Here is a 144179-nt window from a genome sequence, read left to right on the forward strand (position 1 = left end):
CTGGCTCCAATTCCAAGTGGCTCACGTGGCGGAGCCTAAACAGACTGAAGAGAGTGAGTTTCGGCAAGATGCAACTCCCTCGTGAAATCACGAGCTTCTACACAACAACCGACCAATGTGTGCTTGTCAGGAAACGCAAACCACGTGGATCGTCTCCTGAGATGCCCTGCAGCAACTACGATGCTGGCTCCTCAAGACGTGGCACTGCCAACAGCAGACGCGGTGGGCCTGTGTGGAAAGACCCGTACAGGTTTGGCAGGAGACACGGCGTGGAAGAGCGTGCAATGTGCAATGATCACATTGCACTTGAATGCAATCTGGCCCCATGTACAAAGGTGGGGCATGTTATCTCTTCGGCTATTTGATCATGCACGCATATGAATCCACTTGACTTTGATACGATAACAAATTTTTTATTTAAAGCTTTCGTGACTGCAGGGATTCATATTCTTGATTCTTTCGGTAACGTCACGTAGAAGGGAAACAATAAAATAATAAACAATAAAATAATAAAATTAATGTATTGTTTCCCTTCTACGTGACTTTACCGAAAGAACCAAGAATACGATAACTGAAGGCAAGAGCACATACTTTACAATCTTCCTACTTGCTAAAAAAAAAATGCTTTTCGTGTGCGACGACACACTCACCGAACCGGTTGGAGAAGCGCTTTGCGTGATAATACCTCTTTAGAGCTTCAGCTGGTGATGAAGCTCACTAGCCAATTGGTAAGTAAACATTTCCTCCCCCCCCCTTGCCATATGATAAATTGCCACGATTTCGGTTGTGATTTGTCTGAAGAATAAACGAGCCCTGTTTGGGAGAGAGGGATTGCCGCTGTGTTGGATTTAGAACCTCTTGTGGCTGCGAAGTTTAAATAAGCGAACCACCACACGTACAATAAAATGATCCATTCTCACGCTCATTGAACGCACGTATTGTGAGCATAACCAGCATTTCGTGCCTCCTAGCCAATGTACGTACAGTGCTTGTAACATTTCACATGTAAGTGGAACATCTGTTTCAATTAAACTAACTTCGCAGATGTATTGACAATGATGACAAGACATTGATGAAAATGCAAATTTATTCCGGTGCAAGTCAGAGTTACAAAGACAGTCGATACACAGCTGGTCATTTCCCCTTGGTGTCATTTTAATTTCCATTAAAATTAACCTTTTCTTTAACCAGCTGTCAATTAATGGAACAAACTTTTAAAATACGAGTTATGAACGGTGATTTTTACTTGATGAGGCTCGTCCAACACCATGGGAATGTCGAATTTTCACAATTGTCTCAGTGCCACCAATGCAGATGAATGAGCATAGCTCATTGTGAGCTCAATGTGTTGAACTTCTTTCGCATCGTACGTAGCCAACCGTGCTAATTGGAGGTGTGGGGAATAGTGACTGGGCTGAGACCATAAACTCACCCAGGAGGTTTTGGGTTCGATCCAGAGCCCGAAGCCTGTATATTTGGAGTCTCTCTCTTTCCGTGGTCGCATGGATTTTTCTCTGGGTCCTCCAGTTTTTTCGTCCACGTTTAGAAACGTGCGTCTAGTCTTGCGATACATTTCCACGTGATAAGCCACTTCGTTGAGCTATCATTTGTGGCCTGGACGCTTCTAAAAAAAAATCTGTATAGCTCAGTGAGCCTGACCTGGTAAAATGAAAATAGTTTACAGTTTCGCTTCACTTGAAACCCAGTGTAATCACATGCAGTTGAAATCTGGATTTGAACCCAGATCCCAATGGTGACAGCCAAATGAGAATCCCTCTCTCTCCCCAGCCACCTAATCTTATTTACACTTTTCATTGGAATGTATGATGAAAAATATTTTGTAAGTGCTTCAAAAGTTTGGATGTGCAGAACATAAATCTATTGTGGAGTATTTTTTTCTCGGAGAGAGACCTGCGACCATAGAATGGTCAATCACCCAATTCCGTTGTGCCAGAGAGTTTATAATCTTGGCATTAAGGCACTGATAAGGCTCGCGATTGTCTAAATATAGCAAACAATGTAACATCCTCTTCATGGAAGATGGCATTCTTTGATGATATTCTGCATGTCTGGTGGAGGTGGGATGTTAATTTACACGCCTCGTTTGATACTTATATGAGTAAAATGTACTCTCAACAGGTTGAATGCAATATTGTATTGAAGTCATGAGTTATTTTGATAAATGGCCGACAATCTTTAATGATAGCCTATGGGGGAGATGCATAAACTGGAGCCTTGCACTATTTTACTGCAATGTTGCAATGAACTACCGTACAAAAACGTGGTCTTCAAATAAAATAAAAACTGCTAAAATGATGTAAGAACAGAAAAACCTGACAGAGATTTAGCAATGAAAATATTTTTAAAACCTTGCACTCAAAATAAACGAAAACCACATACTGTGGAACACCTTATGAACGCACCTAAACAGACCCCAAGGGTCACGTGACCTCTCCTTAACCGCACGTGCGTGATCGTTTTTTTCGCATGCAAACTCGACCTTTGCAGAGTAATAATTGTTCTGTGCCAGTAAAACCCTTTTCAACTGGCTCGTGTACACAGCCTCTATTCTGCTGTCAATTCACGCAGGCTTCTGTTTGTCGACAAAAGGTTGTTGTTTTTATCCCGTAAGTGATCAAAACAACTGAAGCTTACAGCAAACGATTGCGAATGTTAATACAGCATGTACTATTTTGGGAATTAACTAACTTTCATCTGAAAATGTTCAAAACATTATTTCACAGATGTGTGGCCTTTTCTTCGGCCAGCCCAGCATCCTTCGCCATAGTATAGAAGATGCCCCTCTTCTTCAGGAGAGCAGCCGGCGAATCAAACTCGGCGAGACATCCGCCGTCGAGCACCATGACTCTGAAAGCGACACAAAGAGTGAAATAATTACAATGTTTATGTTTCGTCAAAAACGAGCCCCGCAAATTCCCCCCTGGCCATGCCCACATCAGCACCTGTGCCAGTAACAAATGGCCACCGGTCCTTCCCAGCCAGTCGACAATCTCGAGGGTTGTTAGTGCCTTGTGTGAATTGCCAGCAAAAGTGGCCATTAGCCATGCGTTCTTGCGAAAAGAGCGGCTGGAAATGGTGTCTACCTGCAAAGGTGGGAATAGCATCCAATTTAAGCCAATTCTAGATTTGAAGCTTTCGTGACTGCAAGGATTCATACTCTTAGGTTTTTTCGGTAAAGTCACGTAGGTAAGAATAAATAATAAAAATAATAGAAATAATACTTGATACAGTAAATCTAGCTGTGACGGTCCCACCCACCTGATGACGGAGACTTGTGTTGCCTCCGAAACGTCGTGATTTATCACTTTATTTCTATTATTATTTCTATTATTTTTATTATTTATTCTTACCTACGTAACTTTACCAAAAAAACCTAAGAGTACAATTTAAGCCAATTGCCAATCCACTGCTGGATGAAGGCCTCCCCAATATTTAAACATCAGCAAAAGGTTTGGTATCAAAGGGGAAAACCGTGCCAAAAGCAAGCTGCAGTGAGGAAGAAGTTGTAATGCATTATTTTTCAAAACATTACACGATTGACAATATGTAGGCATTCTCAGACTGTCATGTATCATGTACAGTACTGTACACGTAGGCCTCTGTGAGAAAGCATTACATGAAGAGGACATTGAGATGGAGATCAAATGCACATGATACTGTGATTACACAGGCTGCCAGGCCAATCAGTGACTGAGCCTGTAATACAACACGAAGATTTTATTAAATAACAAAAATATAGAACAGCTGCCTACGCAGCATATTTCTACCTGCAATTAACTCTCATGCGGTGTTTTAATTATCAAATTGCACACGTTATGATTAAGATTGCGACCTTAACTAGGCCAAACTTGGGTAGTTGTGCAAACTGACGACTGCCTAGGTTGTAGGAATTAAGCAACCTGGACAAACATTGTTATTATGACATGTGTTGAGTTTTCTTCTTTTTTAAAATCTTAATACTGCCAAAAAGGTTCCATACATAAGACAATGTCTGGTCTGGGTTTTGCCCCCTGAGTAATAGCATTACCCAGGAATATTAGCCAGCTAATGCCGCCCCCTTGATCCGACGATCGTCCCCCGTCCCTTGCTCGGCATGCAAGGGCATCTCCCGCTCCCGAGGGCCCATGTTCTGGCGAGACCCAAGAGGTCGCGACCCCAAAGGCGGTGCTGTGCACGACGGGGTGCCGGCTGCACGTGGGCTCACCGCGTGTAGTCGATGACGGTGTTGAGGCGGTGCGCGATGGTGAGCACGGTGCGGTTCTGGCACTCGCGCCGGATCGTCGCTTGGATGAGGTCGTCCGTCTCCAGGTCCACGGCCGCCGTGGCCTCGTCCAGGATGAGGATGCGGCTCTTGCGGAGCAGCGCGCGCGCCAGGCACACGAGCTGCCTCTGCCCAACGCTGCGGGAGAGCGCACAGGGGAAGTAGCAACGGCGTGTCCGCCCATCACCCAACGGAGGTGCAATCCCTACCGCAGTGTACGCTCGACAACACGAGGAGGGATGTACATTCGTCGAATCGATGCCAGCGCACTGATACACCGGTGTAGCAAACGCGGTTACTTGATGCACAAATGCAAATTTAAAAAAACGCTGCAGCAGTGTGCGGCGACTGGTCACGCAGAACAGACAAAGGCACATTTGACAACTCGACGCTTCATTCCTATATAAGGAGGTATCAAAGCGATTTGCTCTGCGACTCCTGGTGCTATTAACTAGCTCATTAACCGCCTCAATGTAATATTACAATTGTTGCTCTACATCGACATCAGCCATATGAAGATTGATACTATCATCCAACACGATTGCGTATGTTTTGCCGATTGCATTGGTTGAACAGCCCTTCCCTTGCCATGATAAAATGTGGTTTAGGTTTCCACTGAAAGCCTGTCTGTTTAGATTTCAAGACATCTCCCTCTGTCATGCTTATTGACATACAATATACTCTACGCATTGCCCTATACATGAAATGGTTACATGTACACACCGAATGAATTTTCTCTTTCGCGAGATTCCAAAAAAGCACCAAAAAAAACCTACCTGAGATTCTCCCCTCCCTCAGAGATGGGGTGATCAAGGCCTGCTTCCAAGGACCGCACGTGAGCCTTCAGGTGTGCCATCTCCAGAGCGCTCCACAGCTCCTCGTCACTGTGGTGCCCAAAGGGGTCCAGGTTCATGCGCAGAGGCCCTGAAAAGAGCACGGGGTCCTGGGTGGGGTCGGGTCAGAAAGAGAAGGAAGAAGACGCGGTTTGGTGAGAATAACAAAAGATGTCATCAACCAAGCCAAACTCTAGCTGCCTTATAATTGTACAGCCATAGTAGTTTTTTTAGCTTTTCACACACTGCTTGCCTGCAACCCACCGGCGTGCATAACTAAAGGCGGCGTAATCCTTGCTCGCTTATCTACTTACGTCATCTACATCACAAGGCCTCGGCTACAACTCCAGGTGTAGCCGCAGTGGCAGCACTGGTCGTGACCTCACCAGCTTATACCCCCCCACCCCCACGGCGCACCCTGGCTCCTCCCCCCTCCCCTTAACCAGTATATAAGGCCGTGTCTCTTAGAGCTCTCTTCACTTGATACAGTCATTTTGCTGTGACGGGTCCACCTGAAGACGGAGGCTTGTGTTGCCTCCGAAACGTCGTGATTTTATTTATTTGTTTTCTTCTTTTAACCTACGTGACTTTACTGGAAATAAACAAAGAGTAACAAAATAACAATTTGTGCATGTCTACCTCGCCTGCTATGCAGGAGGCCGTGGGTTCGATGCTGACCCTGATACCTGCTGCTCTATATTTGGAGGTTTTATCTTCTCCCTGTCGTCACGTGGATTTTTCTCCGAGTCCACTGGTTTTTCCCTCCACGTTTATAAACATGCTTTTAGATTATTGGGCTGCTATACGTTTCCACTTCATCGGGCTATGATTTGTGGCCAGGTCGTTGGTGAAAAAGAGCTACATAGCTCAGTGGGACTTACCTGGTAAAATAAAAATAGTTTAGTTTAGTAAACAAGAGAGCCATTTCAGGGGGCTATTTGGCCTACTCTTCCACACTGGTCCAAAGTCTTGCAAATCGTTGGATTTCGCCCCCCCCCCCCCCACTTTACCGCACCACACGTGATCTGATGGTCCACCAACTCTGGTGTACCCATTTGTATTATGTGGTGGACATGGGGATTTAAGAAAATTGCCCGTGTGTGTGTGTGCTGTGGGGAGCGATAGTGTAATGGTCAGTATTGTGGTTCGTGCGTTTATCTACGAACCTAGCGACCTGAGTTTGATTCCCGTTCATGACCAACAACGTTCACAAAGGATATCTGAAGCAGTCCTGGGCCTCACCTTGGTATATGCAGTCTGAAATAAGTACTTGGTGCAATGTGGCCAGGCATGGTGCTGGCCACCCACCGACTCGTGTGCCGTGCTTGCCTTCAAAGGTGCTCTTGCTCACAGCACTTGCCCAAACGGTCTGTTAAGAGGCTACACCGGGGGGATCTTTGTCTTATTTTGACTCTGTCAATGTGTGTGTGTGTGTTGTGCTGACCAGGGGCACAAGATTTTGTGGGTGTAATCTAAAGATCTTGATTTGAAGCTTTCGTGACTGCAGGAATCCATCCTCTTTGGTTCTTTCGGTAAAGTCACGTAGGTAGAAAAAATAATAATAGATCACGACGTTTCCTACGACAGCAGTCCTCCTGCTGTGTTTGTTTCACACCTGATGACGGTTGCTTGTGTTGCGATCGAAACGTCGTGATCTATTATTTTTTCTACCTACGTGACTGACGGGCGTTCCGGGCGCGTGGCTCTGACGTGGAGCGCAGGTGACGCAGACCGTCAACTGACTCGTGCGGCAGACGTGCGAGCTGGAGACCAACGTGGTGGTGGAGCGAGTGAACCAAAAAGTAAGTAATCTAAAGATGTTGGGCGATGTCCTGACAACCCACGGCTGTCAAGTGTCCGCGCTCCCCCCCCTGTCGATCACCTGCGGGATGATGGTGAGCTTGGAGCGCAGGTCGTGCAGGCCGATGGGGGCGATGTCGATGCCGTCGATGCGGATAGAGCCGCCGGCCGCCTCCATCATGCGGAAGAGGCAGCTGGTGAGAGACGACTTCCCCGCGCCCGTGCGCCCCACGATTCCCACCTGTGATACGCAGCGCACGCCGGCACGTCGACGCGTTAACCCAGGCCACCCAGGCAAGGCGAGCCCAACACCAGAGGTCGCAAACGGGTTTTGATTCCTTACCTGTACCCATACCCAGCCGCACCAGGGTCGCAAACGGATACCCGTACCCGGCTGGGTACGGGTAGCCGGGTATCGGATAGGGTACGGGTATCGGGTACCCGGTTGCGACCTCTGCCCAACACCCTGGCTTCCCGTGCTGTCAAAAAATCTCCCCCCCCCGCCACCCATCCGCCGCGATGCTGCAACCCTTTGGGAAGTCCCTCGAATCAAGGAAAACTGTCGCCTTCCCATTCACCAGGACCTCAATAACGTCCCTCGTCATCGCTTGAAGTCGCATAAGCCCTTCTGGACCCATGTGCTCAACCCCCATTAAGCTTGGAAAGCTGAATGGAGTTCAAAAGAACTCACAAACACCTTGTGAAAGACCCAATGCAGAAGATCCATTGGATTTGATCGTCCAAGAAGCTCATGGTCCACCCTAAATCGTATCCACTGCACAAACCATGGCAGATGCGAATATCTGATGCACACATGGAAAAATAAACTCTCCAGTGTGCGACTGTGGTCATTCAGAACAGACCGTACAACATATAACGACGCACTGCCCGATCCACAAATATACGAAGGAGACATCACAGCGATAACACTCCACTGCTCCTGACGCAGTTGTCTGGCTTAACCACCTCAATGTGAAATTGTAGTTGCTGCTCTGCATCTACATCAGCCATATGAAAGATCCTCGCAAGAGAGGCAACATCGTTTCACGTATCTCAATGAGTTTATTTAATCTATTGGATAGATAAAGGGTACCACCAATTCTTCTTTTGTACGGTGTTTGAAAAAAGCAGCAGGGTACAATTGTATATTTTATTTTATAAGATATTCCACTGCATCTGGGATGGTAGCTGAGTGGAGGCTGCTTGTTATCTGTGGTATGCCCAATATGCCACCAGGATATGTGTGGTGTATTGGGCAGTCACCTGCGCTATGCTTTGATTGATTGAAGATTGATTGACATTGCGCACCGTGCGCGTGCCGTACGTGGCTCAATGCACGTGGCATGGGACAAAAAGAGCAAAGAAAATTTAAAGGAAACATTCAAAGTCAGATGAACCTTCACAGAGTGAAGTGCTCCAGCTTTGAGCGTGTGTGAGTGTCAGCTGTCAATAGTCTTGGTCAACCCGTAACGCCTGGGTCTGTCCCATGATCTCCTGTCAGCAAGCTTTCCACACTTCACGTGGCTTCAAAGTGCACGGAGCCTGGTACAAGGGCCGTGGTGGCATCACTGCCACTTAGTGGCAAATCATAGTTGGTTGCTGTTATGTGAGATGAGTGTGTTTCGGCGGTTGTGGAGAGATTGGAGAAGTTTCCATACTAGGCAGTGTGCTTATGACCAGTTTCGGTTTGCCAGCAGATGTCTCACTCCGATTCAGGTGAGCAGTATTATATTTCCATCAGGTGTGTAACTCTGTAGGAAAGCTGCTTGGCCTGTCGCTCAATACGAAGCTCCAGGTGTTCATGGCCACAATCATGCCCTTCCTTCACTATGCTTCCAAAAATTGGTCCCACTGAAGGAACATCTGCACTGGTTTGAAACATTCACGCTGGCCTGCCTACGATCCATCCTGGGTTTAACCAGGCTAGTTTGTATGAGGAGCTCAAAGATCTTTGACAGATCTGGACACTTCCATTAGTGATCTCCTCCAGCAGGCAAGGCTGTGTTGGCTGAATCCTGTAGCCCACATGCCTCAGCAGCTTTTGTTTGGCCAGGCAGAAGGGGATGAACGGGCGTGGCATGGGCGAGAAAAGAGGATGTGGCTCTGGGTGAAATTGCCAATGACTTGCACCAGCAATGTTAAGTTTGGCCTCTATGGAGGAGGCTCATGAAGGACGCTACTGGGCAGTTTGAGGAAGTCGCCCTCCAACAACAACAGAGGGATGAGGAGCCACAATCACAACAACGAGTGGATCACCGGGCGGCTAGAATGCAGCAAATTGGCAGAGTGGGGGTACAGGTGGTGCATCTGTCAGCCATCACAATCACGGTGGGGTGGGGGGGGACAGACAAAGGTGGCCGGGTGTAATGCTGACCACTCACCCCCTCGCGTACCATGCCGGCCTTTGTAGGTGTATCGCTAACGGCACTTGCCACAACAGTCTGTTAAGGCTACACGGGGGGGGGGGGGGGGGGGGGGGTGGTGCGTGGATCTTTGTCTTTGTTTCCATCTTTGTGTGCAGGGCACCTTCTCCCCAGGCTGGATGCTGAAGCTGATACCCTTGAGCACGAGCTCCAGCTCGGGGCGGTAGCGCGTGCTGTAGTCCACGAACTCCACCTGCCCGCGGTCCGGCCACTCGCTCGGGGGCCGTGTCTCCGTCTCCCACGCCGCCTGCGCGCTCACGGCACAACAGCGGTTGAGGAGAGACCGGCGCAGGCTTCACGACGTCTAGTGGTTGAACTGCATTGTGGCCAATTAAAAATACAAATTGCCTTCCTTCACATCTGCCCTCAAGCTGGTCCTCAATGCTCACGAAAAGTTATTCTCCACGAAAAGTTATTCTCCAAACCTGTCTCGCCACACCATGCATATTGGGGATGTTGACAACCTTCAATATCTAGACGTTGACCTGGACTCAAAACTGTGTTCCAATACCCACGTTGACCACGTGACACAACGAGATAAAAACCAATATTGGATTCCGATACAGGAACAAGCGTTGCATTCCACATCGACTCCCCGTCTGAATATTGTTAAAGCCACCACTCTGCTCATATTTGATTATTACAACACCATCTACAGCCTAGCTTCTGAATCCACCTTGAAAAGTCTAATTCCACTGAACCACTCCGCTCTCCGCTTTGCCCTCTGACGCCCCCTCTCTAGAGCTCATCGTGGTAACCTGTAGCTCAACTCAATTCTGTCCCGCACTGAATATCCGCAAAGACCACCACTGGGATGTCTTCACCCTAAAGGTCCTCATCCTAAAGGTTAAACAAATCCGCCAATGACCTAAAGGGCAACTTTCTTCCTCCCGTAGCCTCAGAATCACCTCCTTATTCCGACTAAAAATTCCATTTGCTACAACGTTGTTAAAAAAAAGAATTTTTCCGCGTTGTTGCTCCACATTGCTCTAATCCTCTTGCTGCTCAGCTACTGCTCGCTTCCCTCACTTCACTCCCCCTCTTCACTTGCCTTCTCTCATCTAGATGTGTACAGCGCCTTCATCCAAGGCGCTGTACAGCAATTACAAAAATGGTACACGTGATGAAGGTGCTTCGGTCGAAGGTAACCTAATATTAGCTTGCGTTCAATTTCCATTACCAATCACAGTAAGTCGCATAATCTGACCGCCCTGACAAATTAGCCACCCACACCTAGTGCAGTGTTTGTGCACAGTGTGGGACTGTCATTTTCCATTAATGTTCACTTCTCTGACCTTTTCACATCTCCACCTGTACCCCGGTCCACGGCGAGTCGCATTTGCATCGCCGGACTGTGTGCGCACGTCCATGCTGCGTGCGTGTGTGAATAGCGGGGAGCGGCAGTGTAGCAGTTTGCGCGATTACGCTACGAACCCGGCGACCCGAGTTCGATTCCCACTCACGACAAACAACAGTGATGATTATCTGAGCCGATCATGGGCCTCCCCGAGGTCGACTCAGCCTCAAATGCCCCAACAGTCTGTTCAGGCGATAACGTGGGATCTTTGTCTTTGTGTGGATAAGTGAGCGGCTGCACCGCCCTGCTGCAGGAGCCGCCCTCACCTCGCGGTCGATCTCCGTGTACTCGCTCACTCGCTCCACCGCCACCACGTTGGTCTCCAGCTCGCACGTCTGCCGCACGAGCCAGTTGAGAGTCTGCGTCACCTGCGCTCCACATCAGAGGCACGCGCCCGGAACGCCCGTCACAAAAATGTCGTCTTGTCAGGATCCCCCCCCCCCCCGTGATATTTGCGCCTTTAGCGATTGAAATTATTATTCACGTAAGTAAAATGTGTGTCGTACACCCTCCTCCACCCGACACGGCCAATTGATGAAATTGTCACGTGACAAACAAGAGTCTGAGCTTGAAAATTCACAGCCAGGGAGCAAGCTCATGGGTGCCTTGTTCTATTCTTGCCTCTGGCAGCGATACGTTCAGCAGCTAAATGTCAATGTTGAGGTCTGCTCGCCACAGCGAGAGTACTTCAGATAATTTTTGTAGTTTTACCACTCCTCCACTGAAGGAGCGCAGACTACAGTAGTTTGCTATATGGTCCATAGTTTGTATTGCATGGCCACAATCAAACTGTGACTAGGCGGGTGGCTGGTGATGTAATCAGACACAGGCCCAATGAGAACGAGAGCTGGACAAAAGCGAGTTCATCGATCCCACTCTATGAGGCACACACTGATATTTAATTCACCTGGGGTGAGAGGACCCGATACATCGTACGTACCACGAGGCCCGTTAAACCTGTTTGTCCCCAGAGCATCGGCACAATAACCCTTCGCTGCCCACAGTAGAAGCTCCGATCACACTCCCTCACGTTGCAAACACCAAGCACTCTGTTAAACCGCTGCTGCAAAACCTCTCGCGCCGAGGGCTGCTTCCTTCCGTGCCTGCAGCTCACCGGCTCGTCTGCAGAGGTCATAAGTTCTGCGCCTCGCGGCATGGGAAAGGTACGAAGTGTCCGGCAGCGGGAAGATAAAGACTCGGGGTGTCTTTAATGAGCCAAGCGGCGGCGGGGGGGGGGGGGTGTTGCTCACGTTGAGGGCGTAGGAGATTGACAGGCCCACAACACCGCCGGCTGTTGTCCCCCGCGCCAGGACAGCGAAGAGCGCGGCGAAGAAGACGACCAGGTTTCCCGTGAACTCGAGGCGGATAGCCAGCCACCTGCAGCACACGACGAGGCGTTGAGTCATGTGATCACAGCGTATGGAATACGAATTCAATGACTTCAACATGAAGCACGCTGCACTCTCATTGATAAGAGAACGACTCGTCGGCACGAGGAACTGCTGATGAGCAGGAACTCATCCCCTTAGAACTGCTTTTTGTGTTTAGTTTGTTGTCCTTCCCCGCATCTCCAATTAGCACGGTTGCCTGCATACAATGCGAAAGAAGTTCAACATACATACAAGGCAGCCATACGGCGATTCGGCGGCAACAATAATATCCCAAGCTCTGCGATCCCCTATAAACTAAGGTGTTATTTGGCCAATTAATGAGTGTTCACATGTGGCACGAAACCAGAGCAACCAAACAAACCCCACGCGTGCGAGGGGGGAAACACTCCATCCCATGCAGATGGAACAAGCGGACTCCACATTTTTGCTGTACCACCTCGTGGCGAGCCGGCGCGTGGCACCTCCTCGACACCCATGGGAAAGGAGTTTCGCAAAATGTGCGCGATCCACCAACCCTCACCTCCACAGTGCTGGATTATAGACCACGTGCATAGCCACCACCACACGCTATAACAAGACAATGCTTTTGCTGGCGTTCAGCAAGAGCCGCCAGGGCACGTGACAAGACATTCCTCCTGAACGTCGGTGAAAAAGAGCTTGATGGCTCATCGGATTTTTTCAGGATAAAAAATTCTGAAAGATTATCATTCTGACATTTCACTTTTCTGCTCCCTGTGGATAAATACCCGCCATCGAAAGTGTATAGTAAAAATATTAATGCATTGCTCATAGTGTAAACTGTATCGTGCGCCTACCTCTCTCCTCCCATTGTGCTCTACCACTCTTCCCATCCCCATCTGTTCCAGAAACCACGCCTTCTCTGCAATTCCGATTCCATGCACCTGTCGAAGTCTTTATTCAAACTCTTTGTCTATTCTGCTAATTATTGCCCCCCCCCCTCCAATCTAATGTCATCTAAGCTACCCACAATGCACTACAGCCTATCTTTTTCAACATCGCAATTCTCTGTTGCGTCACCATTTACAGTGAGGGAAAAAAGTATTTGATACTTATTTCCCTCATTAAAATGCAAATGAATTTATAACATATTTGACATGCGTTTTTCTGGATTTGTTGTTATTCTGTCTCTCACTGTTCAAATAAACCTACCATTAAAATTATAGACTGATCATTTTTTTGTCAGTGGGCAAACGTACAAAATCAGCAGGGGATCAAATACTTTTTTCCCTCACTGTACACCCCCCCCCCAATCCTGTTGAGCAACTTGGGATGTTTCTGTCTTGAGACACTTTCATACATTAACACTGTTTTTTTTGTTTCGATATGTTGTATATATCAAAAACTGATTTTGAACCCAATTTAGATATTTGGAAAGACTAAAAACCTCATGAGAGTAATCGTTAATTTACCTCACCTCCACATAAGATCATTTTGTAACAATGTGCACATCTCTAATTCATCACTTTGGAGGCAGGAGTCATGCGCTTGAGATCCACTTGCAGGCGTGGTGAGGTTCCCCCTCAGTAGGCAGCGTAGCAGGTAAGCCGCTGATTTGCAATATCTCTCTACGGATCAGTCAACTTTCCTCTCATCGGCATTATTTTTTTCTCCAGTTTCTTCCCGTCGGCAAATGTGCTCGACAGGTCACTCCGCGGGCGGCACGTGTAGAACTCGTGACCAAAGGCAACGCAGGACCCAAGGAAGACGGGCCAGGCCACTCACCGATTGGACACGATCCAGGGGAAGACGCACACTTGGTTGACGTCCACGATCTTGACGTTGTGCGCGAGGAAGCGAGGAAGATGCCTGTAGGCCCGGATCACGCTCAGGCCCTGCACCGTCTCCCCGAAGTGAGAGTAGATGGGCGAGCGCGTCACCGAGTCCAGGCGACGGAGCTGGCGCGACGTGCTCACGTAAAAGCGCTGCCGGTGGAGGAGGAGGGGAGAGTTTCATTTTCAGTTAGAGACAGTTCAAGTTCAAGTTCATTTATTTGGTATAGCCCTGTGAGCCATTCGGCTCTTGAATCGGGTGCAACCGCAACAACAACAAAAAACATGATGAACAAGAAAACATCTTAAAGTGACTATGCGCAAACAGAAAAATCACGTGCCGAGGTGGAACGGCACGTGTCACAACAACAACCGCCATTCGCCACTAAGTGGCGGTGACGTCACCACGACGCTTGTGCCAGGCCATGTGCACGTTGAAGGGGGGCCGCACGGAGGGGACACGCGGCAGGCAAAAGCCTTTAGATTTCGAGCACGCACGCACACACACACGCACGTACTCGCGTGTTGAAACTCTCCCAACGCTGAGCATTTATTCAATGAAAGCATTGACGTAGAGTGTTACCTCATTATGCGCGAGCGACACGTTCCAGTGATGCTCGTGAAAACCAAATTTCGCGGGTAATGATATTGGCCGATGAAAAGCTATCTTTTTTCATGAATTGCCTTATTTAATTACGTAAATAAACTTTATCTCTCATCACTTTAAATTTCATCACTGTATCTCTCGTAACTTTATATCTCATCGCTTTATATCTCGTAATTTTATCTCGCATCACTTCATATCTCATCACTTTATCTCATTACTTTATCCATGCAGTCGTGTAGAGTTCCAGAGGCGAATCGTGGATAGCCAAAACCGCAGATAGCAAGTCCGTGAATAACGAGGGAAGACTGCACTGCTGTACCGGTGTTAGTATGGTACGAAGCTTCCTCGGAACTCGTCGATAAGTCACAAGCGCGAGCATAACCACCGCCAAGGGTGGCAGACAGTAGCCCACTTCTCGGGTGTTTTCGTGTCACCTTAAACACGACTAATATCCTCATCTGCAGTCTGTTCTTTAGGGAACACATTTCTATAACGCGGATGCGAATTGGATATAACGCTATCGCGTGAACTTAGTGACGTCGCGCGAGGAGGAATAAGCGGTTGTACGGCTGCCTCGGCGTAGCATCGCACAAGGAAGTGGGATGCTGCTGGATGCTTCTAGATGCTACCCACGCGCCTCAGTTTTTGTTCAGTCTGCGTACGCATCTCACCGTGTTATCGTGGACTGTGCTCTTCGCTACATTATTTATTATAACGTGACTTTATCATAATGCGGCGTTCTTCAGGAACCAAACTACCACCGCGTTATAGGAGAACAGACTGCATAGGCGAAATGGACGTCGTTGATCTGAATACAGATGTGATCATAGAATAAAACCACAGATCACAGAATAGAACCATCCCCCGACTCCTCCCGTTGCAGAGCGCGTTGACGCCGCGCTCACTCGCTCGCTCGCCGCGCTGTGCCGCTCCCCGCACCGACGGGAACGTGTCAAGCGAGTCGGCACCTGCACGAAGAAGTAGAAGATGGCGATGGGCACGATGACGGCGGCGAAGAGGGGCGTCGCGATGCAGATGACGAGGACGGTGCTGAGGACGCCGAACGCGCACGAGATCCACGAGCGGAACGACATGGGCAAGGTGTCGTCGATCGTGTTGATGTCCTGTTTGGGGAGTCACGAGAAAAGGTGAAGGAAAAAGGCAAAGGTGCAGCCCTGCTTGCCAGCAGAGTTATCATCTCGCCGCGAGATGTTAACTCCTTCGTTTGGTATGCAGGAGGTCGTGGGTTCGATCACGACCCTGACGCCTGCTGCTGTATATTCGGAGTTTGCATGTCTCTCTCCCCGTGGTCGTGTGTTTTCCCCTCCACATTTAGAATCAACGTGTGTTTAGAGTATTTGATTGCTGTAAATTTCCACACGATGATAAGCCACTTCGTTGAGCTGTAGTTGCGGCCAGGTCGCTTCTGAAAAAGAGCTGCATAGCTCAGTGGGCGTTACCTGGTAAAATAAAAAAGTCTAGAGGAAGGGGCCTCCAAGAGGGTTATCTGGATGAGTTGTCCACGCAATGCCAGACGTCTTTACCCCACAACACGCAACCTGCGGATCAACTAACTGTGGTGTACTTACTGTTGTTAATGCTGTTGTGGAGAAAGAAGCAACTGGGGTGGTGGGATTTGAGAAGCTTGCACTACTCCTGTTTCAACTGCCGTGCCGGGAGGTGGAATTGAACCGGCGATTCCCTGATTATTAGTCCGGTGTGCCAACCGTTACACCAGGGCAGCGTACCCTAGCGCTCGAGCGTCTCCAGCAAATTGTCCAGCCTACGATGCCACTCACGTGTCTCCGTACAAACACCATGAGGGCAAGTCCGGTGCGCTAGCCCACGACAAACATCACGGCAACATCCTCACCGGGGAAGTGAGATGAGCGGATCTTGCGGAAGGTGAACGAACGTAAGGAGAGTCTTTATATCTCATCACTTTATCTCCCATCACTTTATCTCTCATCACACCCTGACTCTATAGACGTCGGCTGGTTTATTTGGCATCGTGGAGAGCACATGGGACAGTATCGGAATATTTTATTCACGCCGGAGGAATCTGATGAGCAGTGAAGCTCTATTTTCCCAGAGATGTCCAGCAAGGGGCGGGTAAGGATGATGGCGGCGAGCACCTTGGCGAAGCGGTTGACGATGCGGCCGATGGGAGTGGTGTCGTAGAACGCCATGGGGGCGTGCAGCATGTTGCCCAGCAGGTCGCGGTGGAGCACTCGTGAAGCCTCGATCGTGCCCTTGGCAGTGATGAACGCGGCCAGGAAGACGAAGAGGCCTTGGGAGGCAAATGGCGAGTTGGCGGGGGATTTGTTTGTTATGTTGGGAAAAAAGAATACAAATAACAGCAGCAGCCCGTTCCGTTTGGATGTCGTGCGTTATAATGTGAAGCCCTGCAACAATCAATCAATCCACGTATCTGCTGGTCTCCCCGAGCTTTGTAGGTCATCAGGGTTGTTTGGCCATACTTCACCACACAGGAGTCACTGTCGGTGCGTGAAGGGGTTGGCCCCAGACATGCCTCATATATCACTCACCGGCTGGTGTTTGCCGTGGCCAGGAATTGAACTCGGGAAAGTGTGCATTTCATCGAACGCAATGCGGGATAGCCGCACTGCCTGGGGCGAGGAATGGAGATGCGTGGATGTGCCCAACAACGACCTCATCAGTGATCCGTCGACCTCCCAAGGGGTATTGGGCCGCTTCCGAACATCGATGGGGCATCTTACGACTACTACTACACGACAGCCCCACTGTGTGAATGCGAGGAGTAGCAGACGATGGCGCCCTATCGTCTCCGGCTGTGAGGTGCGTCAGGGCATGCCAGGCGTGACTGGTTGCTGCCCTGCACGTGCTGGAGGAGGAGGCTGTCACGTGCCTCTATTTATTGATTTGTATTGTGTGTGTGGTGCTCTAACTGTGTAAAATAATTCGGTGAACACATTTAACGCAATAATTATCCATTGCTAAGTTTTGCGGCCTGGCATGGAAAAGCAATGACAAAGCTTGATAACAACGCGTATAATTTTTTTACGTATTTACATTGAAGTTGAATGCATTTCCAAGGCTTTCAATCTCTGCTCGACATCACTCAATCTCCCTCGCTGTTCAAGCCACTCACTCGTAGCACACCGCTTCAGTGTCACTTGGAATTCGCTTTCCCTCGCAGATTATTGTTTCAAAACCAAAATTAAAAGTAGCCCCAGGTCGTCAAGTCGGGTGTGGAATGTGAATTCCAAGATTTATCTGCATTATTTTGTGATTTCCCCCCCAGGATTTTATGCATTTTGTCGATATTATCCTCATTCGAGTTGCACGATATTATTGATACTAAATATAAAATGCATGTAAGTGTCAAGAATTATCAAAAAGGTGAATATTCCGTGTTATTGAACACATGCTTCCACAGTGGCATGTCTTTCAAATTTTGGTGTGAGGGAGCAAATCTGTCCTGTTTAGTTAAAGTATTCAAAGCAAGAATAATAAACGTATGAACATGAATAAAATCACAATAATAATAACAATGATTTCACCTTGTAACGCACGCAGTATTCGCTTGCTCTCGAAGAAAAGAGAGAACAACTCAGAGGCGCACGGAAGAACCACAGACGAGCGGGAAGGCAGCAGTCACATGGTAAGCCAGCACCTGCAATTGCCCAAGCTCTATGGTCCTCTATATATGAAGGTGTTATCGGCCAATTAATCAGTTTACATGCGGGAAGAAACCGAAGCACCCGGGGAAACCCACGCATTCGAGGGGGAACACTCTATCCCATTCAGACGGAAACAAGGTGGAGTCCACATCTTTGGTAACTGCCTTCTCCTGGAGAGCCAGGGTTACGGCACCTCGACAACGACGAGAAGGAAGATTGGCAACGCTCGTGCACATTCACCAACCATCACCGCTGCCTCCCGCAGTGCTGGGTGACAGGCCACGTGTAGCAAAGCCACTACCGGTTGCCCAGCCGATACTTCTCGGACGCTCCTTCCTTCATCCGTTGATAAAGCCACGGATACATTTTGCCAAAAATTACAAGTCTCAGAGGATGCGTGGCGCACACCCCTGGCGTTAGCGGCGATGCTACGATGCTCGCTCGGGTTTAAAGCCTTTACCTTGAGCCACCCCCAGCGCTCCGTAGACGCCCAGGCGCATATCGTTGCCGTAGGTGACGTTGGGGTAGCTGGCCGCATCGAAGGTCCAGTCGCTGAGCCAGAAGTTCTGGCCGATGACGGCCGCGTTCTGCAGGAGGTTTCCCATGAAGATGAGGAACGATAAGAAGAGGCCTGTGGAGCGCATGTACTGCATGTACACGGACCACTTGACCTGCACGCCAACACGGGGACACACACACACCACATGTATGTACTGCATGTACACGGACCACATGACCTGCACGCCAACATGGGAACACACGAGGTGTTCCCCGAGTAAACAAGATAAATAATAATGTACACTATGAGACCTCCTTTACCAGTGGCAAAATATAGTAATTTGTTTTTACCCTTTCAACTGGTACAAAACTGACACCTTTATACAAGGCATCATATTTGCAATAACCACAAGACAAGCAGTCAAAATGCAAACAAAAAGAAACAACTCTGATAATGATAATGAAATGCACTGTCCTTGAAGTTGATTGGTCCACACCCGAGACAGCTTTTCTTAGAGCCTAGTCTCCATTGGTGTTGGACCAGATGACGCCAAAAGGCGTACAACTCAAAAACAGCGCACTATCAGAGTATTGAGAGCTCGGGGTAAGCATTTATACTATGAGACCTCCTTTACCAGTGGCAAAATATAGCAATATGTTTTTACCCTTTCAACTGGTACAAAACTGACACCTTTATACAAGGCATTACAATAATAATGTAAACAGATTATTTGTACAATCGGGGGGTGGGGGGGGGCACCGGTAGGGAGTTCCACAACCGGGGGCCACCACAATATGCTCTCGATCAGCCCAAGAACGCAGCCGAGATCGAGGAATACATAGAAGGGCACCGTCGGCAGATCTTACAAGCCATGATGAAGGGGGCACGAGATTGAATTGGCTCCTGAATGTAAAGTACAAGCTCATCCTCGTAAGGCGAACGTACATTTCCAGTCTCCACGCCTTCCTTTTCGATCAGCTTCTGCGCTTTATCATCCTGCTCCTTCCCAAGCAGTGCTGTCTCTCCGCTCGTCGAGTTCCTCGCAGAGTGTTTCTTGTGGCTCCGTCTAGATTCACGTCAGAAAAACACAATGCAAAGGAACAACGATAATAAGGCAAACACATTCTACATAAACACGTTAAGATGCAGGTGCACGGTGTGCAAAAGCTCTCGGATCTAAGCTGATGTCAGTTATAATCATTTACACCCGTTCATCAAGCCACTACTGGATGAAGACCTCCCTTAAATTTCGATTTAAAGCTTTCGTGACTGCAGGGATTCATCTTCTTGGTTCTTTCGGTAAAGTCACGTAGAATGGAAATAATAAAATAATAAAACTAAAACATAATAAAAAAATTCTCACGACGTTTCGGCCACAACGCAAGCAGCCGTCCTCAGGTGGAGAGCAGGTCTGTCGAGTAGACAGAGTCTTCAGACTCTGTCTACGCGTTGTGGCCGAAACGTCGTGAGAATTATTTTATTATGTTTATTTTTATTATTTTATTATTTCCATTCTACGTGACTTTACCGAAAGAACCAAGAAGAAGACCTCCCCTTTCCGCGTGTTGGTCATGGGAGTTGTTTGACCATACTTCACCGCGCTGGTTAATTGGACAGCCACGGACCGGTTAAGATAGAACTATCACGTGAACCACAGCGGGAGGAATGAACTCAGGAGTGCCGAGTTCTGAAGTGCAATGCGCTACCCCACAGGACTACGCCATTCCACCCAAAATTATTTTACAACCTCGGTGGAAATTAAATGTGGAAAACAAGCCTCGGAAAATACTGAAGAGTATTTGCGAAATGTCAGTACATGCTGGATATGGTCACAGAGGTACCCCGCACCTCCGCTAAACACGGTTGGCTACGTACGGTGCGGAAGAAGTTCAACATTCATACCGACCGTAGCGATACAATTTGCATTTACATCTCAGGGTGCTTCACAATAGGAAGGTGCTCAAAAAGCCATTGCACAATAAATCCAGCTCAAATTAAAATAACTCAAACAAATTACATTTTATCATTTATTAAAACAATTGTATGCCAGAAGCTTTACTGGAAACCACTTGGAATAGAGTTCCAGATGGAAGGAGCATCGCTCAGACTCAAGACTTTATTATTTCAGCTGGAAATGACCTGTTGAGCTAAACAGCTATAAAATAGTGGCGATGCTCGTAATAAAATAGTGGCAATGTTCATAATAAAATCGTGGGAATGCTCGTAATAGAATAGTGGCAATACTCGTAATAAAAGTGGTGGTGTTCGTAATGAAATAGTGGCGGCGCCTACCAAGGAGCGACCGCATCGAATGGGAGAGAGAAAGAAAGTGATGAGCTATAGTGATGAGAGAGAACGTGATGCGAGAAAATTATGAAATAAAGTGATGAGAATGTGATGAGAGATAAAGTGATGAGAGATAAAAAGTTGCGAGAGGGGAGGGGTCCGTCACCTTTTGCTGCTGGTGCTGACCCGCAGGCGCATGCTGCGCTCTCGCCGGAAGGTGCTGCTCACACTGTCCTCATACGCGTCGTCGCCCTGGGGCTCCGGGTCCGGCTCGTCCGCGATGTCCACCGTTGTCGTGATCACTGAGATGAGAGGGAGCGGGAGGGGGGCGGACGGGGTAGACCAGTTTGTTCTTCACTCATTTTCAGAAGGGGTGGGGCGGCGGAGAGGGGGGCACTTTCACTGATAGGACATCATGAGTGTCAGGGGCCGCCACATTTTAAACCATTGGGGGATTGGCAGCATGATGATGATGGGGGGGGGCAGTGGGTGTTTTCAATATTTGTGTTTTGTCACGGGGGGGGGGGGGCGCACGACAGAGGCCGCACTAAAGGCCTTGCAATGAAGAACCACTGGGGTAGGTCAATAACATGAGGACATTGGGGTTATACGAGGGTCCAGAGTTACACCCTAAATCAATTAAGTAAGAAAGAGAAGGCAGTGGGAAGCAGCTGGGAAAAAGAAAGCAGGGAATAGGCTGAGGAGTTTGAGGAGAGATTTGGTGGAAGATAGCTAGGAGAGAGGAGAGCGAGAGGCAGAGGGGCCAGGGGGGCAGGGATTGGTGGGAAGGAGGAGACGGAGGAGTTTAGAAAAACCTTCTGGAAGGTTCCAGAAAGATCTGTCGAGAAGGAATGCAAAGGGCGTATAACGTGTGCCTGGCACTCTTGAAGAGAGTGAGGGATTTAAAATAAAGCCCTGACTCCCTTTGAAATGGAATAAAAGCTGACAAGTGCAAAAAGAAGCGTGGAGTTGCACATCCACGTGTAGTGACTGTGATTGTCACTGTGTGGTGCCGGGCTTACGAAGCCACAGCGGATAATGTGTTGGCGTTATGTGTAGCCTGCTTACTGGGCATAGTACCAGTCCTAGCGGGGCTTGGGTGAGCGCTGGTCAGCGCAGAGGCACCACATACAGTGTGCGGTGCGGGCTCCCGGTGAGGGAGCGAGACAGAGTGTCAGCCAGACACGGTTATGTTGGGGCATGATACGCTGGTTGACCTGCCGACACGTGACCGGATGATATTGGAGAGGGGCCACCGGTGGACGGGGGCCGCTGGGCGGTCACGTGGTATAAAGGAGCTCTCGGGAGCCTTCGGGAAAGAGCTCGAGAGGTCTGGAAGGTGGGCGGGCGAGAGGCGGAGCCAGCCCCAGCCCAGGCCGATATAACGGGGGCCCCATGAAGGGCTCGGGGTTCTTCGTGTTGCTGGTGATGAAGATCCACGTCGGGTTGAAGAAGCCTCTAGCCACGCGGTCCGGGACCCAGCTCGTGGTCTAGGCCAGGATAGCGAATCGTGTCTAGTTCTGCCGTAGCGTGGGTTAGATGAGCATTCAACACCCAAGTGTAGGTTGTGTTGTGTTATGTTGAGTTACTAAATAAATAGTGTTGCTCCCAAGACAACGTCTGTGACTCAGTTGGACTCACTACACATGCATGGGAATTCAGGTGTGGGCATATATGTTGAACTTCTTTCACACCGTATGTAGCTAGCCATGCTAATCGGAGGTGCGGGGGAAGTACAACAAACTAAACACAATAAACAGTTCTGAAGAAATTAGTTTTCAAACTAGATGATGTAAAAGTGCACAGCTCCAGTGGCTTCCTAATATCGGAAGGGCGTTCCAGGCGGCCAGAGAAGCGTGTCTGAAAGTGACCATCCGCATCGTTAGAGACAGTTCAAGTTCAAGTTCATTTATTAGGTATAGCCCTGTGAGCCATTCGGCTCTTGAATCGGGTGCAACCGCAACAAACAAAACACTAAAGCATGAACAAGAAAACATCTTAAAGTGACTATGTGACTATGTGCAAACAGAAAATCCAAGAAAATACAGCAAAATATTTCAGAAAAAGCACCGTACACCAACACTGTGTGCAAAAATCCCAGTGGGATGCAAGTCAAACAACAACAACCACAAGACAACTTAGATTAAGGCCATCAGTCTAACTCTGTACTACAACAAACAAACATGGCCAAACCAGAAAACTTTTCGAAAATCACCAAAATAAAGACATGAAAGCAATGAAACAGTGAGAGACAGAGAGGAATGCACGGATCAGAGAACGTACGCAAGTAGGTGCATCGTCGTATGGATTGCCGCTGAAAGAAAGAAGGCAAGTTTTGGGTGAGGACACATCCCGAGAACAGGTGATGGCCGGCGGTTGAGACTTAGGATGCGACTGCAGCCAAAAAAGGAGGGAACACAAGAGACTCGCCACTGTGGAGATGGAGCGATGAAAAACAGCTCAGGTGCGGGGACTATGGAGAGATGGTGACAGCTTTGGGGAGACCTTCATCCAGCAGTGAATTGATTAGATGAAGATTGCAGGGCATTGCACACTTTATCAACAAAATATCAAGGACGTTAAGGTCGAATGTGATATAGGAGCCAAATACTCTAAACACGTGATGTTGATTCTAAATGTGGAGGGAAAAACCCGGAGAATAATCCACGCTGCAACAATGAGAGAGAGAGAGACGTGAAAACTCCAAAATATACAAGCATCGGGTTTGGGATCGAACCCACGACCTCATGTATACCTAGCGAGGTTGTTAACATCTCGTCACAATGTTGAAAAGACAAACAATGCCATACCTGTAAACCCTTACGGTTTACCCGTATTATTGTACAGGGAAATTTAGTTTGCAGGTCCATACGGCGTACAGCCTTTTCAATACGGGCAAAAAATTATAATTTGGTCTATTTGTGTTTCTCCTATGTGATGGGACTTTATAGGATGAACGTTGATATTTATATGGGCACGAGGTGACCAATACGGTCTAAATTGGTCATGAATAAGGTAGGCACTGATAAGTGGTTGACAGGAATGCGAAAAAACTACCAAAAAACATGCTTTTACTCACCGCTGTCCAGGTCGGTGGCGTTTTTCTTGTCCCCGTCCTTCTCCTGGGAGTCGTAAATGCGCAGGAATTCGGCGAAAGCTTCGCCATTTATGACAAGTTGCTTGTAGGTGCCCATTTCGGAGACCCGGCCGGCCTGCAGCACCACGATCTGATCCACCATGGACAAGAAGCTCACCGAGTGGGTGACCAGCAGGCGCGTCTGCGGGAAGAGGCGGGCGCGGAGCGGCGGGTGGCAACCGCCGACTTTAGTCGCAAAGCGCACAGCAGCCACTTGAAGCTTACCGTGATTTTTTCTTGTCATCCCAGAGTAATGAGATGCTCAGATTGTCGCGTTCGCACTTGCAAAGAGAGTAAGGCGCACCGTAAACCTGTGCCCGGTCCTAATGAAGTTAGACAAATCTGGTCACACAAGAAAAAACAATGATCCCCCCCCCCGTGTAGTCTTGTACAGACTGTTGGGAGCAAGTGCCTCTCTTAAGGCCGGCACGGCACACGAGTGGGTGGGTGGCCGCCTCCCCACATATACACAAAGATTCCCTTTACACACGAACAACAAAGACAATGATCCCCTGTGTAGCCTTAACATACCGTTGGGGCAAATGCAGTTAGCGAGCACCTATGAAGGCCGGCACGGCACACGAGGGGGTGGGCGGCCAGCACCACGGCCTGGCCAGTTTACTCTCCCCAGCAGTGATGTTTACACACCGCACTAGGTACTCATTTGATGCTGAGTCGACCTAGGGGAGGACAAGGACCGGTTCAGATAATCGTCACCGGTCTCGGCCGTGAGCGGGAATCGAACCTGCATCCTCACACGAACACACACACACAACAACCGGCCCAGAAGACGCACCCCCAACTTTTCTCCTTAAAATACGGGAGGCCAGGGGTGGATGGGTGGGTGGGGAAGAGCGTCTTTACGATCCCTGAAAGCGCAGCTCGCCACGGCCGCCCTCCCAGAGAGAGAGAGAGAGAGCGCTCCCCCACCTTGTCCTTGAGAATCCCGGTGGGCCCGATGACGTGCGTGAAGATGTGCTTCCCCACGTGCGCGTCCACGGCGGACAGCGGGTCGTCCAGCAGGAAGACGTCGGCGTCGCTGTAGACGGCGCGCGCCAGCGACACGCGCTGCTTCTGCCCCCCGGACAGGTTGATCCCCTGCGGGAGCCGTGGAGCAGAGGCGTTGGTCAGTTCCTTTTCATCGCTTTTGAAATGACGGCGAGACGGACGCAAGAGACGGCAGTGACCGTCAGTCGGGTAACGTCCGACGCCGTTGGTTTCTCAACGTGTGTGGGGTCGCGCAAGCGGTTGGGAGAGCTCTAGTTGGCTATAGCGTTGATGAATTGGGCTGCCACAGTGCCGAGATGTTAACTACCTCGCATGGTATACAGGAGGGCGTGGGTTCAATCCCAACCCTGGTGCCTGCTGTATATTTGGAGTTTACATGTTCTCCCTGTGGTCGTGTGGATTTCTCTCCCGGTCTTCCGGTTTTTCCCTCTACATGTAGAATCAAAATGCGTTTAGAGTATTTGGCTGCTGTCAATTTCCATGCGATAAGCCACTTCGTGGAGCTATCATTCGTGGCCAGGTTGCTTCTGAAAAAGAGCTATATAGCTCAGTTGGCCTTACCTGGTAAAATTAAACATTGTTTAGTTCACATAATAGTTGTACCTATGACTGCTGGTCGTGCTTAATGCCCTATTTGTTACTTGTCAATGCAGTTGATCATGTGAGTCCTGAAAAGGATGCACCACCAGATATAATTGTTGGGTTATGGGGAAACTAGTAGCAGCAGATGGAACGTTTATGCCTCTGATGATAATAATATTAAAAGCCGAGATGCCAGGACTAGTTGAATTAGGCCATTAGAGTTTCATGTCGGAGTCTCATGCTTCCGAAATACGCCAAAGCATCTTCAGTCACACATGCAGATACAGAAACCGAGAAAACTAACAGGCACAATCACAGAATAAGAATTTTTGTTGTTCGGCGGATCGGCGATGACAACCGTGAGCATCGTTTGGTCGCTCCGAGCCACTGTGAATGTGGCCAAGAAACTGTGAGGCAGTGAGCGAGGGAGCGGGTGAATGAGCAAACGAGTGGGCGAACGAGTGGGCGAGCAAGTGAGTGAGTGAATGAGCAAGTGAGTGAGTGAATGAGCGAGTGAATGAGCGAGTGAGTGGGTGAGTGAATGAGTGAGCAAATGAGCAAACGAGTGAGCGAGCAAGTGAGTGAGTGAATGAGCAAATGAGCGAACGAGTGAGCGATAAAGTGAGTGAGTGAATGAGCGAGTGAATGAGCAAACGAGTGGGTGAGTGAATGAGCGAGCGAATGAGCGAACGAGTGGGCGAGCAAGTGAGTGAGTGAATGAGCGAATGAGCGAACGAGTGGGCGAACAAGTGAGTGAGTGAATGAGCGAGTGAATGAGTGGGCGAGAAAGTGAGAAGTGAGTGAGCGAGCGGGCGGGCGAGTGAGCGCGCAAGTGAGCAAGCGAGTGTCTCACCTTCTCCCCGATCTCCGTCTGGTCCCCGGCCGGCAGAGCCTTCAGGTCGGCACTGAGGGCACAGGCGTCGATGACTCGCGCGTAGCGCTCCGGCTCGAGCGGCAAGCCGAACAGCACGTTCTGCTGCAGCGTGCAGTTCTGGATCCATGCCTGCTGCGGCACGTACGCCACCGAGCCCTGCAACAACGACACCCCCCCGTGTAGCCTTTGACGGACTTTTGGGCAAAGTGCTGCTAGCGAGTAGCACCTGTGAAGGGCGGCCACCCGCCACACGAGGTGAGTGGGTAGCCAGCATCACGGCTGCTGCCTTTGACTCACCAGTGCTGATGTTTACACACCGCACCAGGTACTGATTTAAGGGTGAGTCGACCTAGAGGAGGCCCAGGACAAATTCAGATATTCGTCACCGATCTTGTCCTTGAGTGGGAATCGAACTTGGGTTACCTAGGTTTGTAGCGCACTGCACTAACCACTGTGCCAACACTCCCATACACAAGCGTACAGTATCTGCATTTTAATGTGTGAATCAAGATACAAAGAGAACGCGTGCATGATGAATTTACATCTGTTGCCTTATCTGGATCATTAAAATTAAGACTTTGTCCTCCTGAACCAGCTCAAGAACTTCCTAAATCGACCTTATCTCTCTCCTCACTTCTCATTTTACCGTACACACATATTAATTTCTGCTTATTTCAACTTCACCCTCGTAACGATGCGTAACACTGCCACAGCACGTATAGATTCGAAGCAAATCGTTGTAAAGTCACCCAGTGCCGCTCACACGGCACGGCGTCCTGTCGACGCGGTGCGCCCGTGCCGGTCGACCGCACCTTCATTGCGACGGTGCCCTGCAGCTTTTCCATCTCTCCGAGCGTGGCTGCAATGAGCGAAGACTTTCCCGCGCCCACCTGTCCCACCACGGCGACGAGGCTGCCCACCGGCACCTCCACCGACACGCTGCCCATTCCACAGCACACACGGAGAGCACAACATCTCGAGATTACACTCAGCACTTGTGGTGCTGGTGCACAAGCACAAAGATCAGGAATTGATTTGGCACACCATCCCCTTCTGGGTCAATAAAGTAAGGTACCACTTTAAGGGGACGTCATCAGGGGTTATCCTATGGGGCTCTGGAGAGACTGCTCCCCATCATGGAATTGTGGTGGCCTCAAGGGGGCCACGACGGTGCAGAGACAGTGGCGTGTGTGGGGTGGTACTGTAGGCGTGGAGCACGGGTGTCGCCGTGAAGGGGGTCGCACCAGGACGTGACCGGGAGGTGAACCCGAGGGGACACGTGACCGGACAAGAGGGGGCAGGGGGGTCCCAGTCGGGGGTGAGAGGATCACGTGATGGAGATCAAGAGTCCCCACGAGGGTTCTGGAAAGGAAGGGTGGCCAGGGGTGGAGCCAGCCAGGCCAGGGGAGATATAAGCGGGGTCCCGGGAGGGAAGGCCCGGGGTATGAAGTCGCCATCCTCGATCCTCGGTCTCCACGTGTGGACCAGGCAGCCCATTGGCTGTACGGGTCCGGTGATACAATAGCCCGCAAGTATTAGAGTAGTTAGCCGTGGTGGTCACCACCCTATGTTACAATCCTGTTTAGGAGTTACCCGTTGTGTTAAATAAAGGTGTTGCCTCCAAGTACAAGTCTGTGTATAATTTGCGCACTGCAGAATTATGGAATGTGTAACAGAGCCGTGGTGAAAATAAATATAATAGGCTTTACTCTTTCTGGCAATCAAACACCCGTGTTAGACAAGAGAACACCAAAAGGCGAACAGTACAAAGACAATACAAGTATCAAAGCACTGATAGATCGGGTTGAGCAGTTATATCTATGATAATTGGTTTTTTACCCTTTCATCTGGCAACAAAACTGACACCTTTTTTACAAGGAGTCATGTTTGCATTGACCACAATACCTGCAGTCGGAATGCAAACAAAAAACATAACTCTGATAATGTATGCACTGTCCTTGAAATTGATTGGTCCACACCCGAGACAGCTTTCTTTAGAGCCTAGTCTCTCATGGTGTTGGACCAGATGACGCCAAAACATGACTCCTTGTAAAAAAGGTGTCAGTTTTATTGCCAGAAAAAAGGGTAAACAACCAATTATCATATTTTGCTACTGGCAAATGAGGTTCCAATGGTATAAATGCTTACCCCGAGCTCTCATACTCTGATGGTGCATTGTCTTTGAGTTGTGCGCCTTTTGGCGTCATCTGGTCCAACACCATGAGAGACTAGGCTCTAAAGAAAGCTGTCTCGGGTGTGGACAAATCAATTTCAAGGACAGTGCATATCATTATCAGAGCTATGTTTTTTGTTTGCATTCCAACTGCAGGTATTGTGGTCAATGCAAAATATGACTCCTTGTAAAAAAAAGGTGTCAGTTTTGTTGCAAGATAAAAGGGTAAAAAAAAATTTAATCATATTTTGCTACTGGCAAATGAGGTTCCAATGGTGTAAATCAGTTATATCTATTGAACCTTTTTGCCAAAACATAAGAAGAGGCTTTACTCTTCCTGGAAATAAAACAGGAGGTGTTAAGATGCTCAAACAACCAATAGATACCTATTGCAAAGCATCAAGTCTGCATTAGCCACACATACCTGTGGCAAAACATGCAAACAAACATGTTCTGATAATATTTGCATTGTCTTTGAAACTGAATGGCCCACACCAGAGACAGCCTTCTTTATGGCCTAGTCTCGCCAGTGTTAGACCAGAGAACGCTAAAAGGCGAACAGGACAAAGGCAATGCAAGTTGAGCAGTTATATCTATTGGACCTTTTTTGCCAGGAAAAAAAATAAGAAAAGAGAAGAATAGGCTTAACCCTTCCTGGAAATAAAACAAGAGTTGGGTTAAGATATTCCAAACACCAAAGAGATACCTATTGCGATAGAGTCACTCGTGAAGATGAACGCTGTCCAATGCCCCCTTGTACAAAGGGACACTACAACCTGGGTTCACACTTTGGTAAACGGTGGGAGTTGTGGCCACAGGCGGTGAGTGCCCTGCGCTCAACAGCTCCCAACGACGAGACTTCAAATGTAAGATTGGGCGACATCCAAACCGGTCCTGGAACCTCAACTTTATCGAGCACACTCGAGCAGAATGATGAGGCACTGCGTGGTGAAACTGGTCCAGAGTGTTGCTTTGTCTTGAAGCAATGCAGCTGAAATAATGCACTCAGCAGGTCCACGTGGGGCTAATGGGTTGTGCAAAATTACTTTTCTTTATAATAAAACACAACGCAAGCAGCCGTCCTCAGGTGATAAACAGGTCTGTCGAGACTCTGTCTTCTCGACAGACCTGTTCTTAATAAAATAATGATAATTATTTTATTATGTTTTATTTTATTATTATTTTATTATTTCCATTCTATGTGACTTTACCGAAAGAACCAAGAAGAGACATGAATTGTCTGCTTAATTATTTTGTAATGTATATTGTCCAAAAGGACAACTCATGATTATTTTAGAATGATTAAGTATGGTCAAACAATGCAGCAGTGGACTGACAATTAGCTGTGGATTATTTTGATTTCAGACACGCAAATCCACTTGCTACAGCCAGTGAAGAGTGTACAAGCGTAATCAGCAAGCAGCGCGTGAGAATTACCAAACTTACTCATTCAGGGTCGCTTCTTCTCCCTTGTCCCAGGTAAATGAGGCATTTTCTATCAGAATGGCAGACTCTGTGGACACACGTAACCGTAACATACTAAACAATGCAATATTTATTCAATTTTTTTTCAATTTTTAAAAAATGTTTTTCTTTGAAAGATAATACTTCTCCAACCCAGCACACTGAAGTATTGTACGTATGCCAACTTTGCTAATCGGAGGGGTGGGGGAAGCACAACAGACCAAACACAAAAAAATTGTTCTAAAGAAATGCGTTGTCATTCGAGATGATTTCATAGTGCATAGCTCCAGTGGCTTTCTAATATTGCCAAACACTCCCAGGAATTGCCAGTTTCGTTGTCGTGGCCCACAACTTCGCGACAGTGGCTCAACTCTTGGGTTTAAGTACCTAGCAGATGAGATTTTTAAAAAAACTCCCAAGAAGCGTTTGGTGAACATCCCAATGGACTTTCCTGAAAAATAACTCTTGCGACTCGGTTTCAAGCTTAATTCCTGTCGTACGTGAGAACTATTATATTTTCGGCTAGCCGTCAGCAACTGGCACTAAGCGTGGTGAAGTATGGTCAAATGACCACCCATGTCCAACAACGTGGGGAGGCCTTAATCCAGCAGTGGATTGACCAAGGGCTGTGTAATTATTTTGTACTACTTTTACCGTATAAACTCAGCGTGTGTCGCGCGTTTTGACACTTGCTGCACAGATGTGTGGTTCAAGCCCAGCAGCCACCCCTAATTAATACTGTTAGTTTATTGACCATAAATACTCTGCACCACCTACATCAAAGTGAACATTAAAGATCCTGTGGCATGAGTCAACAAAGAGCAGGCCATGTCTGCCGGTGTAATGGTCCAAACGTAATCAATTACAAATTACTAACAAAATCCCCATAGAGGCAACATTGGCCAATACTGGTAGACTAATGGTAGACTAATTCCAACTTGCAGGCCAGTGCTGCATGGACCATGTGTCGCACAGAGACAGCTGCCACCAGGGGGGTCCCCGAGGTTAGATTGCAGCAAGACATTGAAACTATTGAAATACAATGTAATGTAAGACGATTTGAGTTGGCGAGGAATTTAAGCAAGCACCGTATAAATGTAACTAATTACATCCTTACCCAAGAGCCTTGGTGATTTGCCCGTTAGTGACGGAGCCATTATCACATTATAACCAGAATCAGAAAAAACGGTTCTAGATGTGAAGCTTTCGTGACTGCAAGGATTCATACTCTTAGGTTTTTTCGGTAAAATCACGTAGGTAAAAATAAATAATAAAATAAAAATAATAGAAATAATAGAAATAAGATTATAAATCACGACACCGGGTAAAAACAACAACATGTGCACCTATTGTTTTCTTTTAGCCCCGCCCCCCAACACGTTCCATTCATTGGCTACCACATTCAGATAAGTCCCTCCCCCCTCCTCCCCCCTTAACTTGTATTTAAGAGCTTGTATCTTGGAATTTTGGGGGATCTTTGTCTTTTTCTTGTCTTTTATGTAGGTGTCGGGTCCTGTGTATCCTCATCTTTGCGTGCACATTGTCTGCGGAACGCCCATCCGTGTGCTCCGATTGTAAACAAGCCAACAAGTTCTCCGTTGCTGGTGGTCCGCGTGTGTGCGTGTGTCCCACACCTTCTCGTGTGCACCACTGCCCCCAGTCACTGTCAGCCTCCCAAGTTGGGTGTTCAGAGGGTGGAGTTGGCAGAGGCCCCAACTCACTCAGATTGCTGTCGTAGGTAACGGCCGATGTGTCCAGTTCATCGTTGCTCAGGAACTTCTTCACACGTTTGGTTGACACGCTCGCCTGCACGGTTGTGAGACAGAATTGGGATTATTGTTGTTGTTGTTGTTTTTAACACAATGCACCAAAATAGAGTTTTTTTTATACCCATCATCACCCAACACGGCCAATTAGTATGGTTTGTCACGTAAACACAATGTGCCAACTAGTTACGAGTTCAGGACACCGGTTGTGTGTTGGAGAGTAAACCCACAAAATGTACATTTCGAGGACTGCACTGCGTTTCACGAGTAATTACAACCAGCCTCATCAGGTAACAGCCAGAATTGTGGAGAAATCCTCCTGTTTCAGTCTTAAATAGACGGAGGATAAATGTGATGTCATCACTTGTGAGCCAATCAGATGCGAGGACCAGAGGGTGAGGTTAATGTAGTCATATAAATTACAATGGATATCCATTATTGATTGGGTTATTCACAGTTAATCAACCACAACAAACCTCTATCAATGAAAATATTTGTCACGAAAGACGAAGCATTAAACAATGTACCAACGTGAGAACATCGATGTTGAGAATAGCTTTGACTATCAGCGATGAGCTGAAAGTGTGATTATCTTCACCGATCATTGTGCAATAGTTAGAGCAAGAAGGGTTAATTGAATAAAGTGGAAACTGGGAGGAGGGGAGGGTGGCAGGTGTAGCACACAGCAGTGGAGAGATTGGCTGGTGAGAAAGGAGGAGAGTCGATTTAGACAGCGATGAAATATTCCGCTGCACGGGAAAAAAGAAGGCCTCACGAAAACGTTGGTGGAGCGCGCCTTTCTGGAAATTTATGGAACCTTTTTTTGCCAGTATCAAAGTATGAAAAAGAAGAATAGTTTTAGCTTTTGTTACCCTTTCTGACTTTATTCCTTTCAAAATGTATCTATGTGGTGTTTGAACATCTTATGGGCCGTCCATAAATGACGTCACGTGATTTTGGACAATTTTTGACCCCCCCCCCCCTCGTCACACGGCGTCACAAAAAGTCAGACCCCCTCAAATATGAGGTCACAAAGCTCTGCCCCCCCCCAAAATAAAACATTCTTCAAATCGCTTTAAACTATTGTCATTGTAGTGTGTATTTAATGTGGCGCTGCACTCTGATGTTGTAGAAGAAAACATTTATTATAAAGTCTATTTAATTAAGTGGAACGTGTTGTCTATATTTAATTAAAGTTGCGCATTTTGATGTGGCGTCACATTTATCATCCCCCCCCCCCCTCGTCACACATCGTCACAAATGTCTGACCACCCCCCCCCCCCTAGGTGCGTGACGTCATTTATGGACGGCCCCTTAACGCCTATTTTATTTCCAATCAGGGTAAACCTATTTTTCTTTTTCTGGCGATTTTTTTTAACGGGAAAATATGGAAACGTGAGAAGAAACATTAAAAAGGAAATTTGACCAATTTTGTAACTTACATCAGCAGTGAAACAATGATGCACGTTTCTTAAATCCCCCCCAACTCGTCCACCCACAAGTATGAATGGGTACAACCACTATTGTTCGAGCAGCAGGTCGTGCGTGGTGCGGTAAAGTGTCGCCACCTCTTCCAAGACGTCTGGCCGGTGTAGACAAGTCGGCCAAATACTCGGGAGAAAGGCCCTTTCGAGCTACCTCTCATGGAGGCCTCTCTTGCTAGCGGTGATGTGAGCAAGCAATTTTAGGGCTGCACCTTTACCTGTTTTAATAACGATTCGTATACCTGGAGCAGGCTCGCGAAGGACGTTATTGGGCAGTTGGAGGGCAGTCACCCTCCAAAGAACAAAGGAGGGCAGAGGAGCGATGCTCACAACAATGAGCGGAGAACCGGGCAGATACAACGCAGCGAGTTGGCACAGTGGAGAGCACAGCCGGTGCATCTGCCAGTCATCTCATCCAGTCAACCCCACGACAGCTGAGTCTGTTCCGTGACCTCCTGTAACACTTCACGTGGCGTCAAGGTGCAACTAGCGTGGCACAAGTGCCGTGGTGACATCACCGCCACTTAGTGGCCAGCGGCGGTTGTTGTTGTTGTTGTTATTTACCTGCACGATGTAAGAGATGAGCATGGGCAGCATGACAAGGGGGAAGCGCAGTACGTTGAACAGGGAGATGGAGGTGAAGACCTTCTGGGCGTCCAGGACGTTGTCCTTGCTCACGGCCACGAACACACCGAAGCTGGCCAGCGACACCTGCATGTGCCAGCGTAGTGGGAGAGCATTGACGGTGTCAGCTTTGTTGCCAGATAGAAGGGTAAAAAAAACAATTATCATATTTTTTAGTGGCAAATGAGGTTCCAATGGTGTAAATGCTTACCCCGAGCTCTCATACTCTGATGGTGCATTGTCCTTGAGTTGTGCGCCTTTTGGCGTCATCTGGTCCAACACCATGTGAGACTAGGCTCTGAGGAAAGCTGTCTCGGGTGTGGACCAATCAACTTCAAGGACAGTGCATATATTATCAGAGTTATGTTTTTTGTTTGCATTATGGCTGCAGGTATTGTGGTCTATGCAAACATGACTCCTTGCAAAAAAGGTGTCAGTTTTGTTGCCAGATAGAAGGGTAAAAAAAAACAATTATTGACGGAGTTGTCGTGAGGAGAGAGGGTGGCCACGGGTCTCTGGATTTTGTTCGAGGTTTAGAATAACGAACACGAGTCTTGAGTGGGCTTTCACGGCCAATGTCATATATAATGCACTTTTGTTTGGGGTTAGATCGCGTTAATATATAAAGGAATGAAACAGGAGGATTTCTCCACAAATATGGCTGCCGCCTCATGCTAGTTGTAATCAATGGCGAAACGTCGTACTCAGAATGTAAATGTTGTGGCTTTGCTCTCCAACACACCGGTTAGTGCTGTACTAGTAACGAATTGGCACGTTCTGTTTACTTGGCACACCTTACTCATTGGCTCTATCGGGTGGTGGTGGGTTTAACGACACATTTTTTATATTTACGCGATCTAACCCAAAAAAACTGTATTACGGACGAGTCTTGAGATAACGAGTAGAACAATTAAGGGCTACAGTCCCACTGTTATGGATGGCGCTGCCGCCACTGTGGCGGTGTGACGGTTGGCCCTTTGGGACTCGAGATCTCCCAGTTGAAACAATCGGCAAGTTTCTTAAAATCGCCCTTTTGGCTTTTTGTGCACCCCAGACGGTGTAGACCGGTGCCCCGCCGTGAGCCGATCTGCAGGTCGCGTACGATGGGGTAGAGTGTGGTGTATGTCCCCCCTCTTCCAAGAGGTTCTGGCCAGCGTGGAAGAGGAGGATAAAATAAAATACCCTCTAGAGGGGCTCTACAGAGCTCCCTCTCGTGCAGTGGGTCTTAATCTTTACTGCAGCCTTGCACCCCTTTGGTTCTCAATCGGTAAACATTTTTTTAATGTTAATAAATACATAGGTTTGGTGAAACAAAGTATTTGTACTTATGTGCCGTGTTTAATTTGTGTTTTCGATTATTTACCTTCTAAAAATATCTGGACATGTCTCGCACCCCCAGAAAGGGCATCTCGCATCCCCAGGGGGTACAGCGTGCACCCCAGGTTAAGAACCACTGCTCTAGTGGATGTCCCTTTTACCAGCAGCAGCGCGAGCAAGCGACTGCAGGGATATGGCTATGGTTATGGCTATAAGGGTAAAAGCTATGATTACGGGTCTAGCATTACAACTACAAGTGTAGGGTTAACCCTAGAAGTAAATGGTCACGACTGCAGGTGGGATACGACTACGGCGTTAAGGCTGCACGCGCTGTGGGGATATTGCCGCAGGTCAAGGGTTAACAGCTGGGAAGGGGAGAACTCACGAAGAAGGGCGTACAGGTGTACGAGAAGATCGACACGGCGTTCAGGTAGGAGAAGCTGCGCATCACTTTCAGTTCCCTGTTGCGGATGTCGCCAATCTTCTGCTCAAACGACGTCTCCCACGCGAAGTACTTTAGGATCTGAGATGGGACGCACAAGCACCATGTCGGCGACGCGAGCGGCGGTAACGTCGTGCGCGGCGGATGGGTGCACGTGGTGGCTTCGCAGACCGATCTCTTCAGTCCGTCGAGTCTAAATTTCGATTTAAAGCTTTCGTGACTGCAGGGATTCATCTTCTTGGTTCTTTCGGTAAAGTCACGTAGAAGGGAAATAATAAAATAATAAAAATAAAACATAATAAAATACAATTCTCACGACGTTTCGGCCACAACGCAAGCACGGCTGCTTGCGTTGTGGCCAAAACGTCGTGAGAATTGTATTTTATTATGTTTTATTTTTATTATTTTATTATTTCCCTTCTACGTGACTTTACCGAAAGAACCAAGAAGATCCGTCGAGTCTCTCTGTTTAAATCCACGCGTCTCAAGACATGCCTGCACTTGAACGCCTTTTCTTGGTACCCACCTTGATTCCGTTCAAGATCTCGTTCATAAGTTTAATGCGCTTGTCTTTTTCGTTCATGTTTTTCACCTGAAACAGAAACAACAATAAAAAAAAATTAATAAATAGTTCACCGTTTCAACAAATAGCAACTACTGAGATAGCAACTGGTGTTCGACTGCGGAGACACTCGGCCCAATTTCATGACGTGGTTTTTTTGGCCATCGTTCAGCAACCGTTTGGTTGCTGAATGACGGCCATTTGTGAGGAACAGCCACACCATACACACGCACACATGTGCAGTGCGTAGAGTAGAACCTCTCATTACGACCACCCCTGTTTTCGACGAGCCTCCATAGAGCCCAATGTGCAATGTATAGTAGTGTAGTGTATAGTAGTGTAGTGTATAGTGTAGTGTATAGTGTAGTGTATAGTGTAGTGTATAGTGTAGTGTATAGTAGTGTAGTGTATAGTAGTGTATAGTGTATAGTAGTGTATAGTGTATAGTAGTGTAGTGTATAGTAGTCTAGTGTATAGTGTAGTGTATAGTGTAGTGTATAGTAGTGTAGTGTATAGTGTAGTGTATAGTAATGTAGTGCCTCCATAGAGCCCAATGTGTTTGCTTACCGAACATTCCTCTGTACAGTAAATATTAATTAATGCATTTATCAACCATGTTTCTTTTAACATGATGTGTGTATAATGTTGTTAGTATCGTAATATAGTCATATCCATTGTATAAACATCATAAAGTACGTTTGTTTGGGCGTTAAACTGATCGTTACGGAACGTCGACTGCTCAGCCGCCGGTGCGTCCCGGACCTGTAGGGCGCGTGAGCGCGTAGCGAGCACGGCGTTGAACGGAATGAGCAGCACCATGACCGCGAAGCCGGCCATGACGGAGGGGCCAAGCTCGATCCACAGGAACACGAGCGAGATGACGATCTGCAGCGGCGCCGACCACAGCAGGTGCATGAACGAGGCCACGTCCATGAAGCGCTGCGCGTCGGCCGACATCAGGTTGACGGTCTCGCCGATCGTGGAGTCCTTGCGCGCCGCGTTGGACATGATGAGGGACTGCGCAAGCGGCAGACGAGCGGCAGAGACCAAGGCGATCGTTGTTAGTGGCGCACACGCACAGACACGCGCGCACGTTCAAGTTCAAGTTCATTTATTAGGTATAGCCCTGTGAGCCATTCGGATCTTGAAACAGGTGCAACCGCAACAATCAAAAAACAAAAACATGAACAAAAAACATCTTAAAGTTAATATTTGACTATGTGCAAACAGAAAATCCAAGAAAAGACTGCAAAATATTGCAGAAAAAAACACCGTACACCAACGCTGTGTGCAAAAATCCCAGTGGGATGCAAGTCAAACAACAACAACAACCACAAGACAACTTAGATTAAGGCCATCAGTCTAACTCTGTACTACAACAAACAAATGTGGCTAAACCAATACACTTTTCGAAATCACCAAAATAAAGCCATGAAACCAATGAAACAGTGATCATAGGAACTGTGACGGAATTTTCACAATAAATGGCATAAACAACATGTACTACCAAAACCCTGCAGCCATAGCTGCTGGCTGCATGCATGAGTCACTCCACAACAGTAGGAGCATCAATCGGAGTATTATAATATTTCAATGCAACTTTATCACCTCGACCTACTCAACTTGGTCAAATGCATCCGAGGGTGGAAGTGAAACTATTCAAACTAAAATTTGTATTTTTTATTTTACCAAGTAAGGCCCACTGAGCTATATAGCTCTTATTCAGAATTGACCTGGCCACTAATGATTGCGCAACGAAGTGGCTTATCACGTGGAGATTTAGAGCAGCCAAATACTCCAAATGCACGTTTCTAAGTGTGGAGTGAAAACCCGGAGGATACGGAGAAAAATCCACGCGACCACGGGGAGAGAAACATACAAACTCCAAATATGAAGGCGTCAGGCTCGGGATCGAACCCACGACCACCCGTACACCAGGCGAGGCAGTTAAAATCTCGCCATCGTGGCTCCCATTGGCCGGAACGAACCGGAACGCCGTGGTGGAAGTGAAAATCTGAACCTGACTGCGTTCCCGAAGGAAACAATAACAAGTGTCGTTGTGGCGGAGTAGTCCATATATCTATATATGTAAATCGCAAGTGTATGTCAGTCACCCTCTGGATCTTCAAAACGATACCTGGGAGAACATACATACAATTGCGTAACAATTCTGCGAATATGCATAGCAAATATAAAAAAAATAGCTTTTTTAATGCACCGCTGAAACAGGCAAAAAATGTTTAATGTAGAAGTCAATAATATCGGACCTTTCCTGCCAGTATCAAAGTATAATAATTGGTTTTACCACTGTGGAACTATGCACTGTTAAATCTAGAAAGAAAACGAATTTCTTTAGAACTGCTTTTGTGTATTTAGTTTGTTGTCCTTCCTCCGCACGTGCGACCAGCACAGTTGGCTACGTACGGTGCGAAAGAAGTTCAACATACATACAAATGTAATGCGAGCATAAACAGGGTGGTTACTGGCCCCTGCGCCAATCACACAGAGCGTGTGGGAGGAGCCACTGCTCAACTCGGCTCCAATGGGAGACGAGGTGAACGGGGGGTGGAGACGGGGGCAGTACGGGAAGGAGGAGTTAGGGTCACGTGATGGGAAGGATATAGGGAGAGAGCCGGAAGAGATCGGGAGTTGGAACGGAGCGAGAATAGGGGAATCCACGCTGGGCAGTGGGGGAGATGGCGCCATCTGCCACGTGGTGGTGCGTGGGGTAGATGGGCTAGCAGAGTGTGAGGGCTAGCAGGGTGTGCGGGGCACACGTGGCTAGTGAGTGACTAGCAGAGTGTGCGGGGCACACGTGGTTAGTGAGTGACTAGCCGAGTGTGCGGGGCACACGTGGCTAGTGAGTGACTAGCAGAGTGTGTGGGGCACACAGAGCGAGCGGTGTGGCTGGCGGCGTGTGCGGGGCACACGGAGAGAGCGGAGCGGCCACACGGAGCGTGCGCGGGGCGCGCGCGGAGTCTGCGCAGGTCCGGCCGAGGACCAGCGGGGTGCGATACGAAGAACCTAAATAAACGACACAGCGGAGACCAAGAAAGCCTGACAGAGTCGTTTATTACACAAACACAGACATGTACATAAATGACGCGTGAAACGAAACTGGAGCGCGTGCAGCACCTTTTTGTAGACGGCGCCGATGACGGCGGTGCGCACCCGCATCCCGAACAGGAAGCAGCGCTGGAAGTACTGCTGCAGCAGCAGCGACTGCACGAGTGCCGTGACGAACAGCAGGATGGCGTAGAAGTATCCTTTCCACTCCATCACGTTCTGGTCCTCCGTGAACCCGATCAGCAACCTGCAACGTCGAGCACAGCACAGCCAAGGCAGTCAACGGAGATGCCCTTTTCTCTCGCAGTTCACAAGCGTTCAAAAATAATGTCGTCTATCATTGATAGTAATAAAAATGCCTTGTATGTGTGTATGTTGAACTTATTTCGTGCCGTTCGTAGCCAACCATGCTAATCGGAGGTGCGGATTAAATGCAAACCAGCGAATTAGAAAAACACTTAATTGCATTGCGCAATTCGGCAATTGTCAGTTTTGTTCTTTCATGAAGACTAAACGAATATTTGCAATCACGTGCAACAATGCAATCACACTCTGTGGGTTGACAACCTGCGTTGTGCATCTAAGATCTGGACACAGTTGTTACTTCCCACGATCAGAATGGGCAGCTCAGCTCAGTCTGAGCGCACGTGTTTCATTTATTACTCTTGGCATTTCTATACATGTGGCAAACCGGTATTAACCATTTGTTGTAGCTTTTTTTCATTTCCTGCTTTTCCGAAGAGCACGGTTGGCTACGCACGGTGTGAAAGAAGTTCAATGTACGCCAGAGGTCGCAAACGAGTTTTGATTCTTTACCCGTACCCGTACCCGACCGCACCAGGGTCGCAAACGGCTACCCGTACCCGCACCCGGCCGGGTACGGGTAGCCAGTTATCGGGTAGGGTACGGGTATCGGGTACCCGGTTGCGACCTCTGATGTACGCACACACGCACGTACTAACAATGCGCAATCACCGATGCAAAACGACTCCTCACGGAAGCCGACGTACTTGAGGATCTGCGGGCTCACGAAGGTCAGCAGGTCGTAGATGAGCTTAAAGATTCCCGACTCGAGCAGGACCCAGCCGTACGTGAAGAACAGGGCGCGCAGGAGGGACGGGTCCAACTTTCCTCGCTTGTCGCTCTTCTTTTTCTTCTTGTCGCTCTTCTTCTTGTCGCCGTCCTTTTGGATAGGCTCCTGTGGCAGCATTCAGGGCACATCCGATGAGTACGGTTAGCCACGTGCGGTGCGAAAGAAGTTCAACATACAGTCTGTTCTCCTATAACGTGGTAGTAGTTGCATTCCTGAAGAACACAGCGTAATGGAAAAATCGCGTTATGATACATTTTATTGGATATAGAGGAGTAAAGCACAGTCTGCGATAACACGTGAGATGCGTAACGCAGGCTGAACAAATACAGAGACGCGTGGGTAGCGTCTAGAAGCATCCAGCAGCATCCCGCCTTGTGTGATGCTACGCCGAGGCAGCCGTACAACCGCTTATTCCTCCTCGCGCAATGTAGTTCTGGTCACTCCATCGCGTTCTATCCAATTAGCATCCGCGTTATAAAAAATGTGTTCCCTCATACATTAATTGCGTTAAATTCATTTCACATCCGCATTATAAAAGATGTCTTCCCTCATACGTCCATTGGGTTATATCCAATTCCCATCCACGTTATAGAAAATATGTTCACTCATATATTCATCGCGTTATATTCAATTCATATCTGCATTACAAAAATGTGTTCCCTCATACGTTTATCACGTTATATCCAATTGACATCTGCATTATAAAAAATGTGTTCCCTCATAAATTCATCGTGTTATAGCCAATTCACATCCACATTATAAAAATGTGTTCCCTCATATGTTTATCGCGTTATATCCAATTGACATCCGGGTTATGAAAATGTGTTCCCTCATTAATTTGTAGTGGTATAGTGCTGGCTGCTGGCGTAAAAGGGTAACTGCAGTGTACGGCAGTACTCGCGTCAGCAGGCCACGATAGACACGAGAGGGGACATCTAAAGGGGATAGGTCATAGAGGAGCCCATCGGGAACCCGCGAGATGGTTCCAGAAGGGGGGCGTGGCCAAGGCGGAGCCACGCTGGGAGTATAAGAGGGGACCCTGAGCGGGAGCTCGGGGCTTTTGCTGGAAGTGGAATCCCCGTCGTGCTGCTCAAGATCATCGTGTGTGTTACCCCGATGGTGATTGGTAAATAAAAGTGCCTCCAGTTATTTCTGTCTCCGATCTGAGTCACTACACATTCATCGCGTTATATCCAATTCGCGTCATGAAAATAACATGCAGCGTTTTAGGAGAACGCACTGTACAAACGTACATCCTCGACAGGAGGAGCAGCACCAAAGCTACAAGTTGGTGGTCCTCTTGACAACCACCACGAGATATGGTTTTAACAGTAGTGTAAAAAGGACTATAAAAATGTAAATGCGATTTCAAATTATTTTATTTTAAATTTAATTAGAGCAGGGACGTAATACAGGTAGGAACAACAGTGCCACACTGCCCACCAGGGATTATTTGTCTGTCGTGCATAGCCCCTCCCAAACATGTAGTACGCTCCCGGATTGGTTGAAGTGCGTCATGTGACCGCGAGCTTTCTGTCGTGCACGAATGCGCTGTCCAACCAAGTTCCTACCTGCCCACTCTAAAGGAACGTGTTTTTGAAAAGAGGTACTGCTATTAGAGCTGTCGTGGCTGAATTTTGCGAAGCCGGAGTGCCCCGACAGCGATAAATGCTCAAGACCGTGAGCGTAACGACGATGACGTGATTCGGGCAAGAGCAGCCGCGATATATAATCGCCTATGTGCAACCGTTCGAGACAAATCAAATATTGGGGGGGGGGGGGGGTCCCCAATAATGTTGTTACTACGCCACTGCCCTGCGGGGTCATCGACGGATGGCCCCGCTGGTTATCGACGAAGCTTGCGACGCACGCGCCTCCTGCTCAAGTCCCCTCCTCACCATGGCCAGCGCCTCGGTGCTCTTGCCCATGCCGTTGGCGGCGAGGGAGGGCGAAGCGGCGAGCTCCCGCTGCTGTTTCTTCCGTGCCCGCTCCAGCTCCAGCTCCCAGTTGCGGTCGAAGTCGGAGAATATCCGCTCGGCTGTGTCCTCCTCGTTGAGCCCCCAGAGGTCTTCCACCTCCAGCGGCTTCTTGTACCCACGGTACACCATGCTAGGCCACAGGTGGACTCGGTTACACAAAACAAAGGGTAAAGGTGCAGCCCTGCAATATCCCGCTCGCACCGCTGCTGGCGGAAAGGGCTTCCACTTCGAAGGAGCTCTTGAGGGCATGTTGGTCTACTCCACGCGGCGGGCCAGATGTCTTTGAAGAGGTGGGAGTTACCCACACTTTACCCCACCACACGCGACCTGCCGATCGACTAACTGCAGTGAACCCATTTAAACTGCTGAGGATTCCGGACCGAGACGGGAGGATTCTTAAAAGCTTGCCCACTATATTCTTGGTTCTTTCGGTAAAGTCAAGTAGAAGGGAAATAATAAAATAATATAAATATAAAACAAAACAAAATTCTCATGACGTTTCGAATGCAACACAAGCAATCATCATCAGGTGTGAAATCCACGGTAAGAGATTTTAATTAAATTTTTTCAAATGTGACCACGGGGAGATAATTCAAACTCCAAATGTACAGGCGTCAGGGTCGGGGTGGAATCCACGGCCTCCTGCGTACCGGGCGAGATAGTTAACATCTCACCACTGCGTCGCCCCAGGTGTTATCGCCATTTAACGAGTTCTTACATGTGGGAGGAAACCGGAGCAGCACCCAGATAAAATGCAATCAGGCGAGGGGGCAACACACTATCCCATACAGACGTAGCAACTAATCGCCACGTTTTGTTTACGTGACAAACCTTACTAATCGATCGTGTTGGGTGGTGGCGGGTTCAGTAACACATTTATATTTACGAGATCTAACCCGAAAAAAACTTATTATGGATATTGGTCGCGAAAGCATATTACGTCTTAAACCGTCTACTGTGTCTTGTATGGTGCTTTGAGGTCTTTGATGAACAAAATTCTTATTTTTAGCATTGTTCCCTCAATGTCCCCCATCAATTTCTGAGGAAGAGGTGCAGAGGCCGGGTGAGCATTGCGATGAGCGCACAACCAATTGCTCACCTGTCAAACCAGGTGAACGTGATCTGGTTAAGGAAAGAGGCGTTTTCTTCTGGACTCGGTTTCTGCAAGGTACAATCAATCGCTTTGATTGACATTTAAGGCATTCACTTTTGTTTTCATTAAATAACATCAACTATTAATGCGACGTGACTTTAGAAACAACATTAGGGCAGTGATTTATACAAATATCGTTAACAATTCTGTGCAAATTTCACAATGCTTGGAATTATAATCTATGCTGAATGCACGTTCCATCAGACGGTTGCCCTCTTTTTCGCTCAAGGATGTCTCATCAACACCGATGGAATGAACCGTGGGGATCTTCGTAACACTCGCGAGAGTGACTCACCATGCCAGAATCGTCGATCGCTCCGTGGTCCTTGGGCAGGTCAGCGAAACCAGACATCACGAGACAGCTGAGCTGCAGTCCGAACGAGATGTAGAAGAGGCTCAAGCGAGCTACGTCCCCGTGCTGGGGAGACGATGGTAAACATGCTCATGTCAATAATAATAACATACAAATAATAATAAACATGCTCATATCAACAATAACGATGATAATGATTCGTTTTGGTAGAATGCCCGTATGCTTTACACCATAACTCGCGTCGGCATCTCACATTTGAAAGGCCACCCGCATTGGTAGCGGTCCATGTGCGGCAGAAGGTTGACTCAGCACGTGGCCTTTTGGCGTTCTCTGGTCTGACACTGGTGAGACTAGGCCCTAAAGAAGGTTGTTTATGTGGTAGACCAATCAGTTTCAAAGACAGTACAAATGTTATCAGCGCATGCTTGATTGCATGTTCACCACAAGTACGTGTGGTTAATGCAGACTGGATTCCTTGCAAAAGGTTTTTATTTGGTGTTTGAACATCTTAACAATTGTTTTATTGCCAGGAAGGGTAAAACCAATTCTTATTTTTTCATACTGGACATTAGTTTCCCAAGCTGAGAAATGTTCACACAATTGCGCGTGGACAACCAACGCTCACATCAGGCCTCTACTGAGGTCACCACTCGCGTGACGGACAATTCGGGCTTGATTCACATGTCTTTTAAACGTTTTAAATATTTGACCTGGATTAATCCCTTGAGATGGAACATCTCGTGTGCAGGGGTGTCCAGGGTGTCAAGTGACGCGCAAACACACACAAATAGCAAGCACGTAATGTTGTGTATACAACCTTTATGAATCTACAACATGCGCAGTGGACATTAATTCGGTGTCGAATATATTTACAGAGTGGTTTCCAGAGAAGGATCAAGACAGCCAGGGCTGTCAGTACGAATGAACATCACACATTGACAACGGTAATGATGATGATGATGATGACGATGTAATGAACCACGACAGCTTGATTACTGGGTAATGAATGCGTTTGACATTGAGCCACTGTGTCATGTCACTGGGTTCGTTGCAATCTCATCAGAGAAACAGACCCGCCAAATTAGCAAAAAGAACATTGTCACAACATCCATGTTCTCATAGAAAACATAAAAAAAAATAATAGGTAAAATGTTTTCAGAAATGCAAAAAAAAGAATTCAATATATTTTGCTTTACTTGTTCAAGTTACCAGTTAAAGTCAAACAAAAAGTATCCCAGCTCACCTTCAACAACCTCCCTAGGCGCATGCACTGTGATGTGTGTTTTTCTACAGTTGTAACTCTCCAACAATGTATTAGTCTCGCAGCACTGGCTTCCAGTTTTGCACAGGATTGAATTCCTATTGCTAACCAACAAAGCTCTGAACCACCTTGCCCCAGCCTACATCGGAGACATGCTGCACCCATGAGTTCCCTCAAGGCCTCATGCAGATCTCCTCTGCGTTCCCAGGGCACAGAGGCGTTGGTCGATGTGGCCCACAGACTCTGGAAATCTCTTCCACGAGATCTCACGATTTCCCCGAGCCCGTGCACATTTTGCATGGCCCGTGTTACATTGTATTCGTGCAGTGCCCTTTGTTCAACCTTCAATGTATTGAGCAAATGAGTTTGTGGTATTTAATTTCATTAATATACCAATTCTTAGTTTTAGTTTCCTGAGTCAGCGTCATGCTGAGTGTGTGTTGTGTCTTGTACGGTGCTTTGAGATCTTCGATGACAGGTGCTTTACACGTTGTATAACACTGGTCAACACTTTTTCTGGCATAAGATATTCCAACGGATTTAAGGTAATTGTGGGGTGCTGATTCCAAATCTGGCATCAGTTTTTGTCTATCACATCAGGTTTTTGAGATATCAAATATTGCATTTTCAATAAAAACGGCAGAAGAAAAATAATAAATAAATAAATGTGGATATCTACATACAATTATGTTATAAACACACTATCCTAAAAATACAGCACCATATTTTAACACGAAAGCATTCACTGACTCGCAACAACTTGCAATCATAAGTGACAGAGTTAATTTCAGGTAAAATCAATGAAAATGGGGTATGCCGATAGCATAAAAATGAGATGTGATAGAGCAAATCTGAGATCAGATTTGGAATCAGCACCCTGAAATTAGTCTAAAACAGCTGCAAAAGTCCAGGCCAGAAAAAAATACATTTTTTGTTGTTGACCAGTGATTATTATAATTATGAGTCAACTTGTTGTACGCGATTTTGGGTTTTGTTTTTATGAATCTTGAGCCCAGCTCTGTGAATAGTAATCAATGTTCATTCATTCATCACGCGCGTGACCCCTTGCTGTGACAGCGTTCTCATCAACCGCTCTTGGCTGCCGTACACTGGCGTCTCCAGTGATTTGTTTGGACCACGGATCACGGGGAAGAGGGGGGGGTGGCGGAGGGGGGTGACCACGGGGAGTGGCGCTGTTCCATTGAGGGGGGGGGGGTCGCAGTCCTCACTCCGAACGTCGACCGCCAAACCGAAGTGAGAGCGCAATTTGCTGCAGGAGTTTGCGCATCAAGACGGGGCGAGGACGTACACAACGATCGCTAGGAGACCGGTCGCAGATGCTACGGTGACATAATAATTACAACAGAAAAATAATCATCATAGTTGATCAGTTACACTTTAAAAGAGAATTACATACTTGTCAACCTCTGATCAGTGCCTACCTTATTACAGACCAATTCAAAACGTATTCGTCGCCCCGTGCCCTTATAAACCTCAACGTTCATCCTACAAAGTGCCATCGCAAGGGAGAAACACAACAACCATTGAAACGTCTGTGCGCCGTATGGACCTGAAAACTCAATTTCCCTGTACAAGAACACGGGGTGAACCGTACGGGTTGACGGCTATGCGATTGACACGTGGACGGCGCCTAGTCCTCAACGCGTTGGACAGCTCCTTTTATTCGCCGCGATGTCGACTGTAAAGGCGCTAGAGGCCAACCGAAATTCGGTTTCGGCGCCGAAAGTTGGCAAATGGCCTCTTCGGTAACTTCGGTTATATACCTTTCTGTAGTTAAACTTTCGGTTTCGGCTGAAAGTATAGTTAAACTTTTGGTTTCGGCTTCGGTTTCGGCTGAAAGTATAGTTAAACTTTCGGTTTCGGCCGAAAGTGTAGTTAAACTTTCGGTTTCAGCTTCGGTTTCGGCCAAAAGTAATCTTTTTAACTTTCGGTCTGGTTTTGGTTTCGGCCGAAACCAGAAATTCAGTTTCGGTCGGCCTCTAAAAGACGCGGAGACCGCGACGCTCGCTGACGAAGACGACGACGGCACCGCCGCTACTCACGCCGTCGATCGCTTTGCGGATGAGCGTCTGGAAGGGAAGGATCTCGCACAGCACGGAGAAGAGCCAGAAGAGGAAGAGCACGCCGGACGTCTTCAACCCGGCTCGCCGTCCGCTCTCGTTGATCAGCAACACCAGCAGCTGTGGATACAAAGACAACGATACCACAACCACCCCCACATTGCCGCCGCACCTCCGATTAGCACGGTTGGCGATGTACGGTGCGAAAGAAGTTCAACGTACACAAGCACAACCTCGACAGACTGTTGCGGCAAGTGCTGTTCGCGAGCACGGTTGAAGTCCCCCTCTCCCACCCCGCCGTGTGTGCAGGGGACTCGCTAAACCCTCGATCAGTGGGTCACTGCAGCCTGCAACCCCTTTGGTTCTCAGAAAGGGACATCTGGCACCCCCAGGGGGTGGGTGCACCCCAGGTTAAGGACCACTGCCTTAAATTTCGATTTAAAACTTTCGTGACTGCAGGGATTCATCTTCTTGGTTCTTTCGGTAATGTCACGTAGAAGGGAAGTAATAAAATAATAAAAATAAAACATAATAAAATAAAATAATTCTCACGACGTCTCGGCTACAACGCAAGCAGCCGTCTGCTTGCGTTGTAGCCGAAACGTCGTGAGAATTATTAAATAGCACCCCAGCTTCACAAAGCCCTCCAAGAGACAGAGTTTTGGGGCAAGTGCTGTGAGCGAGTAGCACCTATGAAGGCCGGCACGGTACAAGCTATACATCCCTTGCGGCCGAATGCGTCACCTGTTGTTTGACAACTAACCCACGGTATCCTGATAGGATTTAAGACCCGGTGAAAAAAAAAGGTGAGATTGAAAGGCACGTTGCTTAAAGGAACAGGGTTCCCAGTTTCAAATACATTTACAATCAGATCCTCCCGTTTAGATATAAATATATAATTGAAACTCATAATGCACACAGTATTTGCTCATTCTCAATGCAATGAGCCAGCGCCAACAATTTCTCAAGCTCTGCAGTCCTCTATTTATGAAGGTCTTATCAGCTAATAAATTAGTGTTGACATGTGGGAGGAAACCGGAGCACCCGGGGTAAACCCACGCGTGCGAGGGGGAAACACTCTATCCCATACAGATGGAACGGGCAGAGTCCAACATTTTGCCGTAACGCATTCTCCTGGCAAATCAGCCATGGTAGGCCCCCTCCTCAACGCCCACAGGAAGGGAGTTTCACAACATTTGTGCGGTCCACCAACACTCGCTGCTGCCTCCATGGTGCTGGATTGCTGACAGCCACGTGCAGAATAGCCACCACCGCCCCTGGCGATTCCCACGATGGAAGTAGCCAATAGTAGCTTGGCAGGATGTGATCATAGCAAATCTTAAATATTCACATCGAGACCCATGTTTGAGACTGCTGACGAAAGGTGATTTAGTATCGCAAGCCCTTGGCCTTGGGATTCACTAGGGCGGGGAGGGACGGGGGCGAATGCTTCGTATCGCGACATCCTTACCCATGTGGCAATATACAACGAGGGGTTGACATAGAGGACGACGGGGTTGGTGGCCGCGGCTGTCGATCCGGAGTCTTCAGCGATCGTGACAGCCAACCTGGCCACTGCCGTGGCCAACAGCAGCGCTGTGAACGCCTGCTCGCGCCACGCACGAAAGACAGAGAACACAAAGGTCACCACCTCCCGTCGCAGCCTCGACCAGAAACCTCGGGGCAGGCGCTCCTGGAAAGCAGCCGTGAAGACCGGCACGGCACACGAGGGAGCGGAGTGGCCACCTCCCCACGCCCGGCTGCCTTTGTCTCCCCACAATTATTGATGTTTACACACAGCACCAGGTTTTCATTTAAGGCTGAGTCAACGATAGGGGAGGCCCAAGACCGGTTAAAAGTATTCGCCACTGCCGTCGGTCGGGAGCGGTAATCAAACTCGGGTGTCTGAGTTCGCAATGCGGTGTGCTCACCACGACATCGCCGACTACACGCACGCAAAAGACAAAGATCCCCCGTATAGCATAACCAGACTGTTGGGGCAAGTGCTGTTAGCGAGTAGCGCCTACGAAGGCCGGCACGGCACACGTGGGGGTGGGTGGCCAATACCACGCCCGACCGCTTTTGTCTCCCTGCCGGCGATGTTTACACGCCTCAACAGGTACTCATTTGAGGCTGAGTTGACCGAGGGGAGGCCCATGACCGCTTCAGATAATCGTCACTGGCATTGGCCGTGAGAGGGAATCGAACTCGACTCGTTGCGTTCATAGCGCAGCGCGCTAACCGCTGTGCCACCGCTCGCCACCACCGCCACAAGTTTAGACATTTTGGAAACAATTGGTGAAAACTTAATAAAAAACGATCGCTAACAGATGGCATTTGTATTTTTTTTATTTAATTGTATTTGATACAATTATTGTACCGTAACCATGTCACCTTGTGTTTAAATTATGAAATATAATTGCCTGATTGGTTTTGGTTTTATTTTATTTCATTCACGAAATTACGAAGGTGGCCCCACTGCTAAATAAACGACGCCATGTGGGGCCATGATTAGCCAGGTCGAGGTCATCGTGGGTTGGAGATAACTGGAAATGAGTCAGCACTAAAATGGTTACTGAATACATTTGCTCTCCATGATGGGTCAACCTGATATAATGTGCCGGCTTTCACGACCAATATGATTACGATTTATTTTCGGTTCAATCGTCGTTTTGTGTATAATGTCAGTTTTCTTTTTTACTAAAACCCTCCACAATCCTCTCGAGCTGATCAAATCATATTGTCACGTGGGGTAAACATGGCAATTTACTTGGATTTTACAGCACAACCGGCAGAATGTTAAAAGCGAGCAAATACTTTTGACAATATCGCTCAGCATTCCTCCAGCTGCGCTGACAAACCAAATGAATTGGCGTATTTGGCTACGTGACAACTCGATTTAATCGGCTCTGTCAGATGGTCGAGGGTTATAGTTCAACAATTCACATAGTACCTACATGACGATCAAATCCAAAATAAACTAAGTATCAACCAATTGCTAATCCGGATTGAGCAATCAGACCTGTGCAATCGCTGCGTCGAATCACACCAACTCCGAATTGGGTTCAAAGCACAATGTGATGGGATCTCAATTGATCCGAACAGCGCATCCCTCATGAAGTACATTACACGAAATTATTAACTAATAACGTCGCTGTGAACAGCATAGCCATTAAAGTTATTGTTTGTAAACATTTTGGCCAACATATGCACGTATGTATGTTGAACTTTTTTCGCACCGTTCGTAGCGAACCGTGCTAATCAGAGGTGCGGGGGAAGGACAACAACCCCTGACATCACCATCCTTTTCGACACAAAACAACACAACCCCGTGTTTTGTGCCTGTTGGCACTCATAAGTAAGCCATACGCCATTACGCAATTGTAGGTTGCTCAACACAAACATCACGGGGGGACCTATTTAACATGGATGCAATCCTTCATGCATTCGTGGGGCAGCTGGTCGATCAGCGCAAGCGAGCAGCTGGGCCCGTAGACTCTTGCATGAATGAACTGTGAAGGTTCTCGCATTATGGATATATATTCTGCGTGCGCACATTGTCTACTGCCATTGCACGGCGCCTTGTGCGAGGCGCAATATCGAATGATATATAACGACGGCGAGGACCAGAGATTGAGAAAGAAAAACAACTAGGGCGGATTGATAAATCTGGCTCAGCAAATGTATGTTTCTGTTCTCCCATTGTGTATGGCAGCATGTTAGGAGCCAAAATGGCAGTGTCGAGGTCAGCTAGACACAAGAGGGCTTCAAAAGAGAGTTTGCAGAGCATTGCTCTTCCTCCGTTGAAGGAGCGCAGTCTACACGCGGTTTACGATATGGTCCGTAGTTTGGTTGCACGCCCACAATCGCACTGTGGCCCGTGTCTTTAATTTTCCATTCATGAAGGAGATGCACGCAGCTGCCTGTTGATGTTCTGATGTGGTTAAAACTATAAACTAATTTGTATTTTACCAGGTAAGGCACACTGAGCTATATAGCTCTTGATTTAAAGCTTTCGTGACTGCAGGGATTCATATTATTGGTTCTTTCGGTAAAGTCACGTAGAAGGGAAATAATAGTTGTATTATTATTTTATTATTTCCCTTCTACGTAACTTTACCGAAAGAACTAAGAATATGTAGCTCTTATTCAGAATCGACCTGGCTACATGTAATGATAGCGCAACGAAGTAGCTTATTAGCATGTAGAAATGTATAGCAGCCAAATACTCGAAGCACATGATTATCAATGTGGAGGGAAAAATCGGAGGACCTGGAAAAAAATCCACGCGACCACGGGGAGAACATGCAAACTCCAAATATACAGGTGTCAGGGTGGGGGTCGAACCCACGACCTCCTGCATGCCAGGCGGGTTTTCCCTCCATATTTAGAAACGTGCGTTTAGAGGATTTGACTGCTATTAACTTCCACATGATAAGCCACTTTGTTGGGCTATCATTTTTGGCAAGGTCGCTTCTGAAAAAGAGCTATATAGTTCAGTGGACCTTATTTGGTTAGATAAAAAAAATTGTTTAGTATAGTACGTGTCTTTGCACCACCTGGAACACAGGTAATGCGGTCATCTGAGCGAAACGGAGAGTCGTAAATTTTAATCCAGTTTGTTCTCCTATAACGCGGTAGTTGCGTTCCTGAAGAACATCGCGCTATGGGAAAATCACGTTATAATAAACAATATATTATTGGGTAAAAGCACAGTCTGCGATAACACATAATATTTGTATGCTGGCCAAACAAAGACTGAGGCACGTGCATAGCATCTTAGAGCATCCAGCAGCATCCCGCCTTGTGCGATGCTATGCCGAGGCATCCGCACAACCACTTATTCCTACTCGCACAACGTAGCTCCGTTCACTCGCTCGCGTTATATCCAATTTGCATGCTCGTTATAACAAAAATGCGTTCCCTGATACGTTCATCATCGCGTGATATCCCATTCGCGTTGTGAAAACACGCGGCGTGATAACAGAACGGACCGAACGATCGAGCGAACGCCCGCTTGGCCCACCTGCTTGGCAGCGTACTTTCCCGAAACGGGCAAACGTTTGGACGGGTGCCGGAAGAGGTGGCTCAACAGGAAGGGGGCGCAGATCCACAGGAACCCCAGCGGCACCCAGACGAGCACCGTCTGCTCGAAGCACACCGGCAGGTCGGGCTGCGACCGCTCCAGGTAAGAGTCGTTCTGCGAAAGCATTGGTGAAATAAAATAAAAACTTAATCATACAATATACAGGGGTAGACCATGATCGTGACTAAAGATGATGCGCTTTATAACATCTGGTACTGACGCAGAACGCCTATAACAAAGAGTGGTGGCTCTCAACCGGCGGAGGGTGGGTAAACAGACCTCTGGGGGGTTATTGGCAAAGTCCCAGGGGTACGCGAGGTGATTTATGAATGTGTGATATTATATCATACGTGAGCATCATTGGTGAATAATAATTTCGTATAAATCTGCCAAGATAAAATAACTACGATACAATATGGCAATCTAAAACAATATAAAAGACATTTCTAAACTCATTGATCTTAAAAAATGCGGTTTCCAAGAGTAACCAGCGAGCTCAAACAATTTACATCACGCATACAGAGCGTCCGTTGTTGTTTGTTTGTATTCGCTTGCAGTTACCAGCCAGTTAGGACATATCTCACAAAATGGACAATTGGTTAAAATATTGATGGTCATTATTCATACATCTGTAGTGACACAGCGCCGACTGCTGTCCAACAGTAGCAACTGCAGAGGACAGTTAGCGCACACGCTGCCGTCCAGCATATACACGGCTGTGTGCCGGCAGGGCGGAGGAACTGGGGCAAGGGTCACGGAAGACCTCATCGGGAGGCCCCTGGAACCCGCTAGTGGGTTCTAGAAGGGAGGCGCGTCCAGGGCGGAGCCAGGCCGCGCCGAGAAGAATAAAAGCAGTGGAGAGCGAGAGCTCCAGGCTGCCGGTTCTCGTCGTCGCTGCCGCCTTCGCCCGATAATTGTGCGGCTGGACAGTTGTTGGCTGTCTGGGTCGACGCCGTCGGTGCAACGTGGTCAGGGTTGTGTCTTGGCCGGGCTGTACGGCAACGTGATCGTGAGAGAGGAGGCTGGAGTTGGTGTAACGGAAATAAAGATTATGTAGATGCTCACCCCGAGCCCTCATTACTTTGATAGTGGCATTGTCTTTGAGCCTTTTGGCGTCCTCTGGTCGAGCACCAATTGGGTCGAGGCTCAAAAGAAAGCCGTCCCTTGGTGTGGACCAATCAGTTTCAAGGACAATGCATATATTATCATCGTGTGTGTTTTTGTTTGCATCTGACTGCAGGTATTGTGGTTAATGCAGTGACATGAATCCTCGTAAAAAAAGGTTTAAGTTTTGTTGCCAGAAAAAAGGGGAAAACCCCTATTGTTATATTTTGGTACTGGCAAAGGAGGGCTAATGATGATGAGATAAGTCAGATGTGTTTGTCGTGTAGAAGTATCTCTGCGAGTGACGGAGGCTCTCGAACCATTTTGGTCAAAGACAACAAAAAATTGCTCTTCTTCTTTTAAAGGTTGCCGACAGTAACAGTTATCTATATTTCACAGTAATCCTGCAATGCGGAAAGACACCACAGGGGTCGCGATACCCACAGATTGCAATACTCACCCTCGCCACAAGCAGGCAGCAGTCAAGAGGTCACGGTTTCAAATCGAACCTCCGTTATGTTTTCACTTAATAAACCATTATTTGTTTTACTTCCTAATTTTTTGCAGTGTTTATCAGCCTGACAATATTCCATGTAAAACTGATAAAAGTATTAACACTTGATGTGTTATTGTACATTACAAATATATTTTACTGCATCAACGGCTCCATGTGACTGGGAGCAATGTTAGTTTCAGCGTTATTCGCTCTGCCAAAGCTTTTATGCAACACAGACACGTTACAACACAGTATCACATGCTGTGTCATGTGTAGGTCTCCACTATGAAATGTAAGTTAATATTTTTAATATAACAAGAATCCTGTGCTGTGATAAGACACCCCAGGGCTCACGATTAGCACAGAATGCAATACTCAAACCTCGCCAAAAGCGATCGGCAGTCACGAGGTCTGTGGGTTAAAATCCAACCTCCGTTAGCATTTTTTTGGTAATTTGCTACAATGTTTATCAGCACGATAACAGCATGACAACATTGCATTAGATATGCTGACAGTGTGTACACGAGGTGTGTCTTTGTTTAGCAAGTGCCCAATGCATCGAGGGCAGGGGTCGGCAACCCGCAGGCTCCCGAGTGGCACGCGGCTCTTAAAGGAACTGCTTCGTGACCGTTGTTCATTATGGACTCACCGCCGTCTCGTATTCACCGTGTGTGGAGGCTCTTGAAATATTGAGGTTTTAAATTTCGATTTAAAGCTTTCGTGACTGCAGGGATTCATCTTCTTGGTTCTTTCGGTAAAGTCACTTAGAATGGAAATAATAAAATAATAAAAATAACCATAATAAAATAATTCTCACGACGTTTCGGCCACAACGCAAGCAGCCGTCGTCAGGTGTCTTCTCGACAGACCTGTTCTCCACCTGAGGATGGCTGCTTACGTTGTGGCCGAAACGTCGCGAGAATGATTTAATCATGTTTTATTTGTATTCTTTTATTATTTCCATCCTATTGAGGTTTTGTTTTTGTTGTTGGCCGAATTCGAAAAAGAACGGCCCTCCTCGATATGCCAATATTTCAAGAGCAGCACAATGGCCGCTGGCTGATACGAGGCGGCGGTGGTCCTTAATAAATAACGTCACGAGAAAGCGGTCCCTCAAAGAGGACGCAAGCCGCAGGTTTGCCGACCACCCACTTGGTCTTCCAGCTGCTGTCTCCTGCGGGCTCTTACTGTTTCACGTGGGCAGCTTGTGTTTCACAAAGTCAACGTGGCTTACGCCCATGCGTGATCCAAAAAGACCTGCCGCCACCGCACATTACCAATTGTGGGGCGCTCACTTCTTCAATGCCAGCGTCTATCGCCACCTGTTCTGTAATTCATTACCCACAAGGGCGATGACAATGGAGAACTCGTGAAAATTGGTATTGTTAATTCTACACTCAGGATATGATGTGTGTGTGTTGATAAAAGGCCGGATTGCTGCCAATACTTATCAGATGATTTGTCAATTTTGTAACAGAAAATCTTGGATTTCTACCAACTTATGAATGAGGCTCTTCATTTTTTTATTGTCTATATTGCCTGCACCTTAAGTTCATAATTGTTTAACCAAGTAAAAACTCAAAAGACCAGTTTAGTTTCATTTGCAAGAGTGACCCTGGGACATTTGTCTGCTTAGGAAGAGAGCGATCATTGCTATGCAGGTGATCCTGATTGGGTAATTTGTGAGTAAATTTGGACCCTGACACTTAGTCTTGGTAATCATTAAACTGCAGCTTGTGCAGTATTGTTTCTCCTAACTTGTCAACATAAAGGCCATCGTATAATATTGTTGGTGTTGTTGCTATTCTTGTTAAAAGACTGAGTGATTATGATTACACATCCTTTTTGTAGAAAATTGCTGTTGGAAGTAACAGCGGTCACACATCATGGTGAATGAGTAATTTTCAGGATTGTCTATTTGCCACTGGCAGACGTTCAAATGAGACTTTATCCATTAAAATGGTGTGTCATGATATTTTATAGATAAATAACCTGTCTATTAACATGGCAATACACAATCGGCTACGGCTGTCAGCTGTTGAGCTGCATTTTGAGATCAGACGTTGCGGACTCCCAAAAACCAATGTGGGTTCCTACACATATAAATGGTGATCAAGGTGGAAATATTGAGTGTTTGCCGGTAGTCCAGGCAATACGAGCAACTTCATGATGACAACCAAAGCGTCTGTTGAAAATTGGAAGAAAATTAAATTACGCCCAATATTTAAAATCTAACTTTATCCACAAACAAGGGCATTGGCCCCACCATGTAACAAATCTCTGCATGCAGCCTTCTGCTGTCTCTATATTGAGGGCAATTTTGTCTTTGCACAAATATTCTTTCTGGTTGCAAGAGTTTTCAATTAATTTTGGTAGACTTGATTATGTTGTACAACCTGTAAACAAGCGTTTTTCTTTAAATAAATATTCCACAATCAGAACGTTTTTCCAGTAGATTATATTGAAAAAAATGTCTTCTATGGGTGCTAAGCACCCTTGTAATGCAATGTACAGTATTGATCTAAAACATTACTTTGTTAGCACCCTTACTGAATTCTAATAACATTGACTATATAGAAAACCACTGCAGTCTACGCTCCTTCAACGGAGAAACGGCAAAACGACACGAACTTCCTACGAAAGCCCTCTCGTGGCTAGCAGACCTCAAAACTTTGCTATTTAGCTCCTGAACATATTGCTAAACGCAAAAATAAAAGTAGTAATATTATCATCGGTACTTACCCAAAACTCTGAGCCACAGTACGAGTCGAGGACACCAGACATCTTTGTAATTCTTCAAGTTTCAAGCTATAGTACAAAATAAATAAATAACGCCTGCACACACACAAGCGCACAAACACAAGGACACATTAGATCAGTCATGATTGCCGTCTGGATGAAATAAAACATTGTTTAACGTCTCACATCATAAAATAAAAAAATGTAGACTGTAAAGATCATTGACTCAAATTGCTAGTCCTGACACTATAAGAACAAGAGCTATACTGTCATATTATTTGGGCCGTCCGGTAAAAGTTACGTCAAAATATAACAAAAAAACTACGATGTGTTGCGATCGAAACGTCGTAATTTTTTGTTATATTTTTTGACCATATCTTCGTGACTTTACCGAAAGACCCAAAGAATATGCTTGACCATACTTTACCACGATGGTCATTGTTGGTTAGTATTTAATTATAAATATCAAATGTCATTCAGCCTATGCAACTAAAATTCATTCTTGGTGTGATTATTGTGGCTGTGATTGAAGATGTCATAGCTTTTCACCCATTCATATTTCATTGTAACTACCCATTGCTATGGTGATAGAGTAATAATAACGCGCTGACACACGTTTGTGCTTGACCTGTAACCAACGTTGTCGCCGTTCACACCTAACGTGACAATAGTGCAACACATGCGTCAATCTTGACTTAAAACTTTCGTGACTGCAGGAATTCATAGTCCTGGTTCTTTCAGTAAAGTCACGTGGATAGACAATAAAAATAAGACCACTTGTGTTGCGATCGAAACGTCGTGGTTTTTTATTTTATTTTTATTTGCTATCTACGTGACTTTACCGAAAGAACCAAGAGATACATGCGGCAATCGTTTTGTGAGTGTTTGTGCGGCTATATTTTCCTTGATCTCTTTTGACTACATCTATACTACTACTACACACACAAAGATGTGCACTGCGTGTACACATTCCCTGGACCTTATCCATACCACCAAACGCAAAATAATAATGTAAAAATAAACAATTCACGCGCATAATTCATGAATCAAATGCATTTGTTAGATAGAGAACTTGGAGGCGCAGAGGCAGAGGTCAAAGTCCCTCAAATGCCAGGTTGAAGAGGTGAGAGGCTGAACCAGGTGAACGCCTGAACCAGGTGAGAGCCTGGACCAGGTAAGAGTCTGAACAGGTGAGAGCCTGAACCAGGTGATAGCCTGAACTAGGTGAGAGCCTCAATCAGATGAGAGCCTGCACCAGGTGAGATCTTGAGCAGGTGAAACAGGTGAGATCCTGGACAGGTGAGTGCCTGAACCAGGTGAGAGCCTTGAGCTGCTGCTTGACGCTGGTTGGTGCTTGACTGCTGCTGCTGCGCATGTGTGCAGCGGGAGAGAGCGGCAGATGATCGGTGCAGCTACGGAGAAGCGCCGCTCGGCCAGGACGGCGCTGGATCTGTGCACGATGAGCGGCCTGTTTTAGACGTGCTGCGTACGACGTGGCGCTTTGCCGTGGTCGGTTGAGTGAGAAGGGTGGAGATGTCTGGCAGGAGACACTGAAAGAAAGCTCTGTGGTACCGGATAGCTGTTTTGTACCCCTATCCGTGATTTTATGGGGAGCCAATACTAAGTTTGTAGCTCAGCCATGGAAGCCGTCTGGCCCTGCCTAATGCCGAGGGCAGCACAAGACAGGCTACTTTGGATCTGCCGTACTTTGGAGCCACTGTAGTTAGGTGGGTTTTTTTATTCCCAAGTAAGGATGATGATGAAGATGATGATGCAATAATCAAGGCGAGTGTCTGCAATGCTACAAGTCAGAACATTTGCTGTGAACATTGGGCGGATGTGCCACGAGGCCTTGAGAATTGGGGAATGCGTGACTTCATTGTACGCGTGTCGACACGTCTTTGGCACCGCACGTCGTGAACCGTGCTAATCGGAGGTGCGGGGAGGTGGGGGGAGGAAAAATCGAAGGTGCGGGATGTTGTTGTCCAGTGAGAATGTGAGTCCGAAGGTCATACCAAAGATTTTCAGAAGATTTGAAAGACTGACAGTGGAACCTGTGATGGGAATATTCTGAGGGTGAAACAAGAGGTGATTTTAATGCGTAGGCTTTCGCGACCAATGTTATTCAATTATTTTTTTTTGTAAATGTTGTGGTTTCACGCTTCAACACACCGGTGGGCTAAAGTAGTGAACTATTTGTCTTTTGTCAACGTGACACTTTTTTGCTGATTGGCCGTGTCGGGTGGTGGAGGGTTACGACACATTTATAAATAACGCGATCTAACCCAAAAACGTTGATTATGAAGAGGTGATTTAACCAAAACCTTGTGCTGTAAGGCTGAGGTACAATCAGTTAAGATCGACAGGGCATGATCGGAGGTTAGAGTTGAGCTATGACTATCGATGAGGCGACCAAGTGGGGAGATGTGGACGACAAAAAATAAAAGGGCCCAGGACTGATTCTCTGAGGGGGACACCTGCAGTGGATATGACGACTGAGTGTTGAGGGCCTGCCAACCTTGACGGAGGACATTTTGTCAGAGTGATGCAAATTGAGCCAATGGAGAGCTGAGGCAACGATAGAGAAATAGGTCGGATTCTAGGAAATTCGAATAAAATATTGTGGCTTGACCGTGTCAACAGGCGGCAAATGTGTCGAGCAACGGTGGAAGAAGCAGAGGCGATAGGGGCGAGGATGTCGTCAACGATCTTGACTAGCGCAGCCTCGGTAGAGTCGAGCTGGGCGGTAGACAGACTGAAGGGGTCGGAGAGATCGGGGTGTGATGTGATGCGATTCGTGATTCTGGCATTCGTGGAGTTTGGAGATGTTGATACGTTTGGTACGTTGGTGTCAACCATCGCTGGTGTCAACCTCCTTTTGTTCCTCTCTGAAAACATAACCCCTTCCCAGGGCCGGATTAAGATTGTGTAGGCCCCTGGGCTACAGGTACTGTGAGGCCCCCAGTAATATTTTCAAAAGGAAAACAAAGTTAAAGAAAAAGTATTCTTACAAGGCTAACAACAAATAAAATTCAGCATTCACAAATGAAATAATCTCTGGAGGTTCTCCAGCTGGCGGAGTTCCCTGGGCTGCAGCCCCGAAAGCCCCGTGCCTTAATCCGGCCCTGCCTCTTCCCCATTGCCCATGTCTACCTCTCCCTCGCCCCTCCACTCCATCCCGTCCCCTTCCCACGCCCCCGCCCTTTCGTCACCCCATATGAACATCTCGCCACGGTGGAGAGATGTTAACTACCTCGCCGGTCGACAGAAGGTCGTGGGTTTCGATCACGATGCCGGTATATGTAGAGGTTTCATATTCTCCCCGTGGTCGCGTGGATTTTTCTCCGGGTCCTCCGAATCAACGTGCGTTTAGAGTGTTTGGCTGCTATAAATTTCCACGTGATAAGCCACTTCGTTGAGCTATCATTTGTGGCCAGGTCGCTTCTGAAAAAGAGCTACATAGCTCAGTTGGGCCTTACCTGGTAAAATAAACAAAAAATAGTTGATCGTTTTTACTTGTATATGCCCTCACTTATGGTCACTCATTCCTCGGCCCTTTCACACCCTTGACATCTATATCACTTAATTGTGCAATGCGCCTTGAGCTTAGGGGCTTGATAAATAAATAAAGATAAGATAACAGGTCAGTAATGTTCTTAGTATTTAAGGGTCAGAGCCAGGTTTCTTGACTCGAGGTGCCACTTGTATTACTGTAAGTGGCAGAGGGAAAAGACCAAAAATAGGAAGAGACATTAGCAGTATGGGACCCCATTATTGTTAATTTTTGAACTCAATCCTTGAAGGCCATGGCTGGTAGGTGAACGACCAAAGAGGTTTTTGTTGTGGAGTTTTCTATTAGATTGAGAACATCTTGGGGTGTCGCAAGGGAGGAGGAGAGTATCGAATGGGGAGCGAAAGAAAGAATGTCGAGGGGTTGATCACGACAAGCCGAGAGAGATATCCTCATGGCGGAGGCCATGCTGGTAAATGTCTCGTATAAAAAAAAAGATGGAATTAATGAGCGAGCAGTCGGCTAGGTGATCGCACCAAATCGTTAGAAGTTTGTGATGGAGAAGGGCATCATGTGTGGGCCAGAAGTGATGCAGGTGGTTAGCAAGAGTGTATTGTTAACACATCGGCACGTTTTGCTTTCGTGACAAACCTTAAGAATTGGCTGTGTCGGGTGGTGGCGGGTTTAACGAGACGTTTATATTCATAATATAGGTTTTCGGGTCAGATCGCGTTATTTATAAATGTGTCGTAACCCTCCACCACCCGACACGGCCAAACAGTAAAAAATGTGTCACGTTTTCAAAGGACGAATTAATTGACTTCTTTAGCCCACCGGTGTGCTGAAGAGAGCATCAACAGCATTTTAAAATTTGAGTACGGCGTGTCGCTGGTAATTACTATGAGCTTCATCGGGCAAGAATGGTGAAGCTCTCCTGTTGCTTCTGGTATTAAGCTTCACCATTCTTGCCCGATGAAGCTGATTGTAATTATCAGCGAAACGTCGTACTCAAATTTTTAAATGCTGTTGATTCTCTCTTCAGCACACCGGTGGGCTAAAGAAGTCAATTAATTTGTCCTTTGAAAACGTGACACATTTTTACTGTTTGGCCGTGTTGCGTGGTGAAGGGTTACGACACATTTATAAATAACGCGATCTGACCCAAAAACCTATATTATGAATAATATTGGTCGCGAAAGTCTACGTGTTAAATTGAGACGTTTATCTGTACGCGATCTAACCCCAAAAAAACTCTATTATGGATGAAGAGTGTATGCGTTCGTTTATGTATCAATGAGTTTGTTGGCGGCTTTAAAGGTGAGACGATACGTAATGTGGTCAGTTTCAAGTCCGGAGCACAACTAAATGGTTTCCAGTCAGCATCTGCTCCACTTTGACTCAACAGCTGCTGCCAATGACATGTCTAAGGTTGAGGTCGACTTAGTCGGCACAGATTGTGCCATCAGATGCGGCGAAGCAAAGGAGGAGGTTTCGTTTGCTTCTTCGATGCGGTAAAGTTGAAATAACTGGACGTGTGGCCATTTTGTCATTTCGACCACCAACTTAAACAGTTGAAACAAAAGTGGCCATCCCAACAGGCTGTGGTGTAACTGAGACACAAAAGCAGACCGGATTCGTTTTCATTAGGAGCCATCAGTACACTACATTATTATTCACTGCTGCCATTCGCCTCTAAGAGCCCCACATATGTAGAGGACTCACCGTTATGCTATGGGGACCCATTAGCTTGCCCAAAAACAACAATAATTCACATTTGGACTTTAATTGACCTTGTCGACAAGTTTTACACCATTCTAAGGTTTATTCAGTCTACTGAGACTTGATAATAAAAAAGGTCAACATTGACCGTTGATTTGGTTCCGTTGAATCCAGGAGCCGTCTGACCAAGTCTCGGTCACGAGGAGTCAAATCTGCCTTTGGAACACGGAGTGGCCAATCGTCACCAGGCTGGGTGCTGCTATACGGCAACGGACTGTGAAGCTTCGTGTTCAGCCGCTCGTGATGTTCGTCTTCCGACTGCATCGACGTCACGAGAACTGATTTTGACGCACCAGCAGCAGCAACGGTGTACCGCCAATACGTTCATATGCATGTTTCCGTTATGATGGTTTTTCTTGTAATGCTTGTTTTCTCATGACTGCAGTTCTTCTTCAGTCCCCTTGCACTCAGACCTAAATGACGCCTCAGCTATGATACTCTCCAACTTGCGTCCCACGGACAGCCATGCACACGGTTGTTTTGAGTCGCATATTTAGCGTTGATTTATACTTCATTTAGAAGTTGTAGCCCAATTTTGAAGCTTTGATATCAACATTCCATTCTACTTTTTTTTAAGTAACACAACTGCAGTAATCCACACCATTGTTAAATAACACTTCATCGAATGGCTAAACAACACCATGTCACCATACCCTCCCATTTTGAGTTCTACCTACCTTGCAAGAATTTTACTTGAATACCCATCTCATTCACGGATGACATGTCACAATGTTTTGCGCAGTGGCAAATGTTAGACGTGCCCACTAATGGTGAATAAAGTCGCTAATATTCGTGAATACAAACATTACATCCACTTTATAAAATATAAATATATTTCAGTAGGACCCCTGTATATAGCACAATCCTCGATGTAGCGGGGTGAAGGGGGTTACAGAAACTCCGCAGACAGAAGTCCCAAACGCTTTGCTCCTGAGTTCAGTGCCGGATTAAGCTAAGTGCGGGGCCTGTAACATATGTTATAAAGGGGCCCTAAATAAATAAAAAACAGATAAATATTAAAAACATACATTTTTAACTTGCATAGTAAAGTAATTGTATTTTTTAATTTGCTATACAGCCAGATAATACGACAAATCGCTAACCTTAAACACCCAGTGGTCCATACAAGTTGAAGGCGGTATAGTACTATAGTAATAGAGCAAGTGCAGAATCACTGAACCGGAATTGATAGCTTGAAAGCATTTAGCGCGGGGCCCCAGTAGCAAAAGTAGCATATGCAGCTACTTTTGCTACTGGGATAATCCGGCACTGCCTGAGTTGAGACGAAGGCGTTGGGGGGAGATTGGGCTCGCTGCTGCCCCAACGGGTGGGGAAAGGGGGGACAATAAAAACTTAAGAAAGAAACCGGAGGGAGCAGGGGCGTGGGGGGGACATTGAAAAATATTTCTACTGTCATCGATCACCAAAACAGCTTGACGGAAATGGTCAGTTTCATGGCTCTGCCACCTGGTGGTAAAAGTCGCCAATATTCGCGAAAACAAACATTACATTCACGTAAAAAAATATTGTTTTTATGGTATTTCAGTAGGAGCCCGGTACGGATCACAATCCGCGACGGAGGGAGGGGATTACAGAAACCCGGCGGACAGAAGTCCCACACAACGTGCTCCTGAGTTCCGAGGAAGGGGTGGATGGGCGACGGGGGGGGGGGAGATTTGGGACAGCGAGCGGGGTGTTTGTACTTTTAGATGGGGAAGGGGGAAGGTGAGGGGGGGAATACTTTAAAAAGTGGAGGAAGACGGGGTGGGTGGGAAAACATTAAAACATATTTCTACCAGCACCGATGGCCAAAGCAGCTTGACAGAAACATTCAGTTTTATGACTGTCACCTAGTGACTGTAAAGTTGTATGGCTGTTTAACCGCGTGCTTGGCAATGTTATCACTAAGTCCAGAGTACAAAATCACTTTGGGCTTCGTGGAAACAAACGAAAAGATGTCAAATACGAATGCCGCTTTGGAATCTCTGTGCGTGTGTGGGTGTGGGTAAAAAGGGTTACAAGCATGCGGTGATTTGATAGTGCACTGTAATTGCCAAAGAAAGGCATTGTAATATTCATGTTTATTACGGGCTACATTTCTATAGGGTTACGGCAATACAGCATTAACTCCTCTTTACTGTGGTAATGTGGGGGGGGGGTCCCATACATTGGATCCTATAATCCGCAAGGTTTTTCTGCGTTTTGACTCCTCTTGTACGCCGCCGAGTAAACAACGCGTCACTTGCGAGAGTGCTGGCAAGCCAGAGCGTTGATTTTCCCTTGGTTTCTGCAGGCCACCACTTATTTAGAAGGTCACCTCTTATCTCACCTGAATACTATTCATCTGAGAGCACTGAATGAATGCCTCTCCTTCACTTAAAATAAACGTATCTCTTTGTAGATCCACGCGTGGTGTCCTTTCGGAGCACAGGTGTGTTTACGTAAGGCATTTGATTTCTCCATTAAAATACACAGCAAGGACAAAAAAACACGCACATGCACACAGTAAAATAAAAACACGTTTTAGATTAACTCCACGACATTTATCTACCCCCCTCTTGTAAGTTTCAGGAATTTCAAACATTTGAAAGTCCCTTTGACTTGCAAAGTCCATTTGATCAGTTTCTTTAGAGCAGCGGCTCCCAACCTTGTTTCGCCGACTGCCACGTGCTACGAAATATTTTAATTTGAACATTTCCTTTGTGAGGATATAAACACATTTCTGCGGAGGGAGCTGGTAGGAACGTTGGGTTGATCGGTCAATGGCCAGGGTCAACGGCGACGTGGTGTATTCCGCAAATATGGCCGACTGTGAGGGCGGGCACAAGCCGTCGTGAGTAGGTTAAACGTTGAGTTTTATAAGGGCACCACGGGGTGACCAGCTCCTCCCCACCCAGCCCCACCCCTCCCACTCCCCCACCCAGCCCCACCCTCCCCACCCAGCCCCACCCTCCCCACCCTCCCCTCTCCATCCAGCCCCACCCCTTCCATTTTTGGATGCACGACGGACGGACACAATAATCCCCTGTGGGCTGGTGTAACCAGGAGGTTCCTACCAGTATAATGTTCTTCTTCTTTTCCGCTACTCCCCTGTAGAAGGGCCACCGCGCTGCTCTAGACCTCTGTGACTCTAATGAAACGATAACTTCTAAAGTTGATTATGGGTAACCCACTGTGAGAGGGTTACCCATAATGCAATTCGCGAGCAACAGTTTATAATTTTACTTTTAATATAATTGGGCTTATTCAGTAATCCATATGATTATTGAAGGGGTTGTCTCTTCCTCAATATCTGTTATTCATCAGGAAATAAATTAAACTGTAATTCTAATCATGGCCCATGGTGTATAGAGCAGTCTCCATCTCTTATCCACCCTATCTTTCTGCTATAAATAAGGGCCATTTTTCAAAACGTTGCTTAGTCTGTATGTTTTAATAACGTCACGCGGTTATTCAGTTTATTGTTTTTTCACGGGTTGGTTGAGTTGTTTCATTGCGTGTTTGCACCACTGCCAATGCTAAACTAAAACGTAAACTTTTTTTTATTTTACCAGGTAAGGCCCACTGAGTTAACTATCTCCTTTTCAGAAGTGACCTGACAAGAAATTATAGCTCAACAAAGTGGCTTATCGTGTAGAAATGTATTGCAGCCATATACTCTAAACGCGTGTTTCTTAATGTGGAGGGAAAAATTGGAGGACCCGGAGAAAAATACACGTGACCACGGAAAGAACATTCAAACTTCAAATGTACAGGTGTCAGGGTCGGGGTGGAATCCACGGCCTCCTGCATACCGGGCGAGGTAGTTAACATCTCACCACCGCGTCGCCCCAGGTGTCATCGGCCATTTAACGAGTTCTTACATGTGGGAGGAAACCGGAGCAGCACCCGGAGAAAATGCACTCAAGCGAGGGGGCAACACGCTATCCCATACAGACGTAGTAACTAATCGCCACGTTTTGTTTACGTGACAAACCTTACTAATTGGCTTTTTTCAGAAGCGACCTGGTAACGAGGCCACTTGTCACGTGGAAATGTTTCGCAGCCAAATACTCTAAACGCATGTTTAATACATGTGGAGGGAAACCCCGGAGAAAAATCCATCCGACCAAGGGGAGAGCATGCAAACTCCAAATATAAAGGTGTCAGGGTCGGGATCGTGCCCATGACCTCCTGCCAGAGGTCGCAACCGGGTACCCGGTACGGGTACCCGTTTGCGACCCTGGTGCGGCCGGGTACGGGTACGGGTAGGCCGTGCTTCTCTTGTGAGTAACCGTTTGTCACTCATTTCGGGTAGGGTACGGGTAGGGAACGGGTACCCGTACCCGGCCGGGTACGGGTAAGGGTACCCATTTGCGACCCTGGTGCGGCCGGGTACGGGTAAGGAATCAAAACCCGTTTGCGACCTCTGCCTCCTGCAGACCAGGCGAGGTAGCTAACATCTCGCCACCGCGGCGCACCTTGCAGTATCACCAAACAATGCGTGTCGTTTAGAATTATTAGAATGTAGTATCAATGCCCAGGGCACATCGGGCCAAACTAAGACACCCATAAGACTTTACTGAAAAAACCAAAGAGTATGGATTCCTGCAGTCACGAAAGCTTCAAATCAAGATTCTTAAGGTTCATTACCAATGGCTGAGGCTTTGGAGGTTCTGGAGTGGGTTATGTGGGTTGTCATGATATGGAGATACAATTCTACGATATTTAAACTTTGCAAGCCCACTGGATATCAATAAAGATTCGTTCATGAAGCCATCCATATATATAGACACATACACAATTTCAACCGAGAAGATGGGTACAAACTGAGCAATCATCGGAATGACGTTATTAACCAGTTTAAGTCATAACTGGCTGTGATGTTCCCATCCTACCACCTTCCGATGTTAGTTGTGCTTTACGCCAATTTCACAGGCTTCACACCAACACAGCCACTTCGCGCGCCGACTACCCCTCGGTTGCGGCTCTGCGATTTTCAATTAACATGCTCATCTCTCATTAACATGCAAATTTTCACCTGGCAGCCCTTTGATTGGTGGACAACCAACCACGGGTTGGCTGCCCACCACTTGCATGAACATTGGCTGCTGACATTTGGGCTACGACAATTGCAAACCCTTTGGAAGCCAACCCCCCTTTTCCTAAAGACGACCGATTGTGTTGCGATCGAAACGTCGTAGTTTTTTGTTATTTTCTTTGAACCTATCTACGTGACTTTACCGAAAGACCCAAATAATATAATTCTACGATATTTCGCAATTTGAGGTCCACCATAATTGCAGAGTCAGATGAGCAATAATATTATTTTATAATGATCATCCTGGCACGTTCTAATATGTTTAAAAATTGTATTTTCTGACAAATTATGGTATTAATGAAATAACCAAAGCACAGTAAATTAAGTTGCAAACAAACAGCAAAATAATGTACTCTTTTTCCGTGGTAACTGACTGCAGTGCGTGTTCTGAGAGTTCATCAATTGAACCTCATAGCGGGACCCCAGCATAAACATTATACATTTTAATGTAAACAAAAACTTAGCTTTTTTCACCATTGGATTTGAAAGATGGTGGCAAGTGTTGTCATGTTAAACTATGCCTTTAAAACTGAAAACTACTTACCTGCAGTACCTCTATTTAAATACACTATCGAAAAAATTATTTACACTCCTCTGTCAATTATTGTGTTTCTCAGTTGTGGCTTTGTGAACACACTTTGTAAACGGTACATAAAATAGTTCGCGTTTTCAATGCGCTGTTCATATTGTAACACGCGTTTATACCAATGTTACTCTCCTCTTATCCGCATTGATACGAGTGGTATGTAGGGACGATGGTTTAACGAAAATAACCTATCTGCACAGATGAATACGGACAAGAGAAGTATTATCAAACAGGAGGAATTAGGTGCAACGCATCTCATCTGTTAAATATCTGCAGGTAATAGGATTGCCATCGATTGATCCTGGCTGCAGACATTGGTAGGTCACAAATAATAGTCACAAATAATGATGAAGATAAGAGAGCAGTTTCACTGTGTTATGACAACAGAATGATCCGTGCCAGGTGGGTCGCGGCGTTTATGTGCGCGGTGGGACGGAGTCGCCAAAAACGCATTAATTAATTACGATTTTGACTTCCGTTTATTCGGGACCCCGGGTCTCACCATGAAGTTCATTTTCGGACGTTAATTATTTACTTGTCATTTACCACCTCATCAACAGCTGCGTGCATGCCAAGATTTGGAGATGACAAAAATTGCGATGACGACAATAATCACGGCAGGCTCGCGCTGAGAGAGCGAAACGCAGTTGAAGGGTGTGTTCCCACGAGCTTAATTTTACTGGAAGTGCAGCGAAGCACAACCAAAAACAATGCTATTAAAATAGCCTGCGAAATACAATTACAAAATTACGGGAAACGAATATTGCGATAATCATATTCTTGGTTCTTTCGGTAAAGTCACGTAGAAGGGAAATAATAAAATAAAATAAATATACAACTATTAATTTATATTCTTTGTTATTTTATTATTTCCCTTCTACGTGACTTTACCGAAAGAACCAATAATATGAATCCCTGCAGTCACGAAAGCTTTAAATAAAAATTGCGATAATCGTTAACCAGTTTTGTAAAATGGACTACGGTATATTGTACCGTCAAACAGTCTGTCGTGACAAATGGACAACTCGAAAATGGTGAAAACAATGTTTTCATGAAAAGTTTAGGACACCAGGTCAAATACATATTTCAACTTGCCATGTATTGAATTAAAAAACTGGAAATAATATACTTGAAAATATGTTAAAAGGCTGGCTGCAAAAACTCTTTCACAACATAACCGCTAGAGTAACTTGCACACTAATAATTAACATAACGTGTAACAGAGTGCACACATTCAGAAAGGTACGAGTCCTGACAAAATATGTACAAAGACCCACCGTATAGCATTAACAGACTGTAGGAGCAAGTGCTGTTAGCGAGCACCTATTAAGGTCGGCACGGCACACGAGAGGGTGGGTGGCCAACACCACGCCCGGCCGCCTTTGTCTCCCGAGTGGCGATGTTTACACGTCGCACCAGGTATTCAGTTGAGGCTGAGTCGACCTAGGGGAGGCCCAATATCGTTTCAGATAATCGTCACCGGTGTTGGCCGTGAGCAGGAATAGAACCCGGGTCGCCAGGTTCGTAGCGCAGCGCGCTAACCGCTACACCACCGCTATACACACGCACATTCATACATACCGTGAATATAGGCTTCGGTAAAGATGCACAAAGTCGTTTCTTGATGTAACGTGATTATCTCCAGCGAACAATCTAAAATCGTCGGAAACGTCGAGTCCCGTTAAGGTACAAACTCGAATGTTCAACAACGCGCACTGAGTCTGAGCTTTATGCAGACTGACTGGTTATCAGGTTTAACTTTGAACTTAAACGCCGTGACTCATGGGACAAGGTTAAAAAGAAATGCGCAGAAGCTTCCTCACGTTTGTTAGCGAGCTCATCCACATTTCCCTTAAAATATTTGCGACACTTGCCACGCAAAAAAATGAATCACTGCTGATTTGTTAACGTTGATGTATTCAGATGCTGTTGTGCTTGTTATGATGTTAATGGTATTGCCGGTGATGGTTTTGACTATGCTCGTGAGGTAAGAATAGGAAATAGGAGGGTCTCATGTGAGTTGTTGAATGGTTACATGAGATGAACTTTGCTCTGTTTTGTAAGAGTGATAGTATATGAACGCGTCAAGTCATGCTGAGTCATGTGATAGATGTATGGTTAACTACCTCGCCTGGTATACAGAAGGTCGTGGGTTAGATCCCGACCCTGACGCCTTCTTTATATTCCGAGTTTGCGTGTCTCTCTCCCCGTGGTCGCGTGGATTTTTCTCCGGATCATCCGGTTTTTCCATCCACATTTATAATAATCAACGTGCGTTCAGAGTATTTGGCTGCTATAAATTCCCACGTGATGAGCCAACTTCGTTGCGCTATCATTTGTGGCCAGGTCGCTTCTGAAAAAAGAGCTACATAGCTCAGTGGGGCCTTACCTGGGAAAAATAGAAAAAGTTGTCAAGTTGTATAGTTTTTAGTATACACAGTGCTGAGAGGCATAGAAGACAGCAGCTCCTCCCCATGCAGCTCCTGATGATGTGGCAGTTTTTAAAAGATGAAGAGCCTCTGCATTGTACTGAAACAGCCCACCCTGTTGATGGGTCATGGACACATTGCTCACCTGCACCTCCGATTAGCACGGTCGGCTACGTACTGTGCGAAAGAAGTTCAACATACACACATATCCGCACTTGCCCGAATCACATGTTAATTCAACGAAGCAACTACTGAAGCTATCCACACCTCTGGAAGATCCCAGCAAACATAGAACGTTGGGCCAAAGTTGGTCCGACGGTTCCAGCCACATGTTTATTGGTCTGCTGTCACGTGATACACACAATAATGGCACAGATCAAAACTTTAGGGGTCGTCCATAAATGACGTCACGCACCTAGACATTTGTGACAAGGGGGAGGGGGGGGTTGAGAAATGTGACGTCACGTAAAAATGCGCAACTTGAAATAAATATAGACAACACGTTCTACTTAATTAAATAGACTTTTAATGAAATGTTTTCTCCTACAACATCAGAGTGCAGCGCCACATTAAATACGCACTACAATGACAATAGTTTAAAGCGATTTTGGGGGGGGGGGGGGCAGAGCTTTGTGACGTCATATTTGAGGGGGGGGTCTGACTTTTTGTGACGCCGTGTGACGAGGGGGGGGGGCGTCAAAAATCGTCTAAAATCGTGTGACGTCATTTATGGACAGCCCCTTATTTCAGCCAGAACCTTGATGAATGGCGATAGCTTGGAGAGGCCTTCATCCAGCAGTCGATTTTTCATGTCTGATGACGATGAATATTTAGCAATGTTTTTGTTCTCGGACAGGGACTGTTATGGAGCACTTACTATGGACAGCATGGAAATGAGGGTCTGGTGGAGCCAATATTCCTGGCCTATTCCTATCTGGCAGTGGGTTTTTGAACAACTATACCAGGTATTTGTTTTATGATGAATCAGCCGAGCTGAGGTCCAAGCCAAGTGCAGATAAAACGTTATGCGAGTGTGCCATGACGACAGAATTATCTCCATCATCATGACGACAATTCCCACACGCAAAGCACCCCACTAACAGTCGTCGCAATTCACCACCACCACCACCACGGGACCCGTGGTGCCACCCATGCCAGTAAACAAGAAAACGTTGGCCCAATGTTGATTGACTTTGACTCAACGTTGCCACGTTTACTGGGATCTTGCTTTGTGCCTAACGAGGTGCATTTGGAGGGCACGTGGATCGTCGAGTTTACATGAGCACTTGCTCACACACAATTAGGGCACGAGCTCTAAACTGGCACGGAGACACCTCCCTGTACTCCCTTCCACCCCTAACCCCACCCCATCCCACTCCCGTCACTCCCATTAGCATCACACACACACACACGAGGGACGCAAATAGTGTACGCAAAACCCAGCCAAATTGGCAGAAATTTTGCGCAAATAAGTCCACAAATCTGCAACAAAACCACCCCCCCCCCCGGGTCTCCTCTGGATGAACAATTAGTGTGAAAGGCTTTGCCAGTTATTGGCATCGTTGGCGACCCCCAAATGGTGTCACGCGTTCACATTCCGCAGAACCTTGACAGGCCCTGGAGTGGTGACGGCCCAACGGCATGAGGTCACACAGACCACATTTATGTGTGATGGATTATCGGACCGGGGTGGCTATCTTCGGCGTTTCCGACACAGCCAACTTACTATGCGCTACCCCCAGTTAACAAGTCGAGAAGCTCGAGATTCGACTTCATGTTCTCATTTATAAGTCATGAATCAGCCTTTAACTATAAACTGAACAAATTAATTTCATTTGACAAGGTAAGGCCCACTGAGCTATACAGATCTTTTTCAGAAGCGACCTGGCCACAAATGATAGCTCAACGAAGTGGCTTATCGCGTGGACATTAAAATCAGCCAAATACTCTAAACGCACGTTGATTATAAATGTGGATGGAAAACCCGCGACCATGGGGAGATAGAACACACAAACTCGAAATATACAATAGACGTCAGGGTCGGGATCGAAACCCACGACCTCCTGTATACCCAGCGAGGCAGTTAACATCTCGCCACCGTGGCCCAACAGAAGAAGCGGCAGAGAAACAGTGTCTGGGCAAGCAGGTTACACGCGCAAGCCCTTTGCTGCCTCCCCAGCCACGTCGTGGCTCAAATCGGTTGCGACACGTAAACTTTTCCTGACACCTACTGCCCCACACCCACCTCCTTCATGAACACCCACAATTATATTCTACTCTTTGCGCATGGCAATATGCTCAGCAGCGAAATGCCAATGTTGAGGTCTGCCTAGCCACAGGAGGGCTTCAGGAGGGAGTTTCGTGTAGTTTCGCTTTTCTTACATTGAAATAGCACAAGCGACAGCGGTTTACCAAATGGTCCATAGTTTGTGTTGCGTGGCCACACTGTTACTGTGGCTCGTCTTTACTTTTCCAATTATGAAGGAGATGTTGCGCATTGGCCTGTTGATGCTCGGATGCGGTTGATGATACACTGGTAACTTAGAGGAATGTCTATGCACTGAAACTAAACTCTAAACTATTTTCAGTCTACCAGGTTAGGCCCACTCAGCTGCATAGCTCTTTTTCAGAAGCGAACTGGCCACAAATGGTAGCTCAACAAAGTGGGCTTATGATGTGGAAATTTATAGCAGACAAATAGTCTAAACGCGCGATGATTCTAAATGTGGAGGGAAAACCCGGAGGACCCGGAGAAAGAAATCCACGCGGCCAAGGGGGAAAAAAACTAAAACTCAAAATATACAGGTGTCAGGGTCGAACCCACAACCTCCTGCATGCCAGGCGAGATAGTTAACATCTCGCCACCACTCGACGCCGCTTTCATCAAGCTCCGTTGCAGGCGTCATCTCATGCAGTTTATTTGGCCAATTTGAAACCATTGGGTTTTACGCGACATTGGACAGGCCTCTGATGTTCCACAACCACTCGAAGAAGACGGCAGCCAAAGTCGGGTCGAAGAACAAACAACCTTCTCAGCAAACTGGGGCAGCTCATCCTGCACGGCGTGCTAGGCTCACAAATACTTGGCACAGCAGCTGCTACCGCCCTCTGCTATTCAACCGCTGAGTATCGCGGCGCAAGCACCGGTGCGGTGTCGGTCGTTGCACACGAAGCTGGTTGAGGTCCAACTGCATTCAACCGCGCACACCGTCACGGGTCCTATACGCTGCGAGCCACCCCACCACCTTGGCTGCTGGCGCTGAGCAATATCGCTCCCCCACCACCACCACCCTCGCTTTCGTCGTGGGGACGGGCAACGGCCAATACAGCGAGTCCCCATCTGCAGCTGGACACGGGCGACCCTCAACGAGCAGCGTTTTCAGCCGCACCACCTCTACATAACAAAAGGCTCAGTCCCATTTACACACACCTTTACATCAGCCGCACCTAGTTTACACAACAAAGGCTCATTCCTAACAGCGTGCTTCAGCCGCACCGAACCTCACAAAAATAATATTCAGGGCCCACCTTGGCTCCTCCCACCCTCAACCAGTATATATACAAGGACTGTTTTCTTGGAATTTCTCTTATTTGATACAGTTATCGTGCTGTGACGGTTCCACCTAAAGACGGAAGCTTGTGTTGCCTCCGAAACGTTGTGATTTTTATTTTATTTTACTTTTATTAATTTGATTTTTTTTTTATCTACGTGACTTTACCGAAAAACGTAAGAATATGAATCCTGCAGTCACTAAAGCTTCAAATCTAGGACCCTCAACGAGCCCGCTCGTCATCGGGAAGGCTCGGCGTGACGAACGGTCCCACCCGACGCAGTGAGAACCGCTTCCTCGTCGCCCGTCCCATCGGTTCGTCTTCCCCGGCTTCGAGTGACCGCGCGGGTTGCGCGCCTTGTTCAACAGGTTCCATACCGTTCTAGATTTGAAGCTTTCGTGACTGCAAGGATTCATATTCTTAGGTTTTTTCGGTAAAGTCACGTAGGTAAAAAATTCAAATTAATAAAAATAAAATAAAAATCACGACGTTTCGGAGGCAACACAAGCCTCCGTCTTCAGGTGGAACCGTCACAGCACGATTGCTGTATCAAGTAAGGGGCCGTCCATAAATGATTGATTCCCTCAGGTGTATTGAATGAGGGATGATCTTCTATCCACACCAGCATGTGTAGATGTGGACTTCCACGATTCTGGAACTCGATTCGCAATCCTTCAATCGACCACCAAGCACTTCATGATTATTTCTCAAGAATTTCATAAGTGCGTTCAATCGAATCATGTAGTGTCGAGTGACTATGACAGGATACTGTTTGATCAATATATGGCATATACGTGGCATATACGTTGAGTTCATTTGGATCTTCATCGGGTCTTCCATCAGCTATTAAGAGTGCCTTACGCATATCAAGCCAATTAAAATCATTCCAACTGAATGTCACGAAGTATATTGGTGGTCCTATTGAACGTATTTGTCCGATCAATTCATTCAGCGCTGTTTGCCAAGATGCAGCTGATCCTTGAATGTTCTTAAGGTAGAGGTGAAGATCTTCTACTCTACCATCTTGTCATTGAACCTTCTTTCCACAAGCTGAGATGTTAGATTGGATGCGACAATACTCGAACATTGATAATGCGTAGAAGAGGTAGTCGTTTCATTGAAATCGTGTATCACTACCCATCATTCTGAATTGGAAGTAGTCCAATGCAGTGATTCTCACAGGTCTTACTTCATTGAGTCCATTGATTCCTTTTGGGAAGAGGTAGAACCATGCAAACTCTTCAGCTTTCAATTCATGTGCTTCATTCACAATGTTGTTGGTTGTTTTACGCCTTATTTCGTGAGTATTATCAAAGACTTCGTGTTCATCCTCCACATTTGGCTGATCACAATCGGTCGAAGCCATGAATGATGTTTGTACAGGCATCGATTCAACTTGTGCTGCCATATTTTCTTGCATTGGCTCTCGCAGATGTGGTGATAAATCTTCTTCTCACATTCCTGGATCGACGATGTCATTTTTCGGATGACCATCAATGAAGTTGATGGTGAATTGAACATTTCTTGATCCTGTTGATTGTCTGCAGATTCGTTCAAGTTCTTCAATTGTGTCACACTCAATTATGCATGCTCTGCCATTGCCTGCCGGTGCACCTTTCTGACCACATGAATGTGAATCAGTGAAGTAGTATTTGTCATCGTAATGCATAATTCCTAGTTATTTTAATCTTGTTATTAGTACGCCAGCCTGATGATTTGTGAACAATTCATTTAATGCATTGCCCAAAGTCATTCCTTGTGAATCGCCTTCATTGACTGAGTCTTGTAGACTTCCAACTAGTAATGTTTGCTCATCATAGGCTATTGAGATTGAGTTGTTGAACATAATGAAGTCATTTCTTATGACATCGAAATGTTTGACTTCCAGATATCCATTTTCTGTCATTGGATATCCTACATTCTCAAGTTTGGCCAATCGATTGGTTTCATACATTTAACCACCCGCAATCAAGTTCACGTTCAACGTGTTTGTGGTCCATATGCTTGGTGGCAGTAGAGCAGCTCTTAGAATATTTGCCAACACCATTGCACAACATTGAACACCTGCATTGCCCCATGTAAACACATCTTCATTTGCTTGATGCCATGCAGCGCGAACAATTCTACATTTTCCATTGATTGGCATGTATGCATTTGCATGTTCTTGCGGCTGATTTTGCTCCACTGATTGTTGCGCAGGAATAGCAACTGAATGTACATCAGTGATGTTTGCTTCTTCATTGATTGTTACATCCCGATAAAGTGGCTTGTTTCGAATTAGCCAGTTGAGTGAATTGTAAACTCGTTCACGATTTATAGAGAATTCACGTGTGATGTTGAGATTCTCAAGATGTTCTGTGATGACAACCATTCCAATATTATCCATTGCTTGTCGAAGTGTGTCACTAACTTCAAAGATGTCCATAGCAAAGAGCACTACCTATCCACGGAAGCCATATTGACCGAAGACTCCACTGAATTTGATAATCTCCACAAATGGTATCACTTTTGATAATAGACGTTGTTCTGGCCAAGGGTGGCACAGTCGGGTTTTTTACAATCGGGTTTAATTGTCTTTTTATATTAAACCCGATTATCTGAGATTGGGAGAAATCCGGTTTAATGGGTTCTAATTGCAGAACCGCACTTCTCAACGATGACCTTCATCCATTCCAAACTAAGGAACTTCACTGGCGCCCACGATTGTGGAGAAGCTCGTGTTCATCAAGACCAACCTGCCCGCCGCATTCTACGACTACCCCGTGCCCGATGGCCCCGAGTACGATAGCAGCACCGACGAGGAAGCAGCCTAAGCCTTGGATCAGAGTTTCGTATTCATCAAACCAGGTTTTAATTCCCCGAAATCGGGTTTAATTGTATGAAAGAAAAAACCCGATGCCTGCCGCTGGAAAAATCTATTTTTTCCACCCATGGTTCTGGCTGTGTTAAGACTCGAATGACATCTGGAATTTCACCAGGATCCAAATGATTCCAGCGAGCCTTTGGCGGTGCAGCTCTTTTGTTACTGGTGATGTGTGTCTTGCAACGTGAACTCACTTGCAATGTTTGCTTTAATGACAATTCGGTTGGTAGATAGTGCAATGCATTTTCATTACGTCGTACTCTGTAAATCTGATTTGGAAAGCAACGTTTGGTGCAGACTTCACAGATTTGATCGCAGAATGTATTGATTGCATTGTCAAATGTTGTCATGTCAGCATTGAGTGCTTGAAGACGTTGCGATTGATATTCACGATTTCGCTTTAATATGACATCACGTGCTTCAGGTGTTTCTGCAACTCTTACTTGTGACATGTGTTCACGCACAGATTGCAATCGAGCATCACGAGCTTCTGGTGTTTCTTGATTTATTGATTGTACGTGATGTTCACGGTCTCGTTGCAATAGGACGTTCGTGCTGCTGGTGTTTCTCCATCTCTTGATTGTGAGTGGTGTTCACGATCTCGTTGCAATCGAGCATCACGAGCTTCTGGTGTTTCATCATTCAAACAATCACGTCGTTTCTCAAGTCTGGAACGCTTTTCTTGGTACTTTTGCGGAGCCTTTTCTAACCGTTGCTTTCGTTGCGTTGCAGTTTCTGTTCGATTTCCGTTCCCGTGATCCGTTGTTTGTTTAGCATTTGTCGTTACCGTAGTTCCTTGATTTTTGTTTGATTTGTTGTTTTCCATTTTTGTTCCCACGAGTATAGGACAAATAACGGTCCGCCCCCCAAGATGTCCTTGTAGAGAAGTAGGCTCTTATACAACGTGGTGTGCCCGGTGACCCGAGGCTGCTACGTTAGCGACATGGCATTTTTTACTACCCCCCATGCCATTCAGTCCTCGGCACATACTCACCGTGACGTTGGGTAGTGTACGTTAGCGACATGATACTGGTAGGAACGAAGTGAACCAGCCTACAATAGATTATATCGTCCGTCCGTCCGATGTCCGATTAGGTGTAGCAACATCGCCCCCTACTGCGAACACTTGGCAGGACCCTACAAAAACCTTTAGACTCAGTGAGGCTTTCCTGGCTAAACAAGTGTAACATTCCCTTATAATTCCCTGAGATAGTTTTTAATTAAAACATTTAAATTCAAAATTAACTCACAGCGGCCTAAAGCCTACAGCTAGGCCTAAAGCCTAGAACTAGGCCTCAAACTCTTCCTTCGTATCGTACCCCCGCCATTTCATTTTATTATAGCCATTCATTTGTTCGTTCCTACCAGCCCACCCCGCAGGGACCTGTTATTTTTAACCATCCTCATGCCATTCAGTCCTCGGCACGTACTCATCTTGACGTGGGGTGAACGAGTGGCTGGCAATTTTTGATAAGTTGGGGCTTGAACTCATGACCTGAGAGATGAATTTTTTAAGTATAAAACTCAAATTTCCAAACCTCAACCAACTTATTAACCACAACCAACTCACTCTTAAATATGGTACAGTTGAAACCTCTATATAAGGTACAAAAAAAATCATACCCGAGAATTGCATTTTTGACTTTTAGATCGAAAGGCCAACACTCAACCGATTTGTCCACCACAACCAACTTATTTTTACAATTTTAACGGATAAAATATCTACATAAATGTTACAAGTTCACTTTAAATGGGGTTAATGCAAAACTGACGTCACCGACCCTATCCATGCATTGTCCCATTCGACGCACTACATCATAATAAACTTTTGTAAAGACACCGAAGCATTTCATTTGACTCTTTACCTTAAAAATGGAAAAATACAAAAAAATAGTAAAAGAAAAATGTTCCGGGCGAGTTTCGAACTCTCGACTCCTACGTTGGTATTAAAAAAATTGTCACAAAACCTGTTCGCAAACCACTCGTCCAATAAGGCTTCCATACAAAATATGAATTGCTTTAAACGAGTCAAATAATTGATTAATTGATGCCAATTTTGATAAGGTGTAATAAACGACTGCCACGACGACTCTTGACTGGTGTCTTTAATTCAACAGAATGTCTGCACAGCTCCGCGCTCTCTCCCTCTCTCTGGGTAGTTCCCTGGCTTCCCCCGCTGCCTTGACGATCCGCTTCCATCCGCGGCACGCCTCTCTCTTTCTCTCTCCGTTCACGCCACTTACTGGCGGCGTGCTCGGACATCTCGCCACCGACTATAATAACAGTATAAAAAGTTCAGAGATTCAACACCCTGCAATCCCTTGCTCCCGCTTCTGCTGCTAGATTCCTCCACTAGAGGGAGACCCCCAGAGAGGCCCTTCTTAGTTTCAGTTTCCAGTTTATTTGGTATCGCCCTGTGAGCCATTCGGCTCTTGAATCGGGTGCAACCGCAACAAAACAAAAAACATGAACAAGAAAACATCTTAAAGTGACTATGCGCAAACAGAAAAATCCAGGAAAAAACTGCAAAGTCTTCCAGAAAAAGCACCGTACACCAACGCTGTGTGCAAAAATCCCAGTGGGGTGCAAGTCAAACCACAACAACCACAAGACAACTTAGATTACTGAGCTGGGGTGTTTGGCAGCCTTTGACAGAAAGAGGAGAAGAGCCGTTTTTGTCTTTGACCAACAATAGTTCGAGAGCCGCATCACACGCAGGGCCACTTGTACACAAACACAGCGGCAGGTATACGGCAGATGAAAAACTAATTCTGACTGAGATGAACATAATAGGTGATGGAATCAAATGCGCCGGTTTACATTTGTTTTCCCGGCACCCTTAGTTATTTCCTAACAGTACAGTTTGACTGTTGTACATGTTGTCGTCACCACCAAAAACATTCCATAGGGGCCGTCCATAAATGACGTCACGAGATTTTGGACGACTTTTGACCACCCCCCTTCGTCACACGGCGTCACAAAAAGCCAAATATGACGTCACAAAGCTCTGCCCCCCTCCCAAAAAATAAACCATGCTTCAAATCGCTTTAAACTATTGCCATTGTAGTGCGTATTTAATGTGGCGCTGCACTCTGATGTTGCAGTAAAAAACATTTATAAAAAAGTACATTTAATTCAGTAGAACGTGTTGTCTATATTTATTTAAAGTTGCGCATTTTGATGTGACATCACATTTCTCAACCCCCCCCCCCTCGTCACACATCGTCACAAATGTCTGACCCCCCCCCCCAGGTGCGTGACGTCATTTATGGACGGCCCCATAGTGCCCCCTATTCCCTGCTATTATTGAATCGACTGTCTTTACGTGTAATTGTGTCGAAGATGTTAGTTTGGTTTTTAAACGGCTGCCCGCGAGGGGGCAGCCAAAGAGCGATCGCGTGCTTGCTCCAGAACGGCAGGTTTGCGACCGCTGCTCTCGAATTTTTGGCCTACTCTTCCATGCCGGCCAGACCAGTGCCGGATTATTATCCTCGTAGCAAAAGTTGCTACACATGCTACGGGCCCCCCGCGCTAAACGCTTTCAAGATATCAATTCCGGTTAAAGTGATTCTGCACTTGCCCTATTACTATAGTACTATGCCGCCTTCAACTTTTATGAACGACTGGGTGTTTAATGTTAGCGATTTTTCGTATTATCTGTCTGTATAGCAAATAAAAAAATAACCTTCCTATAAAAGTTACAAATGTTTGTGTTTTAATATTTACATGTTTTTTTTTTAGAGCCCCTTTATAACAGATGCTACAGGCCCCGCACTGGCTTTATGCGGCACTGGGCCAGACGCCTTGTAAAAGGTGAGTACCCACACTTTACCCCCATTAATTACTGCTGGGTGGACAGAGGTGGTGGGAGGCAGAAAAGATTTAAGAGACTTTCCACCCATTGTTTTAACTGCCGCGCCGGGAAAACGAACCGGCGACCTTATAAACGACAATTTTGAAGATTTTATTTTTCCCCCCAGCAAAAGGTATTTGCTTCAGGTAACAATATTAACTGACGGTTTACATCACTGCAGCGGACAGAGTTTTATGAGCAACGTAAGGCAAATGCTTGTAGAACATCTTCTACAACACGCATGTGAGTATGTACGTTGAACTTCTTTCGCACTGTTACGAAGCCAACCGTGCTAATCGGAGGTGAGAAACATATATTTAGTTAAACAATTATCATAAATAGTTTATAGCATAGGCGCATACAAAACCGTGCTTTCTCCCGACTAACAACATGTAAATTTATATCATGGAACCTTTTTGTCATGTAAGATGTAATATAAGAATAGGTTTTACCCTTCATGGCAATAAAACAGGTGTTAATATATTCTTGGTTCTTTCGGTAAAGTCACGTAGAAGGGAGATAATAAAATAAAACAATAAAAAATTCTCACGACGTTTCGAATGCAACACAAGCTATCGTCATCAGGTGTGAAATCCACAGCAAGATGATGATTGCTTGTGTTGCAGTCGAAACGTCGTGATAATTTGTATAGTTTTATATTTGTATTATTTTATTATTTCCCTTCTACGTGACTTTACCGAAACAACCAATAATATGAATCCCTGCAGTCACGAAAGCTTTAAATCAGGTGTTAAGATGTTAAGAAACACCAAGTATAAACCTTTTGCAAGGAATCAAGCGTGCGTTAACCACACGTACTTGTGCTGAACATGCAAACAAACGTCCTCTGATCGTACTCTCTGGTTCTTTCGGTGAAGTCACGTAGGGTATAAAATAAAATAAATAACGACGTTTCGGGCGCAACACAAGCGTCCGTCATCAGGTGGGAAAGCATGGCCTACTGCATCAGCAGAAAGAACCAAAGAGTATGGATTCCTGCAGTCACGAAAGCTTCAAATCAAGATTGATACTCTGATAATAATATACGGATTGCCTTTGAAACTGATTTGCCTACAACAGACACATTTTTTCTTGATGGCCTCGTCTCACCACCAGTGTCAGACCAGAGGACGCCAAAATGCGAACGGTAAGCTTGGTAAGCGAGCAAGAGGTTGGTGCATATTGCTGCTGTAGTTTATATCAAACCCAATGTAAAATAACGAACCTACCTTGCCATAAGCGCTGGTGGGACTGCGTTAACCAAAGCTTACTCAGTCCCCCTCTCGGAATTTATCACACGAGGAAACACATGGGCACCGTCAGATTATGCAAAAGTAAAATCCCTCCGATTTGAGGAAGTGGGTTTTGGTAAAAAAAAAAATTGGGGTTGGCAGTCTCTTTTCCGAAAGCAGCAAGGAGGCTCTCACATTTTGTGAACAATAACAACTTGTCCATTATAGAGGGGTTTTTGGGTGGTCAGATCGCGTAAATATAAATGTGTCGTTAAACCCGCCACCGCCCAACACAGCCAATTAGTAAGGTTTGTCACGTTATCAGACCGTGCCAATTCGTTACTAGTACAGCAACACTGGTTGTGTGTTGGAGAGTGACAGCCAATATCTGGCTCTCGCCTGATGAGGCTGGTTGTTGCAATTGCCGGCAAAACGTCACAGTACTCGAATTGTAAATGTTGTCGTGGGTTCAGTCTCCAACACACAACCGGTGTGCTGAACTACTAACTAATTGGCACGTTCTGTTTACGTGACAACCCATACTAATTGGCTGTGTTGGTGGTGGTGGCGGATTAAACGACATATTTATATTTACGCGATCTCGCCCAGAAAAACCTCTATTATGGATGACATTGGTCGCAAAAGCCTCCTCCTACTACTGCTACTGCCAGGTGTGAAACTGAATAACAAACTCGAATGCTTCCATTGCTTTTCGTTCTGCTCCAAAAACATATCTCTGATCTTGAATTTAAAATGAATTTTGGCAGCGTTTGGGGGTGGGGCACTTTTTGGTATATTAATTGCGAGTGAGGTTCCAAAAGTAACATAAGACAATCCTGATTTATGTTAGTATGTTTAAAAGTAAAAATCTAATGCAATACTTTTGTCCAGTTCTGGTGCTAAAGGCGGAGCAAACTAAGCAAAATGCTTAGGGAGACAAAGCAGCTCAAGGGGCCTCTAAAAATGTATCAAATAATCTAAAGATGCACCAAACATCGGCTCGAATTCAGATCATAATAAACTTAAAAAGCCAATAATCGATATTCTTTTGTCATGCTTGTATGCTGCCATTTTTTTTTATTGTATCTTCTGTAACTTCTGTGTGGTGCCCTCTGATGTTTCTCTTCACATAATTGCCCTCCTTTTCCAGATTTATCTGTATTCCGTCTGTTTTTAACATGAATTTGTATAGTGCGTTTGAAAATTAATAATGAACAATTTTTTGGGTGCAGAAGTTCCTTATTTCTCGAACTAGTCTGAAGAAATTAGTCAAACCGCATTGCTCAAGGAGTGTCTATAAATGTATGTTCACAAATGAGTGTAAACTTTACAATCAGAATATTTATTTCTACTGGAGGAATCCGATGAGCTATAAAACTCTTTTTCAGAGATGTCCAGTCAGGCGGGTAAGAACGTTTCACCAACAGTACAAAACACGATAGTAGCGCAAAGTACAAGAAAGGTAAACAAATTACCCACACACATACAGACACAACACTAAACCATCCTCATCCTACCAGGCAAAGCCCACCGAGGTATGAACTTATACTGGTAGGAACCTCCTGGTTACACCAGCCCACAGGGGATTATTGTGTCCGTCCCTCGTACATCCAAAAATGGGAGGGGTGGGGCTGGGTGGAGAGGGGAGGATGGGGAGGGGCTGGGTGGGGAGGGTGGGGAGGGGCTGGGTGGGGAGGGGAGGGTGGGGAAGGGCTGGGTGGGGAGGGGCTGGGTGGGGAGGGTGGGGCTTTAAATCAAGAAGGGTGGAGCCAACACTGCACGCTCTGATGAGTTAGGGCACGGGTGCAAGAGAAATTGGCTGGGACGTTCAAAGGGGAAAGTCGAGTGAGTGACGGGGGAGGCGGGGTTAGATCAGGAGAGGAGAAAGAGGTGAGGATTGGCGGAGACGGAGTGTGAGGTTAAAAGAGGGAGCTGAAGGCGGAGCTCGGGGAATTGTGGGAGGAAGCGAGCGACGTGAAACGAAGACTGACCTCGTGGGCAAAGGGAGGCACAGCAGAGGCTTCTTTCACTCGTGTAAGGATCAAGTGAGGACATCTGGAAGTAGCGGCTGCCAAACTCTGATAGATAGTACCACCAATCGAAAACGATACATCCACATAGATAACAGACTGTGTATTAAAACAACATCAAAACCTGAAGTATGTATAAAACGTTGTTGTATCAGTTGTGGTGGAAAAAAACTGCTGTAAACTGGAAAAGGACGTTACATATTTACCTCCTCCAGAGAACCTTTTAGTATTTTGGGGGTGTTTTAATGGGGGCGTGAACTGGCTTGACAGACGTCGGATATCTGCTGACATTTTGGTTAATTTCAGTAGGAGGCCTGGTTCGACGATTCGCTTTGTCCTGTATTTGTTTTTGTTGTTGTTACGACAATCATGAATGAATTTCGAGTTTCACACAAATAAGTTGATGCAGAATTGAATCAAAAGTGTCAATGCCCTCTCCGAAATCTGGGGACAGTCTCTTCTGAGCCGAAAATCACCGAGATGTCTTCTCCTGAACGCCAGCTGATCTCTCCGTTATATGGCACTTCTCTGCTCCCTTTCCTATGTGGCAAACATTATTTTTCCAGTAAAAATGGGTCTCTAATAATTACTGGAATTTCAGAACAGACCAGGACAGTGCCCTTTAACATCACTACTCCCAGCAAAATAAACTGCAGCTATTTGTTGTTATTGTTGTTTTTAAACAAATGGTCTTGTTTTGTTATAAACGCTAAAAAGGGATTGTTTTTCAGGCCTTGCAGACTCTCATTCACTTAATTAATACGTGTAAATACGTCTGTCAAATAGGCAAGCATTGCCGACCCGCAGCTGCAGCCGTTGAAAACAATCAGAAAAACTAAAACTCAAAAGTTACCAAGAAACCAAAACAATCTGAATGAAGTTTCAACTAACCAGAGGCGTAGTTAGGATATTTTGCGCCCGGGGACGAACTATAAAATTGGCGCCCCCCCCCCCCCCCCCCCCGTTTAATCACATTTTCCTATTACATCGAATAAGGAATAACAATTTAAATTTTAATGAAACATTGTATTTAAAGAAGCAAATTTATAGAAATTATATTACATGGCTCACTCAGTCACTGTCGTAGACTGGTTGACATAGTCTACAAAAGATAAATTTTTCTTGATTTCACTGTCGCAAATTGGTCAATCACGTAATCAAAATCTGTTTTTTCCAATGTTTCTCTTTCAACGCTAAGAAGAGCAAGATCGCTGAGACGATCTTGTCCCATTGAAGCACGCAAATACGACAAAATAAGTTTCAATTTGCTGAACGACCGCTCACAGCTTGCAATTGAAACTGCTATTGTTAATAAAATTTGCAGTGAAATTCGCAAATTCGGAAATGTCGTCTCCATAAAACACAATAAAACTAAGAAGATCCAAAGAAGTTTCTGGTAGAACTTCATTCCGGTTACTGAGCAGCATTGTGCAATCTCCAATTTCTGTGAAAAGTTCGTGGCCATTGATGTCGGTGTCATAGAAATTTCCAAAATCTGCAATTTCGGCGAATTGCATCGACATCTGTGTCGGATAGAAGAGTTTTGACGTCCAGCAGAAATCCATATTTTGTGTTCAGGTCTTTTAGTCGTAAAAACCGTGTTGACATCTCCTGTTGAAGTCGATAAAGTACGCTCTTCATAACGCGCACAATTTCTTCTTCTGCTGAAAGTCCTGCATCTCTTGCCAGTTTTCATGGCATCTTCTTCTGTCCACATCTGTAGTATTCTTGAATGAGACAGAGACGTCGTAGAGGCCACACGCTTTTATTCCAATAACACTAGTCCTCCGGACTCACTGGGGGGAACAGCCCAACCACACAACCTAGGGAGGTACAGCCTCCGGCTCTATTCTCATTACTCTCCTTCCCTAGCCTACAGCTACTCAATTACTCTCCTTCCCTAGCCTACAGCTACTCAGCCCACTCACTCCCAGCGGGGCGGCATCCTCGAGGCTTGGGGTCCAGGATCTCCGGCCGCACCTCCTTCAGCTTCTCCTGAGATGGACCCCCTCCGCTCTCTGGGAGCCGTCTTATATATCCCCTCTCTCTGAGGGGCGGGGGTGTCTCGGGGCCTTGGCTCTCGCCAGCCCCCTCCCCTCAGAGCGGTTCCAACCACCTCTCGTCCCTGCCGGTCCGGACCGGACCAGACCGGTACGTACCTCTCCCCTAGCTTGTGTGACCTGTGTGACCTGTGTCAACCTTGGTGTCAACCTTGACCACCACACATCTATCCCCCAGGCTGTGCATCTTGTTTTGGCGTTTTCTACAGCAACTTGGCTCAAATCATCACGAAGCTTGACAAATTCATGCTCCAAAGATTCAAGATCAGTTGCTGCTTCTTTGAAGTTCATAGTAGGATCCTGTTGTATCTATGCCCCATTTTCCAAAAATTCCTGTAAGCGCTTCTGAACACGATACATTTTTCCAAGAATGACATTCTAGAAATGTAATAAAATTATGAAGTTAAAATTTAATACGCATGCCTGTAACTGTTTTGCATCGCTTCTGGTTTCAGGCGTCTAGTTACATCCTCCGATAATTTGTCTAGCAGCCCTACTAGTTCATCCAGTCCTTCATAGATAGCTTTAACAGCTTCTGATCATGCACTCCAGCATGTTTCAGTCTCCCGCTTTACTGTGATGGGCACAGCTTTTTTTAACTCTTCCCAACGAATTGTTGAACGAGAGAAAAACAAATATATACTTTCAACTGTTCCAAAAAATGTGACGAAATGTGGATCCTGTTTGGCTGAGTGTACTCCTGCTAAGTTTAAGCTGTGGTTGTCACAGTTGACAAACAATGCTCTGTGATTTTTGTCACATATTCGTTGTTGAAGGCCGGATATATGCCCAGTCATCACAGCAGCATTGTCATAACATTGTGCCCGACAGTCGGCTAGAGGTATATTGTCAGATTTCAGTCTTTCGACGATGACTCTTTCTAGGCTTGCTGCATCTTCTGCATGTATATCGATATAACCTAAAAAAAAATATTTGATAGTTACTTTTTTAGTTTGAAAATCCACATCCACAAATCTTATGACCTGAGAAAGCTGTTCCCGATGTCCTAGATCAGGAGTTGAGTCAAGTAAGATACTGTAGTACTTGTTTTTCCTGATATCACTCAACAATTGGTTCTTTACAGTCGACGCAAGTATGTGGATAAATTCATTCTGGATTTCCGGTGACAAATAAGAAACTGATCCCGGATTTTCTCCTGCGTGCTGTACGTGTTTTGCTAACAATGGGTCATACTGCGCAACGAGTTTGATCAGCGCGATTATTTTTCCAACATTTTTATCCTCATCCGCATTCAAATTTTCCTCATGGCCACGTAGTGCCTAATTTTGTGAAACCAGAAACTTAATACAGGTGAGTATTCTTTGCAATATATCTCGCCAACGTTGTCTTTCCAAATGAATCTGAGCTTGAACCACTGCGTCAATTCCAGTACCATCAATTATCCTTCGTTCGGCTTCCTTCCATGCAGTGAAAGCTGTGCGGTGGCTAGGATTGTTTTCATGAGAATTTAGTTTTTCTGGCTTTCTCCACTTGTTGAAACCGTTTGTTAACTCAAACGAAGCTCGTGAGTTTGAACTCAATGATGTAAATAATAGACAACAAAAACAGTAAGCAGCTTTATTGATTGGTGAATATAATAGCCACGAACGATTCACTTCCTCTCCGTTCGCTAGTCGGCGTTTAAACCATGATGATGTAATTGAACGTGCGTGGGCTGCTCCGGCTGCTGCAGCCGCCTGGAGCGTGGTGTCACTAATAAGAACTAAAAATAGGCCGTCGTAGTTTCTGCCACCAAAAAACAGGCCAGTAACTAAGGCTGAAAGACTGCGCCTGTCTGTTGTTTGGGACGTTCTTCCATGTAAGTTCTTAATAGGCGCGTGTACCAAAATGTAATTACATGAAATGTAGGCTGTGTGTAGCGGCATATATAAACTTTTAGGTTGAGGTGTAGATTTGTGCAGTAGTTTCAGGCTGCCGCGCCCGCCGCAATAAGTTATAATGTCACGTTGTAAGCCTCATTTTGGCGCCCCTTTACCTTGGCGCCCGGGGACATATGTACCCCCCTGCCCCCCCCTAGCTACGCCTCTGCAACTAACGGGGGGGTCAACACCTTTGCATCTCACCGCCGTACGTAGAAGCTTTTCATCGCTGCTCCCCAATTCGTTGCACAGAAGAAGAAAACGATCGTGAATCGAGCGGCCGTGCTTTTTTTGTTAAATCGGCCACCCTTTTACTGCCCGATCTACAACGACATTAAGGTCGGCAGGCCAACATTGTTCTGGCTGCAAATGCCTCACGATGTATATTGTCTACTGCAGTGCGTGAACTTGGCAGTAGGTGAAACTTCTCTTACTTTTGCCAGAACCCCTCCTAATTTGCTGGTCATGGCTAGAGCCCCATCGGCACACACACCAATGAAACAAATTTACAACTGTAGTCCCTTATTTGTTATGATGTTATCCAGTTTTTAACCTCTTCTGCCGTGATATGATGCCACGCACCTAAGGGGGGGGGGGGGGTCAGACATTTGTGACGATGTGTGACGATGGGGGGGAGGGGGTTGAGAAATGTGACGTCACGTAAAAATGCGCAACTTTAAATAAATGTAGACAACACGTTCTACTTAATTAAATTTACTTTTTAATAAATGTTTTCTCCTACAACAGAATGCAGCGCCACATTAAATACGCACTACAATGACAATAGTTTAAAGCGATTTGAAGCATGTGTTTTTTTGGAGGGGGGGGGGGCAGAGCTTTGTGACGTTATATTTGAGGGGGGGGGGGGTCTGACTTTTTGTGACGCCGTGTGACGAACGGGGGGGGGGGGGTCCAAAATCACGTGACGTCATTTATGGACGGCCCCCTTTTCTTTCGGTGCACTTTCTTTCTGCAGAGAAGTCAGCCACCTTTCCCATTGTGGAATTCTCTGTACGCCATTGCACACTGCAGGAGCTTAAAACATAACGCTAATGGCCCTCACGCGTTACCTGTTCGTTGGTCTCCATGGAGTGTAACCCCATCTGTGTTGTCTGTCTCTGTGTGTGGGCTGTGTTTTGTCTTAGTCTGCCTCCCTGATCGTCTCCGTTGCGTGTACGGTATAACCAACAAGAGTAAATATTTAGCTTAAAAATTAAGGCGGGAAATCAACAAATTTTCAACTATAAAACACATTGCTTAGCAGCGTGTCGGAAGCATACTCTCTGGGACCAGTGGTTCTCAACCTTTCTTGGTTACCCCATGTTGAATTTAGTGTCAACCGAGTAAAACCCCCTTGCCTTGCCCGAGTGGTTCTGGGAAATAAATGTACGAATGCATGAACATCGATATATCTAACCAATGGTCAATTTTGTGAGGCGTCGTTACTGCAAGCGAATGAAAACAAAATTCAACGGACGCTCTGCGTGCGTCACGTAATTCAATCGCGCTCGCTGGGTACGGTACTCTTGGGGGCCGTCCATAAATGACGTCACGCGATTTTTGACGATTTTTTGACCCCCCCCCCCCCATCGTCACAAAAAGTCAGACCCCCCTCAAATATGACGTCACAAAACTCTGCCACCCCCCCCCCTAAACAAAATAAAGTGCTTCAAATCGCTTTAAACTATTGTCATTGTAGTGCGTATTTAATGTGGCGCTGCACTCTGATGTTGTAGGAGAAAACATTTATTAAAAAGTCTATTTAATTAAGTAGAACGTGTTGTCTATATTTATTTAAAATTGCGCATTTTGATGTGACGTCACATTTCTCACCCCCCCCCCCTCGTCACAAATGTCTGACCCCCCCCAGGTGCGAGATGTCATTTATGGACGGCCCCTTGCGAAGCCATGCAGTTTACGATCAGTGAGTTTAGAAATGCCTTTTATATCGTTCGAGATTTTAAATGTTATCGTAGTTATTTTACATTGGCAAATTCAAACAATTTTGCCAGGTATGACATAAAATGACCTCATGGACCCCCCTGGGACATTGCCACAGCAGAGCCCCCGGGTGAGAACCACTGCTCCTGGACCATACCATTTGGTGAAGGCCCCCAACGGGGTCTGCAAGTGTGAGCCGTGACAATTGGGTGTCAGAAGTGGGATTGATCCCAACGCAACTGGGGGGTGGGGGAGCAATGAGCCGTGCAAAAATTAGGGGCAGTTTTTTTGTTTTACGGGACAAGGGATCCCAACCGTGTCAGCCCTTCTCTAGGAATGTCACCCTGGCCTACCAAGAATGTCACCCTGGCCTACCAAGAATGAATGGAAGGACTATGGCGAAGGCCCGGGAACAGCTGTTTGCTGCATGCGCATGGAACAGCGTCCAATTCAAACACATTCCTGCGGAGGGAGCTGGTAGGAACGTTGGGTTGCTCGGTCAATGGCCAGGGTCAACGGCAGCGTGGTGTATTCCGCAAATATGGCCGACTGTGAGGGCGGGCACAAGCCGGCGTGAGTAGGTGAAACGTTGAGTTTTATAAGGGCACCACGGGGTGACCCCCCCCCACCCAGCCCCACCCCTCCCACCCAGCCCCTCCCTGCACGACGGACAAAATAATCCCCTGTGGGCTGGTGTAACCAGGAGGTTTCTAACAGTATCAACATTTTATCTGCACCCATGCAGGGAAATTGGGCGGAGTTGGTTCACCAACTTGAGAAACGTTTTGGCCCAGATCTGTGTATGTGTGTTCCCTGTGTTTGTGTGTTCCCCTGTGTTTCTGTCTCCATGTGTCTCTGACTCCGTGTGTCTGTATCTCCCCGTATCTCTAACTCCCTGTCTCCTTGTGTCCCTGGGTATCTCCCCGTGTCTGTCTCCCTGTGTCTCGGACTCCCTGTGTGTCTGAGTCTCCGTCTCTGACTCCGTCTCCCTGTATCTCTCTGTGTGCCTGCAGCGTCGGGTGCGTGGATGCGAATATATTTAGAAATTGTGAATATCCAATTGCCGACTCAGGGTTGCCAAGTCAAGAGCTCGACTCCATGCTTATTTGAGCAGAGCGACATCTTTGATCACGCAGATATATGCGACCAGAGCGAATTACATCTGTTCGGACTGGGTCTACTGGTGACAATATTAGAGCTCATCAAGTTGTGATTACCATTTGTCGAAAGTTGGTTCTTTTAAAGTCGGATAGTTAACAAAGTGCACAGGCTCTGATGAAGTCTGAAACGTAAACATGGCAGTGGTTTGTTTTTTCAGAAAATAACTCAAACATCACAGGGAAACCCGTTCAAAGCCATGCTCCTGTGGAAAGCATGCACGGTTAAACACATACACGATCTTCATGGGGAAAAGTCAAAGACGAGTTTTGTTTGGGTTGGAATAATTTGCCTGATCGTTCGTGAATCGTATGCAGTCGGAGCACTGAGAAATAAACTCAAACCCCACTGAGCATCTTGGATACTGGAGACACCAGCATTTTTATTTAACCAAGTTAGTGCATGTAATTCATAAAAGTAAATAGAACTGCACTTAAGAGCGAGCAATTCAATCAATGTCCCTGCCAACGGCATTCGCACAATTCATTTAGGTTAAAACATCTTACATGTAATGTCAAAAATGCTTACATTAGTTATATATATTATGTATTACTGTGCACTTTTCAATATGTTAATTCTACATATTAATTCAAGTATGATGCACATTCCTTCTTCATCAGATGTTTGAAAGGAGAAAAAAAGGCAAGATGTGAGATCCAATATTCATTCTAGATTTGAAGTTTTTGTGACTGAAAGGATCCATACTCTTTGGTTTTTTTCGGTAAAGTCACGTAGGTGAAAAATAAAACAAATAAATTAAATCACGACGTTTCGGAAGCAACACAAGCAACCGTCATCAGGTGTTGACTGCTCCAGCAGAGACGGCTCAGTGATTTTGCTGGAACAGTCAACACCTGATGACGGTTGCTTGTGTTGCTTCCAAAACGTCGTGATTTAATTTATTTGTTTTATTTTTTACCTACGTGACTTTACTGAAAAAACCAGAGTATCCAATATTCACTTTTAGGTATCATACATTCCGTAATTACGATAATTCACCGTTTTCAATCCACAGCTGAATGAACACCTCCACACACGATACAGCCAGAATTAATGTAATTCTTACCCATTTAAATTACCCCAGAAAAACCTCCTTTAGCTATCAAGACCAATTTTTTTACAGAAAAGTCCCAACTATAGGATAATTCCTTATATAGTGAGAATAAAATGAAGTTCCAGACAAATGAGAGAACACCTCACGTAGATTTGTGCTTACAGGGACTCCTCTACTTACAACATTCGACTTGCGCACTTTCAGAGATACGAACAACCCTGGTCCGTATGTCCAATTGGCTGTTCGAACCAAGAGTCGTAAGTTCAACCTCCGCGCAATAGATGGCGGTGGTGGCATCTACATCTGCAGAACCAGTGGCATCTACATCTAAAGAATATTATACAACTTAACATGTTTGGAATCGACAGGAGTAAAGTTTGACATACGAACATATCTCTGGAATCGAACTCATTGGTAAATGGAGGAGTCCCTGTATGCTGAACTTCTTTCGCATCAAACATAGCCAACCATGCTAATCGGAGGTGCGGAGGCAGACCAACAAAAAACAGTCGTACTTGTCATATAAACTCTGGCCACATGGCCAAGCGTGGTGCTGCTAACGCTCAAACCACAACAACGAGCACGCCCCAACACAGACCACTTTTCCCTTGATCCACGGACATCCCATCTGACTGACCGTGGCTTCTCATGGGCCGGGTAGGAAAGGTGCGTACGTGGAGTCGTGTCGCAATAACAGCAATACCGCACTACGCCTAAAAATACCACGTTCCCCATCGCTTCCTCTTCACGAGTAGGTGGGCAGTAAACCCAATCGCTCTTGCCTCCCCTCACCCCGTGGGCAGCTGGCCTAGTGGTTGTCTTCCTATCGCCCGTGCATTGCAATTGGCTCATGTTCAATAGAAAAAAAAAGACCAAAACCCCAGTAATACCACACTGTGCGATGACACACGGGCCTCGCGGGAACGGGCCGTGGCAATGCTCACCTCATCACTACCGATGGTGAGGATTGAGGTGAGCCCGTGGCGATCGTTAAATTGTCACGAATACTCAAAGCTACGTTTCGTTGGGTGGCCCCAGGCGACGCGACACGGCGACACAAACACGGCTCGCGAATCATTTCAAATTATCTGCGGGCCACCCCTCGTTATCTAGTGTGAACCCAGTTCACCCACTTAATCGTAGCTTGCCACACTCCTATTATTTTCTTTTCTACGGTGCGTGTTCTCTCTCTGTCCTCATATTTATTATCCTCATATCGGCTTCATGACTTCTTCCACTCGCTCAGCAGTAGGTCCACAGCGTTCGCCAGGTCGTCCACCACGCCATCGGCCTTCACGCTGGGATGATGCTCATCCGAAGGCCTGCACGGACACGCGTGAAAAACAAATGTAACTCACAGCAACGATATACAGTCACATCTCCTTCACAGGCCAACCAATGGTGAATTTCACTCCACGGATACAAATTCACCAGGGGGGAGGGGGGGGGGCTCGTCTTACTGACCCTGGAGACTCATTCCAGCAGTAATCACTTCAGCTGCCTTGGACTTGTGATGTAAGAATTATTTTTTTTAAGTTTGTGCCTTTTGGGATAATATGTACGGGTGCCCCCCATTAGCAGGACTGTCACGTGACACTCAGTATTGCACACGAGTGCTGCCAAGTATGGCACAGCTCCGGAACGTTGGCTGCCGCAGCTGCAAAGTATTTAATCCACAAATGAAATTGTGCTCGAGTGTTCCACTGCAGATTCATCCATCAAATTTTGCAGTGCCCAAAAGGGCTTAATTAAATACAAATGAGCCATTATAATCACATTTTAAATCAGGTAACATTGTGTTCTACCAACTGAAAGAAAAATCTATTCAAATGAGTCATGCACACATTAGCAGAGAAGCAATTTTAGTTTGATAACATCCATTGCAGTGAAGCAAGAAAACCATGGGCCCAGAGGGCCATTGGTCACCTAAGCATTACCATCCATTAAATCCAAGGAAAAGTACACATCAGTCAGTCACGACCTTTAGGATATTACTGAATGAAGACTGCTGGAACTCCCCGAAGCAGTAAGCTATTTTTTAAATCTCTCACATCCTTCAGTTACTTACATGAACTTTCCCGTGCGGACCTGCAGAGCGGAGATGCCACACAGCTGAGCGCCTCCGACATCATTCACAATGTCATCGCCAATCATCAGCACCTGCACCAGAGCACGCAGGAATGCAATACTCAAAGCCCGCATAGGCGCGCACAGCATCCGAATAACTGGGCGCCATTGCCATCGGAGCATTTCGGTTTTGTGATTGATCGCGTAAGTAAAACGTGTGTTTCGTACACCCTCCTCCACTCGACAAAGCCAATTAGTAAAGCTGTCGCGTGAACAAACGTGTCAATGTATTACTGCTTCAGCACCACAGCGATCCGCATACGTTAAAAAAACTGGGCACGAACGTTTCGCCGGTAGTCACAACCAGCATCATCAGGCAGCTGGAGGGCGTACGACACGCATTTTACCTCCACGATCTGCCCCGAAAATCAATTGTGAATCGTAATATTGGTCGCGAAAGCCTAAGTGCTAAGGAACCGATTTCCTTACCTGGCTGGGAGTGAGTCCCATGTCATTCACAGCTGCCATGAAGAAGGCTTTTGAGGGCTTTCCAACCACCTCCGCCTCTACGTCACACGCGTACTAGAAGACAGGATGCACACCACGCACACACAGACGCACCACGTGAACACACGTGGCCACAGCACGCATGCCTCCACGTTCAGATCCCATAAATATAAATGTGTCGTTAAACCTGCCAGCACTCGACACAGCCAATTAGTAATGTTTGTCACGTAAACAGAACGTGCCAATTAGTTACTTTTTCAGCACACCGGTGTGTTGGAGAGTAAACCCACAACATTTACAATTTCACTATGACGTTTCGCCGGTAATTACAGCCAGCATCATCAGGCGGACAGTAAGAGTTGTGAAGAAATCCTCCTGTTTCGGTCTTAAATAGAGGGATAGATGTGATGTCATCACTGTGAGCCAATCAGATGTGAAGCCCAGAGGAGGCGGGGGGTCAATGTAGTCATATCAATTACAATGGATCTCTATTATTAGTTGGATTATTCACAGTTAATCAACACACACACTGGCAGAGCCAGTGGGGGGTGGGGTGGCACATGCCCCCCCAATGATCTGATCGAAGTCCCTAATTTCGATCGGATCATTGGGGTTTATTAGTAATAAATCGGCATTTTGCGACCCCCACTGCCACTGTGTAGCAAATTATTATTACGTGCCAGGGACTCTGAGATGGTAAAACAATAGTCTGAGTCCATAATTGGCAATAAGTAACGGCAAAGCAGTTATAAGTGACTCATAGAAATGTGCGCAGTTGCGCATACAGTACACGACTTCCCTGAAGGCAGCGAGCGCGATGCCGATCACACACGGTTCGAATTCGACCCTCGATCGATGGCTGCGCCATCGCCGCACACGCGTCGAATAAAAAGCAAGGGACAAGTCCTTAGTAACAACTTCTATCATTTTGAATTGCTGGATGGGTTGCCCCCCCTACCTGAAAATCCTGGCTCCGCCATTGAACAAACACAACGTACATTATATATGTACATTACTGACCCTTGGGCCCAAAAACAGTCTCAAAGGTGGGCCTCTGCCGTTTTTGGCCCTAAAAAATAGTTTCAAAAATGGGCCTCTCACAGTTAATCACCATCGATGTATGGTGATCTGTACAGGCAAGCAATGTCTAAGAATTCAACGGAGGACATTCCAAACACCAACTTTAACTTCTTAACGCTCATCGAATGTACATAGTATGTCATGGGTTGATTAGTCTTTTGAGAATCATACATTTGTTTGTTTTAATCTAAACCAGCACTGCCCACGCATTTGCGTAGGATGCACGGACGGGGTCGGCAGGGGGTGCCTAAGATCTGCAGGAACCGTCTCACCACTGTGAGATGTGGGTGACTTCATCCGCCTTTGTGTTTGGGGGCAGTGAAGGGTTATACGGCTTTGATCTCGGAGGCAAGGCCGCACACCAGTCTTCGATTGAGCGACTGAAGTAGTTTGTGCTGAAGATGTTTACAGTACAAGTGATAACCACAAGCCAGTTTGCTCAAAGCAAAATTTATCGCGATTCATTGCCTAACCATTTCATACCCAACTCCCACCCCTACTCCTGTGCACGCGACCTTCTTCTCCATCAAGTGTCCTCACTGTACCTTCCCCATGCTCTTTCTCACTTCCCTTTCTGCCCTTATCGCAGTCGACCCTCAATACCTCCCCTATGCAAAAACAAGTCAAAATAAATAAAATCTTGTTCTTCATAATAGCCCAGTGCACACGTTCACCACAAATGTGAGGTGCTGTCACATTTGGACGCTGTATTAGTGATATAAACTTTGCCGATGAAATCAATTGCCGTCTTGTGTCCGTCCACTCCTGCATGTCGGTCACGGAGGTTGTTTGACCATACTTCACCATGCTAGTCAGTGTGGGTCGGTGAAGGACAGAACTCAGGACAGGTTCAGATTTCACTCGCATTGGATGTTCGTCGTAGCTGGAGATCGAACTCATGTTGTTACTGGGTTCGCGCCGCGGTCCACTAACCCCTGCGCCACCGCTCCACCCCTAATAAAGATACAGAGCTTGATCTTTTATAATAATTCCCATTTTCTGACGACATCCTTCATCCGTCACGCAGCAAGTCTACGATCGACTGAAATCCTCTGGTTTGCCGTGATGTAATCCAACCCAGTGCAAACAAATCGAAATCCAATTCTACTTTCATCACAAAAATAGAGTTTTGGATATTCTTGGTTCTTTCGGTAAAGTCACACAGATAGACACTAAAATTAAAAATAAATGAAAATTAGCGTTTTTTGCTTTAATTTTTATTTACTTTTAATTTATTTTTATTTTCTATCTACGTGACTTTACCGACAGAACCAATAATATGAATTCCTGCAGTCACGAAAGTTTTAAGTAAAAATTTAGAGTTTTGGACTTTTACCAATATGTCATTTCGTCGCAGCCTATACAACGTATTTATACTGGTAGGAACCTCCTGGTTACACCAACCCACAGGGGATTATTGTGTCCGTCCGTCCTGCATCCAAAAATGGGAGGGGTGGGGCTGGGTGGAGAGGGGAGGGTGGGGAGGGGCTGGGTGGGGAGGGTGGGGAGGGGCTGGGTGGGGAGGGGCTGGGTGGGGAGGGTGGGGCTGGATGGGGGGGTGTGAGGGGTGTTGCTGGGTGGGGAGGGGCTGGTCACCCCGTGGTGCCCTTATACAACTCAACGTTTAACCTACTCACGACGGCTTGTGCCCGCCCTCACAGTCGGCCATATTTGCGGAATACACCATGCCGCCGTTGACCATGGCCATTGACCGAGCAACCCAACGTTCCTACCAACTCCCTCCACAGGAATGTTATTTGCAATAAGCAAAAAAACTCACCTCTAATGCTTTCATGTAAGCCCCAACATCCAACTTGAGCCCATCGGTCTCCTTGTAGTATCTCCTGTGGTTTAATTACAAGGCACACAATATCTCCATTTAATATTACATAACAGCATTTCCCTTTGTTTATGACTGCAATATCAGTTGGGATTGTTGTTGCCGCCACTATTACGTTTAAATATGAATCACAATTTGAGTTCATGTTACACGGATAATCCCGTTCAGCCAGTTTTCTGGCTATTTAACAATGGATATCCGTGGTTGCGCGAGCACAGTAACAACAAAAGACAAACACATCAATAATACGACGAGCAAATACAGGGTCCTTAAGCAGTATTACACGACAAACTAGGCCTTAACGTCGGTTGTGGACGCACAATGTTGTGCACGACATATATAGCATGAAGAAATACAATGAAAGGCAATAATATAAAAACATTTGACTTGCAGTATCGGTAAATCCAATCAAACTACAGGAAAAGTCAATGAATAAAAATCAATTGTCAAGCTGGATTTAAAAGTACTGACAGACTCCCGATTCCTGAACTGCCAAAGGAATCGCAAACTATGATAAACTGGTGGAACGAAGGAGTAGCAACGCTGCACTAACAAAACAGTGGCATTTACGGCGAGCAAGACAGGGTCTCTGCGTCGCAAATAATAATGGCAAGCCAGTGTGTGTTGATGACATGAAACTATTCCCTTTCACTCCCTCGTGTGTAACTTAGGGTGCAGCACAGGGGCGGGAAAACGTTCCGTGTCACTGGGCGAGCAGCGGATGTACTTCTATTATTCTGTTCCATGACTAAGTGGCGTACCAAGCCCAGGATTCCAATTTTTGTTTCTTAAACTCAAACGAATGCCAACAAGCAGTGTGCCAACTGGCTTCACTCGTCGATGTACATCAGGTTACTGCGTTGCGAACCGACAATATAATTAACAATTTTTATGAAGCGTGACACGCAGAGATGATAAAAAAGCATAAAGGATAACCTTTGATGCGATTTTCAAGAGTTTACTGCTGCGAGCCAGTCATCATCCAAAATTCTGAATTTTAAAATCGCCAACTGCTTAAAACAAAACGTGTAAAATAGGCTCTTTCCCTGATAAAAGTACCCCTAACTTAACCGATTCAAAAAGACCAGAGGCATTTCATCAATGCATTAATTGACAAGTGCACGAGAATGTGAAGCGGTTAAGGATTGATAAAAAAAAAACGTACTTGCATGGCCACTGCTGCATGTACGTTTGTGATCGGGAGCACAGTTAAAATGGCAGGTGAACATAGCTCCAGATCTCACATCAGCTCAAGATATAGAAACCTCATTTGCTGCAGATGTCCCCATGGCCTTAGTTTACCTTAATTCGTTTTTGTTGTCTTTAACTGGCTGCAAACTCAAAGAGACCAGGATATAGTGTGCCGTTTGCAAAAGTGACCTGGAATAACCCGAATGACAAATCAATCAAACGTAGTAATACCTCGAGGAAAATAAAACTAAATCGAAGCAGAACAGCAACTGCGTTTCAGGGGATGAAACAATAAAAAAAGAATGCAACAAATACACATCAATACTACATCAAATCAACTGTCGAGTATTATAGTTTAGCTCTGTCAAATTACGTTCAAGACACGGCCGTGCGGTAGTGCGATTGCCACTTCTTGTAGACAGAGGTTCGCAGTTCATGCCCCCCAGCTGCCCTGGGTAATACTGCAGCCACACACAAATGAACACGCCACCCGCATCAGAGTGGGCATTCAAGATCCTGTGACGTCGTCAAATCGAGCAGGCCATGCGTGCCGGAGTCAGGGTGCCAATTTTGGACAAATTTGAAAAATGTATCGAGGTCAACATCACCCACCCCCTCTTGAGAGACCAATGCCACTTGCAGGCTGGCCGCTGCGCCACTGTGTTCCGCAGGCTAAAACATAGAAATAACTGCAGCTGGACATTGGAGTGATTGAGATCAGATTAGCACGGTTGGCTACATACAGTGCGAAATAAGTCCAACCTACATACACACATACAGGGCACACTTTGACATGCTGCGGTATTTAAGCGTCCTTTCAAATTAACGTATTGGCGGTACACCGGTGGCGCGCAGTATATAGATTTAAAAAAATTCCCCAATAATAATTTATTCGTAACCCCGCTCAGAAAATCTTGCAGGGTGCGTCAAAATCAGTTCTCGTGACGTCGATTCAGACGGAAGACGAACATCACGAGCGACTGAACACGAAGCTTCACAGTCCGTTGCCGTATAGCAGCACCCAGCCTGGTGACGATTGGCTGCTCCGTGTTCCAAAGGCAGATTTGACTTCTCGTGCCCGAGACTTGGTCGGACGGTTCCTGGATTCAATGGAACCAAATCAACGGTCAATGTTGACCTTTTTTAAATCAAATCTCAGTAGGCTGAATAAACGGCTGAATAAACGTCTGAATCGCGTCAAACTTGGTGACAGGGTCAATTCAAGATTGATAAAAACAAATGTGCTTATTCAAATTTAAATTTTCGACTGCTTTATGAGGACCGGTGTGTCATGCTGCGCCGGGTATACCGCCAATACGTCCAAATACAAATTCCACCCTTTTGAAAAATTATAATTTCACCCGAGTAAACAAAAGTTATGGAAAGCCTCGCAGACAGTTTGAGGAGAGCATTGCCTGGAGAGGCAATCGTGTGCAACACTGACCCCCTGCCCAGGGAGAGCAGCACGGGCGTTTCGAGGCCTATGAGGACGCGGAACGCCTCGTTGAGGCGGTCGTACGTGAAGAACTCGGCCGCATCGCCCAGCACCACACAGTTCGGATTGCTCACGTCCAGGCCGTCAAACTCCGGCAACACGTCTGCGAGCACATTCGGAGGGGGAGACCCGAACGCCACTTTTTTTACTTCACGCGCCAAAGTCTTTTTATGGACCCGACATGAGATAGCAGAGGGGATCTTGACTGTAAGATCGGCAGTGGGCGTCACGGTGGTGAGATGTTAACTGCCCCACTGGGTATACAGGAGATCGTGGGTTTGATCCCGACCCTGACGCTTGTATATTTGGAGTTTTCCTGTTCTCCTCGTGGTCGCGTGGATGATTTTTCTCCATATTTAGAAACATGCGTTCAGAGTATTGGGCTGCTACAAATTTAAACGGGATAAGCCACTTTGTTGAGCAATCATTTGTGGCTTGGTCGCTTTTGAAAAAGAGCAACATAGCCCAGTGGGCCTTACTTGGTAAAATAAAAATAGCTACAGTTCACCAGCATCGATTCAGGCAAGTCTGGCTCTGCTGTTGAAACCAATCCAAAGTTTGCACATCTTGAAATCAATGCTGCTGGAATTATGCACTCCCAGAAGGCTGTGCGGCTGATGGGGTTGTGTTAGAAATACTTTTCTTTACGTGGAGAGATGGATATGTGAAGGAGGCAGAGGTGGGACAAAGTCATTGTTATGCAAGTCCAAGTCGAGTCGCAAGTCATCAAATTCATGACTCGAGTCTGACTCGAGTCCAAGTCACATGACTCGAGTCCACATCTCATAGGTGGGACAAAGTCATTGTTATGCAAGTCCAAGTCGAGTCGCAAGTCATCAAATTCATGACTCGAGTCTGACTCGAGTCCAAGTCACATGACTCGAGTCCACACCTCTGGAAGGAGGCATTCATCATCTCTTTGTTTATTGCTACTTATATTCTCCACAGCAGCGCGAATTATTATATGTAATGGCAGTACTGAAACTCTTGCAATAAAATTAAAATAAACTTAACAGTTTTACCTAAAACCAAGCTCTCAACAATGTTGGTTCAAGCCTCTGACAAAGGCCTCAATACCCTGGACCATCCAGTCACCTCTATTAATAATAACTCAGTTTACCAAGTGTCAACATTGCACAAAATAAAAAAATATATATATAATTATGATTATTAACTGAAATAATACAGGTAGGAACAATAGGTTCCACACTGCTCACAGGGATTATGTGTCTGTCTCTGTCGTGCATATCCGGAATTCCGCCCACCCATGCACCTCCCCACCGAACACCGAGCTACGCCGCGAAACATGCCCACTCACCCATGCACCCCCCCCCCTGAACGCCGTGCTGTCCAACCAAGTTCCTACCTGCCCACTCCGAAGGATCGTGTTAATTCTCAACGTGAATGTGTGTTCACCTTTATAGTCAATCGAGTTTTGATGACACAAAAACATGCACCGTGTGTGCAAACAGCGCTCTCAGCCTTAAACAGGAAACCACTAGTGCAGAAGAACTGCATCGTAGTCAATTTGTCTTCGCTCACCATCAATAAGTTGAGAATATGTAATCAACCGACAGGCAGCAATGAAAACAAAGATACAACTGTAGGCCGGTTTCGTTCTTCGTGGGGCACATCAGTACAGTAATCGATGGTCACCACTTCTTGTTTTCACGTCATTAAAACATTAAATAAGCCACATTTACCTCATATATGAACATCCGTAAGTATGGCTCAATCATTAATTGGTATATTACAACTACACTAAAAAACAGTTTCCGCTCGTGTATCTAAAATTGAGCTTTGAAGTCAAAGTTGCTTTGAAGTCAAGGCTGCTTTGAACCATCATTTAAATAATGCAATGCTACGATGTGAGTGTAAGGGAATCTCCCGTCAACTTTTGTTGACAAGCCGAGTATATCCCACCATCATCAGTGTACCCAGAATGTCACATTGCTATGGTCCAGACTTAATGTATTCTCAGAATTATAAGATGGACTTTTTGTCCATGAGATGTTAAAGAAAAGGTTGGGGGTGCATCTTGTAATCTGACAAGTGCACGTGTCTTCGTCTTTGTGGCCAGATCTGTTTAACTTTATTGGTTCTTTCGGTAAAGTCACGTAGAAGGGAAATTTTAAAATAAAAAAAATAAAACATACTATTGTGTTTTATTATAAAAAGAAAACATAATCTTACGTTTAAAATAAAACATAATATGTTTGACTTATTTTATTATTTCCCTTCTATAAAAATGTATTTCCCTTCTTTAAAAATAAAACGTAATATTATGTTTTATTTTTATTATTTCCCTTCTACGTGACGTTACCGAAAGAACCAAGAATATGAATCGCTGCAGTCACGAAAGCTTTAAATCGAGATCTGTTTTAACTTTATTTACACTGGGTAACAAAGTTCCGTTCATCATATAATGTGGAGAATACGGTAAAATTTCAGCCAATCCGTTCCACTCACTAATAAACGAGAGCATTGGTTGTCAAAATGTTTTGGACTGATCACCTCTTAAATCCATTTGAATAATCTCACGGTCCTCATGAAGCAACAATTTAAAAACTGGTCATCAAAAGGCATTATTTCACACTATAAAGTGCAGTTTACAACTTTTAATATCCACGGTATCACTCTGGCTTCTGTATGTATATGCTATGATGAAGGGGCACTGCTCAAAACGTAGTCTCTTATTTTCGTTATCTCTTAAGGCTGCAATCACCCTCCCGGACTAGTTTCCGCTCCTTTTCTCTACTCGCCCCCTTGCACCAAAACAAACTTCTCCTCTACATGAAGCAAGCAGCACACTCCCCCCGTCTCGTTTCCGCTCCTCCTTCAAGACCCTCACCTCTTCTCCCTCGCCCATCCTTCGCTCCATCCCTAGGCACCCACCATAATTCCGGTACCCTCTAAACCTCCCTCCCCATACCCCATCCCGATTCACCGCATCACCTTCAGCTACCCTCATCGCGTTGGATAAAGGCACTACATAAATATAACATAGGATCGTAATTGAGGAATGTGTTGAGATATGTTTTCTTCTTTCCATCACAGTGATTAGCGTTGCTGTCGCATGGAAGACTTATCACTGAATGAAGAGGGACAGGCAGGAGGGAGGAGCTAGCATCCATATCCGGCAGAAATTATCAATGCTTACGGCAACATAGTTCGAGGAATGATAATGGCTTCTGATTGGACCAAACCTGTACTATGCACAGCAGAATTATTCTACGGGTACCGCAAACGTCTACACAACTCCAAATAAATATCTACTTGCTCCTGCACAGTAGTACTGATAATAAATCTGTGAACAAGTGGAAGTCACTCCACTGCTGCTCTTTAAAATTGAAATGGATTTCTTCTTGCTGATCATAGTTAAAGCCTTCCCTTTTTAAATCCTTTATATTAAGTTTGCGTGCTTGCTTGCTTGCGTGCTTGCTTGCTTAGGACCGTGCAAATCTTTCGGTCGTTGTTTAACCCACTTCCCGTGATCCAATCGAGCTGACATTTTCCACACAGACTCGTTGTGCCAGACAATTATTGTTCGTGAAAAAAAATTCCCAAAATTTTACACTTTTTAGGCAAAAAAATTTATTTTACATATATTCAAATAGAACGCATTCATGGCTTTGGCTGAACGTCAGAGTGTAAGAGCCCAGAGCGTAACCCCTCCACAGGCCGTTGCGGAGTAGCGCAGTTGGTAGCGCCCTCGCTTCCCATGCCAAAGGTCGCGGGATCGATCCCCGCGTCCTCCACAGGCGAATATATTTTTAAATCCTTTATATTAAGTTCGCTGCCACGCATATAAAGGATTTATAGCGAAAAACTTTGTTTTTACGGGTTATACTTATTACTGTGTACCCTATCCTGTTGTATTCCATGTGATGTCTCTTTTTTGACAAGCTATGGCTCTTTGTATGAATGTATGTTGAACTTCTTGCATAGCCAACCGTGCTAATTGGAGATGCTTAGCTTATTGAAATTCATACACGTGTTGCATAACCAATTTAAAATATGTTCGTCACAAGGTTTATATTGAAAAAGCAAGACAACGGGTACAACTCATGGCATGGCAAACACGCAATTACACTGCCGAGTTGTGAAATGACAACTACATTAGTAGCAGGTACATTCCCTGCTTCTCATATAGCAACACGTTCCACGGCGTGTGAAACACATAGGTCTGCAGCTATATTCTGTTCACCATTAAGAGCCTGCTCTTCCCACGTACAGAATGCAGGCCGTGTGTGACAGTTACAAATTCAAAACAATATTCACAGATCACCTAAATTGGGTAAAACATCACAGCAACATTTCCACCCTCCCACCTACTGGCAGGTTACACCCATCTCGCAAACATAATTCCGTCATACTCTTTGGATCTTTCGTTAAAGTCACGTAGGTACAAAATAAAATATACCCACGTGACTTTACCGAAAGCACCAAAGAGTATGGATGCCTGCAGTCACGAAAGCCTCAAATCAATAATTACTTCATTTGGTCGTAGACACTGGTGCGATGGGGATGGTTATTTATTATATGTATGCTTTTGGCTGATTTGTTTACCTTTCTTGTACTTTGCACTCCTATCGTGTTTTGTACTGTTTGTTGTTTTGCCGTTCCTACCCCGTGCCCAGTGGCGTAGCTAGGATATTTTGCGCCCGGGGACGAACTATAAAATTGGCGCCCCCCCCCCGTTTAATCACATACCAAAATGTAATTACGTGACATGTAGGCTGTGTGTGGCGGGATATATAAACTTTTAGGTTGAGGTGTAGATTTGTGCAGTAGTTTCAGGCTGCCGCGCCCGCCGCAATAAGTTATAATGTAACGTTGTAAGCCTAATTTTGGCGCCCCTTTACCTTGGCGCCCGGGGACACGTGTACCCCCCTACCCCCCCTCCCCCTAGCTACGCCTCTGCCCATGCCCCTACTGGACGTCCGTGAAAAATAGCTTTAGAGCTCATCGGATTCCTCCGGTATAAATAAATATTCTGATTCTGCATCACAACATCCACAGGCCGATGCGCACATCTCCTTTATAAATGACAATTGAAAGACAGGCCACAGTCGTGTGATTGTGGCCATTCAACCCAAACTACGGACCTTACATTAAACCACTGCAATCTATTCTCCTTCAATGGAAGAATATAATAACTACAAGAGAACTCTCGATTTAAAGCGTTCGTGACTGCAGGGATTCATATTCTTGGTTCTTTCGGTAAAGTCACGTAGAAGGGATTTTATCATTATTTCCCTTCTACGTCACTTTGCCGAAAGAACCAAGCATACAAGACCTCTCTTTTAAAGCCCTCTCGTGGCAGGCCAGACCTCGGCATTGGCATTCATCTACCGATGATATTGCCGCAATACGCGCAAATATAACAGAATGCCATCATTACAGCCTGCTGCTGGAAGGAACAATGCCGCAATGCATCACCAAAAATCACAATTTACCCTCATCACACACTGCGCAGTAGGAATCGGGGAATTTATCCACCGCGGTTCCAGCCGGGCCCAAACCTGAACGCAACGCGCAAACACTTTTTTTGGGACTTTGCGATGGACGTGAGCTGTGACCCACGTGAACCACGCGGGCCCCCCACCCTCCCACTCCCCGTACCACGATGCAGCAGCAGGTGCGGACGCAGGCCCCTCTGCTGGAGCAACTGGCGGGCGGCGGGAGCGGGCGCCACGATCTCGCCGGCGTCCACGGCGAAGCCCAGGCGTTGCAGCTTGAGCGCCAGCCCCTCCCGCGTCGCCTGCGTCTCGTTGGTGCAGAAGCGCAGCTTCAAACCCGACTGCTTAATCCTGTGAGACAGCCGAGCCGCCGGGGGGAGGGGGGGGTCTTGGTAAGCCAGCCAGGCCACATTATGCACTTGTGCGTGATATTTAACAAGGTTTTCATCTCAAGAGATACAACACAATCGTGGGGTTTTTTTTTTACACTATATTCAACTATTCGATTTTATTTTACCAGGTAAGGCCCACTGAGCTATACAGCTCTTTTTCAGAAGCGGACTGGCCACAAATGAAAGCTCAATGAAGTGGCTTATCACGTGTAAATTTATAGCAGCCAAATATTTTAAATGCATGTTTCTAAATGTTGAGGGAAATACTGGATCTGCAGAAAAACCCAAGCGACCACAGGCAGAACATGCAAACTCCAAATATACAGCAGGCGTCAGGGTCGGGATCAAACCCATGACCTCCTGCATGCCAGGCGAGGGAGTTAACATCTCAACACCATGATGATAATAGGCAAATGCTAATTTTAAGATGAGCACGATATACTGCACACAAAAATGTACCCGAACCCAGTTGTTGGTTCAACTAAGTCTTTACATATTGTAATGCGGGCGTAAACGACCTTCCGGATGTGACGTCATGGGGGGAGGAGTTACGTCACGTGGGGAAGAGGGTTCAAGTCTAAAAGGGGAGAAACCGGAAGAGGAAGGGGAGTTGTCGGGGACTGGGATAGAGAAAGGCCACGTAGGGCGGAGGGTGAGAGAGTGGCGAGATCGCCACATACATAGAGAAAGGTTGGGCACCGTCGGCCAGCGGTGACCGACCCCGGGGAAGCGGGAGCAGCGAGGAGGCTGCAGAGAGCAGCCGGGGGTCTGCAAGGGAAGATCGGCAGCGGGAATCTGCACGAAGGGTTCAGCAGCGGGACTGCTACGAGATAGAAGGAGGCTACGAGAGCGACAGCAGCCTTGGGCTGCCAAGCGGAGAGTCTCAAGGGGAGAGCCGTGTGGGAAAAGTATACGAACCCAAATAAAGGACACGGAGACAGATACAAGCGGTCGAGTCCTTTATTACACTGGTGTCTGAAGTGTAACGGCATGGCAAAACAACTAAGAAAAAAGAATATTCCGTCGCCAGCATCTGCTTCATCATCCGACAACGACGACCTTCCTCCAGCGGGGGACCTGACTACGATGGAGGAGGAGATCCGTGCTGGAACGAGCGCAGAGCCGGGGGTCCAAGATGTCGCCGCGTCGGCGGACCCGTCTGCACCAAATGCCGCGGATTTACGATGGGGACAGATGGCGGAGCAGCTTGAGACACTGAAAAACGTACTGGCGCAGTTGTGTGAGCTCGTCACGCCGAGGACGGCGTCGGGGAGAGCCGATGGTGGTCCGCAGGTCGCCGCTCTGCCTTCGCTGTCGACGCTATCGGCCACGCGGCACGAAGACGCCATCTTGGGCGTGGCAGGCGAAGAAAGGCGGGAAGCCGCCATTTTGCGCTCTCCGTGGCGAGAGGCCGCCATCTTGACCACGCCACGATGCGACGCCATGTTGAACATGCCACCAGATGATTCATCGGCTGAAGACGGCGCGCCAAGGAGTCGCAGTCGGCATCTTACAACTGTTAAAGAATTCTCCATCGGGGGCGATTGGAGTGCTTTTGCCTGCAGATTTTTGGCGGCGGTACGCTCTGCAAGGTGGACTGACGCTGAGGCATTGGAAGTTCTGCCGACTCTTCTCGATGACGAGTCGGTCAGATTCTTTCGCTCTATAAAGGCCGCGAAGAAGAAAACATTGAGAGGAGTGTTCGACGAAATGGCAGATGCTTACGAGCCGCCGGATGATGCTCATCGCCGGTTTGTTCAACGACAGCGAGCACCCGAGGAGTCGCCGGTGGCATATAGGGGTGCGGTACTGGAGCTGGCTATGGCCGCATACCCGGAGACGGAGCCTGACCTGCTGGAACCTCTCATCTTGGGTAAGATGCTCGAGCTGTCCCGGGATCTGGGCATTCCTATGCCGGTGTGTGGCCATGAAAAGCTGACATCCCGGGCTGCGGCTAAATGTCTGGGTGCCCAGTTTAACGTGCGCCGGTGGAAACAAGTCACGGCGTGGACGGGGGGGCCCATCGTCGCAGGAGGAGCCGTGGGTTGGGATCCCACAAAGGCGGTGTATGTGCCTGACGAGAGGGGCCCGCAGGAGCTGTCAGCCGCCTCTGCTCCGTGGCCGGTCCGCAGTGGGCCGGGGCCGCAGGCTGCGCCGCCGACGCGGCCGCGTCGGGACGGGGTGCCCGCGGCGCGGCGCAACGACGTCGACTGCTTCCGCTGCGGGCGTAAGGGCCATTACGCCAGGGACTGCTGGGCCCGCGTCCCAGGTCCGCCCCAGCAGGAGGCCTCGACAGCGGACGCACCACGGAAGGATCCTCCAGCACAGGCAAGTCGGTGCGCACCAGACACCCGGCAAGGCTTGACACCTCACTCATCACCGTTGTCATGCGATCCGGGTGTTGTTAATAATGGGAGGCCATTGACTGGGCCATGTCGCTCGGTAACGCAGTGGCGTAAGTTGGCTCGGCGGGTTGTCGCGGCCGCTACCGGTTCGTCCACTGTACCTGGGTCAATACAAGGGGTGGACGTACGTATTTTGGTGGATTCCGGAGCGTCCGCGACCATTATATCAGATGTAATATTCCATCTGTTGAACATCCCACCAGAGGCCGTGAGTCCGGCTTACGCTTCCTGCGTCGCTGCAAACGGGGGTAGCATGGGCATTGTGGGCCAGGTGGACGCTAAAATATCTATCGGGGGAGTGTCGGCCTCGGGAATCGTGTTAATTTCGAGGTCCCTTGCGGTTCCTTGTTTGTTGGGAACTGATTTTCTGGCCAAGATGCCCATTCTAATTAGAATTAATGAAAACTGCATTGAATTACCGGAGGGGCGTAAAATTACATTTCTGCCGTCGCCCTGGGGGCGACCTGCTCCTGTCGCCCAGGTGCAGGCGCTGTCCGAAGTATCTGTTGATATTCCACCAGGCTCACAGATGCTCATTCCCTTGCGATATCGGAAGCCTGTGCCTGGTCGTCAAGGAGCTATTGGGGTTTTGTTGTCGCCGTCCGCCACCATCACGGGCGGATCGGCGCTCGTTGGGGCGCAAACTATTGTCCGGCCGGACCAGCAGCCATTTTTGCAGGTGCTTAACGCAAGTACCGAAAGTGTGTGTGTACCGGCTGGTACGGTTGTGGCACATGCCACTACTGCGTTTACGGCTCATGATTATCTGGCCAGCCAGGTTATGGTTGGTGGTGTTTCAGGCCCTGAGGCTGCAGATAATCGCTGGATTGCCGAATTGTGTGGGGAGAATTCTGCCCTTTCCGGGGAACAACGTTGTGCGATTCGTAAATTATTATTGAGTTATTCTGATGTGTTTAGCTCCGACGATTTGGACTTGGGACGCACCTCGTTGCTTTACCATCATATTGACACAGGGGACGATGCCCCTATTCGGTTAAACTCGCATCGGATGAGTCCGGCTGAGTGAGAGCACGTTGGAGGGGCAGTGGATGACATGTTGGCTGCGGACATAATATCTCCATCTAACAGCCCATGGGGCGCGCCTGTTGTTTTGGTTAAGAAGGACGGCAAATTGCGATTTTGTGTAGATTTCCGCAAATTAAATAAAGTGTCGGTGGCAGATGCGTACCCCCTGCCGCGTATGGACGACTCTCTCGATGCCTTGTCGGGGGCAAAGTTCTTTTCAACGCTGGATCTCTCTTCGGGCTTCTGGCAGCTTCCCCTTGACGAGTCCTCGCGGGAGAAGACTGCTTTCCATACGCCGCAGGGGTTATTCCAATTTAACTGTCTTCCGATGGGGTTGAATGCGGCCCCTGCCACTTTTCAAAGGTTGATGGAGTTGGTATTAACGGGGTTGCAGTGGGAGACATGTCTGATATATTTAGACGATATTATCGTCTTCAGCCGCACATTTGACGAGCATTTACTGCGGTTGGAGGCTGTGTTCACCAGGATGCGTTCCGCTAATTTGAAATTTAAGCCTAAGAAATGTCACCTACTGCAACACTCCGTGCGTTACTTGGGGCACATCGTTAGTGCGGACGGGGTGGCCACGGATCCGGAAAAAACAGTGTGCGTCCGTGACTGGCCAACCCCGGCCACGGTGGGGGATGTGCGTCGGTTTTTGGGGTTTGCCTCATATTATCGGAGGTTTGTTCCGAATTTTGCGACGATCGCGAGGCCCTTGCACCTCCTTACGGGTAAAGGACGCAAATTTGCTTGGGGACCGCCAGAAGAGGCGGCATTTCTGGGCCTGCGCGATCTATTGGCTACGGCGCCGACGTTGGATTATCCAGATTTTGAACATCCTTTCATTCTGGATACGGACGCGAGCGACACGGGCATTGGGGCGGTGTTGTCTCAGTCCAAAGGTGGTGTGGAACGCGTGGTGGCGTACGGTAGCCGGGTTTTGTCTCCCGCGGAAACCCGCTACTGCGTCACTCGCAGGGAACTGTTGGCTATTGTTTTTTTTCTCCGCCAATTTCGACCGTATCTGTATGGTCGTTCGTTTATTGTACGCACGGATCATGCGGCCTTGCAGTATGCTCTTAAGATGGACCAGCCATCCGGCCAGCTGGCGCGGTGGTTGGACACGCTGCAAGAATTTTCCTTCCAAATTCACCATCGGAAGGGGGTGCGTCACGCCAATGCGGACGCGCTTTCCAGGTTGCCACAGCGATCCCCTTGCGCATGCGCGTCTGGAACGCACAGATGTGGCCCGATTCAGCACCCCCCTCAGCCTGTCGCGCTGGCGGTCGAAGTGCCTGAAGCTCCGAATGAGCCGGGGCCGGCTGATGGGGGACCGGCTGATGGGATTTTGCATCTCCCGAGGTCTGTGTGGATTCGGGAACAAATGTTGGACAATTCATTGGTGACGTTACGTAAGCGGCCTGTGAAGGAGGGTGGGGGACCGGGTACGGGGGGTGTGCCGGAAACCGCTCTCCGTGATGGTCTGCTGATGTGGAGGGAAGGGATACAGGAACGCTGGCGTCTGGTTGTACCGGCATCTTTGCGGTACAAATTGATTAGGACTCTGCATTGCGACACGCTTTTACATCTGGGGGTGCAGAAGACCCTATTGACGCTGCAGCGAGATTACTATTGGTACGGCATGACGACAGACGTCGTCGGTCACGTACGCGCATGTCCCGATTGTGCCCGCCGGAAGCCACCTAAACATCCATATGTGCCGCCGATACAGTCTATTCAGGTGTCTCGAGTTAATGAATTGGTGGCGTTAGATATTTTGGGACCCTTTCCGCCATCCGCTAAAGGAAATAAATACTTGCTAGTTGGCGTGGAGTACCTCTCCCGCTGGCCGATGGCCTGGCCCTTGCCCGACCAGTCAGCGGCGTCCATTACAGACGCCTTTCTATTTGGGTACGTTATGGACAAGGGGACGCCGGAGAGGCTCCTCACGGATCAGGGCCAAAATTTTTCTTCTAAATTGCTGGGGGAAGTGTGTGCGGCTCTCGGAACTAAGAAAATACGGACATCTCCCTACCACCCACAAACGGATGGTATAGTTGAACGGCTAAATCGGACCTTGTCCGCCATGTTGTGTCACACGGTGAGTGAAAAACAATCAAATTGGGATTTGCATATCCCTGGGGTACTTTCAGCGTACCGGATGACGCCGCATGCGGCTACAGGATATTCGCCGTTTTTTCTTATGTACGGTCGTGAAAACGTGCTGCCGATTAATGTACAGTTGGGAACTGGAGTGAGGGGACCTGTTAAGCCTCTTCCTGATTATATTCAGGACACCGTTCGCCGTGTTACTGTGGCGCGGTAAGGGGCCCGCATGGCTACGGCCAAAGCCCAGGCCCGGAACGAGCGGTGTGCTCGACGCTCTAAGGGGGAGTGCCCCTGGAAAGTGGGGGGCCTGGCCTGGCTCCATTGCCCACAAGTGCGGCCAGGTACCTCTCCTAAATTACATAAACCATGGCAAGGGCCGGTTCGCCTCATCGAGGTTCCCAACCCACAGTCGGCGCGTGTTCGGTTTGGATCTCGGCGTTGATTCGTTCACACATCTCGCTTGAAACCATACGTGGCCCCTCGACCTGATGCGTCATCTCCTGATGTTGCCTTGCCGGGGTCTGTTGCTGCCGACTTGCCCTTGCCTGTGCCTGTTGACCTTGCAAGAGCGCCTGTCGTGCCTTTTACAAACAAGCCGGCCGTGACGCCGCAGGAGAGAGGAGGCTCTGCTCGGGGTGTGCCTACTACGGCTGCGAAAACTCTGAGACCCGCAGCCCTTCCGACCCCGCCGCAGACGCGATTGCGGGACACCTCTGACGCTGGGCCTTCGGGAATACGGGACCGGGACGTTGGCGGGCCTCCAATAGCGACAGATGAACTTTATCCTGTCGCTCCTAAAACCCTGTCACGTTCCCGCTCGGCGGGAGGGCCGCCGACCGTCCGGGACGGGCCGGCGACCTGCACCCGCTCAAAATCCCTCACATTTCGTTGACTGTTGTGTTGTGTTCTTGTTCTTACTGTTATATTATTGTATGCTTCGTGTCCTTTAACGTGTTCGGTCGTGTTCGCTCGCATTACTTGTTGGAGTTGTTGTTCAGCCGAGGTCGGCTGGATTTTCTCTACGCGGGAGGGTGGTGTAATGCAAGCTTTAAACGACCTTCCGGATGTGACGTCATGGGGGGAGGAGTTACGTCACGTGGGGGAGAGGGTTCAAGTCTAAAAGGGGAGAAACCGGAAGAGGAAGGGGAGTTGTCGGGGACTGGGATAGAGAAAGGCCACGTAGGGCGGAGGGTGAGAGAGTGGCGAGATCGCCACATACATAGAGAAAGGTTGGGCACCGTCGGCCAGCGGTGACCGACCCCGGGGAAGCGGGAGCAGCGAGGAGGCTGCAGAGAGCAGCCAGGGGTCTGCAAGGGAAGATCGGCAGCGGGAGTCTGCACGAAGGGTTCAGCAGCGGGACTGCTACGAGATAGAAGGAGGCTACGAGAGCGACAGCAGCCTGGGGCTGCCAAGCGGAGAGTCTCAAGGGGAGAGCCGTGTGGGAAAAGTATACGAACCCAAATAAAGGACACGGAGACAGATACAAGCGGTCGAGTCCTTTATTACAATATTGACATGTTTTTACGTATTTTATCAAGGTCAGTGTTTCCATGCTCAAATATGCATTGGCCACACTGAAAGTGAGATCCAGGCCCTCCACAGAACTGCCACTGTTGATTTCCCACAAAGTGCTCGCTATGATATCGACTGTGGAGAGCTGATTGGCCGGGTCACACACGGACAGGAATTCAAGACCAGACTGGAATATATTTAGTCGCCAATCGAGTTCGACCCTTTGGTCGACAGGCCTCAAAGGAAAAACATGGGGCAGTACAGTGATGAGCCACAGACCCGAAATTCAAGCCCAAGACAAGGAGATTACAGCCAAGCTATGGGCTTCTCAAAGTTGCACCGAGGCAGGGAATGGTAACATGTCAATTGTGCATTAACAAGGTCTACAGCACACACATTTCTGACAAAGTGCAATCATTCATATGGCTGGTCTCCAACATATGAATTAGCATATTAGATAAACACCAGTTTACTTCTAAAAATACCAATGATGACGGTTTAGGGCTAAATAAAACGAAATGTTGATGATTATAATGCTAATTATGACGCTGTTACTGCAGCTCATGATGGTGATAAGCCACCGACCCCCACACTTCCACTAAGCCCCCCTTTCTTTTGGCGACCGACTGCACCAGACACCCATTTCATGCGGAATTTACCTGGTGGAGGCTCGGAGCAGGTGCCACCGATGTTAACCGTGGCGGGAAACTGAACTCAGGTGGTGCAGTGGTAGGCGCGGGTGCGTCGACGGCATGCACAATTGCACACGCTCGTAAACAAACGCACGTACGCACAGAAAACATCCAACGCGCAAATGTGCACGCGGAGCCACACAAACACCCACGTGCACATGCCATGGCACGGCAAATCTCACGTATCACTCAATTATCCTCACAAGTTTCTTGTTCAACAGTGGGCTAGTGTCTTCTTGCAATCGTTCTTTCCTTTATGGCGATGGATAGAGTCAAGAAAACAAGTGTGGAATGCCAGTTTCAAAGGGCAAGTATTGTGTCTAAATAAATGGGCTCCTTGTACTCTTCGGGAATATTACCAGCTCTGCTCTGTGGCGGACACAACCAGAATAAGACGCAACAAATCCAAACGTCCATTTCGTCGTGACCAATGCCGACAATTGTATCTTTAAACAGGCATAGTTTAGCCGGGTTGGTGGTGGCGCAAAACTCGAATCCAGCACTGTCGAGTCAGCGAGGGTTGGTGCTTCGTTGATCGTATAAATGTTGCGAAACTCCCTTCCCGTGGGCATTGAAGAGGTGCCATACCCTGGCTTGCCAGGAGAAACCAGTAAAGAAAAAAATGTGGATTCCACCCGTGCTGTGTGTATGGGATAGAGAATTTCCCACTCGCATGCGTGCATTTCTTTGAGCCACACAATACATTATTCAGAGCAGCTCTCAGAGGGACAATGAGCAGGCGAACTTAAGGCAGTACACATTTTTCTCGTACAAAATGCCTCCTACTTTTTCACCAACAGTGTTTTATGCAGTATGCTACACTTAACCCTTTCCTGTTCCGAGACGTCCGCAAGTTGCATGGTGGGGGTCCCATTCACCACTGAATCTCCGAGCAGGCAAGCGGTTAGCGCTAATTTTATTTAGAGGCGTAGTACCGCTGTTTTTAAAGACATTGTACTCACAGCAGAGAACTGCTGCGACACACCCGCACTCTATGATAGCCGGCGCCAAACTGTGCCACGCGCCCTCACGCAAGGCCTTTTACGTCCAATTTCGATGACGTACGTGTGTATGTCATCGGAACGGAATCGGAAGAAAAGCTGATGACGTACACCTTCCCGCTCCGATGACGTACGTGTACATCATCGGAATGGGAAAGGGTTAATACCGGTAAGTCTGAAAATATTACTTTCCTTATTACAGTCCTACTAACGGGTCTGAAATGGAAAACATTGCTGCAAGCTAAGCAACAGAAATGTCTTAACTTCAAGCTTTCGTGACTGCAGGAATTCATATTCGTTAGGTCTTTCAGTAAAGTCACGTAGATAGGTTCAAAGAAAATAACAAAATAACAAAAAACTACATTTCGATCGCAACACAAGCGGTCGTCATCAGGAAGAAAAAAAACGACCGCTTGTGTTGCGTTCGAAACGTTAATAGTTTTTTGTTATTTTGTTTGAACCTATCTACGTGACTTTACCGAAACACCCAACGAATATCAACAGAAATGTGTTTTGTTAAGATGAAGGATGTGAAACTTTTCACGGACAGACATGAGAACAAATGTATTTAGGGATAGCATCAGGGTACACAACAAGAACATGAATAATAATAATAATTACAGAAAGGCAATGTTAGATTTCTTGGACATGTAATGAGGAAATACCAGGAGACTGAAAATAATGCTTTGACTCGTACAATTACAGTTACACCATGAGCAAATTGAACAATTGGATGCAACTGGCAGGAAGTATCTCGTGCACATTTCTAGTGAAATAATCATGAACAGAAATAACTAAAAGGAAATTCATGATCGCCGACATCTTTGACAAGGGACATGGCACAGAGCGAGAGAGAGATCTTGAGCTATATTTAATTTAGTTAATGTTCAAATACAAGGCATTTACATGGTGCCTTTTGCAAACGAAGACACGGGGTGGCTGTGCCAAGGACTGTTAATCACATTTCGGAGAAAATACCGTGGCTTTTGTCATGCTCCGTTTACCATCGAGATTCAAACAACAATTAAGATCCAATTAGAAATTTTCCATTCTTTAAGGGTCCTAGTTTTTATTGACAGGATGTTCAGTACAATTTGAGATTCATTTCGTCTCTCCATCTTCACAGGTAAGGAAGCCCCCCATTTTGAGATCTCTTACAAACGACTGCAATTGTACTTTAAAACATAAAATTTCTCAATCAAATCACACAATGAGATGATCCTCGAGTATGATGCTGTCGTGATGTAACAATTACAACGCAGGATTAGAAGGCAATCCAAGAGGTTTCCGGTTCGATCTCCAGGCGTGGCAGCTGAAACAACGGTGCTGCTATAAAATCGGCTGCTATAAATTTCCACGTGATAAGCCACTTTTTTGAGCTATCATTTGTGGCCCATCGTTTCTCAAAAAAGAGCTATATCGCTCAGTGGGCCTTACCTTGTCAAATTAAAAGTGTAAGTTTAGTTTTAAAGGTGCTTCTTTTTTTAACCCCACCCCCACCTCTGTCCACCGAGCAGCATAAATGGGTACACCACAGTTGGTCAATTGGCAGGTCACATCTTGTGGGGTAAAGTGTGGGGTAACTTCCACCTCTTCTGAAAGGACTATGGCCAGTGTGAAGGGACCGTGGTGTTTTTGACCTACGCAAAAATATATAATTAATAAGCCGTCCATACAAAAATTTTAATTGCTTGAAAGGAGGAAATTAATTGATGATTTGATGCCGATTTTGATACAGGCATGCATTGTTTTCGGATATGAGTGCGTGTACAAATTTTTTAATTGATTGGACAACAGGAAGTAGACTAACTTTTGATTACAAGATTTGACCACGACAAACACAAGTGAAGTTAAATAAACCGTTGAAAAAGAGGGGAAAAGCTCCCAAAGGCAAGCTGTAAGGTACACCCCTTCGTCCCATCGTCTCCACCATTGACTTACCCACCTACAAACTGGCCCGATTTCTGTCTGGGACCTTGCAACCATTCACTGGTAAGACCACCTAATCTGTACTTAACTTAGATCACTTGGTATCGTTAATTAAGGACATCTCACTATTTTTAGGTGATTTGCTCGTTATTTCGATGTAGTTTCTTTGTTCACCAAAGTTACTGTGCCCAACACCATTGCTATCTTTAGATTTGAAGCTTTCGTGACTGCAAGGATTCATATTCTTAGGTTTTTTCGGTAAAGTCACGTAGGTAAAACATCAAAATTAATGAAAATAAAATAAAATAAAACAAAAATCACGACGTTTCGGAGGCAACACAAGTCTCCGTCATCAGAGCCGAATTAGCTGCATCACTTGATGCAGCTAATTCGGCTGTGACGGTCCCACCTGATGACGGAGACTTGTGTTGCCTCCGAAACGTCGTGATTTTTGTTTTATTTTATTTTCATTAATTTTGATGTTTTACCTACGTGACTTTACCGAAAAAAAACCTAAGAATATGAACCATTGCTATCATTGAAGATTGGTCCAACAAGGATTGAATGTTTATGTACCGGCCCTGGTGAGACATTGCCTCACCAACACATACTTCACCTGGAATGGAACATTCTACAAACAAGTTGAAGGTACTCCAATGGGTTCTCCCTTATGTCCGGTTGTAGCCAATGTTTTCATGAACATTTTTGAGACAGACGACATCCAGGCATCCACTCTACGCCCGTCCTTGTGGAAGAGATACGTTGATGACACGTTCGTCATCTGGCCACATGGCCGACCAGCTCTGAACCAATTCCTCAACCGCATGAATTCCATATACCCAGCCATCAAATTCACCATGGAGGTGGAAAAGGATGGAAAGCTACCATTATTGGATGTTCTCATCGAAATGAGACCAGATGGCTCAATGGGCCACTCTGTCTACAGGAAAGCAACCCATACTGATGCCTACCTAAAACCGGACTTCCACCACCATCCATCCCAGAAGAATTCCCTCATCAAAACTCTACACCATAGAGCTCGATGTATCTCCGTCCATCATCACCTAGCCAGTGAAGTGAAACACGTGCACCAAGCTCTCAAGACGATTGAATATTCTGACTACACAATCCCTAAAGCTATCACCCCAACCGTTGGGAAAGAACCATCTGAGGACCCAATCAAAACCATCATCTTGCCATACATAGCAGTTGTCACCAAAAAGATTTCCAATATCATGAGCAAACACAAGATCCAGGTTCGATTTAACACAGTGCATAAAATTTGTGATCTAATCCCATCTGTGAAGCATAGGATCCCTGACATGCAATACCCCGGCGTCTACAAACTAATCTGTGTCTGTGGCAGTAGTTACATTGGGGAAACTAAGCGGCATGTCTCTGCCCGTGTTCGTGAGCATAAGGTAGATTTGAAACACAGGAGGAGCAACACTTCAGCCGTGGCTGATCATTGTCTGAATGCGGTTGGCTCACACGAAATTGATTTCTCTAAGACGAAGGTACTTTGCAAGCCCACTGGCTATCAACAAAGATTCATTCATGAAGCCATCCATATATGTAGACACAGACACAATTTCCACCATGAGGATGGGTACAAACTCAGCAATCATTTGAAGGATGTCATCAACCAGTTTAAGTCATAACTGGCTGTGATGTTTTCATCTCGTCACCTTTCGATGTTAGTTTTATTTTATTTCACCAATTTCTCCAGGGCTCATGCGCTTACCCTTCTCTTGATTCTCCGATTTCATATTTAAAATAACCATCTCCGCTTGAAGTTGGGCATACTACAAGTACAAAAAGTTGTTAATTTCCCACATTAACATAACCATCTCCACTTGTGCTGGCCCCAGGGCCCTTGTGCCCCGCCCACGTCGTTGGGCACACTGTAAGTTGACACTTGGCTACGCCCATCTTAAACCTTTAAAAACAGCTTTCCTTTGGAAGCTTTTCCCCCCTTTTTTCCACCTGAAGACGATCGCTTGTGTTGTGATCGAAACGTCATGTTTTTTTTGTATATTTGTATTCATTTTGAACCTATCTACGTGACTTTACCGAAAGACCCAAAGAATAAACAATGTTTCCTCCACATATCTGGCCCTTTCCATAAAAAATTGAAGTACTTCTGCACATCCTGCAAGCCACACGCCCTTCTGTAAATAGATAACTCCAGCAACATTGTTTGGTCCGGTTTCGACATTCCGCGTCTCAACAGCAGTCAGGTCTACCTGAACCATTGCCTCAATACAAGAGAAACTTTGGCCCGGTTTTCACATTCACTGTCTCATGAGCGGTTAGGGTTATCTGAGCCATTGCTTCAATGCAAGCGACACTTTTGGCGGGTTTTGACATTCAGGGTTTCATCGGCAGTGGCGAGGCTGACACGAACCAGTAATGCTGAACTTCCAGACGAGACTCGTGTCTCAATAGCAGAGGGAAAGTGTAGCCACAAACCCCCATCGATTGCGCTGTCCCCCCAACTGTCGACACTTTTGACAGGGGTTGCCCGCAACTGCTCGCACGCAACTTGGTTGCAAGGATAAGAGGCCATCCATTTAGTAAGTACGCAAAAACCTATCTAAACTTGACCCCCCCCGAAACCCATAAAACGGCCGATATTTAATCCACGCAGAAATGATCAAGGATTAATAATAGTAACGTATTTAAGAAAACAGGTAGTCCACCGACGGCTGCATTAAAGAATTACGTTGCGTACCTTGGCCACTTATTTTGCTGAGCTGCGTGATAGCTCCAGTCAGGGGCACGGTGGCACACGAAGTGACACCTCTCCCACAGTCCCACTTCTCCCATAGTACTTGGTCTGACAGCTGGAGACACTGAACTGTGGCTCATTTGAAGGCCAATGTAGACAAATTATTATTGAGGCTTCACCACCCCCCCCCCTCCTACGTTTCCTATGCGTACGTACATTGTCAGTAGACCCCCCCCCCCCCGCATACGCAAGCGTTCGTGACTGCAAGGATTCATACTCTTAGGTTCTTTCGGTAAAGTCACGTAGGATTTGACCCGGTACAGCCGGAAGGAAACAGTGTAACAATAAATATATTTTACTTGTTCCTGGGTAGTAAGTGTTGTTTGCTAATTGCTTATGCCTCAAAGGTACAGAAAACGGCTGTTATTCACCCAAAAACTTGGCTTTTGTGACCAGGACCGTGATATTTTGAAATTTAAAATGTGGTGTGCATTTGTGTCATTCACATAAAGTGCCTGGTCACAAAAGCAACGTTTTTGGGGGAATAAAATCCATTTTCTATACTTCTAAGGTATAAGCAATTACAAAATAACACTTACTACCCATGAACAAAAAGTCGTGTTACATAGTGAAATCAGTATTTGTGTGTGTCGGGGTTGGCAGGAGTTGATTTAGTGCAGTCGCTCAGGATCTGCTGCAGTTGTCGGCATTGTTGCGTGGAGTTGTATTGCGGTCACCTGCACCCCAGTGCCCCCCCCCTTCTCTCTCCACCACAGTGTCCCCCTTCTCTCTCCACCACAGTGCCCCCCCCCCTTCCCTCTCCACCACAGTGCCCCCCTTCTCTCTCCACCACAGTGCCCCCCTTCCCTCTCCACCACAGCGCCCCCCTTCTCTCTCCACCACAGTGCCCCCCTTCCTTCTCCACCACCACAGTGCCCCCCTTCTCTCTCCACCACAGTGCCCCCCTTCCCTCTCCACCACAGTGCCCCACCCCCTTCTCTCTCCACCACAGTGCCCCCCTTCTCTCTCCACCACAGTGCCCCCTTCTGCACCACCACAGTGCCCCCCTTCTCTCTCCACCACAGTGCCCCCCTTCTCTCTCCACCACAGTGCCCCCTTCTGCACCACCACAGTGCCCCCCTTCTCTCTCCACCACAGTGCCCCCCTTCTCTCTCCACCAGTGCCCCCCTTCTCCACCACAGTGCCCCCCTTCTCCACCACCACAGTGCCCCCCTTCTCTCTCCACCACAGTGCTCCTCTTCTCTCTGCACCACAGTGCCCCCCTTCTCTCTCCACCACAGTGCCCCCCTTCTCTCTCCACCACAGTGCCCCCCTTCTCTCTCCACCAGTGCCCCCCTTCTCTCTCCACCACAGTGCCCCCCTTCTCTCTCCACCAAAGTGCCCCCCTTCTCTCTCCACCACAGTGCCCCCCTTCTCTCTCCACCACAGTGCCCCCCTTCTCTCTCCACCACAGTGCCCCCCTTCTCCACCACAGTGCCCCCCTTCTCTCTCCACCACAGTGCCCCCCTTCTCTCTCCACCACAATGCCCCCCTTCTCCACCACAGTGCCCCCCTTCTCCACCGCAGTGCCCCCTTCTCCACCGCAGTGCCCCCCTTCTCTCTGCACCACAGTGCCCCCCTTCTCTCTCCACCACAGTGCCCCCCTTCTTCACCGCAGTGCCCCCCTTCGCTCTGCACCACAGTGCCCCCCTTCTCTCTCCACCACAGTGCCCCCCTTCTCTCTCCACCACAGTGCCCCCCTTCTCTCTCCACCACAGTGCCCCCCTTCTCTCTCCACCACAGTGCCCCCCTTCTCTCTCCACCACAGTGCCCCCCTTCTCCACCAGTGCCCCCCTTCTCTCTCCACCACAGTGCCCCCCTTCTCCACCACCACAGTGCCCACCTTCTCCACCGCAGTGCCCCCCTTCTCCACCGCAGTGCCCCCCTTCTCTCTGCACCACAGTGCCCCCCTTCTCTCTCCACCACAGTGCCCCCCTTCTCTCTCCACCACAGTGCCCCCCTTCTCCACCGCAGTGCCCCCCTTCTCTCTGCACCACAGTGCCCCCCTTCTCTCTCCACCAGTGCCCCCCTTCTCTCTCCACCACAGTGCCCCCCTTCTCCACCGCAGTGCCCCCCTTCTCTCTGCACCACAGTGCCCCCCTTCTCTCTCCACCACAGTGCCCCCCTTCTCTCTCCACCACAGTGCCCCCCTTCTCTCTCCACCACAGTGCCCCCATTCTCTCTGCACCACAGTGCCCCCCTTCTCTCTCCACCACAGTGCCCCCTTCTCCACCGCAGTGCCCCCCTTCTCTCTCCACCACAGTGCCCCCATTCTCTCTCCACCACAGTGCCCCCCATCTCCACCGCAGTGCCCCCCTTCTCTCTGCACCACAGTGCCCCCCTTCTCTCTCCACCAGTGCCCTCCTTCTCTCTCCACCACAGTGCCCCCCTTCTCTCTCCACCAGTGCCCCCCTTCTCTCTCCACCACAGTGCCCCCCTTCTCCACCACCACAGTGCCCCCCTTCTCCACCGCAGTGCCCCCCTTCTCTCTGCACCACAGTGCCCCCCTTCTCTCTCCACCACAGTGCCCCCCTTCTCTCTCCACCACAGTGCCCCCCTTCTCCACCACCACAGTGCCCCCCTTCTCTCTCCACCACAGTGCCCCCCTTCTCTCTCCACCAGTGCCCCCCTTCTCTCTCCACCACAGTGCCCCCCTTCTCTCTCCACCAAAGTGCCCCCCTTCTCTCTCCACCACAGTGCCCCCCTTCTCTCTCCACCACAGTGCCCCCCTTCTCTCTCCACCACAGTGCCCCCCTTCTCCACCACAGTGCCCCCCTTCTCTCTCCACCACAGTGCCCCCCTTCTCTCTCCACCACAATGCCCCCCTTCTCCACCACAGTGCCCCCCTTCTCCACCGCAGTGCCCCCTTCTCCACCGCAGTGCCCCCCTTCTCTCTGCACCACAGTGCCCCCCTTCTCTCTCCACCACAGTGCCCCCCTTCTCCACCGCAGTGCCCCCCTTCGCTCTGCACCACAGTGCCCCCCTTCTCTCTCCACCACAGTGCCCCCCTTCTCTCTCCACCACAGTGCCCCCCTTCTCTCTCCACCACAGTGCCCCCCTTCTCTCTCCACCACAGTGCCCCCCTTCTCCACCAGTGCCCCCCTTCTCTCTCCACCACAGTGCCCCCCTTCTCCACCACCACAGTGCCCACCTTCTCCACCGCAGTGCCCCCCTTCTCCACCGCAGTGCCCCCCTTCTCTCTGCACCACAGTGCCCCCCTTCTCTCTCCACCACAGTGCCCCCCTTCTCTCTCCACCACAGTGCCCCCCTTCTCCACCGCAGTGCCCCCCTTCTCTCTGCACCACAGTGCCCCCCTTCTCTCTCCACCACAGTGCCCCCCTTCTCTCTCCACCACAGTGCCCCCCTTCTCTCTCCACCACAGTGCCCCCCTTCTCTCTCCACCACAGTGCCCCCATTCTCTCTGCACCACAGTGCCCCCCTTCTCTCTCCACCACAGTGCCCCCCTTCTCCACCGCAGTGCCCCCCTTCTCTCTCCACCACAGTGCCCCCATTCTCTCTCCACCACAGTGCCCCCCATCTCCACCGCAGTGCCCCCCTTCTCTCTGCACCACAGTGCCCCCCTTCTCTCTCCACCAGTGCCCTCCTTCTCTCTCCACCAGTGCCCCCCTTCTCTCTCCACCACAGTGCCCCCCTTCTCTCTCCACCACAGTGCCCCCCTTCTCTCTCCACCACAGTGCCCCCCTTCTCTCTCCACCACAGTGCCCCCCTTCTCTCTCCACCACAGTGCCCCCCTTCTCCACCACCACAGTGCCCCCCTTCTCCACTGCAGTGCCCCCCTTCTCCACCACAGTGCCCCCCTTCTCCACCGCAGTGCCCCCTTCTCCACCGCAGTGCCCCCCTTCTCTCTGCACCACAGTGCCCCCCTTCTCTCTCCACCACAGTGCCCCCCTTCTCTCTCCACCACAGTGCCCCCCTTCTCCACCGCAGTGCCCCCCTTCGCTCTGCACCACAGTGCCCCCCTTCTCTCTCCACCACAGTGCCCCCCTTCTCTCTCCACCACAGTGCCCCCCTTCTCTCTCCACCACAGTGCCCCCCTTCTCTCTCCACCACAGTGCCCCCCTTCTCTCTCCACCACAGTGCCCCCCTTCTCTCTCCACCACAGTGCCCCCCTTCTCTCTCCACCACAGTGCCCCCCTTCTCCACCAGTGCCCCCCTTCTCTCTCCACCACAGTGCCCCCCTTCTCCACCACCACAGTGCCCACCTTCTCCACCGCAGTGCCCCCCTTCTCCACCGCAGTGCCCCCCTTCTCTCTGCACCACAGTGCCCCCCTTCTCTCTCCACCACAGTGCCCCCCTTCTCTCTCCACCACAGTGCCCCCCTTCTCCACCGCAGTGCCCCCCTTCTCTCTGCACCACAGTGCCCCCCTTCTCTCTCCACCACAGTGCCCCCCTTCTCTCTCCACCACAGTGCCCCCCTTCTCTCTCCACCACAGTGCCCCCCTTCTCTCTCCACCACAGTGCCCCCATTCTCTCTGCACCACAGTGCCCCCCTTCTCTCTCCACCACAGTGCCCCTTTCTCCACCGCAGTGCCCCCCTTCTCTCTCCACCACAGTGCCCCCATTCTCTCTCCACCACAGTGCCCCCCATCTCCACCGCAGTGCCCCCCTTCTCTCTGCACCACAGTGCCCCCCTTCTCTCTCCACCAGTGCCCTCCTTCTCTCTCCACCACAGTGCCCCCCTTCTCTCTCCACCACAGTGCCCCCCTTCTCTCTCCACCACAGTGCCCCCCTTCTCCACCAGTGCCCCCCTTCTCTCTCCACCACAGTGCCCCCCTTCTCCACCACCACAGTGCCCACCTTCTCCACCGCAGTGCCCCCCTTCTCCACCGCAGTGCCCCCCTTCTCTCTGCACCACAGTGCCCCCCTTCTCTCTCCACCACAGTGCCCCCCTTCTCTCTCCACCACAGTGCCCCCCTTCTCCACCGCAGTGCCCCCCTTCTCTCTGCACCACAGTGCCCCCCTTCTCTCTCCACCACAGTGCCCCCCTTCTCTCTCCACCACAGTGCCCCCCTTCTCTCTCCACCACAGTGCCCCCCTTCTCTCTCCACCACAGTGCCCCCATTCTCTCTGCACCACAGTGCCCCCCTTCTCTCTCCACCACAGTGCCCCCCTTCTCCACCGCAGTGCCCCCCTTCTCTCTCCACCACAGTGCCCCCATTCTCTCTCCACCACAGTGCCCCCCATCTCCACCGCAGTGCCCCCCTTCTCTCTGCACCACAGTGCCCCCCTTCTCTCTCCACCAGTGCCCTCCTTCTCTCTCCACCACAGTGCCCCCCTTCTCTCTCCACCACAGTGCCCCCCTTCTCTCTCCACCACAGTGCCCCCCTTCTCTCTCCACCACAGTGCCCCCCTTCTCTCTCCACCACAGTGCCCCCCTTCTCTCTCCACCACAGTGCCCCCCTTCTCCACCACCACAGTGCCCCCCTTCTCCACTGCAGTGCCCCCCTTCTCCACCACAGTGCCCCCCTTCTCCACCGCAGTGCCCCCTTCTCCACCGCAGTGCCCCCCTTCTCTCTGCACCACAGTGCCCCCCTTCTCTCTCCACCACAGTGCCCCCCTTCTCTCTCCACCACAGTGCCCCCCTTCTCCACCGCAGTGCCCCCCTTCGCTCTGCACCACAGTGCCCCCCTTCTCTCTCCACCACAGTGCCCCCCTTCTCTCTCCACCACAGTGCCCCCCTTCTCTCTCCACCACAGTGCCCCCCTTCTCTCTCCACCACAGTGCCCCCCTTCTCTCTCCACCACAGTGCCCCCCTTCTCTCTCCACCACAGTGCCCCCCTTCTCCACCAGTGCCCCCCTTCTCTCTCCACCACAGTGCCCCCCTTCTCCACCACCACAGTGCCCACCTTCTCCACCGCAGTGCCCCCCTTCTCCACCGCAGTGCCCCCCTTCTCTCTGCACCACAGTGCCCCCCTTCTCTCTCCACCACAGTGCCCCCCTTCTCTCTCCACCACAGTGCCCCCCTTCTCCACCGCAGTGCCCCCCTTCTCTCTGCACCACAGTGCCCCCCTTCTCTCTCCACCACAGTGCCCCCCTTCTCTCTCCACCACAGTGCCCCCCTTCTCTCTCCACCACAGTGCCCCCATTCTCTCTGCACCACAGTGCCCCCCTTCTCTCTCCACCACAGTGCCCCCTTCTCCACCGCAGTGCCCCCCTTCTCTCTCCACCACAGTGCCCCCATTCTCTCTCCACCACAGTGCCCCCCATCTCCACCGCAGTGCCCCCCTTCTCTCTGCACCACAGTGCCCCCCTTCTCTCTCCACCAGTGCCCTCCTTCTCTCTCCACCACAGTGCCCCCCTTCTCTCTCCACCAGTGCCCCCCTTCTCTCTCCACCACAGTGCCCCCCTTCTCCACCACCACAGTGCCCCCCTTCTCCACCGCAGTGCCCCCCTTCTCTCTGCACCACAGTGCCCCCCTTCTCTCTCCACCACAGTGCCACCCTTCTCTCTCCACCACAGTGCCCCCCTTCTCCACCACCACAGTGCCCCCCTTCTCTCTCCACCACAGTGCCCCCCTTCTCTCTCCACCACAGTGACCCCCTTCCCTCTCCACCTGGAGACGGCGTCCACGGAGCCGGCGATGGCCGTGCCTCCTCCTCCTCCCGCGCCGCCGCCGCCGTCGTAGAGGACCCCGTTGATGTCGAGCAGCAGCCCCGCAGGCGGCGCGCCGCGAGCCCACAGAGGCGCGGGGACCGCCATTGGTGGCGGGGGGTGGGGGTAGCGGGGGGTGGGGGGAGGGGTAAAGGGGGGTAGCGGGGGGTGGGTGGGGGTAGGAGGGGGAGGGGTAAAGGGGAGTAGGAGGGTAGGGGGAGGGGTAAAGGGGGGTAGGAGGGGGAGGGGGTAGGGGGGTGAGGGTAGGAGGGGAGGGGTAAAGGGGGGTAGGAGGGGGGTAGCGGGGGTGGGGGTAGGGGTAAAGGGGGGTAGGAGGGGTAGGGGGAGGGGTAAAGGGGGGGTAGGAGGGGTAAAGGGGGGGGTGGCAAGGAGGAGGGGTAAATGGGGGTAGGAGGGGTAGGGGTAAAGAGGGTGTGAACACCGAGAAGCGGGCACTGCTTGCCAGATCACAGAGGGAAATCCTCGCTCTCTTAGAGGCCACCTGTGGATTTGGGATGTTGTGATCTCTCATCTCTCTCTGTCTCTATCTGTCTCTCTCGTCTTTGTCATCTTTTAGTCTCTCTCATCTATCTGGCTATCTCAGCTCTGTCTCTATTTCATCTCTCTGTGTCTCGCTGGGGCCGTCCATAAATGACGTCACGCGATTTTGGACGATTTTTGACCCCCCCCTCCCTTCGTCACACGGCGTCACAAAAAGTCAGACCCCCCCTCAAATATGACGTCACAAAGCTCTGCCCCCCCCAAATAAAACATGCTTCAAATCGCTTTAAACTATTGTCATTGTAGTGCGTATTTAATGTGCCGCTGCACTTTGATGTTGTAGGGGAAAACATTTATTTAAAAGTCTATTTAATTAAGTAGAACGTGTTGTCTATATTTATTTAAAGTTCCGCATTGTAATGTGACGTCACATTTCTCAAACCCCCCTCCCCCTCGTCACAAATGTCTGACCCCTGCCCCCCTAGGTGCGTGACGTCATTGTGTGTGTGTCACCTCTGGAGTTGTGTGTGTGTTTGTGTTCATCTCGGTCAGTCGACCTGTGGCACCTGCTGGGTCTGCCTCATGACCTCCTGCCAGCGGGCGTTCGACACTTCACGTGGCCTCAAGGTGCACATGGCCTGGCACAAGCGTCGTGGTGACGTCACTGCCACTCAGTGGCGAATGACGGTTGTTGTGTGTTTGTGTGTGTCTGTGTGTGTTTGTGTGTGTGTATTTGTGTGTTTGTGTGTGTGTGTATTTGTGTGTGTATTTGTGTGTGTGTTTATTTGTGTGTGTGTGTGTATTTGTGTGTGTTTGTGTGGGTGTGTTTGTGTGTGTATTTGTGTGTGTGTATTTGTGTGTGTATTTGTGTGTCCGGCAAAACAACCTCCTACCTCCTCGAGGTGCCGGACGGGCAACACTGTCGTGGGCAGTGCTGTGGGGGGAGGTCCAATGCCCATTGGCCTCTCCCCTCATGGCGTCTGTGGCCACCACAGTGGCTAAACGGGGGCTCTGGACGGGTGCGAGGGGCTGGTAACCCCTCCACCTTCAATTAACCACCACTAAACTACGAAGTAAACATAGACCTGTAACTAATAAGCTTGTGCCGGAGGCCCCGGGGGGTCAGGCTTTTATGACGTCTCCTGGCCAAACCCCATTTGGCGGAGCCAGGAGATTGAATTTTCACCCTCGGGGCTCCTCCAGAAACAACGAAAAACCATTGCGGATGGCCACGTGGAATGTTCGAACGCTCACTGCGGAGGAGAGGCTGCCACTCCTCTGTCGGGAGCTAGACCGGTACCGTCTGGATCTCTGTGGCATTCAGGAGGTCCGGTGGACTGGTTCTGGATCCTGCCACCATGAGGGGTGGACAGTCCTCTACTCGGGGCAGGAGACTGCCAAACAACAGGGTGTGGCTCTTCTTCTGAACAAAAGAATGAAGGGGGCGTGGGAGCGTGGCGGTGAGGTGTGGGAAGCTGTAAGCCCCAGGATACTTTGGGCTCGCCTTCCCATCAATCAGAGGCGAGGAATGGTGGTCGTGGTTACTTATGCCCCCACCGAAGACGAACATCCGTGGAGGGATGCAGGCAAAGCCGATGAGTCAGACGCTTTCTATGACCTCCTGTCACAGGTGCTGGCTAAAGTGGCCACTCGGGACAGAGTCATCTTGTTGGGTAACTTCAATGCCCGAGTTGGTCATGATGCTGACACCTGGTCTGGAGTGATTGGAAGGCATGGGCCAGATCAGCTCAATAATAACGGTAGGAGGCTGCTAGATTTTTGTGCAGCCCATGGGCTTGTAATTACCAACACGCTCTTCCGGCATCGGCGCATCCACACAACATCATGGATACATGCCGGGTCCAAGCAAGAACATCTGCTGGACTACATAGTGACGGACCAGCGGATGCGAGCCCATGTCCTTGACACCAGGACCTACCGTGGAGCTGATCTGCCCTCTGACCATCGACTAGTCATCTGTAAGATGCGCCTGCCATTCTTCCACTCCGGTGGTGGGTGTACACCCAGGATCCCATTCCAACCAAAAGTGGCCTGGTCTCAGTTAGCTGATGAAAGCTGCAAGCGAGAATTTCATCATCGCTTGCAGCTGGGGTTGGCATCGTCCCCCACTCCACCTGATGTCGAGGGTAAATGGGCGAGGTTTAAAACTGTGACTCATGCAGCTGCAATGGCTGCTTTGGGTACGCGGTCCAGACCTCCCCAGAAACCCTGGCTGACAGAGGAGGTGTTCAGGTTAATTGAGAAAAAGCGACAGGCCCACTCTCATCGCCTACAGCATCCCACGTCAGAGAATGAGGAGGTTTACCGCAGCCTTCGCTCTGAGGTTCGGAGAGCCGTAAGGTGCTGTAAGGATGGGTGGTGGTCGCGGGTTGCTGAGGAGATGGAGTCTGCCTCAGTGGCCCGCGATCACAAATCACTATTTAACTCCATCAAAAAAGTAACCTGCAGCGCCACACCTATTACCATCATTAGAGGAAAAAACGGTGATCCAATCTCCGACCCCCAGGAACAGGTTTGCAGATTTGCTGAGCATTTCTGTGATGTCCTGGGGGAGGGAAAATCTCTCAGCCAGGAAAACATCATGGCACAAAGTGGGGATAACCCTGCTGAGGCTGCGGTGCCTCAAATATTGGAAGAGGTCACCCCCTGTGAGTGGCTGGCTGAGGTGCCAGCTGTTGAGGAAGTACTGAGGGCGATCCGGAGTCTGAGACCAGGGAAGGCACCGGGCAGAGATGATCTCCCAAGCGAAATGCTGAGGGAGGGTGGCGTTTGTGCACAGACTGCCCTATATGACATCATAACAACAGTCTGGACCACTGGACGGGTTCCGCAGGACTGGAAGGATGCCCTGGTGGTCCCCCTCTTTAAGAAGGGGGACCGTACCGACTGTAATAACTACAGGGGCATCTCACTCCTCAGTGTTCCGGGTAAGGTCCTGGCAAGGATTATTCAACATCGCCTTGCTAGGCACGCTGAGGAGAGGCTTGCGGAGCCCCAATGCGGTTTCAGGAAAGGGCGGTCCTGCACAGATGCCATATTTTCTGTCCGTCTGCTACAGCAGAGGTGTAGGGAATTCCAAAAAAACCTACATCTCTGCTTTATTGACCTGGTCAAGGCCTATGATACCATCAGTAGGACTGGGCTCTGGGTTGTTCTTCGTGCTTTCGGAGTCCCTGACCCTCTGCTCACGATCATTAAGGACCTTCATGATGGTGAGCGGGCCCGGGTAAAACTACGTGGCCGGGAGTCGGAGCCTTTCCCTGTACACCTTGGGGTGCGACAGGGATGTCCTCTGGCTCCCACATTATTTAACATCTATTTCGACTGCGTAGTTCGTGAAGCCTTCAATAGCTGTACCGGGGGAATTTCCATTTGGTACAGATATAATGGGAGGCTGATCGACGCCCGGGTGCGATCAAGGGATGGCTCCCTATTGGTCAACCACGTTATGTATGCCGATGATTTGGTAATAGCTGCTCATTCAGAAGAGGAGTTGGAGACGCTGCTGCTGAGACTGGAGCGTGCCACTAAGAGGTGGGGCCTTACCATCAGCCCCACCAAAACTAAGCACCTGCCTGGGTATTTTGTACCATCGGACACTCCACCCCCACAACTCCCAATTGGTGATGGGGCAGTTGTGGAGAGAGTGGAGAGTTTCCCATACCTGGGCAGTGTGCTTATGACCGGCTCCAGTTTATCAGCAGAGGTCTCACTCCGAATCAGTCGAGCGGCAATATCTTTTCATCGGTTGCGTAACGCTGTGTGGAAGCTACCTGGTCTGTCGCTCCGCACGAAGCTTCAGGTTTTCTCGGCCACGGTCATTCCCTCCCTTCTCTACGCTTGCGAAACGTGGACCCCCCTAGTGGAGCATCTTCGCCGGTTGGAAACATTTAGGCTGGCCTGCCTACGATCCATCCTGGGTTTAACCAGGTTGGATTGTGTGAGGAGCTCACAACTCTTTGAAAGATCTGGGCAAAGTCCCATCAGTGAGCTCCTCCGGCAGGCAAGGCTGCGTTGGCTGGGTCATGTAGCCCGCATGCCCAGCCACCGCATGCCTAAACAGCTTTTGTTCGGCCGGATCGAGGGGGCTAAACGGGCGCGGCACGGGCTAGAGAAGAGATGGAGTGATGTGGTACAGGAGGACGTGGAGCTGAGTGGACTTGCCGATGACTGGTACCAGCGGTGTCAAGATCGGCCTCAGTGGAGGAGGCTCGTGAAGGACGCTACTGGGCAGTTGGAGGCAGTCGCCCTCCAACAACAACGGAGGGCGGAGGAGCGACGCTCACAACAACGAGCGGAGCGCCGGGTGGCTAAAGCACAGCAAGTTGGTACAGTAGGGGGCACAGGTGGTGCATCAGCCAGTCATCTCGGTCATCTCGGTCAGTCGACCCGTGGCACCTGGGTCTGCCCCGTGACCTCCTGCCAGTGGGCGTTCGACACTTCACGTGGCCTCAAGGTGCACATGGCCTGGCACAAGCGTCGTGGTGACGTCACCGCCACTTAGTGGCGAATGGCGGTTGTTGTTGTTGTTGTATTTGTGTGTGTATATTTGTGTGTGTGTTTGTGTATTTATGTTTAAGTCGTGGTTTCGTGGTAATTAATTGAAGGTGGAGGGGTTACCAGCCCCTCGCACCCGTCCAGAGCCCCCGTTTAGCCACTGTGGTGGTCACAGACGCCATGAGGGGAGAGGCCAATGAGGCATTGGCTCTCCTCCCACAGCACTGTCCACGACAGTGTTGCCCGTCCGGCACCGCGAGGAGGTAGAGATGTAGGGAATTCCAACAAGACCTATATCTCTGCTTTATTAACCTGGTCAAGGCCTATGATACCATCAGTAGGCCTGGGCTCTGGGTTGTTCTTCGTGCTTTGGGAGTCCCTGACCCTCTGCTCACGATCATTAAGGACCTTCATGATGGTGAGCGGGCCCGGGTAAAACTACGTGGGCGGGAGTCAGAGCCTTTCCCTCTACACCTTGGGGTGCGGCAGGGATGTGCTCTGGCTCCCACATTATTTAACATCTATTTTGACCGCGTAGTTCATGAAGCCTTCAATAGCTGTACCGGGGGAATTTCCATTTGGTACAGATATAATGGGAGGCTGATCGATGCCGGGGTGCGATCAAGGGATGGCTCCCTATTGGTCAACCACGTTATGTATGCCGATGATTTGGTAATAGCTGCTCATTCAGAGGAGGAGTTGGAGACGCTGCTGCTGAGACTGGAGCGTGCCACTAAGAGGTGGGGCCTTACCATCAGCCCCACCAAAACTAAGCACCTGCCTGGGTATTTTGTACCATCGGACATTCCACCCCCACAACTCCCAATCGGTGATGGGGCAGTAGTGGAGAGAGTGGAGAGTTTCCCATACCTGGGCAGTGTGCTTATGACCGGCTCCAGTTTAACAGCAGAGGTCTCACTCCGAATCAGTCGAGCGGCAATATCTTTTCATCGGTTGCGTAACGCTGTGTGGAAGCTACCTGGTCTGTCGCTCCACACGAAGCTTCAGGTCTTCTCGGCCACAGTCATTCCATCCCTTCTCTACGCTTGCGAAACGTGGACCCCCCTAAGGGAGCATCTTCGCCGATTGGAAACATTTAGGCTGGCCAGCCTACGATCCATCCTCGGTTGAACCAGGCTGGATTGTGTGAGGAGCTTACAAATTCTTGAAAGATCTGGGCAAAGTCCCATCGGTGAGCTCCTCCGGCAGGCAAGGCTGCGTTGGCTGGGTCACGTAGCCCGCATGCCCAGCCACCGCATCCCTAAACAGCTTTTGTTCGGCCGGATTGAGGGGGCTAAACGGGCGCGGCACGGGCTAGAGAAGAGATGGAGTGATGTGGTACAGGAGAACGTGGAGCTGAGTGGACTTGCCGATGACTGGTACCAGCGGTGTCAAGATCGGCATCTGTGGAGGAGGCTCGTGAAGGACGCTACTGGGCAGTTGGAGGCAGTCGCCCTCCAACAACAACGGAGGGCGGAGGAGCGACGCTCACAACAACGAGCGGAGCGCCGGGTGGCTAAAGCACAGCAAGTTGGTACAGTAGGGGGCACAGGTGGTGCATCAGCCAGTCATCTTGGTCATCTCGGTCAGTCGACCCGTGGCACCTGGGTCTGCCCCGTGACCTACCAGCGGGCGTTCGACACTTGACGTGGCCTCAAGGTGCACTTGGCCTGGCACAAGCGTCGTGGTGACGTCACCGCCTCTTAGTGGCGAATGGCGGTTGTTGTTGTTGTATTTGTGTGTTTGTGGGTGTTCTCTCTCCCTCTATCCTGCATTTGGAATCAACGCGCATCGATCGACTCCAAGCTGCCAGGCTCAGCAGCTCAGCAGCTCGGCAGCGCCCCCCAGTGGCAGAGCAAAGATTAAACACAGAGACCCCCCCATATCTGCAGCTTTTGGCCGCTGTTGGTACAACACCGACATTAAGGCCGGCAGGGCGGCAAGAGAGGATGAGGATGCAACGCCCGTCGGCCGTCTTTGTATCCCCGGTGTTGACGTTTACACAACGCCCCAAGGCTACTCATTTGGACGCCGAAATGACCCTGGGCGCACGACCAAGTCGAACGAATTCGCGCCTCCCGCCCCGCCACTGTTTTATTCGCTCGTGAGCTGCTGGGACTGAACTCGGCTCACACCAACAACCTCACCACCACCACCCACTGCCACCGCCGCCGGCTTTCATCGAGCGCAGTGGCGCTAACCGCTGCGGCACCGCTCCCCCTGGCGGAGGGACATCTCGCACGCGGCACGATCGGAGGGGAATTCCTCGGCTTCCCCCTGGGGGGGGGGGGGTGCAGGGGGGGGTGCAGGGGGGGGGTGTAGGGGAAGGTGCAGGGGGGTGTGTAGGGGAAGGTGCAGGGGGGGGGTGCAGGGGGGGTGCAGGTGGGGGTGCAGGGGGAGGTGCAGGTGGGGTGCAGGGGGGGGTGCAAGGGGGGTGCAGGGGGGAGTGCAGGGGGGGGTGCAGGGGGGGGGGGTGCAGGGGGGGGTGTAGGGGGGGGTGCAGGGGGGAGGGGTGCAGGAGGGGGTGCAGTGGGGAGTGCAGGGGGGGGTGCAGGGGGGGTGCAGGGGGGGGTGCAAGGGGGGGTGCAGGGGGGGGTGTATGGGTGGTTGCAGGGGGGGTGCAGGGGGGGGTGTAGGGGGGGTGCAAGGGGGGGTGCAGGGGGGGTGCAGGGGGGAGTGTAGGGGGGGTGCAGGGGGGGGTGTATGGGTGGGTGCAGGGGGGGTGCAGTGGGGGTGCAAGGGGGGGTGGAAGGGGGGGTGGAAGGGGGGGTGCAAGGGTGGGGGGTGCAGGGGGGGTGTATGGGTGGGTGTGCGGGGGGGGTGCAGGGGGGGTGCAAGGGGGGGGGTGCAGGGGGGGTGCAAGGGGGGAGAGTGCAAGGGGGGGTGCAGGGGGGGGGGTGCAGGGGGGGGATGTAGGGGGGGGGGGTGCAAGGGGGGGGGGGTGCAGTGGGGGGTGCAGGGGGGAGGTGTATGGGTGGGTGCAGGGGGGATGTAGGGGGGTGGGTGCAGGGGGGGTGCAGGGGGGTGTGTGCAGGGGGTGTGTGCAGGGGGGGGGGTGCCCCCCACAGATGGCTGTGGGTCGCGGGACACCGCGTGGGGTCATCGCCAGGGCCGGGCGCAGTGCCGCGTGTGTGTGCAGCGTGAGACGCGCGCCTGCGGCAACGGGCCCAGCGAAGAAGCACAAAAGACGTGAGGACATGCAGCAGTAGAAGCAGCAGCAGCAGGAGCAGCAGTGAGGAGCAGCAGCAGGAGCAGCAGCTTCGCTCGGCACGTACACCGGGCACGGGACATCGCGATGGAGGCGTGCGTGGTGCCTGGTGAGTGACTGTGTGTGTGGTGTGTGGTGAGTGACTGTGTGTGTGTGGTGAGTGACTGTGTGTGTGGTGAGTGACTGTGTGTGTGTGGTGAGTGACTGTGTGTGTGGTGTGTGTTGTGTGACTGTGTGTGTAGTGTGTGGTGAGTAAATATGTGTGTGTGGTGTGTGGTGAGTGACTGTGTGTGTGGTGTGTGGTGAGTGACTGTGTGTGTGTGGTGTGTGGGGAGTGACTGTGTGTGTGTGTGGTGTGTGGTGAGTGACTGTGTGTGTGTGTGGTGTGTGGTGAGTGACTGTGTGTGTGGTGTGTGGTGAGTGACTGTGTGTGTGTGGTGTGTGGTGAGTGACTGTGTGTGTGGGGTGTGTGCGTGGTGTGTGTGTGTGGTGAGTGACTGTGTGTGTGTGTGGTGAGTGACTGTGTGTGTGTGTGAAGAGTGACTGTGTGTGTGGTGTGTGGTGAGTAAATGTGTGTGTGTGTGGTGTGTGGTGAGTGACTGTGTGTGTGGTGTGTGGTGAGTGACTGTGTGGTGTGTGGTGAGTGACTGTGTGTGTTTGTGTGGTGAGTGACTGTGTGTGTGTGGTGTGTGGTGAGTGACTGTGTGTGTGTGCGTGGTGTGTGGTGAGTGACTGTGTGTGTGGTGAGTGACTGTGTGTGTGGTGAGTGACTGTGTGTGTGTGTGGTGAGTGACTGTGTGTGTGTGGTGAGTGACTGTGTGTGGTGTGTGGTGAGTGACTGTGTGTGTTGTGTGTGGTGAGTGACTGTGTGTGTGTGTGGTGTGTGGTGAGTGACTGTGTGTGTGTGTGTGGTGTGTGGTGAGTGACTGTGTGTGGTGTGTGGTGAGTGACTGTGTGTGTGTGGTGTGTGGTGAGTGACTGTGTGTGTGTGTGTGGTGAGTGACTGTGTGTGTGTGTGGTGAGTGACTGTGTGTGTGTGTGGTGAGTGACTGTGTGTGTGTGTGTGGTGTGTGGTGAGTGACTGTGTGTGTGTGGTGTGTGGTGAGTGACTGTGTGGTGTGTGGTGAGTGACTGTGTGTGTTTGTGTGGTGTGTGGTGAGTGACTGTGTGTGTGGTGAGTGACTGTGTGTGTGGTGAGTGACTGTGTGTGTGTGTGGTGAGTGACTCTGTGTGTGTGGTGAGTGACTGTGTGTGGTGTGTGGTGAGTGACTGTGTGTGTGTTGTTTGTGGTGAGTGACTGTGTGTGTGTGTGGTGTGTGGTGAGTGACTGTGTGTGTGTGTGTGGTGTGTGGTGAGTGACTGTGTGTGTGTGGTGTGTGGTGTGTGGTGAGTGACTGTGTGTGTGTGGTGTGTGGTGAGTGACTGTGTGTGTGTGTGGTGAGTGACTGTGTGTGTGTGTGGTGAGTGACTGTGTGTGTGTGTGGTGAGTGACTGTGTGTGTGTGTGGTGTGTGGTGAGTGACTGTGTGTGTGTGGTGTGTGGTGAGTGACTGGGTGTGTGTGGTGTGTGGTCAGTGACTGTGTGTGTGTGTGGTGAGTGACTGTGTGTGTGTGTGGTGTGTGGTGAGTGACTGTGTGTGTGTGGTGTGTGGTGAGTTACTGTGTGGTGTGTGGTGAGTGACTGTGTGTGTGGTGTGTGGTGAGTGACTGTGTGTGTGGTGTGTGGTGAGTGACTGTGTGTGTGTGGTGTGTGGTGAGTGACTGTGTGTGTGTGTGTGGTGTGTGGTGAGTGACTGTGTGTGTGTGTGGTGTGTGGTGAGTGACTGTGTGTGTGGTGTGTGGTGAGTGACTGTGTGTGTGTGGTGTGTAGTGAGTGACTGTGTGTGTGGGGTGTGTGCGTGGTGTGTGTGTGTGGTGAGTGAATGTGTGTGTGTGTGGTGAGTGACTGTGTGTGTGTGTGGTGAGTGACTGTGTGTGTGTGTGTGAAGAGTGACTGTGTGTGTGGTGTGTGGTGAGTAAATGTGTGTGTGTGTGGTGTGTGGTGAGTGACTGTGTGTGTGGTGTGTGGTGAGTGACTGTGTGGTGTGTGGTGAGTGACTGTGTGTGTTTGTGTGGTGAGTGACTGTGTGTGTGTGGTGTGTGGTGAGTGACTGTGTGTGTGTGCGTGGTGTGTGGTGAGTGACTGTGTGTGTGTGGTGTGTGGTGAGTGACTGTGTGTGTGTGGTGTGTGGTGAGTGACTGTGTGTGTGGTGAGTGACTGTGTGTGGTGAGTGACTGTGTGTGTGTGTGGTGAGTGACTGTGTGTGTGTGGTGAGTGACTGTGTGTGGTGTGTGGTGAGTGACTGTGTGTGTGTTGTGTGTGGTGAGTGACTGTGTGTGTGTGTGGTGTGTGGTTAGTGACTGTGTGTGTGTGTGTGGTGTGTGGTGAGTGACTGTGTGTGTGTGGTGTGTGGTGTGTGGTGAGTGACTGTGTGTGTGTGGTGTGTGGTGAGTGACTGTGTGTGTGTGGGGGGTGTGTGCGTGGTGTGTGTGTGGTGAGTGACTGTGTGTGTGTGTGTGTGGTGAGTGACTGTGTGTGTGTGTGGTGAGTGACTGTGTGTGTGTGGTGAGTGACTGTGTGTGTGTGTGGTGTGTGGTGAGTGACTGTGTGTGTGTGGTGCGTGGTGAGTGACTGGGTGTCCGGCAAAACAACCTCCTACCTCCTCGCGGTGCCGGACGGGCAACACTGTCGTGGGCAGTGCTGTGGGGGGAGGGCCAATGCCCATTGGCCTCTCCCCTCATGGCGTCTGTGACCACCACAGTGGCTAAACGGGGGCTCTGGACGGGTGCGAGGGGCTGGTAACCCCTCCACCTTCAATTAACCACCACTAAACTACGAATTAAACCTGTAACTAATAAGCTTGTGCCGGAGGCCCCGGGGGGTCAGGCTTTTATGACGTCTCCTGGCCAAACCCCATTTGGCGGAGCCAGGAGATTGAATTTTCACCCTCGGGGCTCCTCCAGAAACAACGAAAAACCATTGCGGATGGCTACGTGGAATGTTCGAACGCTCACTGCGGAGGAGAGGCTGCCACTCCTCTGTCGGGAGCTGGACCGGTACCGCCTGGATCTCTGTGGCATTCAGGAGGTCCGGTGGACCGGTTCTGGATCCTGCCACCATGAGGGGTGGACAGTCCTCTACTCGGGGCAGGAGACTGCCAAACAACAGGGTGTGGCTCTTCTTCTGAACAAAAGAATGAAGGGGGCGTGGGAGCGTGGCGGTGAGGTGTGGGAAGCTGTAAGCCCCAGGATACTTTGGGCTCGCCTTCCCATCAATCAGAGGCGAGGAGTGGTGGTCGTGGTTACTTATGCCCCCACCGAAGACGAACATCCGTGGAGGGATGCAGGCAAAGCCGATGAGTCAGACGCTTTCTATGACCTCCTGTCACAGGTGCTGGCTAAAGTGGCCACTCGGGACAGAGTCATCTTGTTGGGTGACTTCAATGCCCGAGTTGGTCATGATGCTGGTACCTGATCTGGAGTTATTGGAAGGCATGGGCCAGATCAGCTCAATAATAACGGTAGGAGGCTGCTAGATTTTTGTGCAGCCCATGGGCTTGTAATTACCAACACGCTCTTCCGGCATCGGCGCATCCACACAACATCATGGATACATGCCGGGTCCAAGCAAGAACATCTGCTGGACTACATAGTGACGGACCAGCGGATGCGAGCCCATGTCCTTGACACCAGGACCTACCGTGGAGCTGATCTGCCCTCTGACCATCGACTAGTCATCTGTAAGATGCGCCTGCCATTCTTCCACTCCGGTGGTGGGTGTACACCCAGGATCCCATTCCAACCAAAAGTGGCCTGGTCTCAGTTAGCTGATGAAAGTTGCAAGCGAGAATTTCATCATCGCTTGCAGCTGGGGTTGGCATCGTCCCCCACTCCACCTGATGTCGAGGGTAAATGGGCGAGGTTTAAGACTGTGACTCATGCAGCTGCAATGGCTGCTTTGGGTACGCGGTCCAGACCTCCCCAGAAACCCTGGCTGACAGAGGAGGTGTTCAGGTTAATTGAGAAAAAGCGACAGGCCCACTCTCATCGCCTACAGCATCCCACGTCAGAGAATGAGGAGGTTTACCGCAGCCTTCGCTCGGAGGTTCGGAGAGCCGTAAGGCGCTGTAAGGATGGGTGGTGGTCGCGGGTTGCTGAGGAGATGGAGTCTGCCTCAGTGGCCCGCGATCACAAATCACTATTTAACTCCATCAAAAAAGTAACCTGCAGCGCCACACCTATTACCATCATTAGAGGAAAAAACGGTGATCCAATCTCCGACCCCCAGGAACAGGTTTGCAGATTTGCTGAGCATTTCTGTGAGGTCCTGGGGGAGGGAAAATCTCTCAGCCAGGAAAACATCATGGCACAAAGTGGGGATAACCCTGCTGAGGCTGCGATGCCTCAAATATTGGAAGAGGTCACCCCCTGTGAGTGGCTGGCTGAGGTGCCAGCTGTTGAGGAAGTACTGAGGGCGATCCGGAGTCTGAGACCAGGGAAGGCACCGGGCAGAGATGATCTCCCAAGCGAAATGCTGAGGGAGGGTGGCGTTTGTGCACAGACTGCCCTATATGACATCATAACAACAGTCTGGACCACTGGACGGGTTCCGCAGGACTGGAAGGATGCCCTGGTGGTCCCCCTCTTTAAGAAGGGGGACCGTACCGATTGTAACAACTACAGGGGCATCTCACTCCTCAGTGTGCCGGGTAAGGTCCTGGCAAGGATTATTCAACATCGCCTTGCTAGGCACGCTGAGGAGAGGCTTGCGGAGCCCCAATGCGGTTTCAGGAAAGGGCGGTCCTGCACGGATGCCATATTTTCTGTCCGTCTGCTACAGCAGAGGTGTAGGGAATTCCAAAAAGACCTACATCTCTGCTTTATTGACCTGGTCAAGGCCTATGATACCATCAGTAGGACTGGGCTCTGGGTTGTTCTTCGTGCTTTCGGAGTCCCTGACCCTCTGCTCACGATCATTAAGGACCTTCATGATGGTGAGCGGGCCCGGGTAAAACTACGTGGCCGGGAGTCGGAGCCTTTCCCTGTACACCTTGGGGTGCGACAGGGATGTCCTCTGGCTCCCACAATATTTAACATCTATTTCGACTGCGTAGTTCGTGAAGCCTTCAATAGCTGTACCGGGGGAATTTCCATTTGGTACAGATATAATGGGAGGCTGATCGACGCCCGGGTGCGATCAAGGGATGGCTCCCTATTGGTCAACCACGTTATGTATGCCGATGATTTGGTAATAGCTGCTCATTCGGAAGAGGAGTTGGAGACGCTGCTGCTGAGACTGGAGCGTGCCACTAAGAGGTGAGGCCTTACCATCAGCCCCACCAAAACTAAGCACCTGCCTGGGTATTTTGTACCATCGGACACTCCACCCCCACAACTCCCAATTGGTGATGGGGCAGTTGTGGAGAGAGTGGAGAGTTTCCCATACCTGGGCAGTGTGCTTATGACCGGCTCCAGTTTATCAGCAGAGGTCTCACTCCGAATCAGTCGAGCGGCAATATCTTTTCATCGGTTGCGTAACGCTGTGTGGAAGCTACCTGGTCTGTCGCTCCGCACGAAGCTTCAGGTCTTCTCGGCCACGGTCATTCCCTCCCTTCTCTACGCTTGCGAAACGTGGACCCCCCTAGTGGAGCATCTTCGCCGGTTGGAAACATTTAGGCTGGCCTGCCTACGATCCATCCTGGGTTTAACCAGGCTGGATTGTGTGAGGAGCTCACAAGTCCTTGAAAGATCTGGGCAAAGTCCCATCAGTGAGCTCCTCCGGCAGGCAAGGCTGCGTTGGCTGGGTCATGTAGCCCGCATGCCCAGCCACCGCATGCCTAAACAGCTTTTGTTCGGCCGGATCGAGGGGGCTAAACGGGCGCGGCACGGGCTAGAGAAGAGATGGAGTGATGTGGTACAGGAGGACGTGGAGCTGAGTGGACTTGCCGATGACTGGTACCAGCGGTGTCAAGATCGGCCTCAGTGGAGGAGGCTCGTGAAGGACGCTACTGGGCAGTTGGAGGCAGTCGCCCTCCAACAACAACGGAGAGCGGAGGAGCGACGCTCACAGCAACGAGCGGAGCGCCGGGTGGCTAAAGCACAGCAAGTTGGTACAGTAGGGGGCACAGGTGGTGCATCAGCCAGTCATCTCGGTCATCTCGGTCAGTCGACCCGTGGCACCTGGGTCTGCCCCGTGACCTCCTGCCAGCGGGCGTTCGACACTTCACGTGGCCTCAAGGTGCACATGGCCTGGCACAAGCGTCGTGGTGACGTCACCGCCACTTAGTGGCGAATGGCGGTTGTTGTTGTTGTTGAGTGACTGGGTGTGTGTGGTGTGTGGTCAGTGACTGTGTGTGTGTGTGGTGAGTGACTGTGTGTGTGTGTGGAGTGTGGTGAGTGACTGTGTGGTGTGTGGTGAGTGACTGTGTGTGTGTGGTGTGTGGTGAGTGACTGTGTGGTGTGTGGTGAGTGACTGTGTGGTGTGTGGTGAGTGACTGAGTGTGTGTGTGTGGTGTGTGACTGTGTGTGTGGTGCGTGGTGAGTGACTGTGTGTGTGTGGTGTGTGGTGAGTGACTGTGTGTGGTGTGTGGTGAGTGACTCTGTGGTGTGTGTGGTGACTGTGTGTGTGTGGTGTGTGGTGAGTGACTGTGTGGTGTGTGTGGTGATTGTATGTGTGTGGTGTGTGGTGAGTGACTGTGTGTGTGTGGTGAGTGACTGTGTGTGTGTGGTGTGTGGTGAGTGACTGTGTGGTGAGTGACTGTGTGTGGTGTGTGGTGAGTGACTGTATGTGTGTGGTGTGTGGTGAGTGACTGTGTGTGGTGTGTGGTGAGTGACTGTGTGGTGTGTGTGGTGTGTGGTGTGTGACTGTGTGTGCAGTCAGCCTGACTAGCTACTACCAGTGTGTGTGTGTGGTGTGTGGTGAGTGACTGTGTGTGCGTGGTGTGTGGTGAGTGACTGTGTGTGTGGTGAGTGACTGTGTGTGTGTGGTGTGTGGTGAGTGACTCTGTGTGTGTGGTGTGTAGTGTGTGTGGTGACTGTGTGTGTGTGGTGTGTGGTGAGTGACTGTGTGTGTGTGGTGTGTGGTGAGTGACTGTGTGTGTGTGGTGTGTGACTATGTGTGTGTGTGGTGTGTGTGGTTACTGTGTATGTGTGGTGTGTGGTGAGTGACTGTGTGTGTGGTGTGTGGTGAGTGACTGTGTGTGTGGTGTGGTGAGTGACTGTGTGTGTGTGTGTGGTGTGTGACTCTGTGTGTGTGGTGTGTGACTCTGTGTGTGTGGTGTGTAGTGTGTGTGGTGACTGTGTGTGTGTGGTGTGTGGTGAGTGACTGTGTGTGTGTGTGGTGTGTGACTATGTGTGTGTGTGGTGTGTGACTATGTGTGTGTGTGCAGTCAGCCTGACTAGCTACTGCCAGTGTGTGTGTGTGATGCCGGCCTTCCAGTGCGCGTGTGTGCTACTATTTAGGTCCGATATTAACACCGTTTAAACACCGCAAACACCGGGGAACACCCAAACTCTTGACAGACATCTATAATACCGTTAGACACTCCTAAAACACCGCGTTATGTAAACAAAACACCATCGTCAATCACCCGAAACCCAAAACACGCCGACCCGCGTGGTATATTTGCAAATAGGATGAATTAAACCTTTCTTATCCGGGATTTAAAAAAAATAATTAACGAGAGGTCGAACGCTGAATGAGGAGTTTTTTATTACCTGGATGAGAACAAATACAACATTGTAGTAAAATTCCCTGGCTGGCTGCTGGCTGTGCGCCTTTCCACCCCAACAAACACATTCCTGCTGCGGAGGGAGCTGGTGTAGGAACGTGTTGGGTTGCTCGGTCAATGGCCAGGGTCAACGGCGGCGTGGTGTATTCCGCAAACATGCCCGACTATGAGGGCGGGCACAAGCCGGCGTGAGTAGGTTAAACGTTGAGTTTTATAAGGGCACCACGGGGTGAGCAGCCCCTCCCCACCCAGCCCCACCCCTCCCACCCCCCACCCAGCCCCACCCTACCCACCCAGCCCCTCTCCACCCTCCCCTCCCCACCCAGCCCCTCCCCACCCTACCCACCCAGCCTTTTCCGGCATCTGCACATCCACACAACATCATCGATGCATGCCCGGTCCAAGCAAGAACATCTGCTGGACTATATAGTGATGTTTCGATTTAAAGCTTTCGTGACCTCAGGGATTCATAGTCTTGGTTCTTTCGGTAAAGTCACGTAGAAGGGAAACAAACAATAAAATAATAAAATTAAAAAAATTAAAATAAAACAATAAAATAATGAAAATAAAACAATAAAATTATCACGACGTCTCAATTGCAACACAAACAATCGTCATCAGGTGTGAAAACCACAGCAAGAACATTTGAAAAAAGTGATAACATACAGAAGACTGACAAGGTTATTTTAAAAAATCGCACAAACTTTTAAATGTCCTCCGATGAATGTAATTTCTTTTGCCAGAATATTATATTCAATGGGTCTTTCGGTAAAGTCACGTAGATAGAAACATAATAACAATAAAATAATAAAAATGAAAATAAAGTGAATACAAATATAATAAAATATCACGACGTTTCGATTGCAACACAAGCGGTCGTCATCATGAACAGAATATTCTTTATATCTCAGAGAATATCAAAAACCCTCACAATACGTATTATCTTTTGCGTTTTATTGCGTAAAATAAAGCAGATTACTTTGTACGGGGTTGTGAGAATAGTATGACAATGACAGCTGGATTTTATTTCTTCCATTGCAGAGCAAACGGGTTCTACCCTCGTGTAACTTTTAAAACAATTCCGCCCTTACCACCCCGCATGTGCCCAGTGCCAGCTGACGCCTCGCATGCCACGAATTATATCCCGAAAGTACAGGAATCATTTTGGCGTCGCTGTGGAAAATCTAACACAAATAAATGCGCAAACATTAAACACGCCTACCCCCTTTTACCAGAGCTATCCTTCCATATGTAGGGGTGTTAGAGAGAGAGCCCGTTATGCATGGCAGCCTATGGTAAACAAACACAGTAGGCGGGGCTACATGTGTGCACAAGCAGGTGCCCTCTGCGACGTCCGCGCCAGACACCCTGGGGGGTCGATTCGGTCGTTATGATCCCCCGGGGCCCCACCCCTCAGGGAGGGGTTGGGTATAAAAGGGGATTGTATCGAAGGGCTCGGGAGTGATGTTTAGCTAAAGAAGAGGAGGCGGAAGACGTCTGAGATAGAGCCCTGGACTCCCCCTGGTACGCCGTCCTTATCAGGACCGCGCAGGCTCGAGCCAGTGGCGTGGTACCAGAGCCAGAGCCAGTGCTGGTCTGGACTCTGGGTACCGGGCCCGACTGACCAGTGTCGGGCCAAGATAGCCTCCCCTAGCCCATTAGTGGAGGACTCAGAGGCAGGCTAGGGTTAGCTAGAGAGGTGTGTCCTCAGATAGACGGGTGAGGGGGCCGATACCCCCTCAAATGTGTATGTCACAACGTTGGTGTTAAATAAACCAGTGTGCCTCCAACTCCGGTGTGAACGAGTCGTGAGCGTTACTACATCTGGCGTCAGAAGTGAAACAAAGTACGAACATGGATACACGCCGGACGACTCGAGTCGGAGTACCAGGGGCGGAGGACACCGCTGCAGTCGGAGGGCCCGAGATGGCTGAAGATGCCATCGAGCAGCCGGGGCTGGGTGCATCCACGCCACAGCAGCTGGAGGAAGGGGAGCCGTCGACGGAGGGGCTGAGGCAGGCGCACGCGAAGCTGGCCGAGCTGCTGTACGCCGCAGCCGCCATGCTCGACAACATCACGCGGCTGGGGGCTGCGGGACCGCCACGAGGCGACAGCAGCCAATGACCACAGCGCCTTCCCGCCATTTCAACGGAGCAACATTTTGAAACTCCCGCCATCGCCGCAGCTGCTGTTGAGGGCGTGGCCGCTCTAAGCATCGCGTCCAACGGCGGGAGTACAGTGCCTGCCGCGTCACCACGGGTGCGACCGGCGATGCCATCGCTGGTTCGTGCCGACGCTGAGTTGAGTGAGGCGGACGAGGGAGTGC

The 144179-nt window shown here is 48.6% G+C and overlaps 2 protein-coding genes across 2 annotated transcripts; both read right to left on the reverse strand.

Moving 5' to 3' along the window:
• Positions 1 to 1069: 1069 nt before the first annotated feature.
• On the reverse strand, positions 1070 to 69711 carry LOC144727244 (ATP-binding cassette sub-family C member 2-like). The gene is made up of 33 exons (XM_078605931.1): positions 69274 to 69711; positions 56740 to 56832; positions 52338 to 52511; positions 48783 to 48917; positions 47294 to 47431; positions 43952 to 44074; positions 43603 to 43664; positions 42423 to 42633; positions 40442 to 40629; positions 39501 to 39678; positions 37128 to 37382; positions 36330 to 36395; positions 35747 to 35884; positions 33985 to 34131; positions 31892 to 31976; positions 30153 to 30219; positions 27346 to 27472; positions 26513 to 26689; positions 25000 to 25167; positions 24013 to 24211; positions 21100 to 21235; positions 19593 to 19713; positions 18609 to 18819; positions 16619 to 16773; positions 15452 to 15607; positions 13830 to 14029; positions 11946 to 12072; positions 10962 to 11063; positions 9442 to 9585; positions 6998 to 7156; positions 5059 to 5225; positions 4226 to 4420; positions 1070 to 2868 (listed from the first exon to the last, which is right to left on the reverse strand). Exons 2-33 carry the CDS (start codon positions 56779 to 56781, stop codon positions 2739 to 2741), a joined length of 4683 nt encoding a protein of 1560 aa, XP_078462057.1. The 5' UTR covers positions 56782 to 56832; positions 69274 to 69711; the 3' UTR covers positions 1070 to 2738.
• A 23194-nt stretch (positions 69712 to 92905) lies between these two features.
• On the reverse strand, positions 92906 to 125993 carry LOC144727245 (phospholysine phosphohistidine inorganic pyrophosphate phosphatase-like). Its single transcript, XM_078605932.1, has 7 exons — positions 125821 to 125993; positions 105550 to 105737; positions 99874 to 100027; positions 97179 to 97242; positions 94301 to 94393; positions 93813 to 93904; positions 92906 to 93066 (listed from the first exon to the last, which is right to left on the reverse strand). Exons 1-7 carry the CDS (start codon positions 125964 to 125966, stop codon positions 92967 to 92969), a joined length of 837 nt encoding a protein of 278 aa, XP_078462058.1. The 5' UTR covers positions 125967 to 125993; the 3' UTR covers positions 92906 to 92966.
• Positions 125994 to 144179: the final 18186 nt, after the last annotated feature.

Source organism: Lampetra planeri, chromosome 25, assembly GCF_965212315.1.
Source record: "Lampetra planeri chromosome 25, kcLamPlan1.2.h2, whole genome shotgun sequence".
NCBI classification, from domain to species: Eukaryota; Metazoa; Chordata; class Hyperoartia; order Petromyzontiformes; family Petromyzontidae; genus Lampetra; species Lampetra planeri.

Excerpts from the sequence above, each read along its gene's own strand:
- LOC144727244 (XM_078605931.1), bottom strand. The coding sequence starts at position 56,781 with ATGTCTGGTGTCCTCGACTCGTACTGTGGCTCAGAGTTTTGG. Across the intron at positions 47,432-48,782 it reads CGTTGTATATTGCCACATGG|CTGCTGGTGTTGCTGATCAA; the intron begins GTAAGGATGTCG and ends TTGTATCCACAG. Across the intron at positions 21,236-24,012 it reads CGCCACCGACCTGGACAGCG|TGATCACGACAACGGTGGAC; the intron begins GTGAGTAAAAGC and ends CTCTCATCTCAG.
- LOC144727245 (XM_078605932.1), bottom strand. The coding sequence starts at position 125,966 with ATGGCGGTCCCCGCGCCTCTGTGGGCTCGCGGCGCGCCGCCTGCGGGG. Across the intron at positions 105,738-125,820 it reads TCCGTGGACGCCGTCTCCAG|GATTAAGCAGTCGGGTTTGA; the intron begins GTGGAGAGGGAA and ends GCTGTCTCACAG. Across the intron at positions 94,394-97,178 it reads CTTACATGAAAGCATTAGAG|TACGCGTGTGACGTAGAGGC; the intron begins GTGAGTTTTTTT and ends CCTGTCTTCTAG.